We start from the raw sequence: 144,179 nt of genomic DNA, 5'->3' as shown, positions 1-144,179 counted from the left end.
GGTTGTCATGTTTGAACACTAGTTGGTTCCCAGTTATGAAGATTAGGGACTGTTGGGGACTGTCGACCTCCAGACCCTGAATTTCCTGTGACCCCCTCCCCTGGCTGCCGGAGTAAACAACTTGTTTTCCTGTGCTTGTAGCTGCTCTGAGCAAACAACTTGTTTCACAGATGCTCTGAGTACGAGACCCTCAGGAGTTTCTGATGGCAGGGGAGTGGTTTCTGGTGGGCTGCAGCATGGCCATTAGTCAAGGAGACCCTAGATAAGCTTCCTGGAACACAATAAAGGAGCATTCTTGGAGTTACCCGTGTGTGTGTGTGTATGTGTGTGTGTGTGTGTGTGTATGTGTGTGTGTGTGTATGTGTTTAAATCTCTAGCCCCTTGCCTGACTCACGAACCGCAGCATATGGCCCATAGAGCAGGCATTGCGCTACAAGGGACCATTTAGGAGATGGAGCCTGCATGGAGGAAGTATGTCACTGGGGGTGGGCTCTGGGGATTGTATGCCCTGTCGTCCCCTCTCTCTCATGCTGAAGAAATGTCATCAGCCTGCTTCATGCTGCTGCTGCATGCCTCGCTCACCATGGTGGACTGTATCTGCTCTGGAGCTGTAAACCAGAATAAACCCTTTCTCTCCTAAGTTGCTTTCTGTTGGGGTGCTCTACCACAGCAGCGGAAAAGTAACCAGCTGTCATTCCCTCAGAATTCTCATCTTCCTTCTTAAGGAGCATCCTCTGGGCTGGGGTGACCTAACGTTGTAGCATTTGGAAGGTTTTTTTTTTTTTGGTTTTTTTTTTTTGTCTCCCTTATATGACACCTTATGAAAGGATGCAGGGCAGAATTGGCGATACTGAAGACCAGAGGATGAGAAAGGAACAAGGGGAGGATGTGTCGTGATGATAGAAACATTCAGGCTTATTTATGATAATGACTACACAGAAATGTATGCTAAAGATTTTCCTAAGTGGCGCTTTTATAGGTGACTTATACTTCCATTATATAGGTTCTACCAAAAAAAAAAACTGTATTGAAAATAGGAGGTTGAAAAAGAAAGAAATACCATGCCTGTAAATGCTATAATTACGTGAAACATTGTGTGAGTGCCCTTAAACAGCCTGGCCAGCCAGGCTCAGCTCCCCATCCTAATATGCCAAACAAATAAATATGTCTATCGGCAGAGAAGAGAGAGTTAATCAACATGGCTACACTGGAAAGTGCAGATGAGGTGGATGTTCTCCCACAAGTCCATCTTTAGTGTATTGACATACACTTTAGGGTTAAATAGAGGAATAATTGGGGCAATGGCAGCAGGTATGCAGAATTAAGCAGTCCTGGGTATGGTTGGGTCACTCATCGTCTCCGTGCTGGTTCTCAAGACAACCGTAGAAGCCTTTTTTTTTCTTCTTCTTCTTTTTTTTGCTTCAGGGAAGGAAACAGGGGACGTCTCATCATGAAGTGATATGTCTGTGAAGTTCTGCTGTCTCTGGAATCCTAGGTGACTACAGATTTGGGACAGCGACTGGAGACCTTTGGGCTCTTGTTGGAGTCGTCTAGAACAGGAAGTTGTAAAAGGTGACAGTAAGATGCCTTGGTTATTCTTATCCCTGGGCCTTCAACGTGGATGGCTTAGGTGAGGCCAATTTTAGAGAGGTGCTTTCTGAGTAATTAGCATGCCTGTGGGCAGAGGTAAGCCGATGACCCAAAGGAAGGGAGACATGCAGACCGCAGGTGGAGATGCCGGGCCCACCTGCCTGGGCTGCGCTGTGGGCCCAGGAGAAAAGGCGCTGCTTTTAAGCAGAAGCAGCTTCTGGTACCAGTTACAGCTGGGTGGCCTGACGACATCACTTCTTCTCTGGGGAGCACCTGCTGCCTTGCTAACAGCCTGGCAGCCTGGAGGATGGATTGCCTTCCACCCACAGTCCTCTCGGAGAGACAGAGCAGGAGTGAAAAGCTTAGACCCAAAGTCCTATGACGTGTGCTAAATAAACATATTCAAAATGCTAATGGTTTGACTTAAAGAGCACCGTGCAGGTGTTCTCAATTAACGTACACTAAACACCCATTCTGTCATGGCGACCCCTCTCACCTCCACTTCACCTCCTCTCCCTGTTTCTTTTTCCCCTCATGACTGGGGATTAATACTCCTTCAACATTTCTCTGCCAGAGGTCACAGTGACCTACTTTCTAATTGCCGATTCTAAAGCACTCTTTCATCTTCAGTTTACCTGGATCTTGGCTACACTCAGAGCTCTTCTGCCTCTGGTCTCACAGACCTGTAATTTGTTTCACGTCTGAGCATCCTGTTTATCAGTGTCTTTCTGTCTCTCAGATGACCCCCGTTCAGCACCATCTTTTCATGTTCCTCCCTTCTACAGCTCAGCAAGTGTTTTCTGTAAGAGATCAGATAGTAAATATTTTAGGTTTTATAGATCACGGGGTCCCCTCCATAAATGCTCTTTTTTTTTCTTTTTGCTTGTCTGTTGTTTCTTTTAAATCCTGTGAAAATGTCACAGCCGTTCTTAGTTCGCTGGCCATGTCCACTGAGTCTCTTTCTGTTCTTGTCACCTGGTCCCCTTTTCACCTAGAGAGTTCTTGCTGGACTGTTCCTCCTATCCTCTGTCAGCCATTCAGTACCCACCTGGAACCCAACTGCCTAAAGGGACATGTTTTTTATATCCTTTTTTCCCATTAGAAGGGAGTTAAAAATACCCCCATATTTTTTATTTCCAGAAAAAAAGTTAGTTATAAAAAAGAAAAAAAAAGGTTCAAGTGTATGAACAGATGCTTCATAAGAACAAACGTTGGGCTGCGAAGCCGGCTCAGAGAGAAACGGCATCTGCTGTGCACTCCTGACAACCTGAGTTCAATCCCTGGAACCCACGTCAAAGTGGAAGAAGAGAGGCAACTCCATATTTAGAGTTCCACGTTCAGGGTGAGACCCTGTCTCAAAGGAACAGAGCGTGATAGAGAAATACACACTGACCTCCACACTCACACAGACATTACACACATACACTTGCGTGTATACACACATGCACACACATTTTGTCTATCCAGTAGGCAAAACAATGTTCCTCATTACAGTGTTAATTTATGCATTTTGAGTTACTAATGAGACTTTTATTTTTCTTTCTTTTTTTCCCATTTTGCTGCTACACTGATGGCTATTCATTTGGTTTGCATCTTTCGCTATTCTTTTTTTTTTGTGAGCATTTAGGTTATCAAATCTTAGTTAAAATATATAATGTAAACTTTGTTTTTGGTTCTTTGAGAGAGTTGTGTGTAGCACAAGATGGTTTCAAACTTTCTACACAGTCAAGGCTGGCTTTGAACTTTTGGTTCTCTTTATTTCTGCCTCCCAAGTGTTGAGAGTATAGGCATTCACCCCAATGTCCAGCCCTAAATATTTTGTTCTAGACTATCACGGGCAAGTTTTTAGATTTAGTCTCTATGTGTGTAAATGTTTTGCCTGTTTATATGTGTGTGTGTATCATGTGTGTACCTGGTACCCAAGGAGGCCAGAAGAGGGTTGTCAGATCTCTTAGAACTGGAGTTATGGATGGTTGTGAGCCACCATATGAGTGCTGGGATTCTAACTCGGGTCCTGTGGACAAGCAACCAGTGCTCTTAACTGCTGAGCCGTCTCTTCAGCCCTATAAAGTGTGCGTGCGTTTTATGGTTTTTGTTTTGTTTTTGTTGCTTTGGGTTTTTTGAGACAAGATCTCTCTATTATGTTTTATCTCTCTATTTGTATTTATTATGTATTATCTAGCTGTCTAGGAACTTGATGTGAAGACCAGGCTGGCCTTGAACTCACAGAGATCCACCTGCCTCTGCCTCTTGAGTGCTGGGATTAAAGGCATCTGCCATCACACCTGACTTTAGTTTTATGTTTTTTTAAACAAGGTCTCCCAAGGTACCTCAGATGGAGTCAGACTCATAATTCTGCTGTCCCAGCCTCCCAAGTGTTGGGATTACAGACATGTGGCCTCCACCCCTGGCTATATTCTTTTATGTTGTCAAATCTGACCAGTTTTAAATTTGTGTCTTCTGGATCATTCCTTTCTAGAATGGCTCTGTATTTCATATGCACAGCTGGCCTTTCCTTTTATAGTAGGGTCACTGTTGGAACTGCATTTACCACGGGATTTTTGTCCTTGACTACCATGATAGGTGATGGCTTCCTTGAACTGAAAAAAAGTACCAGGCCCAACTAGCTCTCCCTTCAGTACCACAAGATACCCAACGGAGGACAGCCACCACAGCTGGAGAGCTCCGGCTTCTGTCCCTTTCATATTGACTAAACTCAATGCTTATGGACACGCACATGGAAGCAATAATGTGGACTGGATTGTTTCATTTACTATTACAAAGCTCTATTGTTTGGTATGTGTGTGTGCGCATGTGCACACATGCATGCGAGCTTTGGATCCTCTTGCATCCACCTCCTCAGTTCTGGGGGTAGAACCCAGAATTGTGCACATAGGCAAGTCCTGTACCAACAGAGCTATGTCCTCAGTTACCATAACTCTTAAAAAGACTAGACCCAGATACTGAAGAGATGGCTCAATGGTCAAGAGCACTGGCTGCTCTTTAAGATGACCGGGGGTTCAATTCCCAGCACCCATATGGCAGCTCATAACTGTCTGTAACAGATCCAGGGTGTCTGACACCCCTCACACAGACATACATGCTGTCAAGACACCAATGCACATTAAATAAATAAATAAATAAATAAATAAATAAATTACTTCAGCCAGATGGTGGTGGTACACGCCTTTAATCCCAGCACCCAGAAGGCAGAGGCAGAGGATCCCTGTGAGTTCGAGGCCAGCTTGATCGACAGAGCTAGTTCCAGGAAAGCTAGAGCTGTTACACAGAGAAACCCTATCTCAAAAAAACCAACAATAACAACAACAACACAACAAAAAAATTCCACATTTCTGCACTCGTAGCATTTGGGAGGCTGAGGCAGGAGGATCACAAGTCTGATGAGGTCAGCTTGAGCTACATAGCAAGAATTTCTTTTAAACAAGTTCTTTGTTGTAGTTGTTTGTTTGTTTAAGCAATTTTTAAAAAAGCGAGTCTAAGGAGGCTGTGAATGTAGTTTATTGATTGTGTGTGAGAGGCCCTGGATTAAATTCTCAACACCAATAAATTAAAAGAAAAGATGAGAGAGGAGCTGAAGGCATAATCCAAGAAATTATGACCAAAGATTCCATAACAACCAAAAAATTGCTTTCTAAGCAAGCCATAACAGTAGCATGGCAAATGGAGGTGGAGCCCGGGACCGGTCAGTCCTTTGCACTCTAACTGGGTCATGCCAGGATTGTGCCGAGGGACCCAGAAGCTTCTTCATAACTCAGAGCTGAGTTTTTCCCTAGACACCTTCCAGATCCTAAAGGCTGGGTGGTGTTAGCAAGCAGAGGGCAGAAAGGTGGAAGGATTGCTTTGTTGCTTCATTTTGACATTTAAATATCACACTGACTACTCCTGGCCTTTGCATTAAAGCAGTATTTGCTTTACAAGATGCTTCGTGATCTGTCCCAGACCTCACAGCAGCCTCGCCTCACCTCTTACCTCACCTTCACATTCTCTCCCTGATCCCCTCCTCTCCCTGATCCCCTCCCTTCCCCTCATCTCCTTTCCTTAATATAAGGTCTCCCCATGGAGCCCAGGCTGGTCTCGGATTCACATTTTAGTCCAGGCTTATTTTGGCTTCCTGAGTACAGGGGTTATGGGCCTGTACCAACACATCCAGGCACAGGCCCATAACCTTCTCTTTCTGTTCCCAGAACAGTCCCTGTCTCATCATCCTTGTGAGGTCTTTGCCTGCTGCCTTGCCTTCCTCTCAGTGTGTCCTTAGCTGCTGCTATGGGTCAAAGCGAACTGAGCACAGTGGTGGACCTGTGTGATCCCATCATTCAGGAGGCTGAGGCAGGAGCCTTGGCTTTGAATATCGAGACTCTGCCTCCAAAACAAACAAACAAAAATCATACTTTGAGGTTCTAACTCCTGGAACTTGAGAATGTGAGTGGGCCATCCCAGAAATAGATGAATCGGGGTGAGGTCACCCTAGAGTAGGGTGGCCTCTTACATGACTCCTGTTCTTGTGAAAGGGACTGATCTGGACCCACTAAGCCACAGCCTAGGGACTCCAGGGGAAAACACATGGGTTGCTAAGGATGCCTGGCCATCACCAGGGGCTGGGAACATGGAACACATTCATACCGGTGCCCAGAGAAGCAACAGTGCTGCTCACACCAGCATCTTGACCTCGGTTTGCCAGTTTCTGGGTCTGCAGGGTAGCATACCCCTGCTGTTTGAGCCATGGAATCACAGTGCCTTGTTTAGGCAGCCTCGATAAACTTCATAGCCACCTATCTCGGTGTTGGTTATTTGTTCACCGTCACAACTAGATACCTAACCAGCATCAAGCGAAGGAGCGAGAGATTTACTTGGGCTCAAGGGTTAAGGGTGTGACACCGTCTATCATGTGCCACGGTGAAGACATACAGACTCCATGGAAGTAGGGTCACAAGGCAGCTGCTTGTTCACCTCTCAATAGAGAAGAAAGGAGAGACACAGCAGGAAGTAGGCCAGACTGTGAGCCTCAACTGTACCCTACCCCTAAGATTCACCTCCTCCAGCAAAGGCCTACTCCCCAAAGGTTTCACAGCCTCCTAACAGTGACACCAACTGGGGACCAAGCATTCAAACCCATGAGCCTGTGAGGGACACTTTGCCTCTGAACATAAACCTTGCGTACAGAAATCCTCCCAAGCATCTGTGGCCCTTCTCTAGGTCACCCACTGTTCTCAGAACTCACACCGTGACAAGCAAAAGTTTTCTAAAACTATCGCTGGGCCTCCCCACGGCCCTTGGATGACACCTCACATCCCATTAAATGTACCAAGATATGTGAGTGTTCCGAAACATAATTTATTTAATTAAACATTATCTAATGGTGGAAATAGTTGGGAACAGGCTTTATAATGTTGTTTGGAAATGGGCTGTGAGGGCCTGTCTCTATCCACAACTGCTTAATCCACAATAATTGTGTATGCCTAAGGGTTATGGGGGAAATTTTCTTTAAAAGTTGCTTTCAAATGTGACAACTTTTACAAATGTCACTTGAACTTGTATATGATTGACAGTGCATTCCATTCTGTAGACACTTAAGCACTTATCTGATTTTGTCACCGTTTTTAATATTTAGGGCATGATTCTCTCAGGAGTAGAAAAGTATGTGGGCCTTAAACTCCTCCCTGTGATACCTAAAGAATCATTTCACGCACATACACTCACATAAACACGTGCACATGCACACATACATACGTGTACGCATGCACACACATATACACATCTATAACATACATGCGCATATGCACATACATACACACATATATAACATGCATGCACATATACACATATGCAAGTATACACATACAGATCACCCTGAATTTTTCTGGATTTGGTTTTGTTCTATGCTTGGTGCTGGCAGTGACCACGTCCTAGTTAGCTTCCTACTGCTGTGACCATGACCTCCAGGTGGTGGTGGCACACGCCTTTAATCTCAGCACTCGGGAGGCAGAGGCTGGTGGATCTCTGTGAGTTCAAGGCCAGCCTGGTCTACAAAGTTAGTTTCAGGACAGGCTCCAAAGCTACAGAGAAACCCTGTCTTAAAAAACAAACAAACAAACAACAACAAAAACCACCATGACCAACTGCAACTTGGAGAGTAAAGGGCTTATTTTTTAATCTTAAAGCTTGTAGTCTGTCATAAAAGGGAAGTGAGGGCAGAAATCTGGAGGCAGAAATTAAAGCAGCAACTCTAGAGGAATGCTGAATTCTGGCTTACTCAGCCTGCTTTCTTACACACCAAAGACCACCTGCCCAGGGGTGCCCTGCCCTACAGTGGGCTGGGCCCTTCCATATCAATCATTAATCCAGCAAATGCTCCACGGACATACTCATAGGCCAGTCTGATGGAGGCATTTTCCCAGTTGAGGTTCTCTCTTCCCAATGACCCTAGCTTGTATCAAGTTAACAAAAAACAAACAAGCAAACAAACCAGAAACAACCCCCTCCTAAAAACCCAGCATAGACCCCAACTGTGAAGCATGCTGGAAAAGTACAGTTCTCTTGGGGTGTACCCCAGCCTTTACCTGAGTTACAAGACGTATCACCTTCCACGTGAGCATGTTAGCTATTTTTTTAGGTACTTATGGTCACAGCATGTGAGAGCGCAGCATAGAGGAAGGATCTGTTTTAGCTCATGGCTTCCGAGTGTTTACTCCACAGTCCAAGGCTCTTGATACTGGGCCATGGCCACATTAACAAGTGCAGGAGTCTATTCAGCTCCTGGTGACAGAAAGCAGAGAGAGGGAGGGAGGAGCCAGGACAACGAAGCCCCCTCAAGGACACACCCCTAGTGGTCCATTTCCCCTTGTGACCCACCAGTTTAAGCTTGGCCCCACAGCTCCAGTTTTTGTAATCTTTGTATTTTTCAATTTTTTTCCCTAGACACTTTTTAAAAAATTTATGTGCATCAATGTCATTGGTGTTTGCCTGCATGTATATGTGTATGAGGGTGTAGGGTACCCTGGAACTGGAGTTACAGACAGTTGTGAGTTGTCATGTGTGTACTCGGAACTGAATTCCAGTCCTCTGGAAGAGCAGCCAGTGCTCTTAACTGCTGAACAAACTCTCCCGGCCCATTTTTCTTTCTTTTTTATTATTTATTTATTTTTGTTTTTCAAGACAGGGTTTCTCTGTGTAGCTTTTGGAGCCTGTCCAGGAACTCACTCTATAGACCAGACCGGCCTCAAACTCACAGAGTTTATTTTTCAAATTCCTAAACTTACATATATTTATTTTGGTATGTTTGTGGTGGGTAGGCAGGCAGGTACACCTTTGTTGATAGAGATCAGAGGACCACTTGTGGGAGTCATTTCTCTCCTTCCACCCTGTGGGAGCTGAGGCTTGAACTCAGGTCGTCAGGCCTGGCCGCAAGCACCTTCACCAGTGCCTTCTCACAGGTCCGCAGGGCCCACATTGAAACAACCCCTGGGGACCACGCAATCAACACCTGAGCCGATGGGGACCAGATGACGTTCAAACCATATCTCCGTCTTTTCTGTATTTCTCTGACAATCTCAGATGGTCCTTGAGGGATCCATCAAGATCTCACTCCTTTAGTCTCCACCCAATGTGCTGTGTGTCAGCAATCTCCTTTCGTGAAAAAACGGGCAACCATGTGCAGATGTGACCTGAAAAAACATCACCAAGTATGTCAACAGTTATGTTTAGACTTTCAAGCTGCAATACAGAGCTAAATAGGAAGCAAAGAAAAATCCAGGATGCATGTTTTTAACGTACCTGAGGGCATTGATGTTACGGCACTGTATAGCAAACCCACACCATAAGAGATAAATTATCCCAGCGCTGCTCCTCCCGAGGGACAGGCGTGGATGCTGATTATTCCAAGGTGACCAGTTTGATTGGACTCCCAGCTCTCTTGGCCTTTCCTCTAAGCCTTGGCGCAGGGAGGAGAGTCTCAGAATAGACCAAGCTAAGGACTTAGAATACATACTGTGAATTAAGTCCATGGACACGATAACCACCGACGCCATGGCGACGGGGTGAGTGTCCTCCAGAAGGAAGCAGGCACACAGGGGAGGGGAGGGAGAATTGTCAGAGCGTGGGGTTCTGTGTGGCAAAACAATGGCAATGGGGAAAAGAGGCAGCAGCTGCCATAGCGTGAGAAGAACCGAGCGGTGTCAGCAGTGAGGCGTGAGCTTTGTGAGCCCTGCCTCCTCCTGCCCTCGCCACAGCTGGCTGTTGCCATCATCAGTCCCCCATTACACTAAAGAGGTTGATCTGTAGAGGTGGAGCTTCGCAGCCCGTGATGCCAGTGTGGTGCCAGCGCAGGCTCGCCTCGCTGCCCTGCCTTTCTGGGGAGTCACATTCCTGTGTTAGCAGTAGGTTAGATCGCGGTGGCTCTCTTTGTATTGTAAGTTTCCTTGTGTAGCTTCCCCAAAGGAAGAATGTGAGTAAAATCTTTATTTGCCAAGCCAGTTCATTCTGATGGAGGAAAGGACACTTCTATCATACTCTTCCAATTCATTTCCATTCTTTATATGGAGACAGTCTTGCTATGGCACCCAGGCTGTTCTTGAATTTGTAATCCTCCTGCCTTAGCCGTCTATGTACTGGGATTACAGGTATACGCTGCCACGCTAGACTCAACGTCACTTGTCTTAGCATTATTGTAATATTTACGTGTAGGCAGTACTCCCTTAAGTCAAGACCTTACCCATTAAGGTTATTAAACACGTCAACAGTGCTTACTCTGTGCCAGGCATGATCTCGCCTGACCCTGCGTACAACAACTCATATAATTAGAGCAGATAGTCTTGGTGCAGAAGAGAAGCCTACAGACAAACAGTTGGGAATGGTGTCCTCAAGTGTACAGAGTTCTTCTGTTTGGGTGTGAGTGTGTGGGTGCCAGAGGTATGCTTGTGGGTGTCATGGCACACATACCACAGTCCGCAAACTTTAGAGGTCAGCGTTGGTCCTCACTATGTCGGAGGCTAGCTGACCTATGAACTTCCAGATAGGAGACCAAAGATTACAAATGCGTGCCCTACTGTGTCTAGCTTTTAATTTGGCTTCTGGGAATAGAAACTCAGTCCGTCATACTTACACAGAAAGAGATTGGCTCCCCGAGCTATCTCCCCAGTCCTAGATGTGTAAGATTTTCAGCTCTAAGTGTTGATCCTGCCTGTACCTGCTTAACATACCCATTCTACAGAACAAGGGACTGAGGCATGAAAGGAGTCAAGAGAGATGTCCTTAGTTAAGGGTTAAGTCAACATTTTAATAACTATATAGCAGGAGTCAAAATTTGATTTAAAAAATGAAGCCTAATTAATTCAGCTAAGTTGGAAGGGTGGGTGTTTTGGGAGGGAGCTAGAATTTATTCTTTGAAAAGTGTATGAATTATAGAATTATTTCTAGGAAGTTCATTCTAGCACATTAAACTAGATTTCAATTAGTTAAGTACTTCCAGATTGACTCTGAAGAGGCACTGTCATGTTCTTAATAAATGTTGATGTCTCACTTATACTGGGGAACAATCAGGTCTTAAAATCCTTAATATTGAGAAAGAGCTGGCTTTGTTTAGCTTGTCAAGTATGTTCCTTACAAGTTGTCTTAGTCAAAGTTCTAGTGCTACAAAGAGACACCATGACCACGATAACTCTTTTACAAAGGAAAACATTTAACTGGGGCTGGTTTACAGTTCAGAGGTTTAGTCCATTATCTTCATGGTGGCATATAGGCAGACACGGTGCTGGAGAGATCGCCTAGAGTTCTGCATCCATATGGGTAGGCAGCCAGGAAGAAAGTGAGAGGAGTCAGCCACTGGGCCTGGCTTAAGCTTCTGAAACCTCAAAGCCCACCCCCAGTGACACACTTCCTCCAACAAGGTCACACCTCCCCCAACAAGGTCACACCTCCTAATGCTAGCCCCTGTGAGCCTATGGGGTCCATCCTTATTCATACCACCCTGCAAATCTATGGGCTAGCTTGGTAACTTGTTTATTAAACAGCTTCTTAAAGATGTCACCATATTCCAAATGAAAGTAATACAATTTAGAGTTGAGTTGAACTCACCAAGATTTTATTGCCCTGTGAAAGGCAAAATCAGAAAAGTTTCCAGCAGAAGCTATAGGAGGACACATGGCAAATTTTGCACAGAATTCAAATTCTGGGTAACACAGGGTATAAGCCTAATTCTTGCCTAGTATGCCTGAGGCTTTAGGCTTAATTCCAAACATCACAAAAATAAATAAATAAATTAACAGACAAATCTGGTCCACTGTTAATTGAATACAGATTTTTCTTGGGTCTAATTTCTACAATTAAAACTGTTTTAAAAAGAATTTAGAAGCCGGGCAGTGGTGGCTCATGACTTCAAGCAAGCAGATCTCTGTAAATTCCAGATCAGCCTGGTCTACAAAGTGTGTTCCAGGACAGCCAGGGCTGTTACATAGAAAAACCCTGTCTCAGCAAACAAACAAACAAACAAAAACTGTAGAGATTTCCAAGTTAACTTTTCTGTGTGAACACATGCGCTGTTATCATGCAGCTAGAACTGGCTGCATAGTAGTGTAGGCTTTGACTTTCTTTGCTGTGCACAGGAATCTGCTGGGAATCTTAAGGATTCTTATTCTGAAGGTATGGGTTAAAGCAGAAGAACCTGGAAATTTAAAATGCACCCAGGTGTAGAGAAAGGATTTTGGAAGCAAGGGCACTAGTGCCAAGATGGAAATTCCAGCTCCATACTTACTACATCTGAGTCCTGGGACAAGGCACTTAGTCCCTGTGTGCCTTTGGCTTCCTAGTCTGCAACACAGAGAGGTAGAAAGGTATATATATCCCTGGGGAGTCTGGATTAAACACTTCATAAACTTTAACCAGTTTAAGCAGCGGAAAGAGAGCGCTCCCTTTGTTCTGAACACCTGAAGTTACAAACATGACCCCCTCCCCATTTTGCAGATGCAGAAACTAAAGATTAGAGAGACCCAATGACTTGTCTGTGGTTATTTAAGTTGGAGTAGAAAGAGAGCTATGGATAGGGCCACACCCCTTCCCTCGTACTCTGACCGGAAAAGGCAATCCTTTCTAGCTTCCTTTAGCAACGCATGCACAGAACTTAAAGGCAGCTGCAGATTCGGATGAATGTCCAGAACAAAGAGAGTGTTGACTAAATTACATACATGGGCTGTTGAGATGACTCAGTGGGTAAAGGTGCTTGCCGCCAAGCCTGACAACCTAAATTCAGTCCCTGGAACCTGCATAATTGAAGAACCCCGACATCCACAGGTTGGCCTTTGACCTCCATATATGTAGCATGAGCATGTCCACATACATACAGACACATGCCCACACAGACACAATAAATAAATAAATAAACACTAAAAATCCTTAAAAGTATCACACCTCCCTTGAGAAAAAGCTTCACATTTTTTACTCAATTTGCAGATAAAGAACCTTTCAGTCATATATGTGTTTGATTGGTGCTGCCTGCAGTTGTCCAGTCTCCTTTTCTGCAGCTCTAGGGACTGAACCTGGGGCCTTGCACATGCGTGCATGTGAGCCCTCCAGGCTCCATTCTAATGGGGAACCTCCCTCATCCCCAGATGGTATGGATTTTGTGGGGTAATGGTAAGCAAACACTAGACCAGGGGAACCTCCACAAACTGTTCGCTCTAGGGGCTAGCCTAGGCTCAGCACTAACGTACTTCTCTACAGTACTTAAAGGGAACAAGAGAGCTCAGGAGGGTCCTCAGCAAAGCCCCTAACACAGAGAACAAAAGAGACTTATAGAGGTTTGGTATTCCCTGGGCAACCAACCAGACAACTGCCCAAGTGTGTACACACGTGTGTCCAATTATTTATAGAACGGTACTCAAATGATCTATCAAAAAAGAAAAGGCAGCAACAACCTTTATATTCGGTGGGGGTAAAAATCCTCTAAAAATGGCCACGACGAGCAGATCTAAAAATTCCCTTTCCCTCTTCTCCGTATGAGGTATCTTTCATCTCCTCTTGTTTTTGCCAGGAAGAAAGAGCACTGTGTACGTTTCTCATCACTCCGCCGCACGTGCCGAGTTCAGGATCATGTTCACAGCTCACATGTTGTTCTGGCAGCCTGCATGCATTCCTCCCTGCTTCCATCCCTTAAAGGAGCCAGGCACAGCAGAGTGGAACTGCAACTGTCACGCTGGCAGCAGGTGATGGATGCACTGTGGGCCGTGGCTGTGGGATGCTAGTCTCTGGATCTGTTTGGGGGATCGGGGTGATTAGGGCAAACGTGAATATAGTGTGCAGCCTAAAGCTACAATCTTATTCATAATTGTGAATACAAGGAGGGAAAAAAGGTTTAATATCTACAGGACTCCAAGAAAATACACTGGTTCAGAGATCAAGATTTCCCACGTTTGATGCTCTTTAGTGATTTGGGTCAAGGTATTTAATAATTCTCCCACCCTAGTTCATATCCAGCCTATCAGGCCAGGGTGACTCACATCTGTAATCTCAGCAACTGGGAGGTAAGAGGATCAGGAGTTCAAGGTCAGCCTCAACTATGTAGCAAGGCTACGTGACGTCCTGTCTCTAAATAAACAATAACAGCGACAGCAATAACAATGAAAAGCAACCTGTGTAAATATCCACCCTCTGCATAGTTCCTTAGAGGCTTTGCTATTTGACCCCACATCTGATTTGTTATTATAAACAGCTCTGACATTCAAAGCACGTGCGGCTTCGTACACTGAATAACTTGAAGACCTGTGAGGAGCAACGTTCTTAAACACCATCCCTGTGCTATAACAGGGCTCACACCCGGAAGCTGGTCTCATCTACCATTGCAGTAAATGGTGTGGCCTTGTCAAATTCCAATCCTGAAGCAAAAGAACCCCTAAACCTTTGACGCTTCCCTTTTGGATTTATTTTATTTTATTTTAAAAGATTTATTTTAATTATGTGTATGTATGTGTATGCATGTACATATGTGTGTGCGCGCTTGTGAGTGAACATGGAGTCCAGCAGGAGACATCAGATCCTCTGGAACTGGAGTAGCCTGGTGTATGCATGCTGGGAACTGAACTTGGGTGCGCCACGAGGTGATACACGTTCTTAACCCCTGAGCCACCTCTCCAGCCCCTGTTTGGTTGTTTTTGTTGATTGAGATAGGGTCTAATGTAGCTCAGGGTGGGCTTGAACTTGCTGTGAAGTACAAGATGAACTTCAGATCTGAGCCTCTACTTCTGAAGTGCTGGGATCACGGACATGCGTCATTACACTTGGCATCTTTCCATGGCTTACAGACATAATTGTGTATCCACGTTCAGTGAAGGCTTCTAATTTAGGATTAGCATGATGTACAGGAGACAGAAAAACAGGGGCCTCATTGAAACTACCCTTCTAAATTTGCCTGCATCCCATTGTGACAGATGTCATAGATTATACATGTATCTGTGTGCTGCAGAAATCATAATTGATATACATATAAATTTGACTTCAATCATACAGGTATTGAACATTTTTGTGTTGTATTTACCCTCAACACAGTGAGCTTAACAAGACAATAAAACACAAAAATGGCTAGTGGGCCACCCTTCTGGAAGTATTTCCACTTCTCGTTCTAGACAGTGGCTGGTGTCTGTCATTCAACACATGTTGGAAAGACACTGGAAAACATAACTTCAAGGAATCTCTGTCTACTTCCGGAAGAAAAAAAAATCTATGTACATGAGAAAGTTGGAGATCAATGTCAAGTCATATGGAATCAAGAGCTGGAGGTGGATGCAGAGGTGTTTGAACCGGGAAAGAGGAGCCTGGAGCCAGCTGGGACAGGTCAGAGTCTGCCCTAGAAGGAGGAATCTCGGAAGCTAGCCCATAGATGAATTGGAACTCTGAAATAATTTAATGCAAAAGAGAGAAAACTGGGTATTTGGCAGTGAGTGTGGAAAAGCCTCATCAGAGCATGAAGAAAGAAAGTAAAGACTATGGATGCCCCGTCCCCCGTCCCTGTTGCTTCATGTATTAGACGTCACCTTTATTCCAGCTGGTAAGCTGGAAGCTCACAGACTAGCCAGTCACACTTCGCACCATCTGCCGAGGGAATGTCTTATACTCTCTCATCTTTCGGGGCGGGGAAGGGGATTGTAGTGCTTACTGGAGAGAAAGGGAAGTGTGGAACAGAAATGTGTCACGTTTCTCCCTATTCCTTCCCTTTCTTCCCGAACGGCTTGGCTGGAAAGCATTAGGAGGGGTAGAGCAGGGTAAGCATCTATGATGCAGGGCCAGAGGGTGAGCTTCTATGTGTCAGAGTCATAAAGGTTAGATGGGGCCTGCTAGTCAAGCCAGGTCTGGTATGAGGGATCAGGTCCCATAGGATTGGAGGTATCTTCATATACAGGCGTGAAATGTGTGTGTCAGAACCCAAGTCAGATGGCCGAGGCAATCTTACATGGGATGTATCAGTCCATTTAGCTATAAGGGAAGACCCGAGGCAGGGAAATTTTAAACAAAGGCCATTTACTTAGTTCATGGTTCTGGAAGTCCAAGTACAGCATCTTGACTTCTCAAGTCTGGGCTAGCTTTCCGGCTCGTCCTTAATATGGTGACAGTACAATGGAGTTCATACAGAAAGCCAGAGAGTGTGCTGGTATTAGCTTTTATAGAACCCTCAAGAGATTCCACGATAACTGCATTAACCCCTCCTGAGTGCATGAACCCACTGACCTACTCACCTTTTACAAGACCCCATGTCTTAAATATTGCACCTCTTCTTAAACCACCACATTGAGACCAGGCTTCCAACACTTTTGGGGATCAGGCGACATCCAAACCAAAACAAGGAGCAGGTCTTGGGGCCTGGGGAGAGACTTTCTTAGCTGTGTGACCCCCCACTACTGAACAACATTTTTTTAAATTTCTACCTCTGTTTCAATCCACCAAAAGTTGATAGTATCTTTTTTTTTTCTTAAAAAAAAAAAAAAAGCACGAATTTACCAGCCTTTAGAGCTGTCTCTGGAGAGGACAGAACTATTTATTTAGAGCACGCCATATGCCAGACTTCATGATAGTTTCTTTGCCATAAAGAAGAAACCCCACAGCTTTCCAGACACCTTCTAGAATGTCAGGAAATTGAGTTGACCAGAATTCTCTATTCCAATCTGTGGACTATTTACTCCAATCCACTGTACAAACATCCAGTGATTGCTTGCTTTGTGTTCCAAGTGAAGAAGGCAGAGCAGGTAAGACTCACATTCGCAGTGTGTGGTGGCCATGACAAACACTTTCATGATACTGATCATTTATTTTTTTGAGATCCAATATTAGTTATATTCCTGTTGTTGTGCTAAAGCATGATGACCTCATCAGCTTATGGAAGAAAGAATTTATCCGGGCTCCCAGCTCTGGTTTAAGCTTACAATTTCAGAGGGTTAGGAGTCTATGATGGAGAAGCAGAGGAATGGACACAAGCCGCAGGCATGGCGGCAGGAGCAGGGAGCTAAGAACTCACGTCAGGAACCACAAGCATGAAGCAGAGAGACTGAGCTAGTCGTAGGCCGAGGGCTTCAGGGCTAAAAGCCCACTCCCAGAAATATACTTCCTCCTAAACCTCCTCAGACAGACCACCAACTGGAGCCCATGTGCTCCCATGGCCAAGACTATGGGGGACACCTCTTATTCAAACCACCATAGAGCAAGCTCAGGGCAAATGCTATGCCTCCAACCTTGTAATCATTCTAAGAACATTTTAAAAAGTAAAAATTTGGGGGCTGGAGAGATAGCTCAGCAGTTAAGAGCACTGGCTGCTCTTCCAAAGGATCAGGGTTCAATTCCCAGCACCCACATGGCAGTTCACAACTGTCTATAACTCCAGTTCTTGGGGATCCGACACCTTCAAACAGACAGACCCACAGGCAAAATCCCAATGCACATAAAATAAAGAAAAAAAAAGTAAAAATTTTATTTTATTTTATTATCTTATGAGTGTGGGCGTCTTGCCTTCGTGTATGCCTTGCATGCCTAGTGCCCGTGGATGCCAGAAAAGGTCATCCATCAGATTGCCTGAAACTGGAGTTAGAGATAGTTGCAAGCAACCATGCAGGTGGTGGGAATTGAACTGGGGTCCTCTGGAAGAATAGCCAATGTACTAAACCCTTAAGCCATCTTTCCAGTCCCTTTTAAAATTTTTATTAATGGAGCCAGGTATGGTGGCACATACCTTTAATCCCAGCATTCTGGAGGCAGAGACAGGCCTCTATAAATTCAAGACCAGTGTGGTCCACAGATTGAATTCCAGGACAACTAGGACTGTTACACAGAGAAACCTTGTCTTGAAAAACAAAAACAAACAAACAAACAAATAAAAATAAAATTAATCAATTTTTATTTTAATTTTTTTTAAAGTCAAGGTTGCATGTATGTCAGGCTGTCTTCAAACCTGCTATGTAGCTGGGGATGATGTTGACTTTTGAGCCTCCTGTATCTGTGTAGCAAGTTCTGGGATTTCAGGCATTTCCCAGTTTGGCTGATTTGTGTGGTTCTAGGGATCAAACGCAGGGGGCTTTATGCATGCTAGACAAATACTACCAATGCAGCTACATTCTTCATCCCATAAGATTGATTGATTGACATATAATTCACATATTGATTTATTCATTTGATGTGGACAAGTCAATTATTTTTAGTATATTCCAAAGATTACACAATCACTAACACAATGCACTCGCAGCCTTTCACCCCTGCAAAAGAATTCCCACATCCACCAGGTGGTGGCGCACTCCTTTAATCCCAGTACTTGGGAGGCAGAGGCAGGCAGATCTCTGTGAGTTCAAGGCCAGCCTGGTCTACAGAGGGTGTTCCACAGCAGCCGAGACTGTTACACAGAGAAACCCGTCTCAAAAAAACAAAAAAAGAAAAGAGAGAGAGAGAAATCCCATATCCACTTGCCCCCCATTCCTTCCTCTTCCAGCTTCTGGCAATCACAAATCTGCTTTGCATCTCCAGAGGCTGCCTAACCTGAAGATTTCAAACAGATGAAAATCATGTGATCTTTCATGATGAGTGTCCTTCCCTTCATATTGTACTTTTTTTTTTTTTTTTTGGTTTTTTGAGACAGGATTTCTCTGTGGTTTTGGAGCCTGTCCTGGAACTAGCTCTTGTAGACCAGGCTGGAACTCACAGAGATCCGCCTGCCTCTGCCTCCCAAGTGCTGGGATTAAAGGCGTGCGCCACCACCGCCCTGCCATATTGTACTTTTAAAGTACACCCATGTTGTAATGTTCGTCAGAACGTCATTCCTTTACATTGCTGTATAAAGTCCCATTGTGTGGCTATTTAACATTGAATTTAGGGCTGGAGAGATGGCTCAGAGATCCTGAGTTCAATTCCCAGCAACCACATGGTAGCTCACAGCCATCTGTAATGAGACCTGGTGCCTTATATGCCAGCAGAACATTGTATGCTTAATAAATAAATAAATAAATAAATAAATAAATCTTTAAAAAAAATTGGATTTTCCCATTCCATCACGGATAGACATTCCAGTTGTCTCCTTCTGGGCTACTGTGAAAATGCTGCTATGAATATGTGTAAGATGATATGTGGGCATATGTTCTCTCTTGGGCAGATACCTAGGAGTAGACTGAGTCATATGTGAGTCTATGTTTAAGCCTTTGAGAAAATGTAAAGGGGGCTGATTTCTTCACATCCATTTTAACATTTGTTTTGGGACCTTATGTAATCTTGCTTCATAATCAAACCATGAAAAAACTCATCCTCAGGATGGAAAGAAAACAACAAACAAACAAAATTCATTGTGTTTATTAGAAAGCCCTGGAATCAAGCTTCGTGGAACAAACTTGTCCACATCACCAGAAAGTGCTTAAGGAGCGCTATAAGAAAAACCCACTCTTACAAGGTGTTATGGTATTACTCAGTTGCCCCTATGACTCAGACTTCCCTGGGTGAGGCAGGGAGTGTCCCCAGATTCTTGGTTCTGGTTCTTCAGGATGGGGCAGCAGGCCTAGAGAATCTGGTGGTTTGTTTTAGCCAAGGTAGGTAGAGACAAGTAATGATAGCTTTGCGCTCCGTGGTGACCCAGGCCAACAGAAGACAGAACTACGACATCTGTAATTGGTTGGCATTTCCAGATCTGGGAGTTCAGAGCCTTTAGGCCACCCGGCGGTGACCCATGGGCCAGCTCTTCCTCACACAGGTGTTTTGCTTGTCCTGTATAGTATTGTAAGCACTCTGATTTACGACTTCATGCCCGTCAGTTTGTTATTATACCTGGCACGGTTCACTCTCGCACAGGAGTTATCCGAAGCATTTGCATTTGCGATTCCTGTTGGAGATGGTGCCTCCGCAGCATTCTTAGAGCTTCGGCAGTGGTTAAATAGAACACTGCCTCCGGGAGAGCAAGCAATCACGTGTCTGCGAGGCAGCAACAAGAAACGACACACTTAAAAAGCAATAAGCGCATGTGACTTGTACCTACTGAGTCAGTACAGACTGAGATCAGCCGCGGAAGCGCAGACAAACCCGTATGTGGCTGGCGGAGAGAAGAACAAGGCATACAGACCTCAGAACCAAACAGGCCTGGGCAAAGCGTCCGGGCACAACCTAGTTTGCTTTCTGTTGTTGTGACCAATAACCAGTTGGGGGAGGAAAGGGTTTGTCTGGCTTTATGTCTGTGTCACAGTCCATTGCTAAGGGAAGTCAAAGCAGGACTCTGAAGGCAGGAACCAATGTGGAAACCGCAGAACCATGCTGCTTCCTGGCTTTCTCCTCCGCTGAGGTTCAGCTGCCTTGCTTACACAGAGCCAGGCTCACTGGCCCAAGGAACATACCTATGGCCCACAGTGGGCTGGTCCATTCTACACCAATTAGAAATGGAGAAAATGGCCCCACAGCTATGCCCACGGCGAACCTGATGGTGATTCCTCCGTTGAGTTTCCCTCTTGTTAGGTGGGTTAAATGACAACCAAGATTAGCCAACACACAAATTTACGGACTTGAGCTCCTTTTTCAACTCGCATTTTAAAAAGCTGGTGACTGTCTGAAAATGTGAACATATTTGCTGAATGTATCTCCCTGATGTAATTCCAACTACATCCAGTGATATGTCTCTTTTTTTCTTATGACTTTTCTCTCATACATTTCTTAAGCAAATGACTCTTTGAGATGATATTAAAAATTAGACACAGAATGTTTTTTTTAAGAAAAAACATGTTGAAAGTAGGAGACACATACCCGATTGAAGCCCTTGGTGCTCTGAGCAGTCCCCATCTGAAGGCTTTTGGGAGTGCTGGTTGCCAATGGTTTCTTATCCCACACATTCTGGGATGTTGTGTCCCCCCCCCCCCCGAGGGAGCAGTATGGCAGCTAATGAGTAATTAGTACAGGTTATAAGGCTTTGGGCTCTTACTCTGGGAGGAGGGACAATTGTGTGATGCATCTGTGCTCATGAGCTCCCTGCAGGGAGGCTGAAGGCGGACTGTCTGAGTGTCTGTCTGAGCCCGGCTCCACGGCTCCCCACAGCTCACGATCCTGCTTCTTTTCCTTTCTTCAGGAGGAATTTGGGAGCCCTCTCCCAACCACTTATATCAGACATTCCACTGCAGACTCCAGTGTTGGGGACCTGGTCTGGAGCACGGGATCCTATCCTGGGGAGGCTGGGTTTGTAAGTGGGTTGACGTGGCGTGAGGCATTTAAGGGTTCAAAGGTGAAAACCCGTGCTTCAGCAGCGACCTTCTGATAGTGTCCTAAGAGACCATGATATATCCCAGTTCGTAACTCCATCAGACAATTACTTTCCCACTAGCCTAGATACTTACATAACCTGTCTGAAATGTGGAGGAGTTGCGGGGAGGGGGGAGAATATACGACAAGAAAGAGACTCAGTTTGTCTCATTGGGTTTTATAATTTATGTGGCACTCTTCCCTCTGTGTCTTACAAAAAGATACATTTAAACGAAAGGCATTACAGCTCTGATGGGAAATACGGCTATTCCTTCACTTTACCTTCCACAACATTGTGCACTTAACGTTCTCACAATGTTGCCTCCCCAGCCCTGGCCCTACACAACATGAGGTGTTCTCGTCTGTATTCTGGTTTTCTATGCCCTCCTTAACAGATACTGTGACGGATCCTTACTCTGCTATATAGCTCAGAAGGCTGGACAGCCAAAATCAAGACGGTCTCAGAGCTCTATTCGATCCAGCACTGTAGGGAGAATCATTCTTTGCTTCCTCCCGGTTGGGTGGCTGGAGCATGTCCCGGCTGTGACCACATCTCCGTCCGCCCCACCTTGCCATGACCTTTTCCTCTATGGTTTTTTTGTTTGTTTGTTTGTTTGTTTTTTTTTGGTTTTTCGAGACAGGGTTTCTCTGTGGTTTTGGAGCCTGTCCTGGAACTAGCTCTTGTAGACCAGGCTGGTCCTTTTCCTCTATGTATGTCAGTGGTTCTCAACTTGTGGGTCATGACCGCTTGGGTGGGGGTGGACCACCCTTTCACAGGGATCCCATGTCAGATCCTGCGTGTCAGATAGTTATATTATGATTCAAAGCAGTAACTAAATTACAGTTCTGAAGTAACAACAAAATAAAATTTTATGGTTGTGAGTTATCACCACATGAGGAACTAACTGTATTAAAGGTCGCAGCATTAGGAAGGCTGAGGACCGCTGGTGTATGTGGTGGCTTGAATGAGCTTGGTCCCCAAGTGTTCATATTAAAATGCTTGTTCTGAAGTTGGTGGATCTGTTTTGGGGAAGGATTAATTAGGTGATATGGTCTTGTTGGAGTAGGTGTGTCACTGGAGGGTGGATTTCGAGGTTTCAAAGGCTCACGTCATTCATTTCCAGCTAACTCTCTCTGCTTCCTGACTGTGGATGAGATGTGTGCTCTCAGCGACTGCCCCAGGGTCATGCCTGCCTGCCTGCTGCCATGCCCCACCAAGATGGTCATGAACGCTAACCCTCTGGAACTGTGAGCCCCAAATTAAATGCTTTCTTTTATAAGTTGCGCTGGGCATGGGGTTTTTGTCATGGTCACAGAACAGCGACAAACGTGTCTCTTCTATTTTCTCTCTCAAATTGCCTTCTACCTTATTCACAGTGTCACCTACTATGGGACTCAGAGTTCACAAGACAACTTTGTCCCCTTCCAAGATGAACACAAACACATCCACCAAGCCCCTGTCCCAAGTTCTAAGTGTTTGAGATGGACATCTTTTGGGGGGACACTTTGAAGTGTGTGTGTGTGTGTGTGTGTGTGTGTGTGTGTGAGAGAGAGAGAGAGAGAGAGAGAGAGAGAGAGAGAGAGATGACACAAAGGGAAAAGGGATCTGTATATTTGAATGTATATATTTGATCTGTATATATAATCAGGGGGAAGAATGGAAAGGTGGCTCAGTAGATAAAGTGCATGGGGTTCAAGCATGTTTAGATCCCTAGAACCCACATAAAAGGTGGGCAGGCCTGGTGGCCACATGTAATTTCCACCACTCATGAGGCAGAGATATGGGATGCCCTGGGTAAGCTGACTATCTAGACGAGTTGGAGTAGGTGAGATCTATGTTCAGCGAGCAAATCTGGCTCAATAAAGAGTGATCAAGCTCACCTTCAGACTTTTACATGCAAGCACATGTAGATACTCACACATGTATACACACACACACACATGAACACAGGAAAGAAAAAGAATATAACCAGGAAAGCTCATGCCCATCTAAATCCAGCACTTGAAAGGTAGAGGCAGGAGGATTCCCAAGTTTCAATCCAGGCTAGGCTGCACAGGAAGGGTGTTGCAAACAAAACCATATAACACAACACCCTCAAAAAACAAACTCTAGAGAATCCCCAAATCGAATAAGGGCAGTACTTGCACTCACATGGAACACCTCTGTTCACACCAACTTTAGAAGCAATTCAGAATGCCCTTGCCATAATTTTACCAAGCGCCTAGGATCCCATGGGTAGAGAGGATGGTGCCCTGCATGGAAGCATGTCCTTGGCTGTTGAGTCAACTACCAGCCATGCAACACCGGGTGCCAGAGAGCCTTTGTGTCAGGCACACCCATCACACTGGCTGAATTTCATGGGGTGGCATAAAATTCAGTGAGACCTGGGTCTCCCATGAATATCAAAGCCCCGTGTGGAACAATTTATCTATCACACATACCACCTATAGCTTGTTTCCATGGGGACAATGATAAAGGGTGTATCTGAGGGACCCTGGGTTACCAGTAATTCCACAGCAAGCGCTACTGGTCTTTAGATAATTGATGTCCATTTCTAAGTTATATACCTGGACCTGAAGCAGAAAAACAACTGAAGGATTTGAAAGAGCCTTATCGTTTTAAAGATACAGATGTTTTAACATCTTTGAAATCTGAAGGCCTCACACATTGCTGAACATATTTCTCCTTATGAATCTTTGAAGCTGCTTACAGGAAACAAACAAACTTGTTAAAGCCTTCCCAAGCATATATAGTCATAATGAAGCAAATTAGTTCTGAAATGGCCTCACTAAATCACTTCAGACCGTGCTACTCCGACCACAAGTCAATTCTGTGCCTTCTCTGAAGGCGTCCTGACTTTCAAAAATCAGTTATCTCCATGCTGTAAACAACACTCAAAAAACCTGAATTAATTCATGTCACTCAAAATAACGGGTTAGGCTGGAGAATACTTTTCTCCTGTGATATTAGTCCGACACACATGGCATTTTGGTTTGCTTTGTGGCCCGAGCTGCCCTTGAACTCATGACCTTCTTGTCTCAGTCTCCCAGTTCTGAGGAGATGGACAGTCACCAGTATACCTGGCTTCCCTGACACTATTGCTTTTATTAGGGCACTTTTCATATACTCTGAAAAGTTGATTGTGTAAGTAACATTCTTTCCCACAAATTACACACTTCTTAATGGCAAGGATGGTAAGTTATTTCAAAAATGGTGTTTTGTGCCCTGTCTGGTGTCTTGTAATCACCATACTCAAGGGGCTAAGGCAGTTCCAGGATATGGACTGCAGAGAGATATTGTTTCTGAAAAACACAAAGCAAAATGAAACCAAACTAATGCATTTTAGCCCTAGGGTCTAGGATTGTAGCTCAGTGGTAGAGCAAACATCACGCCTTGGGTTCATTTTCCAGTGGCCCCCCATCTGTGTGCTCCTCGCTTGTGTATTTCACCCGATTGGCACTGGATGGTTGATGAAAGGCATGCAGGCCACTTTTTGGGCCAACCCACAGTGGGTAGGCAAGTTATAGCCCCATGATATCTGGCACTTCGGAGAGCTATTTATCATGGCCCTAAAGCACCATCATTTTCTCTAGTCCCTACCCTGTCTATTTTTGGCTCCTGTGTCCCCTTTCCTCTGTCATCCTTCCTAAATATGCCTTTGGCTGCCTGCACAAGAGAACAGTCATTTAACTATGGCACCTCCAAGGATGGCAGGTGCCTTTCCCTGGGGCTCAAGACTTTCTGGGTCAGTTTTCCTTGCCTACAATTCTGTGGTGAACTTGACCTTTGACCCAGAAGCACTAGGGAGGAGATGTGTTCTTCCTGTCTGCCCTCTGTGGCACATGCTCCATTTTAAAGCATCCTGTTTGTCAGTTAGCAATAAGTAAGAGGAACATAGACATTAACGTGGAAAAGAGGGTATAAGTTTTGCCAAGTCAGAGAAAAGTCACAGGAGTTTGGAGAGAAAAATAATAATAGGGTAATCAGGAGGTTGAGACTGTATTCGCTTGTCAAATCATTATTAATGCAAATTATTTCCTCCAAAATTGTATTTTTTGTCTAACATCTTCAAGAGCAGATGAATGAAACATGTAGTTTCCTTTAAAATATCTGGTTTTCCACATGGATTTTACTTCATGAACCCTGAATTATAACCATTTAAAAAACTTATATGAGTCAGGCAGTGGTGGCACACGCTTTTAATCCCAACACTCTGGAGGCAGAGGCAGGTGGATGTCTGTGAGTTCGAGGCCAGCCTGGTCTACAAGAGCTAGTTCCAGGACAGGCTCCAAAGCTAGAGAGAAACAATCACAAAAACAACAACAAAAAAATCATGACTATGAAACAGCATGTTTGCATTGTCCCATGTGATTCAGCAGACCCTTTTTGCCTTGAGCCCTGGACCTCTGCAACACTGTCCTTTGGTGTGTGGCAGTCACCAACAGTACCACCTATGTGTTCTGTCTGAGACAGCGCGGCAACTCAGATGGCAGAACCCTCCATCTTTAGACCATGGTCCATCTGCCTCTGGACTAGAAGCACGTGTTTCTAAGGAGCATCAGCTGGCTTTCAGTCTTTGTTTCTCAAGACCTGATGCACTGACTGACATCACTATTGCCTGCCCTGTTGCATTTATTTATTCTTTACCAATAAAAAAATATCGGGAGTCAGATATGGGGTAAGAACCTGAATAATCAGAGACGTGGCAGAAAAGCAACCAGTGACCTCCTATCTCTTCTATTCCTCCATCCAAAAGGACTGAGATCCTCTCTTAGTGCCCCCCCCACTACTTCCTATCTCTCTGTCCTCAGTCCTCCAAAACCTCTATGGTTAATTTTGGTTAGCTAGTAGCTAGCTCCACCCTCTGATTCAAAGCAAACTTTATTGTCAGAATGCGATCAAAATATCACACAACAATCCCCTTTTCTTCTCTTCTTTTCTTCCATACCCAACACAGCATTCTATGTGTGTAACAGTAGCTTAATAAACACAAACTGAAAGCTAACCCCAGTTTGAACCTCTTCTTGCTGTAGTCCCCTCCCTTGGAATAGCTATTGGCATTTGTTTGTTTGTTTTGGTCACAGGCTAGGTGCAGAAATGCCACGAGGCCATCTAGGATAGAAGTGCAGTGTACATTGTGGGTATGAGTGTTGCATATATTGTGGGTAACAAACTGAACTTCCTCACTGATGATTCTAGTCGTGCTAAGTTGACACACAAACACCTAGTACAGGATCTGAAGCAGGGAGGGTGTGGTGGTTTGAATGAGAATGGCCCCCATAGGATCATATGTTTGAGTGCTTAACTGGTCCCTAGTTAGAGGAATGGTTTGAAAAGGATTAGGAGGTGTCCTTGTTGGAGGAGGTGTGTCACTGGGGTCAGGCTCTCTTTCTCTCTCTCTGCCTACAACTTTCAGATCGAATTGTGAGTTCTCAGTTACTTCTCTAGCACAATGCTTGACTGCATGCTTCCTGCCTTGGTGATCATGAACTAACTTTCTAAAGTTGTGAGCAAGCCCCCAGTTTAAATACTTTCTTTTATATGAGTTGCCTTGGTCATGGTGTTTCTTCACAGCAATAGAATAGTAACTAAGACAGAAGAAACTTGCTTCATAGATACTGTTCAATAACAAATTTTTAAGCCACTAAATTTGGGGGTGTTTGTTACCCAGCAACTGATAACTAATACAAACCATAAACTCATATTCTAGATCTTGGCACACATTTTGTGCCAACTTTCAGTACATAGAAGGAAGGATGTTATGGACATACGTGAAGCTGACCAGTGTCTGAAGCTCTTTCCTGATACTGAAGACCCTCTAAAGGGTCCTCTTCCCACCAGGGCAGTATGTTTTTGACTACTCGACCTCAGGCCATAGTCAGAAAGTGAGACATCAGATACTCAATGAGTACTCTCTGGAGGATGGACTGTGAGGACTACAGCCACTGCAGGGCTATCCTGAGCTGATACTATCCCTACTAAGCTAGCATACCTATGACACTTGGATTAAGCTGTCTGTCTGTCTATTGGCAGTTACTGGCATGGGCAGGAGATGTGTGCTTGCCTGCTTTGAAATGTATCGGATGAGTGGTGTGGAGATGAGAATCAGAAATCAGAGAGCAGAGAGTGCTCATATTTGGGGGTGACTTCTGTGTCTGTTCAGGGCCTGGGCCTAATCTTCTTGACCTTTGTCCCTCTGGTTGTCCAGATTTCTGATCAATTCTGAGAGCCATTCAATTTGTTTCCATTAGGTTCTCGGTCTGCTTAGGATAACCAGATCTGGCTCTTGCTGTTTGTTCCTGAGAAACTCAGTAGACGTGAATGAACAGAAATATTGTAGTAATATATGATAAAGATGGAATACTCTAGGCCCAAGAAGAGTGATCAAGTTCGTGGCTAATGGATTTTTACCAGTTGTCTATTACAATTATAATATTTTGTAATAATTTATTTTTAATTACACATTTTAATTGTCTGTCATTGAAACATTTTATGATGTTCTTTCATGTCTTTTGGTAACGATTTGGACAGTGTTATAATTATTGGATAGCCTCTTTTCATTTAGCACATCATAGTCATTTTTCTGTGTCGGTAAAACCACGTTTTAAAAAGGCCATAAAATCTTTGTTTAAGCCTCTGCCTGTGGAAGCAGCCTCCAGGGAGTGTCTGAAATTGGGCCTGAGATCCACCGACTAATATGAAAGGGGTGGGGAGTGGTGCCTTTATCTAAGTGCTTGGCTCTCTTTTAGCAATTCCACAGCCAGAAAGGGAGGCTTTTCAAGAAGAATACTACAGCTACGCGGTATGTGCTCCTGTAACCATAATCCCATTAAGTGGCACCCAGATAATTTCTTCAGCTAGTCTGCTCACATTGGGCATTTTTGTTCTATACGTTTACCTCCCATTAAAATTTCCACACTTGGCCTTTGTTGCTTGGCTTCTATATTTATTATCTGTTTACTTATTTAGGGTGTATGTGTGTGTGCTCCCAAACATATAGAGAGGCCAGACGTCAGCTTCAGGTCCTTTTCCTCAGGAATTGTCCACCTTAGTTTTTGAAATGGGACCCCTTATTGTCCTGGAACTCATGCTTTAGGCTAGATTTGCAGGTCATGAGTCCCAAGGACCCTCTTGTCTCTGCCTCTCCGCTGTGATTACAAGTGTGGACCACCACATCCCACTTTTTTTTTTTAATGTAGGTGTCGGGGCTTGAACTCAGGTCTCCGTGCTTGTACAGCAATCACTCTACCGACTGGGCCATCCTCTTAGCCTGGTTAGTTTTGTGTGTTAGTTTTGGGTCCATAAATATCCACCAAACTGGTATCACCAATGCTCTCTTCCTCTGCTGCTGTGAGAAAGTGGCATTTTATAGCGGCCTCTCACATTTCGCTGATTGAGGCTGCCTGGAGGACACCAGTCCCTCCAAGAAAAAGCTTCCAGCAAGGTTTTAGAGAGTTTTATTCCCTTAGCAATGCCTAGGATATGTAAAAAGTTCTGACAAAAAAGAAAAGATTAGTACCTTTCATGAGTAAATTTTTTTAAATATTTATTTATTTATTTATTATGTATACAATATTCTGTCTGTGTGTACGCCTGCAGGCCAGAAGAGGGCATCAGATCTCATTACAGATGGTTGTGAGCCACCATGTGGTTGCTGGGAATTGAACTCAGGACCTCTGGAAGAGCAGGCAATGCTCTTAACCTCTGAGCCATCTCTCCAGCCCCTCATGAGTAAAATCTTGATGACTCATTTAAGAAAGTTTGATGAGGCTCGGAGCCCATATGTTCTAACTTGGCTACCAACATGTAGAAGAACATGGCTTCCCTTGAACTCATTGCTATTTTATATAAATGAAACTTTCAGTGTGCTTTAAATGCAACGGTCTTATGTAAGTGTGCTGTGACTTGAATTCAAGCCATAGCTTAGAGTTACGTGCTTTTTTTTTTTTTTTTAAATAAAGAACAATGGAATGTCTAGTGTGGGTAACTTAAGATGGAAATTAGGCAGAATGACAGCAAGTTCTGGCCAGGCGCTATGGGAGTCTTCAATTAAATCACCATTGACCCATGCTCTTCAAAAACAAAATAACTAGTTCTCCATTCAGCCGAACACTCCGTGCTTATATGGCCCAATGATTATCATCATCTCGGGAAGCAAACAGGATCTGTATCATGTAGCTGACATGTGTGAAGTCTGATTTTGGCCGCCTAAGGAAAGGGTAAGCTAAACAAAGGGAAGTAGTGAACACAGAATAGTAACGCTATGCGGGGGTCAGAGAGCAACACATGACAAATTGTGCCAAATGAGTTGACCAAGCACTCTACCGAGAATTGCAAAGTAGGAAGTCCCTTAAAAACAAAGCCCCAAACCCAACTCTGCTGACCCCAGTAAATAATGTTAAAACATGGGCATAATCTCTGCTATCTAACAAAGAGGCCTAGGATGAGAATGAATAATCCTAGAAAATGTTTTGACGTCTCCAGGAGCCCTTCCTAAACGCACACGCAGTTCGCGTCCCTGCCCTTTGACGATCCGCTGGTCTTTGCTGGTGTTCCGAACGTGCCTTTCCCTCCATCAAGTTCGCTCGGACTCCTCATAAACTAACCAATTAATTAATTAGTGAGAGAGTCACTATTTGAAGCGAGAGACTTCGCCTTCAAAAATGGTTTCTAGGGGCCCTTTTATTGACCCGCTAGCGTTCAGGCGTTAGGAACCCGGGGCTCAGCTCCCGGCGGCCCAGCGGAGCTCGATTGCTCTCGCCTGGGCGCGACGCAGGCTCCCCGCGGCTGAGGGGGAGAACGGCAACACGACTGGACGTGCAGGCAGCCGAGCGGGGGGCGAGGGTCCCGCGGCCACCGGAGCACCGTGCCCGCGCCCGCCAGCCCTAGGCCACCGAGGAAGGCGTCCGCGCGCGCACCCGGCCCGCCCCTCGCGCTGCGGCCCGCCCCTTCGCCTGGCGCCGCCCGCGCGCAGCGTCTCGCGCCGCTCGCCCGCCCGCCCGCCGGGAAACAGCCGCGAGAGCAGCGGCCGTCGCGGCCGCCCGCACCCTTCGCAGCTTCCCCGCTTCACCGCGTCGCCCCGGGCCGCGCGCCCGTCCGCCAGCTCGTCCACGTCCCTCGCCGTCTCATCCCGTCGCCCCCGGGCCGCGCGCCCGTCAGCTCCGGGTTAACGCTCCTTCGCTCTCGCCTGCCTGCCCGCCCGCGGCCGGTCGCCTCAACCGCCGCGCTCCGCCGGGCCGCGCGGCCCGCCGCCTGCTTCCGGGGCGGGCGGACACTGGGCGCCTGGTGCCGGCGGCAGCAGCCACAGCGCCCCCGGGAAGCAGTAGGAAGAAGCAGGGACGAGTGGAGCCGCCGCAGACTGAGTCGCGGCCGGGATGTCCGGGCAGCCTCCGCCGCCACCGCCGCAACAGCAGCCGCCGCCGCCGCCCGCCGCCGGGGCCCCAGGCTCCGGAGTCGCCCTACCCGCGCCCGCGGCCGCCAGCGCCGGCTCTTCTCCGGCCGGCTCGCCCGGCGGAGGTTTGGGGGCCGCGGCGGCCGCCCTGCTGCTCCATCCGCCGCCGCCGCCACCCCCGGCCACCGCCGCGCCGCCGCCCCCCGCCTCGGCGGCCGCCCCCGCCAACGCGCCGCCCGGCTTGGCTGCGGGCCCCGGCTCGGCCTCAGGCGTCCCGGCCCCGGGCCTGGCGGCGGGCAGCAGCGCCGCGGCCCCTTTCCCGCACGGCGACTCGGCCCTCAACGAGCAGGAGAAGGAACTGCAGCGGCGGCTGAAGCGCCTCTACCCGGCCGTGGACGAGCAGGAGACGCCGTTGCCCCGGTCCTGGAGCCCGAAGGACAAGTTCAGCTATATCGGCCTCTCGCAGAACAACCTGCGGGTGCACTACAAAGGTACGGGGCGCGGGGTCCCGCGGAGAGATCCGACGGTGCGGGGCGAGGCTCTGGGCGAGGGAAGGTGAGAGTGGGTCCCCCAGGTGGGGAGGAGGTGGGATTCCTAGGCCGGGAGCTGGACGCTTGGAGGGGAATCCGGGATGACGGGACACCTCGCACCTTCCGATTTCCCCGAGAATAATCTACGGGCCGGAGTTGGGTTACATTGTTCTCCAGGTGGAGGGTCAAGCGGTCTCTTCTTACGCAGCGGGGGTGAGAGGCACGATTCCTAGGTACGGTTTCTAATTAAGGGAGCGCAGAGATACACAGGAAGGGGGAGGGAGGCGTGATCTGTGGCGGATTTGTCCCAAATTAGGCCAGAGCTTGTCTAGGGGGACAAAAGGACAAGGGGCCCAAGTTGGCCATCATTACACCTTATTGAAAGCAACCGGGAGGGTGAGAGGGAAACCTTAGGATTCGGGGAGCAGAAACCCGCCCCTCCGGGTGGGAAATGCCCTGTGTTTCCGGGTTGATGTTACATGAAGTTTTGTTGAAAACAAGGGTTTTCAAACATGTTATTTAGCATTCTGAAGAAAATTGTCTCCTATTTTGCACCTGCAGTTAGCAACCTAAGCACCTTAGGCTACTGCTCCCTCCCATCCCCACTTTTCCTTGGTTAAAACAAAGCTTCAAGCAAATCGGTTGTATAGGAAATTATAAATGGCAGGAAGGATTTTTTGAATTGTAGCTCAGATTGATGGCATGCGTCAAGTTTACTTGCGTGAAAGGGGTAAAAATAAATGCAGTGGTGTCAGTTTGGAAGCACATTCTGTGTTTCAGGCCCTAAACCTAAAAGCAGGAGCTTTTACATTCCGAGCAGGTTCTTTTTGATTGGCTCTGAAGGAAGGGTCTTCAGATCTTAGTGACAAGCATGTAAAAGGATATAAACAACCTTGCGAGAAGATTCGGGAAGCATTCAGAACTGGGGTTTGATAAGAATCTTAATAAATCTGCTACTATTTAATTGGAGAGGAGTATGGCAGCAGAAATCTGCTGAATGATTTGGCTGTAAAGACTACACAAAGATAGGCCTTGTTGAACATTCCTTTTTATTCTTGCCATAGGTCCAAAAAAGTGCTGCTTACTATTTCGAACGTTATGTTCCTTGATCTAAGTGGCTGAAAATTTCAAAATACTGAAGGTTTTTTTTTTTCCCCTTTTAGTTAGGACATTTTGTTGATTTCTTCCTGGATTATTACTTAATTTTGTTTTCAAATTTGTGTGAACAGTGAGTGCTACGTTACGAAGTGTTTACTTCTGTTTTGGCTGCCAGAATGCTTTTGTTAGATTTGACAAAACTTTATCATTTTAAATTTGTGGTTTATGGTCAATAAAAAGCTTTTAAGAGCAGAGACTGTAGGGGAGATTAGTGAACAAAGAATCATAGGTTTCCTGAGTCCTGGCAGGCACTGGTAATATTAGGTATGTTAAAAGAGAGCCTCAGTTTCTTCTGAGTGATGTGGGAGTTGGGCTACATAGTCCCTAAGGAAATTTCCATGGTAGCTTAAGACTCACGATTATGGCTTTATTTAACATTATAACATGCCTTGATTAGTTGTATTTACTTCTTTTATGTAAAATTAATCATCTGGGCCAGAGACAAGTGTGTGTTTATGTGGTTGGGGTTTGACTATTATGGTACTGTTGTCGTAATTATTTTTTCCTGTTGGCCTTTTTATTACTTTCTGTTGTGTAACACGGAGATTCACTTTCTGGAAACATCTCTGTTTTATAAACATAAACCATTCATTCTGGAAGAGCAGATTCGTTGTTGTCATATTTTCTCCCTGTTTTTATCTCCTCTTTGTTTCTCATTTCCCCATGTTACAAAGACAGTGTCTCTTTTCTAAACCTTCATCTAGTCTTATTATTTTAAAGTCTGTGTGTTTTCTTTTGTTACTATTTTTCCTGTGTGTCTTTTGAGAGGAAACCAAGTATTCTGGGCAACTTTGACTTAGTAGCAAAAAGGAAGTGTTGTAGGTAGTGAATAATAAAACTTAAAAGTCACAAATAAGTATAGATGTTTTATGTAATGTATCCTTGAACTGCCTTGATTTCTTTTAAACACAAAATTGTTATTCTATTGGCATTTTTTCTGTATTACAGAATTTTAAAAGATTAATCATACTTGTTTTCCAAGAATGATGATCTTGATTTCTTTTTCTCTGAACAAATGTTTTCTAAGTCGGAATTGCTGATTATGGAAATAGTTTCTTTAGTGACCTAAAGATCCCATGTCAATAATAGCAGATACCTAGATAAAATGAATTGAATTGCAGAAGAGTCCCCGTGTGTGTAGAATAGTGTACGTTAAGTTTTTTCTTTGTGTGGGTAGGTGGGGTGGGGTGCTCGGATGCTCCATGGTGCACATGTGGATCTCACAGGACAAGTTTTAGGAGTAGGTTCTCTATTTCCACCATGTGGGTCCTAGGTTCCTGTCAATCAGACTTGTTCGCAGGAGTCTTTACCCACTGAGCCACCTTGCTGGCTTTATATAAAATTTTTTTGAGGCTTTTTACTTAACAATCACACATTTGTTATCGAGATGGTCCTCTTATTTCAAAAATTGTTGATGTTGACTGATTTTTAAGGTGACAGGTTTAGATGTAATTATAACTTTATTTTTAATAATTATTAAAGAAACATTTAATGAAAATTGGGTTCAGATAGCATGTGCGCTATCACTATCAGGATGCTTTACAGAGACAAGTAGATCTGGAAAGTGGGAGCACCTGAAGGTTAGATTTTTTTCAGTCACAAGTCGGGATTAAAAATTAATTTTCTGGGGCTGAAGAGATGGCTCAGCTGTTAAGAGCACTTGTTGAGCTTGCAGTGGACTTGGATTCAATTCCTAGCACCCACATGGTGGCTCATAACCATCCATAAGTAACTATAGTTCCAAGGAATCTGATGCCCTCTTCTTACCTTTTTGGGCATCAGGAACGCATTCATGCATGCAGGCAAAACATTTTTACATATAAAGTAAAATAAACTTTTAAAAATTTAAAGAAAATTTAAAAGTTTTTGCTGACTCCAAATTTTGTGATCTTTGTTTTATTCTTACTATTTCATTCCATTTGTGTGAGATAATTTCACATTTCTAAAAGACAGTTGTGCTCAAAGACACTTCCCTCTAGGGGAAAAGGTAACTGAAATGCAATCATGCTTCAGAAAAGTTGGGACTCCTTGATACTCCTAATTTAAAATGCTTCATACAGACGCCAGAACTGAAACTTGAATTTGAGGAAGTGATGGAATAGTGAATTGTACCTTTTAATTGAAGCAGCTTTCAAATCTCTAAGTAGATACTGTTTTTATGTGTGTAGGGTGTGGGGGTAGGGAGGTATGTATGCCTGAATGCATGTGCCTTGGTGTTCAGAAGAGGGCATTGGATCCCCTGGAGTTGGAGTGAGTTACTGGTAGTTGTGAGCCACCTGGTGTGGGTGCTAGGAACCAAACTTGGGTCCTAGGAAAGCATGAAGTTCTCTTGAATTGCTGAACCAAGTCCCTGAAGTTATTAATTTTTATATAATTGCTCATAATTTTTGTATTTTTTCTTTATTTATGTGTGTGCATGCAGGCTTGTGTGTGATTGTGTGTTGTGGACATGTACTTGTGAAGGTCTGAGGACAACTTCCAAAGTTTGTTCTCTTTCTATCTTGTGGGAGCTGAGGGATTGAATTTAGATTGTGAACAGCACTCCTGTTCACTGAGCCGTCTTGCTGACCTTGTTTTCCTTAAATCTGAACAAATATTTTAACAAATGTTTGCTTACAAGGACAAGGGCCTATTAAGGATTATAGGGGTGCTGAGAAGATGGTAAAGTGCTTGCTATATAAGCATGAGAACCAGAGTTCGGATCCCCACCACTCCCGAGAAAGCAGGGCGCGTCATTGTGTGCCTGAAACTCCTGAGGTGTATGTAGGGGGGAATATGGACACAGGTGTATCTTGGGGACTTATTAATCAGAGAACAGTCAGTTCCAGGATCAGTGAGAGATCATAAGAGTAAAAGTGATTAAGGAAGATAACTGTCATTCTCACAGGGCGATTTAAGAGATCTTTAAATCAAGGAATTTTACTGGGCATGGTGGTAAACTCTTGTAATCTCATAATATGTGAGAGATAGAGGTAGGAGTTCTAGGTCAACCCAACCTTCATAGCAAGATATTGTATTAAAACAAAAAATCAAAGAATTAAAAGCTAACTGAGTTTTCCCTGGGAATCTTTGCTAAGGTTTTGATAAATTGGCTTTGGTTGAATTTAATAATTATACGCAGAAGAAACTAGATAGCAGTAATGATAATTGAGCAGTTGCCATGGGGCAGAAAATTGTGGTTTGTGTGCATACCTTGTTTACTCATTCATTCTTTCATTTAAGCTTTCATTTCATTTCTACATGTTTACTTGGCACTAGTTTCTGGGTTTAAAGATGACTAAAATACTGTCTTGACCTCACAGAAAGGACATAAAGTGGAGTAGTAAGGAAATGTTAGAGGATACTGTGGAAGACAGGAGCATCTAACTTAGACTGACCCTGGGAAGGGGTGCAGTGATTCTCAACCTTCCTAATGCTGTGACCCTTCAATATGTCTTCATGTTGTGTGTGTGTGGGGGGAAGGTCCATCAAGCATAAACTTATTTCATTGCTACTTCGTAACTGTAACTGTGCTACTGTTAAGAATCGTAATGTAAATATCTGATACGCAGGATCTCTGTGAAAGGGTCATTCGAACCTCTGAGGTTGAAAAACCACTGAATTCGAGATTCAGTCATGAGTAGTTTCTTGGAGAAGTTAAGCTCAATGGTAAAACTTAAAAGATGAGAGCAAAGGCTTAGAGACCTTATTCTGTGGGAGCTGCCTGGGTTACACTGTTATTTTGTCAGACCTTACAGCTGATTGAAATATAGATCCAAATGTGTAAGACAAAAAAAATTCAGTTTCTTTAGGAAACTGTTGCTTTAATGTCTTGATCAGTGGAAGGGGCAGAGAAGACCAATATATATATACATATATGTATAAAGTGAGAGTTTAAAGGTAATAGAGATAGGAGGAATAATGGAGAAATCAAGGATAATGGAGAAAACCAAGGCCTAAGTCCTTGCTCTCATTTTTTCTAGCTTTGTTGAGATCTTAAAGTAAACCTTGAGTCAAATAGGTTGGAAGATGTTAGTGCTATCTCACAATATCTTTGGGGTAGGTGAAAATGGGAACATTTTATTTGTTTCTGAAACAGGAGCTTCCTATGTAGACCAGGCTGGCTTGGAACTCACAGAGATCCACCTGCCTCTCATCTTTCTGAATACTGGGATTAAAGGTGTATGCCACCATACTAGGTTCCAGAAGTGGGAACTTTAATCTGAGATCTTAATGGAAACCAGGAGATGCTGAAAAGGGGAAAAAGCCCTAAAGAGGAGCAGACTCAAGGGTCTTTTTAGTGATCTCAGCAGTGGAAATCCACTGTAGTTGAGACCCAACCACAGCTGCAGATTTTGGATCTCCCCCATGGCCGGTTTATCTTTCCTTCCCCATTTGAAGTCCTGGGGCCCTATGGTGTCTGCTGAGCTAATTCTTAGTTTATTGGATAGAGCTTTTCACGGGCTGTTGCTACGTGAGCTGGTAGTCTTCAGATGGGGTGCTGGTTAGTTACCAGATGAGAAAGATTAGTTACCTTTCTCATCACTGTGACAAAATAACTGGCAGAAGTCCCATGGGGTAGGTTTGACTTACTCTGTCTACTCTTGAGAGGGGAGGCAGTCCTCTACAGTGGGGAAGGCCAGGTGTGGAGAGGGCTATTTGCTTACATCACTGTGGATCAGGAAGTAGACTGAAGGAGAGCTGGGATGGCCTCTGTTCTGCCCCCAGCCACTCACTTTTTCCAGCTCAGTGGATGCTACCTCTTAAAGGTTCCACAGTTTTCCCAGATTGCTCTAACAGTTGGGAGCCAATTTCAAACATATGTACCTGTGAGGGACAGTGCCACTCAAACCCCTCACAGCTGTGTTGAGTTAGTTTGGATTGGGAGTAATTACAAAATGCAAGCTGAAGTAGCAACAGCATAGTCTGGGTCCTGTCTTCCAGGAAGGGTGCGTAAGTCACCTGAAGCTTGGGAAGAGAGAGGGCTCTCTGTTAGGACTATTTAAGGACTCATCTTGAGGTGGTAGTGGAAACTGAAAGTGTTGGAGTGTATGGAGTGAGAAAGCCATGGCAGAGGCAGAACATGTACTGCATCCATCATTAAAAGGCAGGTGGGGGCCCAGGAAGAAACCATTCATTTCCAGGAACCTGAGTGGAAGGAGAGGTAGTGTCACAGGACTTGAGCAGGGCGAATGAGAAAGGTGGAAAAGGCCCTAGTGTGTGTATAGTGTAGTGTGTATGGAATAGGCCTGGACCATTCATTACTGAATTTGGAATAAGATCATTGTAGCCTTTGAGAGAGCGTTTTGGGTTTCATGATAAGAACAAAACCCAGGTGGCAGGGATTGAAACAATATGTGTGGAAGGGTCCAAGTAGAGAGGATACGGCACATAGAGCACACTTGAGAAAATTGAGGGGAAAAAGATCTGGTTGGTTTTTTTTTTATTATTATTATTATTTTGTTTTTTAAACCCTGTAGCTTTGGAGTCTGTCCTGGAACTTGCTCTTGTAGGTCAGGTTGGTCTCAAACTCACAGAGATCTGCCTGCCTCTTCCTCCTGAGTGCTGTCTGTTTTTAATGACTGGTAATTGGTTACATTTTAGCTGAGGGCTAGATTCTGATATCAGGATAGATGAAAATCCCACATAATCAAGACTTCTTAAAATCTGAACGTACCGTTCGGAACAGTTGTATCATTTCCAAGTCAGTCTTCATTTAGTTTGTGGGTAAAGCCGAAGATGAGACTATGATTTTAATTCAAGGTTTGGTGTCTCAATAATTATAAAAATTTAATAAATAAAATTGATAGCAGCAAGGCCTTTTTTATTACTTTGAAATAAAAAAATTATTCACTACCAGCCTTAATACAATACTGACAATGGTTTTTAACACAGAGGTACAGAACTTTGTGAGAAAAGTGTATACATTTTAGGGATACTGTGCTCTTAAAGGTTGAGGTGAAATTAAAAAGAAAATGGCTGAAGGTATTTAGCTTGCAGACTGATGGGGTCAAGGCTGGGAGGAGCATGCAAAACACAGGTGGTTGACTGGTCTTGGAGAGGAGAAAACCTTCTGTTCCTCCAGTAGTAGTGGCATTCTTAAATTGATGTGGACTTTGGAATAGCAGAAGGACAGCTGACTATTACATCTAATGGCCTCCCATTTTCTTCACAAAATAGGCTCCCTGAACTTACTCTGCTGTGAATGAAGAAGATGTAGATGAGCCTTTTGGAATAATTGGAACAGGTTGACTGGAGGGAGATTTCTGAACATGTCGTTAGTAGCCCTGGGAAAGGCAGGTGGTATTCTGAGTTTGCAGTAGTGTTTGTTTGCCACCTTGTTAGACTTCTCAGCAGAGGCCGACTGCTCGGGTGGTAGCAGGGAAGGTGAACTGTGAGACCCATAAAAGGCCATGGCTGGCCGGGCGATGGTGGCGCACGCCTTTAATCCCAGCACTCGGGAGGCAGAGGCAGGCGGATCTCTGTGAGTTCGAGACCAGCCTGGTCTACAGAGCTAGTTCCAGGACAGGCTCCAAAGTCACAGAGAAACCCTGTCTCGAAAAACCAAAAAAAAAAAAAAAAAAAAAAAGGCCATGGCTGTAGCTTTCCTGGTTGGTGAGGTGGAAGGATAGTCTTAGGAAGAAAATCCAGGGCTTTTGAAGCCTTTGAAGAGATTCCCATATAAGCTTGTCCTGGAAGAAGAGGGAGGAAAGGAAAGAAAAACCCCAAGAAAAGATTCAGAGAATTAGATAAAGTTTAGAAGTGAAGTCTTTAGAAAGTGTTGTATAAGAACACAATAGGCTTTTCTGCTTCAGTGCCACAAATGCATTGCTGAGAAAACCCTATTTTCTACTCAACTGTGCTTAAAAATAACAGGATCCCGGGAGTTTGGGGCTGGCATAGTCACTTAAGAGTGTGAGCTTTGGTAAGAGCCAGCAGAGTGCAGAGCTGCGGCTGTCACACTCAGTGATCTACAATCCTGATTCAGTCCCCACAACATCTGTGCCACTGTATCATGGGACTGATTCTGCAGGCTTAGATCCTGGGTCTTGGACTTCATTCTTCAAGGTGTAAGTGCTTGACACCTGGTTAATTGAAATGAAAAGCCTCTTTAAAAAAAAAAAAAAAAAAGCCTGACGGTGTGCCGGTTGTTGGTGAGGATGCCTAATAACAGAAACCCAAGTTATTGTTAGTGGGTGAATACAAAATGATACAGCCACTTTGGAAATGGTTTGGCAGTTTCTGACAGAACCAAATAAATTTTTACCATATCTACTCATCTGAAACTTTAAACTTGCATGTGAACTAATTCCCTCCCTCCAAATTGAGCATGATAGGCAAGACTACACTGAGCTTACCCCTTGCCCTGCCTTTAAATATTTGCAGCAAATTTATTCATGGTCTTTAAAACTGATAGCAACCAAAATATCTTAAAGTAATGGTGACAGGATCAAGACACGTAAGAAGTTTGTCATTGGATGTTATCAGTCACTAATGAAATGAGCTGTCAGTCCATATAGACATGCATGAGTTTGATTTACATATTCCTAAGTGAAAGCAACCTGTTTTAAAGGTCTAAGTAGGCCGGGCAGTGGTGGTGCATGCCTTTAATTCCAGCACTCAGGGAGGCAGAGGCACGTGGATCCCTGTGAGTTTGAGGACAGCCAGAGGTACACAGAGAGACCCTGTCTTGAAGAAAAAACAAAACAAAACAAAACAAAAAAAACCAAAAAACAAAAAACAAGTGAACAGAAAAATAAAAGGTTTAAGTAGAAAGGGCAAAACTGTAGAGATAGTTAAAAAAGACTGATTGTCCAAGGAATGAGGTGAAATAGATAAAGCATGGAGGGTATTTTTAGGACAATGAAAATACATTGTGTGTTACTATATAGTTGTGGATACATGGTCTTAGGCAAACCATAGAACTTTGTAATACCAAAAACTATAGTGAACTCAAGTTAAAAAGTCATTTAGGAGACAGCTAAAATCCCAGTGTAGAATGCAGAATGTGATTAATTTTTTTTTTTAAAGTAGAATCTCAGTTCATGCTGGTGAGTAGTTGTTGATTTGCAAGCCTCCTCCTTCAGAACTCTGTGTAGCTGGGTGACAGGCCAGCACCACTGGGCCCAGTAGTCTAGGTCCTGTCCCCCCTCTCTCATTTTCCTCTCCCTCCCTTCTTCTTTTCACTCACCTCTCTGCTGTTCTTTTTGATAGGGGAATGATTCTCAACCCATGGGTCGTGACCTCTGGGGTCAAACAACCCTTTTGGGGTCACATATCAGATGTCTTGCATATCAGATATTTGCATTATGGTTCTTAATAGTAGCATAATTGCAGTTATGAAGTAACAATGAAAATTAATTTTATGCTTGGGAGTTACCACAGCATGAGAAACTGTTAAAAAGGGTTACAACATTAGAAAGGTGGAGAACCACTGTGATAGGGTCTTACGTAGTAGCCTAGGCTGGCCTTGAGCTCACTTTGTGTAGCTGAAAACAACTTTGAACTCCTGATTTTCTTTATCTTCCAAGTGCTGGCATTATAGATGTTTACCACCACACCCACCTTGATAAAATAATCTTAACTGGGTACCACGCGTTTGAAATAACCTCAGGGAAGAGGGGAAAGTGTTGACCTCTGTAACTTTGCCAACTAATGAAGACTAAGTAAAGGCAAAGTAAACTGTATACTGAACTCAAGCTGATAAAAGTCACATCCTGTGTGACTGTGGTCTAATTTTCTCATGCTAATTGTCATACTGTTATCTTCTCATGCTGCTATACATGTGTGCTGGAAGTGAGATGCATGAGTCTGCAATCACAGAGGGAACCTTAGTGGCCTTACATTGTTGTCCTGATGGTTTTGTGCACTGTACATACTTGTGTAGGAATCTTAGCTCTTTCTACTCAGGGCCTTTGCATATTGCTAAGCTTTTAAAATTTATCAGTGTATTGAAAAAAAAACTGTGCTATAGACCAAGTGGTGTTTTTATTTTGCTAACACCATTCCCATATTTAAGTGCAAGTGAGCCAATTTGTTTTTAAGGAATGTATTTTGTTGTAGTAGAACAGTACTGGTTAGAATTTAATATTTCTGAGGTGGAATAGTTGTAGGTGCCAGGGTCTAGAATGTGGGTCCAGGAGGGAGTACTTTAAGTTGGAGTAGGAAGCCCATGATAATCACAGATAAGTGCTAGTATGTTAGCATCATATAGGAAAGAGGCGTGTTATTGGGAGTGTGTGTAAAAACAAGGTTAGACCAAGTCAGAGAAGTTAGCTGGTGTTTGAGGCAGAAAAGATAGAGCTCATATCTAAAGAGTGAGGAAGAACTGAGCAGCCTAAGACAAACTTTCCCTTACAGTTAGTGCCCAGATAAACTAGCTGTGTGACTAGAACAGGGCTAACAAGGCTGAGCAGTAAAAGAGGTGAGATGTATCCAGATGGCAAAGCTAACAAGCTTTGTAGCAAGTGTGTCTTCTAGGCTAATGGGGGAGGCTTTGCAGGGAGTTTTTCAGTAGTATCTCTTAAGGGACCTACTGTTTCCAGAAAGGTATTAGTTGGCTGACTGCTTGTTGGAGAGTAGATGGGTGTGGCTTTATTCAACTTTCCATTTCAGTTAAATGGAATCATCAGATTGTTGGAATACAATCTAACAAGAGCTAATCTTGCTAACTTTAAAACTTCTAAGTAATATATCAGTTTTCTTCTAGAGTTATAAGTATCTTGTTAACATTGAGGATTTTGAACTTACAAAGATTTAAAATTAGCAGGGTATATTGACATATGCCGTTAATCCCAGCACTTGAGGCAGAGGCAGGCAGATCTCTGAGTTTGTGTCTACTTAGTGAGGTCCAAGACAGATAGCTGGAGCTACATAGTGAGAACCTGTCACACACACCCCCAAAATAACCCAGTTTTAAAGTTTGGGGGATCAGCACAAAGGCTCAGTAGATAAAAGCACTTGCCAAGAAGCCTGAAGACCTGAGTGTGATTGTAACTGGAGGTTTCTCTCCTGCCCACCAGTTCCTGAATAACCACTCTGAGGCTTAATATTAATTACAAACTGTTTGACCTGTTAGCTCAAGCTTATTATTAACTAGCTCTTACGACTTAACTCATTACTATTATTCCATATTTTACCAAGAGGCTCATGACTTGTTACCTCACATCTTGCTTCTCTGGTAGCTACCTGTGTCTCTCTTACTCTGCCTTCTTTTTCCCTTTATCTTTGCTTGGATTTCCTGCCTAGCTATATTCTCCCTTGTCACAGGCTAAAGCAGCTTCTTTATTAATGGTAATAAAACATAATCATAGCATACAGAGGGACATCCCACATAACTTGATCCCTGGAACCTACTCAAAAGTGGAAGGAAAGAACATACTCTGCAAAGTTGTCCTCTGATCCTCCGTAGGTGCCCTGTGACTCTTCTGTATCCATATACGTGACATTCCTGTTCCTAAACATTTTTTAAGAAGATTGAAAGAAATCTTTTAAAGTGAGACTCATGAATCTGTCTGTACTCTTAGAAAGAGTGAGGGATGCCTGTGGTCCTCATCTCGATCTCATCCCCCCAGCAGGGATTGAATTTATGACCTTCTTGCATATGTTAGGCAGGCACTCCGTCACTGTCTCCCCAGCCTCCTTTTACATTTTGTTTTGAGCTAGGATCTCACCAGGTAGACCAGGTTGACCTGGAATTCATTTTCTAGCCTGTGCAGACACTGAATGGAAATCCTCCTGCTTCAGTGGAATGATAAACTTGGGTTACTGGGCTTGGCTCCACCCACCCCCTCTTTTCTTTCTTAAAACTATAGACTTTAAAATAATAATCTTACATTTGATGAGCATAGCTAGAGCTTGGCCCTATGCATATGATATTACCAGCCTTGGCTAAGAGATGATACTTTTTTAAAAGAAATTTATTTATGCTTCCTTTGTTTATCCCTTTATTTTCTATGCTGGGAATTGATACTAGGGCCTTGAGTATGCTAGGCATGTGCTCTATAAACTGAGACACCCCAACACCTCCTGCATTTTATTTGTTTTAGTGGAACTGGGGATTGCCTAGGGCAGTGGCTTTCAACCCCTTTTTGATTGAACCTTTCACAGGGCTTGCACATCAGATAGCCTGTGTATTAGATATTTGCATTATGATTCATAACTGTAGCCAAATTACAGTATGAAGTAACAATGAAATAATTTTGTGATAGGGTCACAGCATTAGGAAGGTTGAGAACCACTGGCCTAGGCAAATGCTCCACCACTGAATTATAATCCCAAACCCCTGTAACTTTTAAATTTAATAATGAAACAAATGCTTTTAATTTTCACATTTACAGAGCTTTTCTATAGTGTTTTAGAAGAGCATAATAAAGGCTATTTTAAGATTGTGAAGAACTTATGGATATTTTAAATAATGAGAACATATATGAGATTTTAATCTGCATGGATTTAATATATATCTACCAATTTGGACCAAATCATATCATCTCTATAAAAGTTTAATTTTAAAAAAGGTGTTAGAAAATACCTGTTGCAAATGTTGAATGAGAAAATTGCATACAAACGCTTCTATCGCTGCTAGAAGTTGTGTGCCTTTCAGTATTGGTTCTCATTTTCAGTCTGCCTTGATGTAGGAAGAATAGATAAGGATAAATGTGGAGTGATTCCCAGAATTCTCGGTGTCCTTAAATCTTTCATGTGGGGTCAGAGCTCTTGCTTGATCAAGCTTCTTGAATTTAAATTGGAGCACATATCCTGGCTTGGAATTCTCAGTAACCAGCAGGGTTCTAAAATGGACATGGTTTATTTCACTTTGTGTTCTTAGTTGTGAAATGAGGCTACCTAGTATTTCCTTCTTTGGATTGTTTTGAATATTGAATGAGTTACTAAAAACAGTTCACTCAAAACAGTGCTTTTCCTATAGTACTGGATTATTTCTTAAATCTTTCTTGAAATTACTCCTAGAAGCTGTGGCTACCACCAGAAATTTTATCATTCATTGTTAGTATAAACTTTTTGGTAAATTAAAATAAGCTTAAGTCACTGCCAAAATTTACTATTTATTTTTAAAAACCCAATAATAAGATAATTGATTTAGAATTCCAGTCAGAGTCTTCATACTCCCACTAACCCGCTCTTTATCCAACTACTCTCCCTTTTATCACCACCATGCATGCGTGTGCTTGTGTGTGTGTGTGTGTGTGTATTTAACACAGTGAGTTTCATTAGAGTTGCTTACAGAGCTTGGATGATGGGTTATTTACAGGAACAAGAACAACTTCTTAGTAGCTACACCACTGAAGAAAGTGTCTCTCTCTCACCTAATAACCTGTAGGTCCTTCACAGTGTTGACAGATCCAAGCTTGTGCAGATAATCTTGTCAGCTGAGAATGCAAGCATTGTCTGTGCCTTGCTTAGAAGACAGCATTCCACAGCACTCCATCCTCTAGCTCTGAACATTTTCTCCATATCTCTTTTGTGATGTCCCCTGAGTCTTGGAGAGGGTACTGTAGATGCTTGTTTAGGACTGAGTATTCTGTGGTCACTTATTCTCCACACTTGGACCAGTAACTGCTACCCACTGTGGAAAGAAGCTCTTTGACCAAAGCTGACAGCAGCACTAGTTTATGGGCTAGACATAAATGTTTAGAAGCCAGGAGCATCATGGTCCATTTAGCAAAACAATAGTAGTAGCTTCTTCACTAAAGCCTGTGATCTCAGCTATGGGCTTTTGTTCAGGTTTATAGAACTAGATGTGAACTGACCCCGAATTGAAGCAAAAAGTGGTTGATCATGCCTTTAGTTTTTATTGTGCCAGTAAACTTTACTGGTAGGTCAGTAGTGTATAGCATATAGTGTCCACAGTTGAATAAGACTGCTGATGACTTCTCCAGCAGCCCATGTAACACCTTTTGACAGTATTTAACATTAGTTATCAGGGAGGAAGTTAGCTCAGCTTGGTTATTTACGTACTGTAACTAACCTTGTCTTTGGCAATAGGATCTTAGCCATCTAGTTTTGGTGGGCAACTAAAAGCAAGGACAAATAGCCTGTATTGTTATAGGGGCTATATAGACCTCCCTGGCCAACAGCTAGCTCACAGAAAAAAGGCCTAACTATGACTGTCTAATTTTTAAATGTGCATTCAGTTCACATGAGTTTTGTATTATCAGGTAACCTAATTATTTAAATAAATTTTACTGAGAAGCTAGTTAGTTCACTGTTACCACAATTCAATAAATGTTTGTTTATTAAGTAGTTACATATTGGGGCTGGAGAGATCATACACTTGTAATCTTAGCCCCAGGGATGCAGAGATTGGCATATCCCTGGCCTACCATTGTATCCTAAGCTGTTGAATTCTAGGCTAGTGAGACTCTTTCTCAGCAAGGTTGGTAGCGTCGTTGGAACAATACCTGAGGTGATCTCTGGCTTCTATGAGATCACATGTCTCACATATGGACACCATCTACACACATAATCATGCGACTCTTTCTCACATTTTGCACTTTTTTTTTCTTGCTGCTCGGCGTACACATGTTAGAATAAAATTGTTGGGCTGTGGAGGAAGAGGCTGCATTTTGCTGCTTCCGTTTTTGTCTTCCTAGCTAACTTGTTAGCTCTCTGTGGTCATGGGGCTGAGTCTGTTACCTTTATCAGAAGTTTCATGGTGGTCTGGTGAAATAAGTGCAAGTCTGATAAGCTGGGTTCAATCCTTAGGACCCACAGTGGAAGGAGAGAACTGATTCCCGAGTGTTGTGCACATACATACTCCCCTCTTAATGTCTATCATACAAGCGTACAGTAATAAGAAAATTTGTTTTCATGATAATAGAAAGGAAAAGGAGAAGCCCAGCTTTGATCCCAGCTGCCACCACCCCTACCACCACCAGGGGAAGAAAGGAATCCATTCAATTCATTCTTTTGGGCCAGTGACCATGTACTAAGTTGGCATTGCAATTGTCAATGTAACTTTTTTTTTTTTTTTTTTTTTTTTGGTTTTCCGAGACAGGGTTTCTCTGTGGTTTTGGAGCCTGTCCTGGAACTAGCTCTTGTAGACCAGGCTGGACTTGAACTCACAGAGATTCGCCTGCCTCTGCCTCCCGAGTGCTGGGATTAAAGGCGTGCGCCACCAACGCCCGGCTGTCAATGTAACTTTTAAATAAGGTGTATGTTAGTAATTTGGTAAACTGAATGCTGAGATACATCCCTCATTTGTGTGTATTGTATGCCATAAGATAGAGTTTTTTTTACTTGAAAGCAGTGTTTCATTGTAGAGCAACCATGGTGACTTTGAGATGGAAAACTCCACTGTCTGTGAAGGATGGTAAATGACAGTTTTGTACTGAGTGACTTGTACCTACCTAGAGCACTTGAGTAGTGATGGAGACTGTTTCTCAAGCAGTCCTTCTGAGGGTGGAGGAGGTTTGACTCACATTCTGATGGATGAACCGTTGCCAGCTTCTATTTTCTTGTAGTTTGTTTTTGTTTTTTAGTTAGTTGTATATGTATGTGTCTGTATGTAGGCGTCTGCATGTGAGTCTATGTGTCCTCCAAGGACAAGCATGTGCTCTTCACTGCTGAGCTGATTTTTTTTTTTATCTGTTCATTTTGTTCACAGAGTAGCTTTCAGGATATTTAAATCATGAGGAAGGAGTTAAGAATTGATAAAGTAAGGTGATTGTGAGTGATGGAGACCTGTGGGATTAAAGTAGAGGAATGGCAAGTTTAGAAAGTTTAAAGCCATTGCTCAACAGATGGTCCAGTATGTTAACAATAGCATTGTGTTATTTCATTTCTTACAAAATGAAAAAAATACAGAACTGTACTTAATCAATAGACTATTCTTGAATGAGAATTGTGAGTTGGTGTTTTTTTTTTCAGAAACATAAGAACATATCAAATAATAGGATTCTAAGTTCTTTGTGAGATCTACCTATTAATGTAGTTTACTTAAAATTATGCCATCATATAAATATCTCCAGTTTAAAAGTGGTCTGTTTTGCAGAAGAATGTATAGTATTGTTACAAATTAAATGAAGATTTAGATCTGATAAAATTAAGATCCTTTTATTATGTGATTCCAATCCAGAATAACTACCTAAAATACTGTAATCTGGGGACTGGAAAGATGACTTGGTAGTTCTTGCAGATGATTTGGGTTCAGTTCCCAGAACCCACATGGCAACCTCACAACAGCCTGTCCCTCTAGTTCCAAGGGATCCAACACTCTCTTCTGGCCTCTGGGCAGCAGGCACACAGGTGGTACACATACATAGTTGCAGGCAGACACATAAAATAAAATAAATCTTTTAAAAAAACATTCAAAACTTTAGTTTTCATTAAGGGCCACTGCCAGACTCAGTGTGTTCAGACTCTGAACTCTTACTTCACTTAGTGATAGTATGAAGAGGTCTTTGGCTGGTTTCTGCTGTTTTGCATATTGGATTCATTGTGATGATAAATGTTTCATTACCTCTTCAGTTACTTGAAATTAAGTTTCATTCAAGTGCCTTGTTTTCTTGAATTGTTTAAGATTTTCATGTGAAAATCTCATTTGCCACTTTCTGTCTTATTTCCCATGCAGGTCATGGTAAAACCCCCAAAGATGCAGCATCTGTTCGAGCCACGCACCCAATACCAGCAGCCTGTGGGATTTATTATTTTGAAGTAAAAATTGTCAGTAAGGGAAGAGATGGGTAAGTGTAAATTTTGGTGGGCATGACAATTTTTTTTATTCCTGGGTAGTTATATTTGAAATGATTCATAAATGTTCATGATATAGTTGGAAAATTGTACTCTTAAATCTTGGTTTTGGAAGAATAGACTCTAAATATTACAGTACAGCAAATTGGTTCTGGTTAAGTCCTAGTTGAACTAAAGCTTGAGTTCATGCTTTTTATCAATCTTTTCTGGCAGTTCATTATGAAAACTGAGAGTTGAGGTTTAAGCTATAGAGTGACTGGTTTTTCCGAGTTCTGCCAAGAGGCTAGATCTAACTCATGGTGAACAAAAACAAAGCTAGTAAGTGACTTGCAGGTATTGTAAGGGTGTGGTGGTTAGAGTTTTAGGTGATTCTTGGAAGATGGATGTTTGTGTTGTGTGTTCTTGATTAGAAAGCTTCCTAGGAGGTTAGTTTAATACGTGGTATGGAAACTTCAGAGTGAAAATGCTGGTTGATTATGGAACCAGCTTTTGTTTATTGCTTTCAGTCTTAGAATTGATGTGTGTGATATGTGTGTACATCAGAACTACTTATGGGACTATTAAAATATAGTTTGGGCCTTATCTGGAATATTATTAGAATTCACAGAAGTAGAGCTTTGGTAAAGATGTAGGCATTTTGAGAAAAGTCCATGGGGAATTTTGGTACATATTCCTTCCTGGTTCTCTCAAGTCATACTATTCTCTGATACTTCATTGGGATATTAGAGAGTCCTTTAAGCAACCATAGAGTCATTCATCCAGCTGTCAAGATATTGGGCTCTTCCAGTAAGTAAGTTGACCTGTATTTGAATTCCTCTTGTTGGTTTACCTGTGTTTGATTAAAAAAGTGTCTAATACATTATTTTTCACTTTGCTGAATATGCTCAGTGCCAGTGGTACTGAAAGTAGACAGGGAAAGCTTGAGCTTTAATGTCCTGTTTTGTCACCTGATCACACAGAACGTAAAACTAGAAATTCCCAAGAGAAAGCTTCTGAGAGAGACATTGGCCTAACTCTGTAGTTGTATGTTACTTACTCAGCTACATAATGCTGGCATTGTCATGATGACTCCCAGGTTTCTCTAGCTTTCATTCTGTGTAGTCCATCCATAAATGACCTTGACCTTATATTTTCTTGGCTACAAGTACCTGGAACCTTAAGTCTAATGCTGTGTTTCGTTTCTTCCCCTGAGCTCCAGTCAGGTAGATATATCTACTGAGTTGCTCCACAGTCATTAAATTTAGCCTCTCTGAAATGATTTTCTCAAAACCAGTTGGGTCAGTGTTTTCACTGTTGATGTAAACTTGAGGATTTTCAATTTTTTTCTTGTCTCCACTGCATCTCCTGTAGTTGGATGGGTCTTGATAGTTTAGCTCTGGAGTTCCCCCAGGTAGTTGGTAATTGCCTTCCAGGTGCTCCATGTTTGTAATTGTTACCAGTGTCTTAAACCTGACTTGATTTTGTCTCTTCTTTAAGAAGCTAAAATAGGAAACTTTTTACCAGAGTTTATGATGTGATTGGATCCTGTGTAATTTTCATTCTTACCTGTTTGCAGCCAGGTTTCCTCATCCTTCTTTTCCTTTACTCTGACTGCTCCTGGGACTGGAGAGGGAGGAGAAGAGGAGTGGGGGGAGGGGGAGAGGGGCGGGAGGATGGGGAGGGAAATGGGAGGCGGGGAGGAGGCGGAAAATTTTTTTTTCAATAAAAAAAAAAGATTGTATATGTTTTGCATGTAGTAAATTTGGTCCCTTTTGGTGTAGAGTTCTGTGAGCTTTTGTAAATATGTTCAATCATAACCACTATAACTAGTGTGTAGAATAGTTCCCTTACTCTCTGTCCCTTGGTAGATGACCCTTTCCCCCATCTCCAGCCTGGCAACCACTGATGGGGTTTCTGCCTATCCTTTGCCATTTCTAAAATGGCATATGATGAAATCATAATATTAAACCTTCTAAGTCTGCAGTATTTGCTCTTCATAACTCTTAATGAATTCGAGATCCATCCTTGCTGCTGTATATTTTGGAGAACAGTCCTTATTGCTGAGGGTATGGAAGATTAAACCAGTATGCTAACTCAGTCCCCAACTGAAGGGTAGGTTTTCACAATGATAAATATAACCATTATCAACATTTATGTGTACAAGTTTTTCTGTAAATGCAACTTTTCTTTTCACTTGGATAAGTATCCAGGAATAAGATTGCCAAAATGTAGTTAAAACATATTTTTAGCCCTATAAGGAACTGTGAGATAATTTTTGCAAAGAAGCAGGCCTAATTTGCATTTTCACCAACAGTGTATAAGTATTCCTCTTGATCTGCCTCAGTGGCATATTTTGTTGTGTTGTCAGAGTTTTAATTTTTTTGGTTATTTTTTCCACCTCTTTAAAAATTACCTTGGTAAAGATACAGACCACTGTGACACTTTCTTACACAAAACCTGCCATAATTACTTTGTCCTTGTTTTCAATGTTCTCATGGTTTCCACTGTTGTAATGGTGTTTGTTTTTTCAAATGATTGCTTCTTAATTCTCATCGGCTCTTCCTCTATAAGGCACTTTCTTGACACGTTCTGCTCATGTGAGCTTAGGTTTTTTTAGTTCTTTATATCTGCCCTTTTCTTTCCCCCTAGTTAGCTTCCTGTTCCCTCTTTGTATTTGCCATTTCAACAAATCAGTTTTTAAGGTCTAACTTGGGGATATCTTTTTTGTATGTGTGACTGCCTTTATCCCAGAATAATATTGTGTCCCCTTTACCTTTTGATCAGGCTAATGATGGAACATACACTCTTTTAATTGTTTGTGTACTACTGATTTAAGTGTAGGAATATTTCAAATCTTGAAATTAGATGAGTAATTAGTTTTTGTCTCTACTTCTGCCATTCTAAAATGGCATATAAATACTACTTAAGTAGTATTTTAAGTGTGGCATCTTCAGCTTAACATAGTGCATTTGAGATGCAGTTCTGCTGCAGCGTGTATTGGAGATGATGGCATGGATGAGCAAACTAGTTCACTTATTCACTCCCCAGTTTCCTTGGAGAGAGGTGTGTCCATCTGTTTATTTATTTCATTTTAAGTAGAATTTTCTTTAGACCATGTTTAAGAATAGAACAGGTAAAATTATTTGAAGCCAATATCTTAGCTTTCTAGAAAAATTGTCATTGATGAGTTTACTCATGAAATGGCAGGATTTAGTATGATTGCATCTTTGGACAGTGAAAGCTAACAGGAGGGTATGGTGTTGAAGTGTCGAGTGTGTGAAAATGCTGTGCGTGTTCTGCCCTGTACATTGTTTCTAGGTCTGGTGAGGAAAATTAGGAGCATGACTGTGGTGGGGATTTTTTTCTTCTGCCTAGAAAGAAATTTGTTTTACTGTATGAAAGAATATAGTTTATTTTCTGAGTTAGCTTTTTATTTAAACTGAGTATAATTTTATTTTTTTAAGATTTATTTATTTATTTTTATTATATATGCAACATTCTGCCTCCATGTATGCCCGTGTGCCAAAAGAGGGCGCCAGATCTCGTTTCAGATGGTTGTGAGCCACCATGTGGTTGCTGGGAATTGAACTCAGGACCTCTGAAGAGCAGCCTGTGCTCTTAACCAATGAGCCATCTCTCCAGCCCTGAGTATAATTTTATGTGTAGTCATAAAAATAAGTTTATAAGGGCAAATTATCTGACCAGTAACCTGTGAATTTATTAATTTAAAAATAAAAACTGAACACATTTCATAACAAAAAATTAAATTGTGTTATGTACATGACCATATTTTTAGGAGACATATTAAGGGTATATCTTCACTTTGTGTTTTTAATATTGATCAAAGGCTGGTAAGAAATTTTTTAAAATCATTTTCTTTATGTATGTACTTTCAGCTTAGGAGTTTCATTCAAGTTTTTAAATTACACACGCCAATAGACATAGAGGTAGCAGAGAAAGTTAATTCAAACTGCGAGAGATAATATTTTATTTGAGAACTTTCAGTTATAATTTATTATGCGTATGATATTTTTAACTCTTCAAACAAAATATTGATACCATTGTTTGACAGTGGTTCTGGATGAATTGGCAAGTGCTTCAGTCTGTATTATGTTCCTCAGTTTTCCTGCTGGTAATAGTATACTCTCAAAGTGTTCCTTTTATGCTTATTAACTTTATAAGCTTTTTTTTTTATGAAGAATAGAAAGTTTCCTATCTAGCCTTGAGACTATCCAAAAACCAGAAGGACTGGGACTAAAGAGATGGCTCAACAGGGAAGAGCGTGTACTACCCTTGCAGAGGACCCCACCTCAGTCCTAGCACCCATGTCAGACAGCTCACAACTGCCTTTTAACTCCAGTTCCATGGGTTTTAGCACCTTCTTTTGGCCTCCTCAGGCATTGACTCAAGTGCACAAACCCACATTTAGACACATTTACACTGATGTAAAAAAGAAAAAAAAAAACTAGAAGGGCACCTCCTAGTTTCATTTTTTTTTTTAATCAACAACTGAATGTTTACAGAGGAAGGTGTAAGCAAAAAGAAAGTAATGTAAGCAAGCAATATGGCTATCAGCTTAACCGATGTCTGTTGGATACATTGCATGGTTAGAAGGTCAGTGAGCCTAAGCAGCATTCCTTTATTCATGGTTGTCTAGGGAGCTTTCTGACATGCAGTAGAAGAAACTTAAGGAAACGTATCCAGGCTGGTAGTTAGAAAGTACAGTGGGATAGAGCAGAGAGCAGTCACTGCAAAAAAGCCTCTAGATAAGACAGTCTGTATTGAATAAAGATTGAGATCATATATGGGGGAACTGAGGAGTAATTCTGGCTCAAGGAAACACATGTTTTAAGGAAGTAGTATATGCTAGCCCTTTAATATAATTAAGAAATTGAGAGGCTTTGCTATAGAAAAACATTCCACAAGGTGGTAAACGACTAAGGTAGTCTTGGGTAGAGTATGAATTTGTGTGGTCTTTGGCAGAGGCATTATGCTTCTTATACCCTACTGGGATTTAGGGGGTTGTAATGGAAACAGACAGAAGAAAGAATGGACTTTAATATGAGAGAGCCTTGATAGCAGTTCTAAACTTTATAGTAATAGCGGATCATCTTTGTTTTTAATAGGAAAGTGAGAGAATATCCATATTCAGCAATATCAGCTGGGAACTAGGAATGAGTACCACATATAATGGCAGTGTGTAGGGTAGCTAGAAAGAGTACGGCCGAGGAGTAGATTACAGTAGGGATGATAAGGGAAGAAGGGGTTTATGTGTCGATTACCTGATATGTACCACAAACTTGGGCAATGTAGCAGCAGGCTGCTTGTTTGCCCTGGCTGCCCAGAACCGAAATAATCACAGAAACTATATTAATTAAATTACTGCTTGACTCATTAACCCTAGCTTCTTATTGGCTAACTCTTACATTTTAATTTAACCCATCTCCATTAATCTATATATCACCACGTGGCTGTGGCTTACCAGGTAAAGTTCTGACTCCACCTCCTTTCTCCTGGCATTTAGCTTAGTCCCCCCCCCCTCCCCGCCTAGCTTTGTTCCCCTATAGCTCTGCTATGGGCCCAAAGCAGTTCCCTTTATTTATCAATGGTAATCACAACACACAGAGGGAAATCCCACATCAGGGTAAGAATTAAGACTAACAAGGTTTTAGAAGGATAAAGACAGAGTTGTAGACATTGCTGAAATAGAGAGAAATAGACATTTAATTAATAATAAAATCTAGTGTAAGGTAGTAGATGAACAAACTGATGAAGTGCAGACCAGCTCTTGGGAGACGGTGGTGATCAGGACAGACTTTGTAACATCTAACACTGTAGAAGAGGAAACAGGCAAATACCTGGTTCTGGCTTCTCTGTCCTTCAGGCACCTTTACACTCCTCCGTAGACAAGCTTCTTGGGCATCCTTTTCTAGGTGTATGTGATTTTAAAGGTAAATTCCTGCTTTACAAGCTGGGTTACTTTTGCTGAGGAGCGTAGTGAACATTTAAATCTTGCCTCTGCTGTTCACTGGATCTGTGATTTTTGTACTTTCAGTAAATGATTTCAGTCTCAGTCCTGAAAAGGAAACAGTACTTCTGACCTCATGGGACTAACTTAAATAATGCATTTGACACATTATTAGAGTGCCCAGTTCATGGCAGCTCATGACTCATTGATGCTGTTGGTGACAGCTGCCTGGTACCCAGCAAGCCCTGCACCTCTGCTGCTGTTGAGGAGGACCTGATCATAGTAATTGTTGCCTAGAGAAGAGCGTGGAGGGGTGTCTTGATTTTGCCTCTCAGGTACTAGTTTTAAAAGCAAGGCAGTGATATGGGTGGACTTGTGTTTTTTAGTAGTCTTCTCTGAAGTTAGGAAATTATGAAAATAGTTACAGCAATATTGAGGATGTAGAGTGGGGCTTTAGTAAAGTTGCTAACAAGTCATGCTTCATCATTGACTGTAGTACTTTCTTAGAAATTTGTTCTTATGCGATTTTGTAGTGGGATCATCACACACTATCTTTGCATGCACATTGTAGGTGATAGATATGTGTGCTTTGTGTTGTTGACCAGTGTATTTGGCACATTATGGCTCTTCTTGATTGGCAATTTGGCTATATCTGGAATGAGCTACTATCCAGAAATGGAGGACACACCTCTGAGAGGTTTTCTGTTTGGTTTGAACTGGGTGAATCCACTTCTAGTCTGTACCTTTAAGATTGAATGGATTTTGAGGCAGGAAGACATACTTTTAATCTGGGCCATACTTCTGATGGAAGTCTATAGAAGGACATAGAAGATGGAACTTTGGCTCTTTGCCTGATTGCCCTCGCCTTGCTAGCACATCCGTTCCATCATGGCATTGGAGTCTACTTCTTTGGGATTCCAGCATGTAACAAGACTGGCTGAGATATCCAGCCTTATAGGACTGAGCAACTACTGGATTTTTGAGCTTTCTGTTCACAGCTAGCCATTATTGGATTAGCTGAATTGCAGCCTGTAAGTCATTTCAGTAAATCATATATGTGTGTGTGTGTGTAAACGTATACGTATATACACACACACAACACACACACACATACATATAAAGAGTGACTCTAGAGAAACCTGACTAGTACACCTTGCAAAATTTGAGAAGTGAACAGTGGTAGAGGTAGCTGGGGAGAGAAGTAAGCATGATGACTCCGGGGTCTCTGGCTTAGAGAACTAAATAGGTAGAGGTGTGATTAAACAAAGTGAAAAATTAGGAGTGTGGATTATGACCTGGAATTGATTAGGCTTAAGCATTGCTACTTTGAAAGCTTGTCTGACCACCTTTCCATCTCCAAACCAGATCATGCTCCTTGGTAATTGATCTCAACCCCATCCTGTGCTTTTCCTTCATAGATTTTGTTGTGTTCATGTTCCTAATTACTGTGTTTAAAAATCTACCTTCTTTTTAGTGTTGGCACTAGAGGAAATCCTATTTATATTTGACTATCTCAAACCTTTCGTTTCATACCTAGTGTCTTAGTTAGGGTTTCTATTGCTGTGAAGAGACACCATGACCATGGCAACTCTTATAAAGGAAAACATTTAATTAGGGTGGCTTGTATTTTCAGAGGTTTAGTCCATTATCATCATGGTGTGATACGGTGGCATGTAGGCAGATATGGTGTTGGAGGAGGTGAGAGTCTTACATCTTGACCTGTGGGCAACAGGAAGTGGTCTGAGACATTGGGTGTGACTTGAACATATATGAGATCTCAAAGGTCACCCCCACAGGGACACACTTTCTCGGACAAGGCCATACCTACTCCAACAAAGCCATACCTCCTAATAGTGCCACTCCCTGTGAGCTTATGGGGGTCAGTTATTCAGACTACCACATCTAATTTGATGGTAAATGTTCCCTGATCAGAGAAGCAAAAGTATTATGAGATTAAAAACCTTAAATTTGAACTGTTTGCAATGGTGATTACCTTTGCCTTTGAGAGAGACAGAGGTTGAGTTCAAGGCTAGGTCTCATCTACATAGTGAGATTCTTTCTCAAAAATAAGAACAACAAAAAAGTAAAATTGTAAATTTGTTGTGTCAGCAGTTTACATGTGCAAGGTACTCGTCTGCACTCAGTTGGTAAGAATTCTGTGCTTGCTGCAGAGTGGGGAATTATGGTAAACTGGAAAAACAGTCTCAGTTGAGATTACTGATGAGAGAATGTGTAAATGGATTGTTTTAGTTCAGACTGGGTACGGAAGGAATAAAACTATGAGAGACTCAAACCAAATGAGATATTTACATATTGTTATTTTTTGTAAGGTTTAAGAAGTTTGTGGGTGGGGTTGAGATGGATTTGCTAAGGATGCCAGGGATATACATCACGAAACAATGAATGATGGAAGAGAAGCAAAGCTTCCTGAGAGGGTGTGTGTGTGTGTACACTCTGTGTATCTGGATGCAAAACATCGTAGGTAAATATATTACCTGAGCCAACATGAGCCTTTCTTCTGTACAATGCTAGAACTGTGAACACTGCAAATTTGAATGAGTAAAATTGTAAGCTATGGACTTTGAGTACCTCTTTGTGCACATTTGTTTGTTTTTTGGGGTGGGAAATCCTTCCCCCTTCTCCCCCACCCCACCCCAAACAAGGTTTCTCTCTGTGTTTTTCCTTGGCTGTCCCGGAACTCGCTCTTGTAGACCAGGCTGGTCTCGAACTCACAGAGATCCGCCTGCCTCTGCCTCCCGAGTGCTGGGATTAAAGGCGTGCACCACCAACCGTCATACGTTTTTTAAAAGAATTTTTATTGCATATATGAACTCATAGAATCTGTGACAGCATGCGCAAGTCCTGCACAAGTGTATGTCAGAATTCTAGAAATGTGTGTGGACACTGCTAAGAAAGGGGGGAAAGTCATTTTTTTTCAGTGCGTGACAATAAGTCTACCAGTCACACTCTGAGGCAGGTTACATCCTCAGGAGCAGGACAACACAAAAGTACTCCATGGCTTTTTTTGTTTTAGGAGAGAGAATATAAAGTTGGGTGGTTGAAGGTAAGGATTTGGGAGGGGAATGTATATGTGATCAAGTATGACCTTTTTAAAAAATAATAAAATAATTTTTGTTGCATTTAGTTTGTGGGGTGTGTGTGTGCGGGCGTGTGTTGGTGCATTTATGCCATGTCATGTATAAAGGAGATGAGAGCACAGCTTGAAGGGATTTGTTTTCTTCATGCATGGGTCCTAGAAATTGAATGCTAGATAGTCACTGTTGGCTGCAAGCGCTTTACCCAGGTAACCATCTTGCCAGCCCACATTTTTCTGAGCCCTTTCACTCTGAAATATCTTTACCCTTTAAAAAAATTACTTTTATTTATATGTGTGTATGTGCACGTATGTGGGCACATGTGTGCCACTGCATGTGTGTAGAGACCAGCAGACAGCCTACAGAGTAGGCTCTCTTCTTTTACCATGTATGTCCTAGTAATTGAACTCAATCTTCAGGCTTGGTAACAAGAGCTTTTACCCAGTGAGCAAGCTCACCAGCTCTACGTTTAGTTTCAGGGCCAGGTGTGGTGGTGCACACTTTTAACTCAGCACTTGGAAGACAGAGACAGGCAGATCTCTGTGAGTTCAAGGCCAGCCTACTCCACATGAGTCCTCTAGGCCAGCCAGCCCTTGTACTGAAACCCTGTTTGAAAACAAAAACAAAAAATCTACAAAACTAAACTCAAATTTTAATTTTATTTAATTAGCATATACAATATTAGGTTTCTTTATCCATTTTCATACTTAGTTTTGACTGATGACTCTTCACAGCTTCCTGCTCCCCCCATCTTTCCATTCCCATATCTTTTTCATATCTTGTGTTCTACTACCTTCTTTGATCCTCTTCTATGAAGTTTCTTTATGTCTCTCATGAACCCATTTCTGGTTTCCTGGCTTCTGTAATACTCCCACATAAATGCACATATATAGAAGTTAAAAGCTAGAGTTCACATATGAAAGAGACCATGTGTTGTTTGTCTTTCTGAGCCAGAGTTATCTCATATAATACAATTTTTCAGTTCTATTCATTTTCCTTGTTTGAGTCAAATTCCATCGTGTATTTGTACCACATTTTAAAAAATTGGTTCATCTCTTGAGGGAGCTTTAGGTTGATTCTGTTTCCTGGCTATTGTGAGTACAGAGGAGCAATAAGCATGGATGTGTTAGGGAGTCCTTTAGGCATATTCTGTTGTCCTTGTAGCTTTTTTGAGAGAGCTCCACAGGGATTTCCATAGTGACTACACCAGTTTACACTGTTACCAATAGTGAATAAGTGTTACCTTTTCCAGTGTCTGTGCGAGCACTGTTTTCTTGATGATAGACATTCTGAAAGGTACAATGGAATCTCAATGTAGCTGAACTTTCCAGATGGTAGAGGCAATTCTTTCTTTTGAGATTTCTATTCAGTTCTGTAGTCAGTGCTTTGATTAGGTTGTTTTCTTGTTGCTGTTTTTTGTTTTGTTTTGTTTTAAGTTCTTTGTGTAATCCGATTATTTTCTGTCCTGCTTATAGTGGGCAAAGATTGTCTTTATTTTGTAGCTTGTCCCTTCATTTGACCAACTATTTCCTTTGCCGTTTTTCCAGCGTTGACCATGTCTCCTGAGTGCCTGATCGTCCTATTCAGACAGTCCTTGCTATGTCAATATCTTGAAGTATTGGCCCTCCTTCACCCCGCTGGGCAGTTCCAGAGCATCTACCACCTCTTAAGCTAAGGGCTTGATCCGTTTGGAATTGGTCTTTGTGCATGGCTAGAGATAAGGATCTAGGTTCATCTTGTGTGTAGACATGGAGTCTTCCTGGTTCTGTTTTTGAACAGGCTGGCTTTTCTTCCTTAGTTTTGGCATCGTTGTTAGAAGTCAGAGGGCAGTAGTTGTGTAGGTTTACATTTGATTTCTGCTCCGTGGATCTGTCTGTTTTTGTCTCAGACCATATTGTTTGTCACAACGACTGCAATGTGACTTGAAATAAGCATTGTTCTTTTTCTGAGGATTGCTTTGGCTGTCTGAAGCCTTTTGGGCTTCCAAATTAATTTTAAGGTAAAGTTGTTTATTTCTGTGATAAATGATGTTAAAATTTTGATTGGAAATCTCTAGATTGCTTTTGCTTACTTGCATTTTGAATTGATAAGGAAGGATGGAAGCTGCACTTTTGTTGGAGAGCAGGGTGAATTCTTTATTTTAGTTAATGTGTGAAAAGTGACCTGGAGATACGCAACCAGTACGTTCCTTAAATATTCTCCAGTTGTTGTTGTTTCGGTACACTTGAAATCACAATTCAATTCTTGCTCTATCAGTAATTTTATACATAGCAAACACTGTTTTTAAATTTTTTTCAGTTATAAGGTATTAACATTTTTAATTCAAAGGAGGAAATTTGTGAGACAGAACTCGTGAGACAGAAAAGAGCATAAATATTTGTTACTGTGATGATGATAATTGTATCAAACCTATGACTTCATGCTCTGTGCCCAGCATAGATGTACTTGAAAACCCCAATGGTGGGTGGGGGTGCTGAAGAGATGGCTCAGAGGTTAAGAGCACTGGCTGCTCCATCAGAGGTCCTGAGTTCAATTCCCAGCAACCACATGGTGGCTCACAACCATCTGTAATGGGATCTGGTGCCCTCTTTCTGGCCTGCAGGCTGAACATTATATACATAATAAAACTTAAGAAAGAAAGGAAGAAAGAAAAAAAGAGAGAGAGAGAGAGAGAGAGAGAGAACGAGAGAGAGAGAACCCCTTATGGTTCTATAACCCAATTAATTATGCTGACATTGTGTGTGCGTGTGCGCGCACGCACGCACACACATGCAAGCTTTATTTGTCTGGTTGGTTGGTTTTTCGAGACAGGGTTTCTCTGAGTATCCTTAGCAGTTCTGGAACTCATTTTGTAGGCCAGGCTGGCCTTGAACGCTTCTGTTTTATTTTCTTATCCTGTTTTTCTCTATTCAAACTTATTTTTACATTAGTCAGAGAAATAGGGCTTAAAGTGTATTTGGGTCACAAAAGAGAGACTTTAAAAATAGGTTATTAGCCAGGCATGGTGGTGCACGCCTTTAATTCCACCACTTAGGAATCAGAGGCAGGCAGATCTCTGTGAGTTCAAGGCCAGCCTGGTCTACAAAACAAGTTCCAGGACTGCCAGGGCTGTTACACAGAGACACTTGGTCTTGAACAACAAAAATAAAAAACAAATAAATGTTACTGTGTATCACTACTTACATGTTGATTTTAATACAAGTTTAATTAAGAGTTCAGAGAAAATTCCCTTTTAATACTGTCTTCAAGATACCTATAATTTTCTATTAAAACTTCTTTTTTTTTTTTTTTTTTTTTTGGATTTTTCAAGACAGGGTTTCTCCATAGCTTTAGGTTCCTGTCCTGGAACTAGCTCTTGCAGTCCAGGCTGGCCTCGAACTCACAGAGATCCGCCTGCCTCTGCCTCCCGAGTGCTGAGATTAAAGGCGTGTGCCACCACCGCCTGGCTCTATTAAAAGTTCTAACATTGTATGACCTTGTTTTGATATACTGCTTGCAGTTTGTTATACTTATTTTATAATTATTACTTGCAGTGCTATTTCTTTATTTGCAGTGTGTTTATCTCATATGTTGCTTGAGTATTTGTTTACTTCTGCTGGATTCAGGTGAGAGTAACCTTCCAAAATTAGGAAAATGATTTGTCCTTGATCTTCGTGCTTGATCAAGGAATCCAGTGGATGACTTGGTGATTGGTTGAAATGATTTAAAATGATTGAGGAATAGTACTTGGGGCTGTGTGGAAAAAATGAGTTAGTAAAGAATTGAACTGCTGATGGGTGAGATGACGGCTCAGTGGTAAAGGTGCTTGCTGCCAAACCTGATGACATGAGTGAGTTCAATCTCTAGGACCTATTTGGTGGAAGGAGAGCCTGTAACCTACATATGAGCGTGCTGGTTTGTCCTCCCATCTGTCAAATGTGCCAGGTGTTGTGACACTCTCTTAATCCTATCACTTAGTAGGCAGAGGTAGGTGAATCTTCATGAGTTTGAGACCATTCTGGTCTATGTAGTAAGTTCCAGGCCTAACTAGGGCTACATAGTGAGATCCCATCTCAAGAAACAAACAAAACCAAAAATGAACTGGGGAAATGCTTCCGCAGGTAAAAGCAGGAAGCTGAGGGCGTACATCTTGAACCATAAGCATGAAGCAGAGAAAGCAAACTAGAGATGGTGTAGTCTTTAAACTCTTAAAACCTTTCTTCCAATGGCATACTTCTAAGCCTCCCCAAAATGCCCAGGACTATAAACGATATCTCCTTCGAATCACCACACCTGTTGAGTCTGTGTTTGTATCCGTTGTTCACAAATAGATGCCACAAGTCCAGCAACAGTTGCTGGAAAGGCAGACCTTTCTCCACCAAATCACCTGTGTTGTTTTTGTTAAAGATGAGTTTGCTGTATTATTGTGGGTCTGTTTTCCAGGACTCTGTTTTGATCCAGTGAGAAATAATTACAAGCTCGTTCTTTTTAAACTTTGAACCTGGTTGCAAATTGCAGCTTTTAAGCAGTGTTAGTGTTTGAAAAGCCCCCAAGTCCTATAAGTAGCTATTGTTTATTTCGGCAATTCTCTCAAGTCCTTGCTTTAATCTGAAAAGTACATTGTCTCTTGCTCTTTATCTTTTAATAACCCAACTTGGCTTCATACTGACTCATTCTGAAATTATTTTTAAGATCCTAGCCACCCCAGAGGTCCCAGTGGGATTGCTACCTAGGCTGACTCCTCCAATGTGACCCTCTGGTAGCCTGCTATCTTGTGCTGCTTAGATACTGTATACTAACTTTTGTATGTGTCTACTTAAAAAAAAGAAAAAGAAAAAGAAAACAAACTATCTTTATTCATTTTACATACCAATCCCAGTTCTCACTCCCTCTCCTCCTCCCATCTCTTCCATCTACCCCACACTCCTATCCACTCCTCAGAGAGGGTTAGGCACATCGCTTTGGGGAAGGACCAAGGCCCTCCCTACCATATCTAGGCTAAGCAAGGTATCCATCCAAAGAGAATAGGTTCCAAAAAAGACAGTATGAGCAGCAGGGGTAAATCCTGGTGCCACTGCCAATGTCCCCACATTCTGCTCCAGCCATACAACTGTCACCCACATTCAGAGGGACTAGTTTGGTCCTAACCCCAGGCATCTGCATTGCCTTCAGTGCTAGCTGGAGTTACCCAGACATGGCCCTTGGCAGCACCTTGGACCTAACCAACGCTGTGGCCAAGGGTGATAGTGCAGACCACTCAGGTCGGCTGGTTCTGGCAGCAGCACATCCCTCGGACCCCAACATGGCCAGAGGTAGTGGCCCAGAAGCCAGGCATTCTTGTGACCTTTGATGGCAACACGGGCCATGGACATCAACACAGATCCCAGCTCTGATAGGACCATGTATCCAGAATGGTCCTTGGCAGCATGCCAGTCCCAGATGTCACCATGGCCTAGGGTGGCAGTGCAGGGCAGTCAGATATGTATGGCCCCAACAGCAGCATGATCCTGGCTTCGTCTTGGGCCCATTCAGCACCTGTGGGCCACAGGAAAGGCCACAGAATTTTATAGTCACTTCTCTATGTTTAAATCAGATAGAAGACAAATTATTAAAAATGCATTTACATAATTTTCTATATATTTCTTTAAGATATTTTTTATATTTTTATTTGTATGTGTATTTGTGTTTATGTGCGTGTGAGCACAAGTGCCACAGCACGTGGGAGTGGGTTCTTTCCTTCAACTTGTTGATTCCAAAGATTGAACTCAGGGGTCAGTCTTGGCGGCCAAGTATCTTTCCCTACTGAACTACCTTGCCCACCTGTTATTATTTCTTGTAGTATATAATGCTAACAACAAGTTTTCTCAGTTTTTGTTTGAAAACTTTTTAATTTCTCCTTTTTAAAAGTATAGTTTAGCTGAATACAGAATTATTGGTTTGCATTCTTTTTCTTCCAGCAGTTTGAGTACATTCTCCCAATGGAAGCTGGCATCCATAGTTTGGTTAAAGTCTACTCTTACTCCCTTTAGGTTAAATTACAGTAATTGCTTAAAACAATAATAACAGTTGTGTGGAAGTAATAACATGAAGACATGAGACATGATGAGAATAGCAAAACAAAGTGTGAATAGGCTTTTCAAAGTTATATCTTACATTATCAGAATGTGATAAAAACACTAACTTGAATTAATATACGGAAGATACATTTTTAAATTTATAAGATTTAAAATTTAGTAGTAGTCAAAAAATTAAAAAGAAAAAAGGTTGCCAGGTGCACACCTTAATCCCAGCACTTGGGAGGCAGAGGCAGGTGGATCTCTGAGTTTGAGGCCAGCCACTAGTTCTAGGCCAGCTAGTACTGTTACACAGAGAAACCCTGTCTCAAAAAACAAACAAAAACAAAGAAAATAAACAAAGGAAAGAAAGAAAGAAAAAAATAGGTAAATGGAAGGGGGAATATAGAACAGATGCTGAGATAATAGGCATATATCTTTAAGTCTGCTAATTTCTGGTATGCAGTGTTGGGCACAACTATAACTTAATTAAAGATACTTAAGAATTAATAATTTGAAATTTTCTGTCTTGAAATATTGATCTGAAGAAATCTTTGACTGTTACTTTTCATAAACATGTAGTGCCAGGACAGTAAATTTCTTGCTCGTCTATATAAGCAAATTTTACTACCATTGAGTTTCTGCCTTTTCTACTACACAGCACCCTGAACATTTATCAACTGTTCGGTTATCTGTGTGTTATGAGGCAAACCCAGCTATACCTGTGTTTGCAAACTTCCTTCTGCTGCGTAACTTTCCTCCCGTGGCTGCACAGAAATTTTTAAGCTGTAGCCCTGTGTCTTAGAGTTTCTATTGCTGTGAAGAGATCTTAACCATGGCGATTCTTATAAAGGATTAGTCCCTTATTGGCATGGTGGGACTTCGCAGTATACTGACAGATGTGGTTTTAGAGAAGGAGCAAAGAATTCTACATCTGGATAGGCAAGCAGCAGAGAGAGACTCTGGGCCTGGCCTGAGCACCTGAAACCTCAAACCCCACCCCCAGGGACACAGTTCCTTCAACAAAGTCACACCTTTAGTGCCACTCCATGTGAGCCTATGGGGGCCATTTTCATCCATACCACCATACCCTGTGACACTTGCTTCTTACCTAAATATCAAACTGTTTTCAGATAAAGTGTCTAATTTATTGTAGTTTATAATTTTTTTTTTTGGTTTTGTTTTGTGTTTTTCAAGACAGGGTTTCTCTATAGCTTTGGGGCCTATCCTGGAATTCACTCAGTAGACCAGACTGGCCTTGAACTCACAGAGATCTGCCTGCCTCTGCCTCCTGAGAGCTGGGATTAAAAGCATGTGCCACCACTGCCCAGAGTATTTTATAATTTTAACGCATGGAAAATCATGTTTTTTTTTAATGTATGGCAAATATTTTGCATGCCATATCTCATTTTTCCTATCTTTTTTTTTCTTCCCAAATCATGCTTTATTGGAGCCTCTTGGTTGAAGGGAGAGTGGAAGCGAGGGGTCCCTATAAGATCTTTTTAAAAATTGTTTTTTTTTATATGTATGGATGTTTTTACCTACATCTATGTTTGTGTACCATGTACATGCAGTACTTACTTGCAGAGGCTGGAAGAAGGTGTTGCTTCCCCTGGAACTGGAGTTACAGATCAGTTGTAAGCTATGGGTGTTGGACATTGAACAGGTTCCTCTGCCCTTTAGTTCTTATTCTGCAATTTCATATAGTATGTATTTTTTAAGAACACATATCATGGTATAGAAGTGATGGTAATTGCTTTATCTCCCATCCCATTTCCTTGTTCTTTCTTTTATTCTTCTTCTTTTTTTTTTTGATGTTTTTCAAGATAAATTTAACCCCTTATAACTGTCATGACTATATAATAGCTACAGTGGTTGGCTTTGCTAGCTTGACACATGTGACCTGGTAGGCATATGTTTGTGTTTTTCCTAGTGAAATTTCATGGTGCCTTTGTTACGGTTTTGTCTGCTATAAACAATAACTGTTTGGGTCTTGTGTAATGGTATCACACTGCAGTTAGAATTTGCCTTTTCTTGATGACTAATAGCACAAAATAGTGTTCATGCCAGTGGGTATTTGCAATGAGAACAACTGTGGTTTTCCCCCCTACCTTATGGCTCTCTTTGTATTTAACTTATTTAAAAATTTATTTTCTTTGAATCTACAATTTTTTGTCTTTCCAAGTTTTGAAAATTGTTGTGAATTATTTTTTTCTGCTCCATTCCTTTTCTTTCTGGTGCTCTGGTTTACATGTATGTTAGATGTTTTAATACTGTTCCAAGCACATCCTCCCACCTCTAGGCTCCACCCCCCCCCCCATTTTAAGGTCTGTGGTCAGGTTTACATACATTGCCATCTTCTATCTTGCTATTAATCATATCAGGAAATAGTCAAGTTATTTTTGGCTCCAGGATTTGGTTTATTTTAGTCTGTTAGTCTGTTGTTTAGGCTGCTATAATAAACTACCTTACACTGGGTAATTTATTTTGTAAACAATTATTACTTAAAATTATGGAGACTGAGAAGTCAGAGATCTGGGCATCAGCAAGTTTGGTCTCTGGTGAGAGTTCTTCATAGATAGTGCTATGTGTCTTCTTCTGGTCATGGTGCTCCTCTCCCTGGGACACGGGTTTTACAGGCATTAACCCTATTTCTAAAGGGAGAGCTTCTGTGATCTAATCACTACTCAAAGGCCGCACTCATACCATCCCATTGGAAAGTACCTTTCAACAAAGGAGAAACACAGACAGAAACAATCAGACACTCCCAGTTCTTGTTCTTTTTCTTCTTCCCAAGACTTCCTATTTTTCCTTTAAAACAAGCTGTTTTTTCTCCTTTTTCATCTTGAGCATGTTAACAGCTGGTTTGATTTCTGTATGTGCCAATCGTATTTTCCTGTTTGTTTATTTTTCTTTTCTTTTTGTCAAGTCTTTGTGATAGCTGGGAAATTGTGCAAAATATAGATTTTAAAAATCTCAATAACATTTAGTTTCTGATGATCATTTTAGTGATTTTTTTTTTCTGTGCTGATGATTGCTTTGGCCCATGCATTCATTTGTTTCTGCTTAAATACATCCTTAAAACATTCTTTGATAAAGTCTATTTTTAGTAAATGATTAGTTTTTACATGCTTTGATACTGTCTCCTTTTCTTCTCAGTCTTTTTTTTTTTTTTTTTTTTTTTTTGATAAACTAATGGTTTTTTACTGGAGTTACTAAGAGGCATATGGGGTGAGGGGTTACTTACAAGGAACAGGGATGAGTTAAAAGCAGCCAGACTGCCTAAAAGTCCACCCCAATATTTTATATATGTTTTATTTTTTATTTTTATTCTTTTTTAATTAAAATTTCCACCTGCTCCCCGTTTCCCATTTCCCTCCCCTCCTCCCAAATATTGCCCCCTCCCCCCACTCCCCTCCCCCTATCCCCATTCCTAAAAAATATGGAACGCTTCACGAATTTGCATGTCATCCTTGTGCAGGGGCCATGCTAATCTTCTCTGTATCGTTCCAACTTTAGTATATGTGCTGCCGAAGCGAGCACTCTTCTCAGTCTTACTGCTTTCCTTGGGCATTCAAGTTTGAGGTTGGCAGTTACTACACCAGTAATTTGACCTGTACCCACCATGGTTTTGGTCATTAGTTGTTGAGAGTGGATGTCCAGTAACAAATATCACTTGTTGGTTAGTGCCTCTCCTCGCTAGTAGCTTTTTGCATTGCATCTTCCATTGATTTTCTACATTTTCATTTCAACAATACTCTCTTTAACTCTGGCAAACTACTAGATAAATGATCTCAGCAAAGAGGGTGTTCCACTGTTTGTTTGTTTCTTTTTTTTTTCTTCTAGTGATTATGGATTCTCCTTCCTTATAAAATTCCCTATTTACTAACAAAAATAAGATGCTGCCAGGTTCATGAGGTGGGTCATAGGTCAGTGGGTAAAAAGCACTTATGCAAAGATTGGCAGCTTGAATTGGCTCTCCTGAGCCTACTTAAGTGGGAGGAGAGAACCAGTAGTGTGAAGTTTTCCTCTGACTTATACATGTGTGCCCTCTCACCCCCACTCTAATGACCAACAAGTAAATGCTGCTGTTCATTGAGTTGCATCACCCATAATAAAATCATGGTACTGTTAATTTTGTTTTATATCTTAGAATTTTGTGGCCTCATTTTCATTAGGAAGCTTAATATTTATCTTTTTCATCTATTTTCTGTGCAGATTAGCATTTTTATTTTTTATTTTTATTTTATTTTATTATTGTTTGTACTGATTCCAACTCCTTGAACCTGAGTCTAAAGAAGGGAGGTTTTCAACCTTCCTAATGCAGTTCAATACAGTTGATAACTTGAATCTAGTTCAGGTTGTGGTGGTCCCCAACCATAAAATTATTTTGTTGCTACTTTATAACTATAATTTGTTAGTTATGAATCATAATGTAAACATCTGATATGCAAACCCCTGTGAAAGAATAATTCAACCCCCAAAGGGGTCAGAACCCTTTAGTTGGAGGCCCCACTGGTCTAGAGTTCCTTTTAGAGTTTCTAGGTCTTCTGTGGGATGTGGGAGGAGTGTTGCTGATTTGGTGACTGATCGTTAAGAACTGGTCTAGATCATTGTCCAGAATTTCCCTCCTCCTCTCTTGCCTTCTACCCAGACTGTGATGTCTTCTAAGCTCAGGGAACAGGTGGTATCCTGTTTTCTTAACTTCCTTAGTATGAGAGGGGTGTGGTCCAGTCTGTAATCAAGCAGCAGGCTTGGCGAATGCGACTTGTGCTGACTAGTTGTTTAGGAACTAGAAGGAGCCTTGACTGAGGGATTGCCTCCATCAGTTGTCTCATAGGCAAGTAAGTCTGTTGGGCATTTTATTAATTGTTATTATTAACTAATTGATGCTGCTGTGAAGGAACCTACCTAGCCAACTCCCACTGGGGATGATACCACCCCTGAGCGGGTGGTCTTGGGGTATATAAGACAGCAGATTGAGCAAGCCATGGGAGAGCCAAGTCAGTAAGCAGTATTCCTCCATGGCTTCTGCTTTAGTTCCTGCCCCAGCTTTCCTTTGTGATGGAGTAATTACCTGAAGTGTAATGTAAAATAAACCATTTCTGCCTAAAGTTAGTTTAGGTCATAGTATTTGTGGAGAGCAAATCAGGAAGTTCCTGTTGTTCTACAAGAGACTTGTAGGCACCTGGGAATGAGCACACACAGTCACAACCTGTATTCTTCTGGGAACTAGGTTGGGGCTGCTCCCTTCAAATGGCACAGGGTATGTGGGCCTTCTTACCAGTCCTCAGCCAGCCTGCAGATGCTTCTTCCTGTTCTGTCACCTTTGCCTCACTCACAGTAGCTCTTATTAGTGATATTCCTCGAAATTGTCATCAACTGAAAGTTATTAGCAGGGAATGGCCCGCTGTTTACCTAAGCTTTGTCTTTTCTTGGAATTCTGTATTTGTATATGTAAACTTTAAAATCATTTTCTTCTGGATTAAGAAATTGGATTGGAATGTGCCTTGAAATGTACTGTTTGTATGCTAAACTTTCACAGGGATCACCTAAGACCATCAGAAAACACAGATATTTATGTTATGAATCCTAATAGTAGCAAAATTACACTTTATGAAGTAGCAACAAAAATAATTTTATTGTTGGAGGTCACTACAACATGAACTGTATTAAAGGGTCACAGCATTAGGAAGGCTGAGAAACGCTATTTTAGAAAAACATCTGTTGTCAAGTTATTTAGATACATATGCCTAGATATTTGCAACATTGTTTTTGAGCATTACTCTAAAACTTTTATTAATATTGTGTAGTTTTTGTGACTAATACACTGCTCCTGTTCTCAGTTGGCTATTGCTGGAAGTCAATTACAATTGGTTTCCTTAATATCCAGTTATCCTTCAAAACTACCTGTCTAATTTTAAATGCTTTGAATAGTTTCTGTGGTTCTATATGTATATAATTATACCAGTTACAAATGGATACATTGCCTTTTAATGTTTTACTGGTTATTTTTTGTTTTATATTAAGTTTTATAGGATCTCCTTTACAATGTTTAACACAAACAGCTCCTTGTTCTTGTTTGTAGTGGACAATGTCTTTGCTGTTGTTCACAGTTATTGTTTTGTGTGGGGGTTAATTGGAGTTGGGGGAAAAAGAATACTATATTAAGTAATTACCTTTTATTACTTTACTGAATGTTTTGTGAGGAATGATGACTGAACATTATCAAATGACATTTAAAATCTTGATACAATTATAGTCAACATAGACATTTGACAGTTGGATTCAGTTTAATGTTTTTTAGTTTTTGCACTTACAGGTATATTATATTTATTTCTGTTTTAAACCTTCCCAGCTTCTGTGGGTGTTTATAAGATTTTGAAAATTGTGTATTGTCCTAGAAAGTCTTTATCAGCTTGATAAAGCCTAGAGTCATCTAGAATTGACTTAGCCCAGGACCTCCTGCCCAAAGAAAATGTGATATTGCTCACTCCTATTATCAGTTATCAGCATAGCAGTTAGCATGCTGTATCACTGAAGAAAATATTTCCCAGACTGAGGTAGCTCAGTGGGGAAAGTTCGGAAGGCCTGCATTGAGATCCCTGGTGGCTTTTGTCTGTCACCCCTGTGGTAGGGTTTTAGTAAAGGCGGATCCTGGGGGTTTCACTATCTAGCCTCTCTGTCTAGTAAAATGGCCTACTCTAAGTTCTGTGAGAGACCCTGTCTTGAAAACTAGAGGGGATGACACCATCATTTGCCTTCAGTAACCGTAGACTCTGAAGAGTACGTTTGATTTGCATTTTCCTCATGGCTAAGAATTTTGAACACTTTGTTTTTATTGGCCTTTTGTATTTCTTTTGAGAACTGTGTTCAGTTACATAGCACAGTTTTGATTGGTTGCTTGTATTATTGTGGTTTAGTCTTTATATAATTCCAGTTAATAATCTGTTGGATTATAGCTGGCAGTGATTCATTATGTAGATTGCTTGATTAATTGTTTTCTTTGCTGTATGGAAACTTTTTTTTTTTTTTTTAATTTCTAGAGGTTCCATTTGTCTTTGCTGGTATTAGTTCCTGAGTGACTGGAGCAAGGCCTTGCCTAAGCCAGTATCTTGAAATGTTTTATTTACTTTCTCCTCAAGCAGTTCAGAGTTTCAAGTCTTACGTTATAATGTATAACGTTTTATATATTTGATATAGTTGAGGTTGAATTTTGTATGTGGTGAGAACAAATATTTAGTTTCACTCTTCTTCATGTAGACATTCAATTTTACTAAATGCCATTTGTTAAAGAGGCTGTCTTTTTTGCCTTGGATATTTTTTGGCATCTTTGTAAAAAGACAGACAAAAAACAAAAACCGGTGGCTGTAGCTCCATGAATTGTTTTTTTTTTATTAATTAATTTATTTAATTATTAAAGATTTCTGCCTCTTCCCCGCCACCACCTCCCATTCCCTCCCCCTCCCCCAATCAAGTCTTCCTTCCTCCTCAGCCCAAAGAGCAAGCAGGTTTCTCTGCCCTGTGGGAGGTCCAAGGACCACCCACCTCCATCCAGGTCTATTAAGGTGAGCATCCAAACTACCAGGGCTCCCACAAAGCCATTACGTGCAATAGGATCAAGAACCCATTGCCATTGTTCTTCAGTTCTCAGTAGTCCTCATTGTCCATTATGTTCAGCGAGACCGGTTTTGTCCCATGCTTTTTCAGTCCCCGGCCAGCTGGCCTTGGTGAGTTCCCGATAGAACATCCCCATTGCCTCAGTGTGTGGGTGCACCCCTCGCAGTCCTGAGTTCCTTGCTCGTGCTCACTCTCCTTCTGCTCCTCCTTTGGATCGTGAGACTTCAGTCCAGTGCTCCAATGTTGGTCTCTGTCTCTGTCTTCTTTCATCGCCTGATGAAGGTTAATATTCAGGGGGATGCTTATATGTTTTTCTTTGGGTTCACCTTCTTATTTAGCTTCTCTAGAATCACGAATTATAGTCTTAATGTCCTTTATTTATGGCTAGAAACCAAATATGAGTGAGTACATCCCATGTTCCTCTTTTTGGGTCTGGCTTACCTCACTCAGGATAGTGTTTTCAATTTCCGTCCATTTGTATGCAAAATTCAAGAAGTCATTGTTTTTTACTGCTGAGTAGTACTCTAATATGTATATATTCCATACTTTCTTCATCCATTCTTCCATTGAAGGACATCTAGGTTGTTTCCAGGTTCTGGCTATTACGAACAATAACAGAAGAAGTTCAAATGGCCAAAAGACACTTAAGATCGTGCTCAACTTCCTTAGCGATCAGGGAAATGCAAATCAAGACAACATTAAGATACCATCTTACACCGGTCAGAATGGCTAAAATCAAAAACACCAATGATAGCCTCTGCTGGAGAGGTTGTGGAGAAAGGGGCACTCTCATCCATTGCTGGTGGGAATGCAAACTTGTGCAACCATTTTGGAAAGCAGTGTGGCGGTTTCTCAGGAAAGTCGGGTTCAACCTACCTCTCGACCCAGCAATACCACTATTGGGAATATACCCAAGAGATGCCCAAACATACAACAAAAGTATATGCTCAACTATGTTCATAGTAGCTCCATGAATTGTATCCGGATCTCCCTCTATTGCATTGGTCGATGTGTTGTTGTTTTGTTAGTGCCATGCCCCTGCTTTACTAAGGCTCTGTAATGCAACTTCAAATTATGTATAGTGATAACATCCAGCATTATTTTTGCTCAGGATTGATTTGAAGGTCTGTCTTAATTACCTTACACTTTGCTAGGACAAAATACCTGGCAAAAGCAACATAAGGAAGGGATAATTTGTTTTGGTTCACAATTGAGGGTTATAGCTCTTGCCTAGTGAAACCATGGCAATAGGAGTTTGAGGTGGCTGGTGAAATTGCATCCACAGTTAGGATCCAATCAAGCTGAAAATAAGCATCATGCTGAGTGAGATTTTTTTTTTAATGTTTTGTCAGCATTTTGCCTATACCGCATGCTTTTCTAGTGCCCATGGAGGCCAAAAGAGGGTATAGGGTCCCCTAGAACTGGAGTTATAGACAGTTGTGAGCTGCCATAATGGGTGCTGGGAATTGAACCTGGATCCTCCAAATACTCTTAACTGGTTAGCCATCTCCAGCCCCTGTGTGAAATTCTTTTAAATTTTTTATTAAGATGGATGTTTCAGTTTTTATGAAGAGAAGAGTCATTTTACAGAATTATTTCAATCCATGAGTATGGAAGGTCATTCTGTCTTCTCCTGTCTTCAGTTTTAAATGGTTTTTGTTTTTTAAAAGATTTTATTTATTATGTATACAATGTTCTGCCTACATGTATACCTACAGGCCAGAAGAGGGCATCAGATCTCATTACAGATGGTTTGAGCCACCATGTGGTTGCTGGGAATTGAACTCAGGACATATGGAAGAGCAGTCAGTGCTCTTAACTACTGAGCCATCATCTCTCCAGTCCCCCAGTGTTGAATCTTTTAAAGTTTCCTGGGTTGATGAAATGACACATCAAATCAGGGTGCTTGCTGACAATTCTAAATACCTGAGTTCATGACCAAAGATCCACATGGCAGAAGGAGAGAACTAACTCCTACATGTTGTATTTTAACATCTACCTACACACACAAAGATACATAAAAATAAATGCATAAATGAAACTAATGTAGAACACTTTACTTTGGTTTGTAACTGAAGGTTTCTCTCTCGCCAGTTCCCCCATAACAACTCTGAGGCTGATATTAATTACAAACTGTTTGGCTGATGGCTTAGGCTTCTTGCTAACTAGCTTTACATATAAATTAATCAATTTCTAATCATCTGTATATCACCACGTGGCCTCGTGTTACATCACATCTTGCTTCTTCGGCAACTGCTCGTGTCTCCCAGACTCTGCCTTCTTTGTCCCTGTAATTTTCTTTGTATTTCCTGCCTAGCTATATTCTGTCCTGTCAAAGGTCAAAGTAGCTTCCTTATTAACCGGTGGTAATAAAACATATTCACAGCATACAGAGCGGCATCCCCCATCATTGGTTAGTTGTTTTTTTTCCAAGGTATATATGTATGTGTGTATGTATTCACCTTGGCTATGAATAGGATTATTTCCCTGATAGCTTTCTTGATATAGGAAGGCTACTTGGTTTTGTATGTTAATTTTGTATCTTGCCACTTTTCAGAGTTTATCAATTCTAAATCTTCTAGTGGAGTCTTTAGGGTCTTTCTTTCATATTCATATATAAATTATACTTTGCAAATAAGGATAGATTGACTTCTTTCCTATTTGTGTCCATTTTGTTTAATTTTTGTCTTATTCTCTTGCTAAGACTTCCAGTACCATATTGAATAAGAGTGAGTTGAGGAGAAGATAGCTTTGTCTTACTCTTGGTTTTAGTGGAAATGCTTTTTGAGTCTTTTACACCATTTAGTATAATGTTGTTTACTGGTTTATTATACATAGTATTTACTGTGTTGTGTTAAATTATACTCTCAGTTTCTTCAAGACTTTTATCATGAAACAGTACCTTCAGAAGCCTTTTGTCCCTTTTTTGGGATGACCATGTGGATTTCTGTCCTTGTCCATTTATATAATTTGTAATGTTTATTATAACTAGCCATCCCTGTGTCTCTGGAATTAAGCCAACTTGATCATGATAATCTCCTTGGTGTTTTCTCAAATTCAGTTTGTAAATATTTTCCTGAGTGGTTTTTTTCCCCCTTTCCTTCCCCCACACCCCCTTTTTTTGTATCTTTGTTTATTAGTTACTGTTCTGTTACTGTGAAGACACCAAGAGGAGGCAGCCCTTTAGAAAGCCTTTGCTTAGTTTCATAAGTTGGTCCGTTGTCAGCATGGCAAGGAGTATGGTTGCACATACGGTGCTGGAGAAGTAGCTAAGAGTTTTACATCCTGATCCACAAGCAGGTCAGCAGAGTAGACTGGACCTGGCGTAGACTTTTGAAATCTCAAAACCCACCCCCAGTGACAAACTTCTGCCAACAAGGCCTTACTTCCGAATCCTTCTAATCCTTTGAAAGAGTTTCACTCCTTGGTGACTAAGCATTCAAGTATATGAGCCTATCGGGGTCATTCTTCAAACCACCACGTATGTCTATCAGAGATTGACCTGTAGCATGATTAATAAAAACCCAGAGACAGAAATTGGGGTTCAGCCTGAAGGTCGGGAAAGCAAAACAGCCAGCTACTGGCTCTTACTTCTACCTCAATCTGAAATGGCTATCCAGCCTCCAGGAATCTCAGAATGAGACTGTGTGTCAGAGCTGTCTCCTCCCATTTTATATTTCTCTCTAGGGCTGGGATTAAAGGCGTACACCACTGGGATTAAAGGTGTGCACCACTACTGCCCGTTTCTGTGGCAAACTAATGTGACTACTGGGATTAAAGGTGTGTGTCACCACTGCCTGGTTTGTAAGGATGATTAGTGTGCCTGTTTCACTCTGAACTTCCGGCAAGTTTTATTTATTAAACTACAAATGAAATATCACTACATTGGCCTATAGTTTTGTTTTTTAATGTCTTTATCTGTTATTGGTGTCAGAATTTATACTGGCTGTATAATAAGTTGATACTGTTCTGTCCCTATTTTTTTTTTTTCTTGTTCTGTCCCTATTTTATGTAAGAGTTTGGGAAACATTTGTTTTTGAAGTTTCTGTAGAATTCAGCTGTCAATCTATTTGGATTTAGACTTTGATTAGTTAACTTTTTTTTAAGCTAAGCAGTTGTGACGTTTATTTATAATGGTGGTGTGTGATGGTCAGAATAGTTTATGGGGAGTTAGCTTTTTTTTCCTTTTCCCAGCACCTTTACCTGGTGAGACGTCTCACTAACTGGGATTTTTGTTTGTTTGTTTTGTTTTTTAATTGCTGTTTCTATCTCACTACTTCTTATAGATCTGTTTGAAATATTCATCTTTTGGTTTTATTTTGGTAGGTCATACATGTTTAGAAGAAATTATTCATTTTCTTTTAGATTTTCCAATTTAGTAGACTGTATAATATTTTTAAGGTTTGTCATTGTTTCCTTTTGAATTACATCGGAATATGTTGTAAAGGCTTCCTTTCATTTCTCATTTTTAAAACTGGGCCTTTTTTTCTTTTGGTTAGCTTGGCCAAGGGTTAACAAATCTTAATCTTTTCAAAGAAGTAACTTGGCATTAGTGATGTGTATTATCATTAGTTTCTAATTCATCAATTTCAACTCTGATCTTATTTCTTTCCACTTACTGATGGTAGGTTTAAAGCCCTAAGGTATATTATGAAGTTATTTGATCTCTCAGATTTCTTCTTATTGGCACTTAGAATGTAGCATTGGCACTTTGTGTATATGGACGTCAGAGGACAACTTCTGAAAGGCAATCACTATGTGGATCCCGAAGTCTGAACTCAGGTTATCAGGCTTAGCTGTGGGTGTCATCTCACCTACTGAGCCATCTCTCCAGCCCTTACTAATATTTTTAATGTGCTTATGAGTGATTACTGTAGTTTGCTGGGGATCTAGGTTTTTTTGCTGGTTAATAGTGCTCTTTATTGCTATGGAATACACTGTAATAACGTTTCCGTGACTACCTTACTTAGGAGCTTCAGTTTGGGCTTGGTTCTGACTATGTTTTAGAGTGTTTAGTGATTTGTGTATATCCGACTGTAATAACCTGCCTTTCCTTTGCTCTCCAACAGCTACATGGGAATTGGTCTTTCTGCTCAAGGTGTGAACATGAATAGACTACCAGGTACACTTGCAAGTGAATTACAGTATTGTTAGAGCCTTAGGACTGACATTTCTGTTTAAAATTTTTAAACGATACTGAGGTTTTTTTTTTTTTTAATTAATCACTTATAAATTCTAAGTGGAAGTTGAGTGGAGTTTAAATGTATTTAAATTTCATGTTCTTTTATAGAACATACATAGCATAATACCTATGCTTTGTTTTTCTGTTATTGTTTTGTCCTTTTTAACTTTATATACTTGTATCAACCACTTGAAACATTTTAATTTGACTGGTTTTGTTGTCAACAGTCACATCCTGACCTTTAATCTTTAAAGTGCGTTGTGTGACCTTGTAAGAGTATAGATAAATGACAGAAGTGAGTTCAGGAGTGTGCAGACAGAAGGAATTGATTCTGTCTCCTGCTGTTAAAAGTCAGTAGTAGAGGAAATTTTTTTAATGTAAAATACAAACTGACCTATACAAAACTACAGGAAATACAGTGAGACACGAACATATCAAGCTAGTACTGCTGCCATCTAATTATATTCTTATGTAACTTGATGTGCTTTCCCTGTGTGTTTCTGCTAAAAGTTAAGAGGGTCTTAATTGTAAGAATGTGTGTACAGAGATCAACAATTACATGACTTTTACATATGGATCACAGCCTTGAGAAGTTTGTGGTAAATGAAAATTATAATCTAGGGCTGGACAGATGGCTCAGTGGTTAAGAGCATTGCCTTCTCTTCTAAAGGTCCTGAGTTCAATTCCTGGCAACCACATGGTGGTTCACAACCATCTGTAATGAGGTCTGGTGCCCTCTTCTGGCCTGTAGGCATACACACAGACAGAATATTGTATACATAATCAATCAATAAATATTTTTTAAAAGAATTATAATCTATTTTACATTAGAGTTTATGTGTGTTATTCATATTAGAGCAAAATTCCTTTGCTATATTAGCTAAAGAAGTAATTCATGGAATGCATGCCCCCACTGTGACTGCTGTGTTTATGTTCACGTTCCTGGTAGGAATCCTTTCTCTTCAGTACTTCTTTTTAGTGTTCTGGGTGGTTAAGTTTATTTTCCTTAATGCTTTAGACAACATTTTAATGCTGAAATCTCTTTATAACATAGTTCTTGAGAATGTAGGTGTACATTTGGAGGTTTATATTATGTGTTGTGCTATTCTGGCACAATCTAAAACATTAGTGAATAAATGACAACTGAGGAACTTTGTTGTTCATTGTAAATATACTGAACCTGTCTCTCTAGGTTGGGATAAACATTCATATGGTTACCATGGGGATGATGGACATTCGTTTTGTTCTTCTGGAACTGGACAACCGTATGGACCAACTTTTACAACTGGTGATGTCATTGGCTGTTGTGTTAATCTTATCAACAATACCTGCTTTTACACGAAGAATGGACATAGTTTAGGTACTGAGATGTTGTATTGCATGCAAAATGACCAAATATTGTGATTATTTTAGTAGTGCTTGATAGTTATATTTATTATGTGATTCTGTTTGATGAACAGATGCCTTTTTATTCTGTTTATATGGATGTTAAGGAAGTGATAAAAATTCATATCCTGTGAATGCTAACAACTTATGTACAGACATAACAATAGAAGTGCTGCTTAGTATTGAGCCATTGCTTCTAGTTACAGAAATTCCAACTTTGGTTTGAAAAAATTCTTTACTGGTTATCCAATTCTCTAGTACAATAATATCAGTTTTAAGAATAATGTGGGCAAATAGTTAAAAGAAGTGAACAACTCAGTATTTCTAGCAAAAGATCAGATTGAACATAGTTAAATTAGGTAGATATGCTAATGGTGACTGCTGAAGGATGGTGTCAGAGACAGTTTGTGGCACAGGACAATTAAATATATAACAGAAACAAAAGACACGGGCTAAAGTGTGTTAATGGAACAAAGGAACATTGCAAGATAATAGGAAATTAAAGACTTTAGCTGAATTAGGTATGCTCATTAGCATTGTGTGTAGTTATTAGTTTTTTTTCCTTTAAAAATGTATTTTTATTTTATTTATGGGTACACATGGACATGTTCGTGTGAATGAATGCCATGTATGCGTGGGTGCTGGAGGAGGCCAGATGAAGGCATGGGATCTACTGAAGCTAGAGGTACTAGTGGTGTGAGCTGCCCAATGTGGGTGCTGGGACCCGAACTTGGATCTTCTGGAAAAGCAGGAAGTTCTTAACTGCTGAGCCGTCTCTTTAGCCTTCATTTCTGTTTAAATTGCAAGAAATAGGAACGCTAGTAAGACTAACACTTTTAAAATCTTACATTTTTACCATTGGAAAATTTAATATGCTCATAGCAAATTATTTCTAATGGGCTCAAGTGAAGAGAAGCAAAAACTAAATAACCTTAGAGGGCATAAATAGCTTTACTTGTGGATAGTAGTTTGAAAGGCGTCGTCTTATCTATAATGGAATTTCTTAAATGACAGACATTTGTGTTCTATTACATAGAAGAGAATTCTGAACCTCAGTTTGCACTGCAGCAGTTTTCTGTAGTGCCCCAGCACAACCCATGGGCAAAGGCTTTGCATTTCTCTCCAGCCTCAGATTTTCATTTAGAAATTTTTTTTAAATTCTGAAGCGCCTCTTTTTTTTTTTTTTAAATATGACTTAAAAGTTGTTACAGGTCTATCAAAAAAAAGTCTTAGATTCTCATCCATGTATCATGTTAATGACCCCATGCAGATTATATGATAATATTAGTCTTGTTCTGACTGCTTAAACTGTTTAAGATCTTAAACTTAAAGGAAGTCTGCTTCTAGATTTGACAGCTCAAAAATGCAAAACAAGACTTTTTTAGAAAACCACAATTAGCCTTTTTAACACTAATTTTTTAAACTTTTCAGAGAAGAAATTTTATTTTGGGAGATGGGAAGATCACAGGTGATGTGATTTTTTTTTTCTATTAGATTTTCACAAACATTTAAATCAAACCTTTTCATTGAATAAGAAAGCCATTTTAAAAGGTTAAGATGCTTAAGAAAAGGATACCTAATGATGGAATTATGGTCTAATTTTCTGTAAATTTGAAATGTTTGATGGTGTGCATAGATCTAATAAATTTTGAGCATATAGGTAGTGTAATAATGGTTAATCAGGTCCTTTCAGTCAGTCTTGACTGTTTTTGACTCTTGGCTTCTTTGCTGTGTGACCTCAGGCAACTTGCTGAACATTTCTAGTTCATAAAAAACCATTACCCGTAACACATCAGTGTTTAGAACCACAGTAAGCTCTTCAGGGAAAACTGAAGTGATATTTGAAAAGTTATAGTTTCTGAGCACCTCTGTTTGGCTGCGTGCCAGGGCTGCAGAGGCGACACCGGTAAACAAGTTATTCCTGTGAACAGAACTTCTCTAGAATTGACAGCCAAAGCTGCCTTCTGCCTGTTTTAAATCAAAGCTGCTCTTGAACACAGCTCCACCCGTTCATTTACATGTTCCCCATGGCTGTAGTAGCAGAGTTGGAGAGTGGTGAAAAGCAGAAAGCATTAACTAACTAGTTGACCGCTCTCAGGAAAGGGCCCCTCAGGATTTTGGCCTGGACTAGAGTCTAGAAGATCAAATACTGCTCAGCTCCTGACCCCAAATCTTGCCAAGGGCATCTGCAGAGGGGACTTCTGCAGTAAAGCTAGTGGATACTGCTAGTGGATTAGTTTTCAAAATGTATTATACAAAGAGAAATGGAGAACTTTTTATTTTGAAAAATAAGAGACGTTTAAGTATAGAACTTAACTAACTTGAAAAAATGTATTTTCTTATCAAGCATCATTTGTTAGCTGAAGATAACACTTCAGAAAGCTTCTTTACAAGTCAGGAAAGTGAAAAATAAAATTTAAATAGTTGTACCAGCTTCTTTATAGGCACCTTTTTGTGGTCTGAACCACACATGCTGTGGATGCTTACTTGGCAAATGTCTGAACTTGAACTCTGGAACTAATTTGGATTTTTTATTAGCATTCCTGATAAGAAACAAAAACTTTAGCAATTATTGACAAGATTTTTGGTAAAAAATGTAAATTTGGACAGATTTATTATAAATACATATCTTTGAGAAAAATAATTAGGCTATATTATAAAAAATATTAAAAACGAGATAGTCATGTTTTGCTAAAATGTTCTCTTATTTTCTGTATTGTTTAATTTTCTGATAATTTTGGTATAAATTTTTATATTTAGCTCCCAACCACTATAAATGAACCTAAATATAGTCAAAATATTTTGTATGGAATTACAAAAACAAAATACCTCCCAGCTTTGCTTTCTTTTTGACAGATGAACACCGTTTACTTATTGGTAAAAGTCACAGAAGCAGAGATTTATTGACCACAAAGCATTATTTTTACATTAAAGTGTATAATTAATATATTGTTAAATAGATGTTAGATATCTTTTATCTGAAATGCTTAGGGCCAGAAACATTTCAGATTTTGGATTGTAGAATATTTGTATGTGTTTGTGTAATATATACATATATAAAACGAGATATCTTTGAGATGGAACCCAAGTGTAAACAGGAAATTCATTCAGGTTTCATATATGCCTTACACACACACCCCGAAAGTAATTTTATGACCTACTTTTAGTATGCCTACATTTTGAATATGACCTATCACGTGTGGTGAGGTAGAATTTGACACTAATGGTTTCGTTAGTTTCAGTTTAGAGTTGTTCAGACTGTGATATTTATATTCACTGTCTTTTAATTTTATTATTTTAGTAAGTAGAATCAGTTTACGGTTGGGTGATTTGCTGTTGGTACAGCACAGCACTAGATACTCTTACACTTTAGATGCTTTTCACAGCAGGAGAGATGCTGGTGCTGGGGGGAGGTGGTGCTTCCAGTGTGTGACTAGACATTGCTGTAACCCTTGAGGTCAGCGAGGTACTGCAGAAAGCCTTGTCTCATCTGTTGTGTTCTTTGTAGTTAAGAATGCTGGTAGACTTATGCCATTATTAGTATTTCAGCTGTATTTGGTATATGGCTGTGTTGAAATTCCTGTTGAGGCATCCAGGAGCACTCTTCATCCTTCAAGAAGAAATGGATTTCTTTTGTTCTGTTTTTGAGATACAGTCTCAGCATGTAGCCCAAACTGGCCTCATTAAAGGTCCTTGTACTTCAGTTTCCTGAATGCTGGGATAACAGGCATCCATTACTATTATGTTCTGGCAAGGAACCGTGTTTTGTTTTAAACATGAGTATTATACTTGCTTTTGTTTACCTTTAGAAAAAAACACAGAGAAAATGTCTGCTCCTCTCTCCTAAAGTGCTTTTTATTTATTTGGTTTTTGGAGACAGAGTCTCTTATACCACAAGCTGAGTTTGAATTTGCTGTGTCGCTCAGGATGACCTTGAACTGATCATCTTGTCTCTGTATCCTGAGTGCTAGAATTACAGACATGCACTATAATGCTGAGCTCCAACATAAAATTTTGTAAAAGCTAAATCTAGACAAGAATTAAGTGTTGAGGTAGATAATACAGCTTGCAGGCGAAACAATCAAATCTGATACTGTTGCAACCAGTGTTCGTACTCATGTAACTCTGAAGGTTTGTCTGTCTGAGATCATTCTAAAGCTCTGGAGTTAATGCCAATATCCCCAAAATTGTGTGTGTGCGCATGTATGCGTGTGCACGCATGTGTGTGTGTGTGCATGCGTGTGTGTGCGTATGCTCAATAAAGACTGATGATCCATAGTAGAATAGCATTCACTCAGACATTAGTGTTAGTGGGAAAAATTAGGCTTTTCTTTCATCTTTTCTTCCTTTGCTATTCCCTATCTTTTAGTTAGATACTTAGCTTTTTGATATTACTTGCCTTTGAAAAAAAGCCACTAATACCTTTCTTTTTTCTTTATAGGTATTGCTTTCACCGACTTACCGGTAAGACATAATTTCTTGAAAGATGTTTTTTATTTTATCTAAAAGAAATACATGAAACTAGAAATAGACATGTAGAGCAGTGTCGCTTATAAGTATATGTGCTATGCATCAAATAGAGGGTCCTTCTCTGCTCACCCCGGAGCATCAGAAGTTAAGCTCTAAATTGCATGGCATCTTGTTGTATGACATAAAATTATCCAAAATACTCTTTTGAGTGTTTGTGGATTAGGCCTGTGGCCTTCTTTGTAAGAAGCACTCGTTTACATTGGAGTATACCCCTAGCCCTAAAACACTCTTGTTACTGTGAATTCATTTAAAATGTTATGTTTGAAGATGTCAGCGGAGGGTTGTACAATTGTAACTGTTCATTCATCTAGGAATATTGGAAACCTGCTGTGCGTTTGGTGTCGTTTGACAGCCAAATTAGAAAGTAAGCACATGCAAAATAGTGAATTGTGACATGTTAAAGGAATTTGTGTACTTTGGAGAGAGATAGGACATGCTAAAGGCCAGAGTCATAGAAGCTGCCCACTTTTCTCAGAGTGGGACTTGAGCACAGACTTTTCACAGAGTAAGTCAGTGGGTGTGTAGGGCAAGAGTATTTCAGACAGCGAGGAGGAAAGTGGTCAGGCAGAGTCCACGACAGGATTTAGGAGCTAACGAGATGGCTCGCCAATCAAAAATACATGCTGTTCTTCCAGAGAATTAGAATTCAGTTCCTACACCCATGCCAGACAGCTGATAACATCTGACACACTCCTCTGGCCTCTGTAATATCGTATTCATCTACATACACACAAATAAATAATCTTTTAAAGAAAAGGAAAGAACTTGATTTTACACACAATCTTTTTTTTTAAAAAAAGGAAAGAACTTGATATTACACACAAATAAATAATCTTTTAAAGAAAAGGAAAGAACTTGATATTACACACAAAATAATCTTTTAAAGAAAAGGAAAGAACTTGATTTTAAGATTGTAGGCCTGAGGAACTGAGAGAATGGATGGTGGTGATAGACCTGCTTTTAGTCCTATCTAAAGCAGAAAAGTTTTCTTTGTTTGTATCAGAGAATCAAACTGTAGGTTCTTGTGCTTGGCAGGGAAAAGCTTTAGCACTGAGCTACACCCAGCACTTGTGTTTTAGTTTTAAGACAGGCACTCTCCATGTTGCTCCATCTGCCCCTAAACTCGTGCTTGAGCAATTTCTCAAGCAGCCCTTCTGCCATAACCCTCCTAGAAGACACCACACCTGGGTTTGTTGGAACATTTTGGGGGCAGAGTGAGTAATTTAGTTTGATGTAAGAGTCAAGGTCAAGTATACAGTTGGGATTGCAAGCTGGAATTAAGAAAATTGTCTGCTGTAAACTTGGGGGCCATTTGGCGTTTAGGTGTCAAAGTCTTTTTTTTTTTTTTTTGGATTTTTCGAGACAGGTTTCTCCGTAGCTTTTGGTTCCTGTCCTGGAACTAGCTCTTGTAGACTAGGCTGGCCTTGAACTCACAGAGATCTGCCTGCCTCTGCCTCCTGAGTGCTGGGATTAAAGGCGTGCACCACCACCGCCCAGCTTAGGTGTCAAAGTCTTAAAGCTGGTTGTGAACAACGTGCAACTATGTGTTGACCCAGAAGAGAAGTGGGCGGATTTCTAGGACATGGTAAGTTTAGGGGAAAATAAGAAACTATCAAAGAGAAATTGAGTAGTCATCAGTGAGGTAAGGAAGACAATGAATTAACACTGAAAGCCTGATGAAGATATGAATTAAGGAGGAGTTGTATTACTATTTTCTTGTTGGTAGATGGTAAAACATCACCATCACAGGTGACTTGTGGAAGAATTTGTTTTAACTTATGTCCCAGAGGGTAAGAGTCTTATCATGGCAGGGAAGCCTGGCAGCAGGCATTATGACAGGAGCAGGAGATGGAGTGATCACATTCTCAACCACAAACCCGAAGTGGAGAGAACTTGGAAGTAGAGAGAGAAATTATTAATTCTCAAAGCTTGTCCTCCAGTGACATGTTTCCTCCTAAACTTCTCCAAATAATATCACGAGCTGGGGACCAAGTGTTGAAATGCCAAGCCCATGAGAGTCATCAACTATATCAGTGCTGTGATGTCCCCTGTCTGTGAGAACCCAGAGTAAATAGGAGACTGTGGATGACTTTAGTGATGGGGAAAGTAGAGATTTAGGGCAGTAACTGGTGGTGGAAAGCAGATGAGTAGGAAAAAAACATTGAGTTAGATTTAGCAGAATATTGTTAAGTGATTCACTAGAAAACAAAAAGTTGATATAATATAGAAAGGAAAACTAATATAATGGCCATATTCTTTAAAAGCAAGTGTGTAAGTGGAAGGAATTTGCTTTTAAATAGAGCATTTATGGGAGTGACAAGCAAAGTATACAGGTGCAAATTATTTTGTGTGGGAGCGTATACATACGTGGTGAGGGTGGCACACACTAAAGGAGAAGATCAGGAGTCCTCTATTGTTCTCACCCCTTCCCACAAGGGAGCTGTTAGGATGCAGCAACACCCCAGCACTGTCGTTACAGGCACACACAACCATGTCCGACTTTTACATGGGTGCTGGGGACTTGAACTCAGTTACTCTTGATTTCACAGCAAGTTCACTTACCCACTGAGCTATGTCCCAGACCCTGCAGGTAAATTCTAGTAGGTAAGATGATGGCATCCTTAACTGTTGTGGGGTCTGTCATCAAGAGACTCCTTTGCCTGGCGGTGGTGACACACACCTTTAATTCCAGCACTCGGGAGATAGTGGCAGGCGGATCTCTGTGATTTCGAGGCCAGCCTGGTTTACAGCGCGAGTTCCAGGACAGACTCCAAAGCTACAGAGAAATTCTGTCTCAAAACAAAACAAAAAACCTCCCAAGATTCACTTGGAATTAGTTACAGGGTTTTGTTGCAGGGCATTTTGCTTGTTAGGCTGTCCTCAGGTGGACTGTGCTGTAATGGTTCTTCTCAGCTCTTTGTCGGGCAGTTCAGTAGTGATCATTTAACAAGGCATGCCTGGTTTTAGGCATGTGTGTGTGTCTGCCCGTCTAGTGGTTTTCTTTCCCACTTTGATGTATGTATCTCCCCCCCCCACACACACACACCCTCCCACACACATTTATAGGGAATCAGTGGCCACTTTATTGTTACTGAGCATGGTAGTTATGGTGGTAATTCTTACCCGTTTCCTTTATAGCGTCTCTAGCTAGGGATCTTCTGCATGTTGCACTTCACTTTTCAACTGCAAGATAAAAGAAAAGCTAGTCTTTCCCTTAAAAGGGGTTGCAGAAAATACTTATTTTCCTTACCTATAGTTTCTTCTGAGTTAGTTGGAGCATTGAATCCCGAGGCCGTATATTTCCAAAAACCTTAATTCTCCTTGACTGCCTTGTGCCATTCATTGGTCATATGTGCTCATACAGCTCTGACAACATTACATCTTTAGTTGTTTGTTTGAGATAGTGTTTCACTCTGGAGCCCCAATTGGGCTGGTACCTACTGTGATCCTTTCCCAGCCTCCCGGGTGTTACACCTAAACCTTAAACTTTTTAACAAAAATATTTTTTCTTCCTCAATTCACTTCTGTTTGAGAAATATTTTAAACTTTAAACAAACTAATTCAGTTTGAAATCAGGTACATACTCCTGGTGTCATTAGCTGTTCTCATTTAAGATTTATTTTTAGTTTTATTACATGTACTCATGTTTTACCTGCATCTCTCTCCACACCACATGCATGCTTAGTGCCCATATATGTAACTCATATATGAACCCCAGGATCTGGAGTTACAGGCAGCTGCGGACTGCCGCGTTGCTTCTGGAGCCTGAATGTGGGTCATCTGCAAGGTCAACAAGTGCTGTTAACTGAGCCATCCTCTAGTCCCGTTTGCATTTAGAACGATGATGCTTTCCAAGTCTACAAGCTGGTAGCACAGATACATTATTTACTTTTTTTGAAGAAATATTTAAAATATAACAAAACTTCAGTTGTTAAGTATGAATTTGAACATGTACACTAGTAGAAAGTTTTTTCTATTCTGAACAAGACATAAAATTGTTGTGTCTGAATAGTCAAGGATGATAGTTTTTGAAGAAGGAATTTCCTGCCATGTGTGTTCTAAATACGTGTGACTGCATGTAAACTACAAAACTACTTAAGCTTGTAGTTTTTGTACTGAAATTACAGAACTGTCTTGCCCTCCATTGATGTCTTTATTGTCTTTGATCCCTTACATGTTTTTGTTTGAAAAATATCTAATAATTCTGTGATGGTTTTAATGAAAAGTTTGCCATGTAAGAAGTAAAGAGACAAGATTTTTTTTCCTTTTATGTGGTGTCATTAACAAGCTGTGCTATTGGTCTCAGGCTTTCTGACTGGTGAAACGAGAAGATTGTATTGTGTGACCGGCCTGCTCTAGCTTTAATTTTTTTAATTCATTCTGCTGATTATTAAAAGTTAAAGCTAAGGCATGATAGATCACACCTGTAATCTTAACACTTTGAAGGCTGAGACAGGAAAAGTGTCATGAGTTCAAGGCTATCCTGAGACTCTTGTTTTGATAACATACATAACCATATCTTCCCACCAAAAGAATCAATACTTTGTCTTACTAGATATCTTAATAATCTAATAAGATTTCGTATTTATTTTGACATACTATTTTATTTCTGTTTTGTGTTACTTATTGAACAGTTATTTTTAAATATTTAGTCTGCTGTAAAATCTCTGCATACATTTTATCCCCCTTTAATATTTATCCCCCTTGTTTTGTTGTGAAAATGCTTGTGATAACTACTGTTAAAAATAATAAAGAAACAAGGCACAAATCCAAGTACTGAAGGCACGGGAGGGTTTGGAGTCTCAGAATAAAGATAGAGCTTGATCTTGTATTGTTTGCCTCTGTTCTGTCTTTGCTTGCTAGTACTAGAGCAACCCTGAGCAGTTGTTTAACTTGTACATCTGTGAAGTGGCAACAGGTACCTCACAGTCGATTTAATGAGTGGACCTGAGATTTAATGAACACTCAGTGTGTGATCTCTTTTTGGGTGCAGCAGTGGATTAGTCACAGCAAAAGAAGGAATCCTGACTTTTTTATGTGTATATTTGAAGCTGCTACTTTTTACATTTTATTTTATTTTATTTCAGATTAAAATCTTAGGGTATTTTTGAACGCATTTCAGTTTGAATATTCATATTTGTCTCTTCCTTTGAAATTGTACATTTGAGCTTTTATTTTGCATTAAGAATCCTCTAAATTGGAATGGTAGAAGATTAGATTGGCCCCTGTTCAAGGGTGACACATAAATTCACAAAACGTTGCATATTTTTTTTTAAAAGAAAGAAAATCCCCCATGATGACACTATGTCTTGCTGAAAGCAAGTTTTTACCACTGACTTTATAAAGGCGGGCTTCCAAGTGTGCTGTTGATGATTGTAGTAGATTATAAATGGTATTTTCTTTGAATTAGCTGTAATGTACATTTTGTAGACATGTAGCTTATATAAAAGCTGGGATAAACCTGAGTTGTGTGTTAATCCTAAAGCTTTGTTATATGATGTTTTAAGAGCATGGGTTAGATTTTTCATATATTAGCCATATAGTGCTACATGGATTATGCAACAGGGTCTCAGAATCATTCATGTGAATATCTTAGTTGTTTATACTTTCTTGATGATTAGATTTTAGAAAATAGCAGTTTTTGTCCAACACATAATGTGTTGTTTTAGTTGTCTTCCACTAATACTTTGATTGAGATTTAAAAATATTCATGAAGTAAATTTATGGTTCTATTCTTGCATTGCAAAGAAAATGAAGTCTTTAGTGTATAATCAATAGATATTTAAAGAAATATGTTGTCTTACAGCCAAATTTGTATCCTACTGTGGGGCTTCAGACACCAGGAGAAGTGGTTGATGCCAATTTTGGGCAACATCCTTTTGTATTTGATATAGAAGACTACATGCGAGAATGGAGAACCAAAATACAGGCCCAGATAGACCGGTTTCCTATTGGGGATCGAGAAGGAGAATGGCAGACCATGATACAAAAGTAAGAGCAAGGAATTTTGAATGTACAGAATGTAAACACTGATTGTTTATAAGGCAAATTATTTTTTTTTAAATTAAAGATATGTATCTAGAAGTCTTGGTTAAATCCTAATCATTTGTGTGTACTACTGATTGTATTTTAATCTCTCAAAAAGTAATTTGACAGTTGAAATAAAATGATTTAAGGCACATAGAGAATTGTATTTGTTTGACTTAATTGTATGGAGGACATAGTGATGCTTGTTCATTTACTTTGTTAACCTTAGTAATATTACTGAATTCTGTAGATTATACAGTCAAATTTCTAATAATGTTGGCAAAAAAAGATAGGTTTTAAAGGTGTGACCTAGATGTTATGTTTTGGGTTCTGTGATTTAGGAACATGACCTCGAGCACCTTCCTTAGCAGTAGTTCAGGTACAGTGGGGGAAAGAGAATGGCTGCTTGATGCTCACTCTCCATGTGGAGATGTATGGGAGTATAGTCAGAATGCGCATACACCGTTTCCAAGGCTGAGTTGTGTGGGTTCTCTCTCTGTGAGAGTGTCAGCAGGGGGCCTCTAATTATTGGAGTGAGCTCCTTTTCTTTGTATTTAGCATTTAAATTCAGAAAGACTATAATTGTTCCTATTCAAGAATCTAACTATAGACCTCTACCTGAAAGGCTTTAAACTTTAAATTAATTTTTAAAATTTGGGTAAGAAAGATGACTCCACCAAGATGGCTAAAGTTAACCTTGCTCCTGAGTCTTTCCACCTGAGTTCTATTACTGCAACCCACATACTCTAAGAGAGAACCACTCCTACAAGTTGTCTTCTGACCTCCACATGTGTGCCATTGTGTGAGTGTACACGCACACCAAATAAATTTTTTAAAAAATGTAATTTTAAAAATAAAAAAGTTTTAGTAACTATTTTTAATGCTATTTTTTATATAAGTTACCATTAGACACTTAGGATAAGATAAAGGGAAGAAGACCAAGAACAATTGACTGTGGAGTTAGCCCAAGTGCAGCATAAATACTTTGAATTCATTAATAATAATGGAGGATGGCCAGCAGCAGAGAAGAAAGTAAGTGTTAAATCTGTTACTAGGAAGAGCTTTTCAGTGGCTTTATATATTTGATTTATGTTGTAGAATTTCATAAGAAACAGCAGGAAACTGAATTTTTATGTCAGTCAGCTTTTTTAGCCTATACATCTGTCCAGAAGTCCAGAGACACTGTCTGGTTATCATTAGGAGTAAGTGACAGTTGTTAAAACGTGATGTAAATAGTACACATACAAAACTTAAATACCATTAAGTTAAAATCATTGTGATTGTATAATCTAGGCCAAGAAAATAGCTAAGATCTTTAGATGGCATCAGTGTGACATGGTTGCGAAAGTGTATTTTTAATTGCTTTAAAGGTTCTTCAGGTTACAATTCTAAGAAAATCTTTTGGGGTTTTATTTAAAGAAGACAGTGGATGGAGCTAACAGATTTTTGATTAATGTTGTTGTATTACCAGTTTGCTAACTATTCGTGGCTTTTTAAAACATAGGATTGTTGTCTTAGAAATGTATTGTCTGTAAACTGCAAATTAATTTTCTGTTCAAAATCAAGTTGATTGCAAGATTGATTCCTTATTGTTTAATGACCCCTTGTGGGTTTATTCTGAAAATTTCTCTCTCTGGGCAACATCAATGTCTCTCTTCAAACTTTGAGATCCCATCTTATTGGATTAATGAGTACAGAAAGTATTTGGACCTCCAGAACACCAGGAATTAATCAGTTATCTCAAAATTGGGTGTTTTACACCTAACTAACATATTATTGGGATATCTATATTTAAGGTGAGGTAGAAATTATCATTAGTAGGATTAGATAACAGGAAAATGAATTAGGAGCCAGGGGAGAAGAAGGATCCAAGAATAAAAAAAAAATGATTTAATGCCTTTGGTTTTATTTTAAATTATCTTTTAGACTATCCATAACTTAAAGTTGAAAGTCATAGAACCTGGCTTTAAGGAAATAGATTAATTTTGTAATACCAGATTAGACTTTGTTAAACAAAGCTTGTTATCTGAAACATGTATTCTCCCGACTAAAAGATATGTTTTTTTTTCTTTGTTTTTCCTTTTAAGAATGGTTTCATCTTATTTAGTCCACCATGGGTACTGTGCCACAGCAGAGGCCTTTGCCAGATCTACAGACCAGACTGTTCTAGAAGAATTAGCTTCCATTAAGAATAGACAAAGTAAGAACATCATGGTGCACAACAAATACTTGTTTTTAAATTATAAGTTTGGTTGCTTTACCTTGTAGAAATTTTATTCTTTTTAATTAAAAATTTCATGAATATATTGTTTTAAAGTGGATGCCTTTGGATTTATTTTTATTTATTTTTTGAATGTTTTTTTTTTTTTTTTTTTGAGACAGGGTCTCATATAGACCAGGGTGACCTTGAGCCTCATTCTTATGTCACGCTCATTGACAGTTTTGAAATTTTTAAAGAAAAATTTACACTGGAGTTTTAAATATAGAAGTAATCTTGTAGAACTTTAGAAAGAAATGCCTTTATCATATTTCCATGCAAAGATTGCTTTCCTGTGGTTGGGATAGAGGTCGTCAATACAGCCTGGTGCTCTGGGTTTGCTGTCAGACCTGGTAGGTGGAGGGTGGGGTGGGACAACTCTTTTAAGCTTCTTAAAATAGGAAGCATTTGATACAAAGAAAGTTTTCTTTTGTTGCTTTGGTGACAGTCTTGATGGTGACAGTATATAAAAGAATGTTTTTTTTTTTTTTGAAAGAAATTTAAATATCTTCTATTTTTCTCTGAAATTTAAGGTGGTATTGGTTTTAAGTATTTATTGCTTAGGGCCTTGAGCTGGCCCGCGCTGGTATTGTTTTAACCAGGGCAACGCATGCTGACAATAGATGTAAGTTAGTCATCAGAGGAGGTCCCACCCGATAGGCAAGAGTAGAAAGATGAAACAGAGCAAACTGGTAACAGTTGGAGCATGCTGTAGTACATGTTATATTGTTTTTCTCTCACTGCCGCAGTACACTCTCCTGCAGAGGAGGTCACTTACTTGAGTATTCTATGTCCTCAGTGTCTAATTTAGCAAAGTTCTGATCTTTTCAAAGTCTGGTGTTCCAGTCCTGAGTCAAGGTTCGAAAAGACATTTTAAGTGTTAATGGTCTTCTAAATTCTACTGTTTGAAAATATAGTACTTCTCAATGGATATTTTTCCTATAATACTTACATACCCATTCATGATATTTAAAGTAGTGTCTGAAGATATTTGTTTTTCTAATTTTTAATGTCTGAAATTTTTCCTTGGATTCCCTAATCTAAACTTAAAAGGTTTAAAAAGAGAGTTTAGCAGTAATTATTTTAGCGGTTTTCACTGTTACTTTTTTTCTGGAGTGATACAAGGATTTCTCTGCATTTGTAGAGTTAATATTTTGCTTTCTTTTCTGAATAGGAATTCAGAAGTTGGTGTTAGCAGGACGAATGGGAGAAGCCATTGAAACAACACAACAGTTATACCCAAGTTTACTTGAAAGAAATCCCAATCTCCTTTTCACATTAAAGTGAGTTTTAGTAAAATGTTTTTGTGTTACACATCTTAAGTACCTAAAATTATCTTTATGATTTGTGGTTTTGATATTTTATTTTGCTTTTTGCAGATATTTACATATACTTTTATAGTATAGAATGTTTAAATGATAATTTTAAAAATGTGGAGCTGAGCTGGAGAGATGACTCAGAGATTAAGAGCACTGGCTGCTGTTCTTCCAGAGTCTTGAGTTCAATTCCCAACAACCATATGGTGGCTCACAACCGTCTATAATGCATTCTGGTGCCCTCTTCTGGCCTGCATTGCAGGCATACATATAGGCAGAACACTGTATATGTAATAAATAAGTAAACCTTAAATAAATAAAAATTTTAAAAAGACGTGGAGCTCAGTGACGGGGCAGGTGCTCAGCATGTGTGAACAAATGCAGAGTGCTTTGCGCTGAGACCTTTAAGCACGTGATACTTTGCTTTTATCATTCATCCAATCTCTCACTTAAAATGTGAATGTCTTAACTTAGAAGACAGTGATCTCAGTTTTCTCCTGGTACCCGAGTAACTTAATGACTATATTGAAAATTTATAAATTTATAGTAAAATATACATAAAATTTTACCTTTTAACCCATTCTTAATGTGCATTACTATATGTTTAAGTATGCTTATGTCTTGTACATCCTGCCATTAAATACTCTGCTTGCTAACCAAGAGCCCTCATACAGTATTGGTTGTTTTGTGGCCTGCTTAGTCATTTAGCGTAATATCCTTAAGTTTTGTCTATATTGTACCATGTGCCAGAATTTTCCTTAACTGTGAAGGCTGGGGATCGCCCCATTGTGTGGATGCACTGCGTGTTGTTTGTTCTTCTGTTTGCTGATGGGTCCTGGGTTGCTTTTGTCTCTCTGCCATTGTGAGTAATTCTGCTGTGCACATAGGTTTATGAATATCTGCTTAAGTCCTAGCTTTCAATTCTTTTTTACTCACAAGTAGAATTGCTGGCTGATGGTTGTGTTTAACATCCTGTTCTTCTTGGTGAATCCTTTGATTTACTGTAGAAGGTTTTCAGTCTTTACACGTCATCAACACTTATTTTCTGCTTTTTAGGTTATAGGCATCCTAATTTGGCATTAAAATTTTTTGATGATTCTTTGTTGTTTAAGAAAGATGAACGTGTGGGGCCTGGGGGTACATGCCTATAATCCTGCACTCATAAGACAAAAGTAGGTGGATCTCTGAGACTTCAAAACCAGTTTGGTGTTCACATAACAAGTTTCAGGCCAGCCTGGACTACAAAGTATGACTCTTTCAGAAAGAAAGAAAGTTGGATGTTACTGAACTTAGGATTTCAATCTTTCAAGCAGTAGAAAGTCTTTGTAAGCTAAATATCATTTATTTTGCCTCACAGTAAAAGCCAACTGAGGCCCATTTTGGCTAAGAGGTTGGTAATGCATGCAGCCTGGGGTAAGGAAGGACCAGGCGAAGGCTGTGCTTTGTACCTCCCTAGGTACGTGTGTATCTAAAATCTTGTTTTACATAACTCACTTGATATAATACCAAGAAAAATACAGATTTTAAGTTTTAAAATAGGTCTTTTTAAATTTTATAGCTGTGTACAGACTTGATGAATGTGCCTAAATAAACTTCCTTTTTTCTTTCAGAGTACGTCAGTTTATAGAAATGGTGAACGGTACAGATAGTGAAGTACGGTGTTTGGGAGGCCGAAGTCCAAAATCTCAAGACAGCTACCCCGTCAGTCCTCGGCCTTTTAGTAGTCCAAGCATGAGTCCCAGCCATGGAATGAGTATCCACAGTTTAGCACCAGGCAAAAGCAGTACAGCACATTTTTCTGGTGAGATGCAGTCTTTCAAACTTTCACTTTTCTTTATATAATTTTGAGTTTGAAATTTTTTTTTAAATCTAGACATTCTTTTTTCAATTGTATATATAAAATCTCATGTTTTGCGTAAAACGAAAAACCAGATTCATTAGTACCAAGAAGTATCACAAGGAATTGAGATTATTAATAGAGCTTCATAAGTAAATGTCAATCGTCAAAAAGAGTTGTTACTAAATCCATTGACAATAATGAGAAAATAATCCTATGAAGTAAGGATTTAAAGTGGTCTGGCTATGCTGTCCCACAAATTACCAAGCCTTGTTGCCTTCCTTTTTCTCTTGATTCATTCCGATTTTTTTTTTCCATTTTGCAAATTTATGTTCTTTCCTAGTGCCAGGTGGTGGTGGCACATGACTTTAATCCTAGCACTCAGGAGGCAGAGACAGGCGGATCTCTGTGAGTTCAAGGCCAACCTGGTCTACAGGGAGAGTTCCTGAACAGGCTCCGAAAAAGCTTCAGAGAAACCCTGTGTTGAAAAAGCCCCCAAAATTATTTTATTTCCTGTCTGTTTTTCAGCTTACTTACTACTTGCACTATAGCTCTTGGTGTTCTTGTGATTCAGATTTTCTCTGTTGGCTCTCTTGCCATCACTTCTACAGATCCTTTTCTAATCCTCCTCCTCCTCTTTGCCTCTTGAATTCTGTTTCCCAACATGAGCCTTACCTCTCTGTATTTAACTTTATTTTTGTCATTGTTTAATTCTTCATTATTTATTCCTTATATATTAGCAGATTAAACAAGTAGTATTTCCCCAGGTACTGATTTAGAGATGCTAAGATGCACCAACAAGTTTCACAAAGACTGTCATCTTTACATGCAATTTTAATTCTTATTATAAGCTAAGAACAATAATAATTTAATGTAATAGGCTAAATACACAACCTGCATGTCCTGAACTACTAGGAGTGATTTGTATAACCACATATTCTTTTTTTATTCAAGTATATGTTTCCAACACGAAGTAGTTTAAGTTATGTCAATAAGAACTACCCCAAATGCTTGTCCTGTCATTCTTGTTACTGAAAGCATTTATAAACCCCAAAAGATTTTAAATCAAAGGGCTCCTCAGCACAGAAGTACTAACATAAAACTTAGTTTCTTTACAAAAACAAAAAAAAAAAAAACAAAACACTACTCTTTTGAAAAGAATGTTAAAGCAAAGGATCTATTACAGGTAAACATTTCTTATTAAACAAAACCAAGCTAGCCATTATCTTTGGTAAATTGAAAAGGACATTTAGATTTCACATATTATGTATATAGCTTGTAATGAAGAAATCTACCTAAATCAGAAACCCTACTTTACCCTTTATATATGGAACTGTGTGGTTTGCAGTATTTTAAGTTTAGTCATTAAAACCCAGGAAGCAATTCAAATATGGCCAGATAAAGCAGGCAGGCTGTTATAGGCTTGGATTAGAATTCTAAAACTGAAAACCTCTTTCAATTCATACCTAACTATCAGGGCATTTCTGTAGAAAACTGTTATATAGTTTCCAAAGGAAATACCATAGTTTCAGAAATTGTTGGTGGTCTCAAGATCCGTAATTGGCATGGCAAAAGCTTTTCTAGCTAGTTTGAATTCTTCATTCGTAGTAAGTCTGTCTTCATCTCTAGCAAACTTCCTTGGGTCTTTTTTGGTTAAGAAGACAGAATATTCAAACTTGCACTTGCCTTTGTCTTCCAGTTGACATTGCATTGTAATTTCTGTGATGAACTGACAAGCTCTTCAGTAATACCCACTGATTTAGCGTTAAGGATTCTGCTCATCCCCAAAGCCATACACATAGCCTGTAATTCTGTAGAAAAAAAATCTTTATTTTACTCTGTCTACATTCTGTTCTTCCAGTTTCTTTATTTTTTTCTTCATCTGGCATCCTACCAGCTTGTCAGCTTGCTAAGCCTGTCTTTACTTTATAGAGCAGATCCAGTGATGGGATGGCTTTATTCCCAACATGTAACCCTGTTCTTCCCTATGTTCTGTACTGTTTTACTTCAGGATTTTTGACTCACCTCCCATATGATGAGAACATGCATGTCTGTGTCTTCAGCCACCACCTCTTCAGTATCAGTTAGTGTATTCATATGAAAGGGGATGACTGTAACATGCCACATAACAGTATCTCTATTAGTGACAAGCTATGCAAAGTGGCCTCATGTGGTATTGATGGAGGAGAAAAACGTCACAAAATCACATGATATTTCTATTGTGATTATTTCTATGCCAAAGTATAAAAATACATACCATTGTATTCTGATTTCTTTATGGATGTTTTGCTTGCATGTATGTATGCTTGTGTACCACGTGTGTGAATTGGCAGGAGAGGCCAAAGAGGGCGTCGGAGCTGAGTTATAGATGGCTGTGAGATACCATGTGGGTACTAGAACTCTAGCCTAGGTCTTCTGCAAGAGCAGCTAGAACTCTTAATTATGGAACCATATTGCTAGCCCTGTATTATGATTTCTTATATCATGTAGTATAGTAACATGCTGTCCAGATTTGTAGCCTCAGAGGCATAGGCTGTCCCACATTGCCTAGAAAGACTGGACCATCTAGACTTTTGTAAGAATACTCGATGTTAGCACTACAATGGAATTATTAACCCAGTTCTCATAATTTGTCCTTGCTAGTAACACTGTAGGGCCCTCACAAGTGATTGTGGGGATTAAGAAAGATCTGTAATGAAACTTGGAGGAAACAATAGTTTACAAAGAAGTTTTAATACACTGTCAAGCTTTGAAAAATACTTTAAATACCCCATTGGCCTTCCTGCATTCTAGAAGTGTAAAATATAAAAGTATTATTGACAACCTAATCAAATTGTTGTTTGTTTCTAGTAGTATCTTTTTCTGTTTTCTTACCAGGTTTTGAAAGCTGTAGCAATGGTGTAATATCAAATAAAGCACATCAGTCATATTGCCATAGTAAACACCAGTTATCCAGTTTGAATGTACCAGAGCTAAACAGTATCAATGTGTCAAGGTCACAGCAAGTAAATAACTTCACCAGGTAATAATTTCCTTACCTTTTGTATTAATAGAAATGACCAGGGCATAGATGCCATCTTCACTGATAATGTTTGAAGAACGTCTGTGATCCACACTGGGGCCTGGAGCTATGAGTTACCAAAAACTAAAAGGGTAGAGACCATTTCCTGTAGGTTTTTCACTTCTTGTGTGCAGAGCTCTTCTTAGGTCCTCCGTTTCCTACTATGTTCTTTCCTCTAGGAAGGTATAAGGGGAATGTTGGGCTTGGTGCACTGTCTTTTTGCCAAGGGCCATGAAAGAAGATATATCTTAATGAACATACTATGGGCCGTGACACTCGCAGATTTAACATAACATCCATGTATTTTTTAAAATCCATACAGTTTAATTGCTGATTACAAGCATCCAAGAGCATATGTATGTGCATTCAGTCTTCCCAGTGATGTAGCATTTGAACTGGGTTCATACTAATTTAGTCCTGTAGCTAGAACAAGAAACATTGTATTTTTGTGTTCTAAATCTCATATCGAGGGAGAACCAACTGTTAGCATGGAGTCTTACAGCAAATATACTTCTGCAGGAAGGAGTCTTTTTAAAAATTATATATGCAAATTTAGAGATTGAAATTTCTGGGTTATCTATCACATATGATGAAAATCTTAAATGGTAGTGGTGTATGGTATAGGATCTGGGGGTGGGGTAGGCACAGAAACCTGAGAACAGTGGGAAAAAGAACTGCTGAGGAGGGTGGGTACTCACGGTGAAGTTGACCTATTAGAAAATAAATTCTGAATGGAAAATGTAAATATTAATTAGAACTTTATAATTGGCACTTTTGCTATTTACAGAGTTCTGCCTTTGTTTGGCAGTATGATTGCTGTTGGTGTGTGGCAGTTTCTCTAAGATGCTACCCTCTTGACAGGAAGTTGCACAGTAAACCTGTTCTTGCTTAGCTGCAAGGTTGATAATGCAACATCCCTCCTTTGTAGCAGAGAAGGAAAAGATAGCAAACTTAGCAATTGCGTTTCAAACTGCTAACCAGTAAGAATTATTTGTTAGGTAATGACTGTTCTGCACCAGTATTGTGAAGTCAATAAAGATGGCATTAACTGTTTAAACATTTTACAGATGTGTAGCTGAATATCAGAAAGTAAATGCTATTTTTTTTTTTATTTTTGTGTGTTTTTATTGGGGTTAATCATGGGGTAGGAACTGTCCCCTTCAAGGTGTGCCCCTCCCACCAAGCATGTCCATTTTAATCCTCTTGGGATGCCTTCTGGGACTTTTTCTTTTTCTTTGTGGTTTTTGTAGAGCTAGCAGCAGCTTCAGGTTCCTCAGAAAATTTCCTTTTCTTCTTGGGGAGTAAATGCTATTTTTTAAGGTCACCAATTAGGTAGTACGTTGCAGAGCTGAAAGTTCTCACCAGGATTTCTGACTTAGGAATTTGTGCCTTTTCCTCCCACTGTCTAAAATGCTCAACCCACTCCGGTTCTTGCCTAAGTCCCAAGTCCAGGTGGTACTTCTGTAGGTATCCTAGATGTCATCTCATTGTCCTTGCTTTAGACCTTCACACAACATGCTCCTTATGGTTAACATTCTTCATAGCATTGGTGGAGACCATGCTGGGATACACTAACTAGCTGAGCACAGGCCATTTACTCTTGGAGAATAGTATCATATCCTTAGTGCCCAACAATGAACAGGCCTTGAGACTTTTTTAAATGTATGTGAGTGGATGGGTGAATAAATGAATTCCTCTAATACTAAATCAGGTTGTCCAAAATCTTAAAAAGCTTATATAATTAAAAACTGTGACAGTGAGGATTTTAAAGTTGAAAGTTTATTTTCTTTAATTTCTCTAATAGCCAGACTTTTTCATATTGAATCAGTCAGTTCTATAGTCCCTAATCCTTTGCTTCATTTCCCAGGTCTGTCTTTACCTTACAGACTTGTTGAACAGGAAGCATGAGTGGGTGTGGATGTGTAATGTCTATGTGCTCACCTCTACTCACATACCCACAAGTGTTAACTATGGGGTTATCTGTACTAGGGTTTGGATTTTGCTGTTGTTGTTTTTTTTTCTTTGCTTGTTTGTTGTTTTTTCCTGCAAATGATTATAATTTACTTCATGATGAGAAATGCCCCCTTTCCACATTTCTTCAGTTTTCACAGTTATCCACCTCTGGGTTCAGTGTTGCTTAACTCTTCGTAGGAGACATCCTAAGACTAACGTTTTTATTGTTTCTTTAGTCTAGGTGGATCTGAAAGGGCATGTTTGTAGCACAAAAGTGTTGATATACAGTACAGGATGAGCAAGCATGAGAATTTGTCCAGAAACTATCTGGCTGCTGTTGAGGAATAAAGTTTTGTTGAGCTGGGCATGATGGTGCATACCTGAGATTTCAACTACTTAGAAGGTGTAGATGGGGGATTGAAAATTCAAGGCCTGAGCAACATAGATCCGAGTAAAATAAAAATCAAAGTGAAGATTTGATAGTCCTTTAGACTCATTTGACCAACAAGATAATCTGGAGAGTAGTAGTGTTGTTTAGATCTAAGCTGGAAGATGATGAGCCAGAATAGTTTGGATTTTGTTCATTTTGTTTATTTTGTTTTGTTTTTTTTTATTAGCTACTTTTGAGGTAGCATATTTTTAAATAGCAAGGACAGGGACCAAAAGCAATGTCAGTAATGACCTAGGTATGGGAACGTCTAGAGACTTGTAAAAAGTCCAGAAATAAACAAATAATGAGGGCAGGGAAGCAGCATACTGGGTTCTCCGAGCCAGGCTTATCAGTTTGGAGAGCAAAGTTTCACCATTAAATGCTGGAAATGACTCTTGGGGGCAATGGAGAGGGTTGTCTCAGGAAGACTCAGGGACAAGAAAGAAGTACAGATCTGATTGTGAAAAATAAATATTATGCCAAAACATAATTTTTCATATTAATGTAAGGTCATAAGAATCACTACACTTCTGCACCCATGCCTCTGCTCCTTCATCTCCAGGAGTTCAGATTTGTTATAGAACAGTTATGTGCTTGTGTTAATACATTTGAGACTTAACCTCATTTACTTCATTTGCAGATTGCTATCGTTTTATGAAAATTAGTTTTCTATAGGCTACAGAGTTGTGTAGTAACTTAACCTTAAGCCAATTTCTAAAATTAGGTTTGTTTTTTCATTTTCAGTAATGATGTAGACATGGAAACAGATCACTACTCCAATGGAGTTGGAGAAACTTCATCCAATGGTTTCCTAAATGGTAGCTCTAAACATGACCACGAAATGGAAGATTGTGACACCGAAATGGGTCTGCAGTGATATTTCTTACATTTTAAATAAAAAATGGTGGCTACAAGGTTATGTTTTTACTTGGACTGATTCACAGCTAAGCATAAGCCAGATTTCAAAGATGAAACATCTCACTTAACACTCTGTGAGCATAGGTTGTTGGAAAGAGCAGGCACCTTTGGACTCTCGAGGGGAGGTGCCAGTCTTGCTAGCTCAGCTCTGGTGATACGCTGTGTACTACCTCAGGGGTGAAGGCTGGAGATAGAAAATATTTTTATACCCATTTCTGGTATAGTCAGCAAGACCTTATGGTTAGAAAGTCTGTTGTAAATTTCAGTTAAACTTAGTCTCTTAAATCCATTCATTGCAAGCATATGACTTGCAATGCATAGTGCTATTCCTAGTTGTGACTTATCCCATTTTAAAGCAACATCTTAATGATGCATTTGAATGTCTCACTTTATTGTTGATAATGTCTGTGGAGTTAGGTGGTCAGCTGACATCCTTATCAAACAGTGAAAATGAAGCCTATAAATTATTTGTGGAATTCGCTTCATTATTAGATATCTTTTTATTTTGAGACTGAAAGATAATTCCTGAAGTTGTTTAAGGGACAGCCTGGTTGGTTTTTTCTGCTGATGTAAGACCCTCTATATTTAGAGACATGGAAACACACTGGGTCGAGGCAAGAGTTCTAGAGCCAGATTTACCTGGATTTGAAAGCTGCAACTGCTACTTACTAGCTGCATGACCTCAGACAGAATTCTTAACTGCCTGTGCCTCAGTTTTTTCATCTATAAAATGGATAAAATAAATTCTAGGTCATTGTGAAAAGCAGATGAGTTCATCTATGAAAAATTAATTATATCAAGTACTTTGTAAATATTAGCCATTCTTCATCATCATATGAATACTGTTAGTAGCTATTTTTATGGATATAGTGTTGTCAGTTACTAAGTATTAACAATATATAATATAAAATACTTCTAATTTTTCTTAATAGTATAAATTTTTTCATTATAAGATACAATGTCATCAATGTTTCTATTGGGGTCTTCTAAGAACATTTTATCTTTGTTTCCTATCACTTAAAGCCTGAGAGGGAATAACTGTTTCTTATTCTCATTCTCTTTCCCTCCTCTCCCTCTCTCTTCTCTCTCATGTTTCATATTGTTTTGGGGAGTTCCACTTAATTTTCTATGCAAACACTGAAAGGTTCTTGCCTCTGGGCGGCACTAACTGTTGCATCCCAGACTCTGAGACAAAGTATAGCTTTGAGTTACAAAGTCCATACAAGAAATTTTTGAATCTCTGTGTTTAGCAGCCAGTCATGGTGGTACCTGCTTGTAACACTAACCCTTGGGAGGCCAGGGCCAGCCTGATAAGAACAGACAAAACATCTGTGTCTAGATAAACTACTAAGATGCAGTTACTAAAGAATATACAAATGTTACATTAAAAAATTATACCATTTTTTCTTATTGTTTTTCTTTCAAAAAGTAGTGAAATGGCTGTTTGTTTTGTTTATAGAAGTTGATTCCAGCCAGTTAAGACGCCAGCTGTGTGGAGGAAGTCAGGCTGCCATAGAAAGAATGATCCACTTTGGTCGAGAGCTACAAGCCATGAGTGAGCAGCTGAGGAGAGAATGTGGCAAGAACACAGCAAATAAAAAAATGCTGAAGGTAAGAATGTTGCTTGCTTTCTGTGATAACATACCGGGGGAGTGGGGACTCTTTAGCTCGTCATTTTAGAGGTTCCAATCTGTTCCCACTTTGTCTCCATTGTTCCTGGGTCTGTGCTGAGACAGCACCTCATTTCAGGGAGCTCAGTAGAGCAGAGCTGACAGGGAAAGGATGGGGGAGGAACAAATGGCACCCTTCTCAGGCAAGCCTGCAGTAACCTATTCCTTCCAAGTAAGCTCCGCCTTCTCCAGTTTCCATTTGTCAGGTTAATCTGTCGATAAAATTAGAGCCCTCATGTGTAGGTGGACTTTTCTTTCCTGCCCATCAGTTCTCAAATACATAGAGACTTAATATTAATTTTAAATATGTGGCCAATAGCTCAGGCTTGTTAGCTAGCCTTACAACTTAAATTAACCCATTTGTATTAATCTACATTCTGCCACGTGGAGTTACCTCTCTTTCGTTTTGTACCTCCTGTTTTATCTCCATGTCTCTCTGGCGACTCCTCTTTTCTCTCTTCTTCTTCCTATTGTTCTTATTCTGGTTCCCCTCCCCAACCTTATCCTTTCCAGTTATTGACCAGTCAGCTTTTTTATTAGCCCAAGTAGATTCAGTAATCTACCCTTTTATCCTATCATTTCTATATCCCCTTTTTTCTTTTCATAATGAGGACCCTGAATCTAATCTCCTTTGTTCAATTTTTTTCCCTGACCATTACCAATAACAACTTGTAACCAACCCCTCCCCTGAACAATGACAAACATCTTTGAATAACCAAAACCCACTGATACTCCATCTCTTAGGAATGTGGGCATCATTCTCTAGTCTACTTCCTGTTGTCTGTGGGTGTTGGTGTCTTTGGTGGCTACTTGTTGGGTCTTGACTGGAGCAGTTTATGAGCCTGGATCATCTCAGCCAGCAGCTTGAAGCTGTTTTGGATGTAGAATTCTGAGGAGACTATAATAGAAGCATTTTGAGGTGCTAGATCACCTGAGCCATCTGTTTTCATTGGTGTCTGGTCCCTTTGTCCTGAAAATACATAAACTTTTAAAGGTAACACACGTCTGTAGTAATACAAGTATAGACTGTGTGTTGTACACAAGTTAGCCAAAGATGATTTTTTGTTTCATGCTTGAGTAGGTAAAATAGACATTATATGTTTTGTAGGGTTTTTTTTGTTTTTTTCCTTTTAAGATTTCTTTCTTTATGTCTGTAGCCAGAATTTTCAGGGGGTCTTCCTCAGTCAAACCTAATCATTTTTAACCTGGAAGGAATCCACAGCCTCTCATTTACTGTGGAAATAAAAACATAATCTCTCCTCCAAAGCAACATACATTTTGACTTCCATTTTGAAATAAAGATATTTTTAAAATATATAGGTTTGTTTAATCTAGTAGCTTTCATAATCCAGTGTCTCTAAGCAGCCAAAACATTGAAAGACAACACAATAAAATATAAGATCCAGACTCTGTACATTTTCCATCTTTATGTGGCCTTTTTCTTTTGTATTACTTTACTCATTCTTTTATTGTTTTATTTTAAAACTGTGGTTTTTGTTTTGTTTTGTTTCGAGACAGGGTTTTTCTGTGTAACAGACTTAACTGTCCTGGAACTAGCTTTTCTAGACCAGACTGGCCTCAAACTCAGAGAGATCTGCCTGCCTCTGCCTCCCATGTGCTGGGATTAAAGGCATGTGCCACCGCCTCCTGGCTAAACTGCTTTTTTTATGACTGTCTATGTCCATTTTCTCTTCTAAGCCTATGTATATTTTTAAACACACTCTAACCTGTTTAGAGTTTTTTTTTCTGTTGAATCTGTCTTTACCGAGTGTCTGTATTGTTTTTTAATTACATGAGATGATTCTTAAAATTGTTATATTAGTTGCTGACATGATTCAGCTTAGCAAATGACATTGGCCACTGGCTCCTTCCCCGCTTGGTTCCCTGAGAGCTTAGCTTCACCGTGGAGGTATTGGCAGGAGCCATTTTACTGCCCCAGCTCTGGGAAGTTGTTGGGTTCATGCTGCCACCAAGTAGCATGCCTCCTATTGCTCATAAACCCCACTTAAGTGTTTGGTAGCAGGGCCCCTTAAAAGAGCTGGGCTTGCTAGCATCTAGCAGTGAGCCAAAGAAGCTGCCTCTTAAAGGGTCTTCTGTTAGTCGTTAATATGGAGCCTAACCAAGAAAAGTCGATTATCAGGAACCTGTTTGGCTCTGTGTTTGTGTGCTTTTTTGTTTTGTTTTTTTAAGCTTTGTTAGGTCTTATGTGGAAATTCCGGGCCTACATTGGAATGCCACTCATGGTTCAGTTACCTTCCAATGACTTCACTTCTACATGGGGACTAAGTCTTGTCTTTTCCCTTCCTTCCTTCCTTCCTTCCTTCCTTCCTTCCTTCCTTCCTTCCTTCCTTCCTTCCTTCCTTCCTTCCTTCCTTCCTTCCTTCCTTCCTTCCTTCCCTCCCTCCCTCCCTCCCTCCCTCCCTCCCTCCCTCCCTCCCTCCCTCCCTCCCTCCCTCCCTCCCTCCCTCCCCTTTCCCTCCTCCCCCCCCCCCTTAGATAGGGTTTCTCTGTGTTACAGCCCTGGCTGTCCTGGATCTCAGACCAGATTGGCCTCGAATTCACCACACCCAGCTTTTCAAAGTTTTTATTTTCTTCTTTGTTGGGGCAGGGACCAAGTCTTACACATATGAGCTTTTGGGGAATATTTCACATTCAAACCATATCATATGTTTTCCTTTGAGACTTAGAAATTTGTTAGAGGTGCCAAGATACTGCTTTTTAAACATTGAGCAATGTCTTGGAAATTCCTAGGAATTTGTACCTGGAATTTCCCCTTAGAACCTTACCCATTTGTTAACACTCTTGATGGCATTAGGCAGCTCTGATTTAGAAGAATGTTCGAGACCACAAATACAGTCACAGTCTGAAGTGCCAGTTGTTCTGCAGAACAGTGCCATGCTATGTAATTGTAGTGTGCTGCTGAAACCAGGAACTTGAGGTGTGGTTTTTAGTAAACATCGTTCCAGAGTTGCAACAAATTAAATGGATTTTATGGGGATCAGTGAAGGAGTAGATTGTCTATTGTGTCCAGAATGGTTAAAATCATTTTGAAGTACCTTCTGGATATCTCAGTGGTTGATGATAAGAGGGATAAAATTTCAGTAATAAGTTAACCACAGTTTTATGTGTCAGTTGAAGATGGACTGCTTTAATATGCTAGATTGCATTTAATTGTATTGATTTTTGAATATTTAAAAGTTAAATTATTAAAGATGAATATCACACACCAAAATTACAGAGACCCATAGACTATAATACATCTTTAAACTTCCATATAGTTAGAACAGCCATTCTGAAGCTGTGGGGCTTCACATTGAATTTAACATTTTCACTATCAAATATATTTTTATGTACTTACCCACCACCAGAAATAAATCTGTGTAGAAGTAAAACTAGAGATGGGAGATGGTGGCACACATCTTTAATTCCAGCACTCAGAAGGCAGAGGCAGGAGGCCAGGAGGCGAGTGGATCTCTGTGAGTTCAAGGCCAGCCTGTTCTACAGAGTAAGTTCCAAAACTGGCTCCATAACTAATGGGAAACCCTATCTCAAAAAACAAAAGAAGTAGAACTAGAAAAATAATTAGTTTTATATCCTCATGAATTTCATAATTCCTATCTATTGCCTGTGTTCCACCCATAATCCTATTGATTCTGGCCCCTTGAATACCAAGAGCAGGAGCCCATGGCTGAGAGAAGCAAAGAAGAAACTAAGGATCATCTATATCCTTCAAAGACATGGTCCCAGTGACCTTCTTCTTGTAGCTAGGTCTCATCTCCTAAAGTTTCCAGGGCTTCCAAAAATAGCACCACCTGCTGAAACAGAGCATTAAACTTATAAGCCTATAGGAGACGTTTTATATTCCAACACAGCATAGCCTAGAAAGCAAAGGTAGATGTAATTGATATGTGAGTAAAGGTTGGATATTACAGGAAAGGGCAAATGACTGCTGGCTCGGATTTGTTCTGGACCTGAACTGAGATCTCAGTGATCAGCAACTTTTAATACCAAGGTGTCTACTTGCTAGTAAATATCTACTTTCATGGTATCCTCATGTAATCAGTTATGATGATTACAACTTATATTTCAGTAGCTAAGTTAGGAAGAGACGTGTAGTCACCATACCACATCATCTGCTTGGGTAATATAACCGTTGTGTTTCTAGTGGTAACCTTCAACAATTGAGAGAAAGAGTTAAATTACTATTTCGTACTAGATATAAAAGAATTGGTAGAAACGGATATTCATGTATCAGGAAACTATTATCATTTTTAAATTAGAAGATTTTCTAATGGCCGGTATATGTTTACTTACTCTTCCATTTTAAGTATGTCTCCCATGAGTACATTTGTAATGCACAGTTCCGATAAGCCTTGCTGTGCAGCTCTTTAGAGCCTCTTGATCAGGAGTGTTAAGAAAGTTAACACTTTAAACTCCTTATTAACTTTTTAGTTGTTGTTGTTTTTGTTTTTCGAGACAGGGTTTCTCTGTGTAGTAGTTCTGTTCTGGCTGTCCTGGCACTCACTCTGTAGACCAGGCTGGCCTCGAACTCACAGAGATCCGCCTGCCTCTGCCTCCTGAGTGCTGGGATTAAAGGTGTGCGCCACCACCACCCAGCTTTCTCTGGCCTTCATTAACTTACAGACAGAACACCATTAAACTACTGTTGGGGAAAGTTCTAATACCCACAAACCCAATGCACCAGTTCATTCCAGTCTGCAGGGAAACAAACCATCCCAACTTTATAGAGGAGCATGCATCCTCAGATAAAGAGCCGCTGGGCCCAGGAGGCTCCAGCTAAGCCTCAGGAGGGCCACGAGTCATCAGGGAGAAAGTAATAATAATTTGAGGTGATAGTAACAAAATAATTCACAAAGGCACGTTCCACCACCGCCCAGCTAGCAATTTTGTTTTTGTGCAAACATCATTGTACACTTAACACAGACCTAGATGGTGTAGTCTACTGCACAGCAAGCTATACGGTGTGTGTTGTGGCTAGCAGTGCTTTATACTTTGTTTATATTTCCTCACACACATGAGTAATACTGATGACAAGTGATATCAGTAGGCGTTAGAAACTGCCCAGCTACATTATAATCATAAGGGATCACCTTGTATGTGCAGACTGTCAGTGACATAGACCCTGTATGCAGAACAGTTTCATGAACACAGAGAATGGTTTGAAGTTAAGGTAAAATTTTGCTATAATTTTTAATAATGGGGCAGTGTTTCTTTTTCCCTTCACATGTCCCACTCTAAAGTAAATAAATGGTCAGGGAGCTCTTGCAGCTGTGGGTAGCCCACAGTGTCTCCAGTCTTCCTTTCCTCTTTGTGTCATCTTTGTTCTTTGTTCCTGAGAGCCTGTTCTTTCCAGTAGCTCCCAAGGAAGCTGCCTGGATTGGTTGGTTTGGCAACCATTTCTTGAATGTCAGCCGTGTAACTCAGATGTGTGTTCATGGCTTCAAGGTGCATTAGTACAACAGCTGAGAGAGAAATAGAGCCCCCTCAGATTTACACTATAGAGGAACTGCTCTGGCTCTTACGTCAAAATTGAGTAGTTTGAGACTCTGCATTTCCCTCAGAAGTTATTTCCATTGAAGCAATCTTTTTCTTTAAAATGAAGCATAACCTGGGATGACATCATATTTTCTCCCGCGTGCACATATTTTACCTGGCTAATAATTACCGTGGTTCCCTTTTGTCTTCTTAAAACAAGGTGCCACCATGTGGTCCCTATTGTCCTCTTAACCTTCAGACCTCTTCCCTCAGCCTCCCAAGTATCAGCTGTCTTACATGACTTGTGAGATTTTGGGTTAATTTGGTTTTATCTGAAAGTATTTCTTCCAGATACTATACCTTATTTATAGGTGGTTTTGAAGTGGTTATGTGACTTGTCCTTTGTGCATTGCTGTTTTGATTTTATGTCAAGGTGTTTTTGTGACACCTTTTTATACATGGCATCTTTGTTTCTTTAAAGATTTTTCCACTGAGAAAATTTTTTAGAAATTACTGAGAAAGGCTATGAGTGTTACCTTGACTCATGCTGCTTGATGCTAGATTGCATTCCAGAAACTTTGTACCAGTGAGCCAACAGTGGTGGTCATGGATGGCAGAAGTGGCACGAGGTAGGACCTTCATCCTGTCCTAGGGTAACACTGACTACAGTTTTAGAATTGGTAGTTTTCATAGCATTGCAGGGTGAAAACATTCATACTGCTTTCCTAATTTCATTTGTGTTTCTTAACTTTGAACTTTCTAGGTGTTTATGCTTGGGAGTTTGATGCTGGTTTTCTTGCTTAGAGCTTTATTCTGCTTCTAAGCCTGTGGTTCTCAATCTCTGGGTTGTGACTCTTTTGGGGATCATATATTAGATATCCTGCATTATGATTTATAACAGTAGCAAAATTACAGTTGCAAAGCAACAACAAAAATATTTTCATGGTTGGGGGTCACCACAAGATGAGGAACTGTAGCACAAATAATAAAAACCCAGAGACAGATATTGGGGTTCAAACTGAAGATCAGAAAAGCAAAGCAGCCAATCACTAGAGAGCTTTTACCTCTACCAAATCTTCAGACCAAAAGGGTGAGATTCTGTCTTCACGAATCCTCAGACTCCACACTCCTGTGAGTTCTTGTCTCTTCCCCTTTATATTCCTCTCTCTGCCTAGCTATATTGTTCCTGTCTCCACCTCCCTAGTGCTGGAATTAAAAGTGTATGACTTCTGAATACTGGGATTAAAGGTATGTACCATAACTCCCTGACCTCTAGTGCCTTAACTTTGCATTTTGATCTTCAGGCAAGCTTTATTTATTAACTGTATTAAGGGTCGCAGCATTAGAAAGGTTGAGAAGCACTAAGCTGTATTGTGGTGTTTTCTGTGAGTCTTTTCAAGTCAAGTATAATCCTGCTAGGCTTCTTTCTTTAAAGTCCCATTGCCTCCCTTGTGGAAAACATGTTTTCATCATGTGGTACTTGGGGTATTTTAGGATCTAGCTCCTCCTTAGCCATGCATTTTTCTTTCTCCTAGCCTCCATTTCCATGTTTCCATTAGGTCAGTAGATACATGCTAAATGCAGTGATTAGGTTCTGGTCGTTGCTGTGTGCCCTGCCTCGCAGCTGTGCTCACTCAAGAGGAAAAATTGACACTACCGTCTAGATTCTAAGGGAACCTCCTCCGTCTTAATGTTTTGTGTGATCCTCACCTTTCACTGTGCCTCAGCTTGCATCTGTAGGGCGGGCATACCAACCTCAGGTGAAAGCAGTTGAGATGATCCATGTCTGAAATGTTGTCTTATAGAATACTGGCCAGCAGTAATTCATTACAGCTGTTAACTTCTGTGAGTTTTTGTTCTTAAGTACTAAAGGGGATTGAGATTTTGAGTCTTCAAAATCTGCCTTTTTGATGGTGTCAGGGTGTAGATCCATGACTAGTTTTATACTTAGTTCTATGTACTAGTCACTCATTGGACATATTCTTGGTATATATTATAAAATGTACCTATATGGTGGCAATGACACTCATTAGATGGCTGTGGTTTGCCTGGTAAATTAGTGTTGCTGAGAGCATAGTCTTTAGAAATAACATGACTAATAGTAAGTTAGGTCTGAGGGATATGGACTGTTCTTTGAATAGTAAGCTGGAGGTGGAGTGTGGCATAGGAAACATAACCACTAGTTGTTAGATACAGAAGCATAGTCAGCACTGTAAGAAAGTTATTATCAAGCAGGTCCATAGAGACGTTCTACACCCAACACCTATGAGTAGTTACTGGTAACTCTAAATGGTTTATTAAAAAACTTCTGTATTTCTATAACTTTCATTATGATTGGGGCAATCTAACCTGAATGAAATACTCAGTAACACAAGCCAGTCATATGTGTACTTAGTGGCATATATATTCCATTTGTAGCCTCAGACCAACTTCAGATTGTGTCATGGGTTGTGTGAACGGCATGAGCCTTAGCACAACTGACCAGGAGGTACCCCCCCACCCACACACATTGCTTTAGCAAACATTTAGTAATACCGGATAAGGGGAATAGAGTTGCTTGAACAACTAAACCTAGAGATGTTCCTTAGAAATTTGTAGCACACACTATTTTCAGAGTGCTGTGGTTACCAGTTCACGAGTTTATACTCTGTGCCACCCTTCGTATGTCTGTGCTGGCAATGGAGTCTCTTGTTCATTCATATTTGGTTTTTATTCGTTTATATATGTGTGTAGAATATTACTCTGGGTCAGTCTGTTGACTTGGCATACAAATACAGAAGCACTAGAATTTGTCTTAGTTATGATTATGTCTTAGTTATGATGCTGTGAAGAGATACCATGACCAAAACAGTTCTTAGAAAAGAATTCAGTTGGGAGCTTGCTCACAGAACGGAGAGGTGTGGTGCTTGAGCAGCAGCTGAGAGCTGTACATCGTGATCCACAGGCAGCAGCAGAGAGTCTGGGCCGTGGTGTAGGCTTTTGAAATTCCCAGTGACAACCTCTAACAAGGCCACACCGTATCCCCTCCCTAACAGTTTCCCTTACTGGGTACCAATCATTCAAATATAAGAGCCTAGGGGGACCTTTCTCATTCAAACTACCACAGGACATCACTAACATTAGTTCTCACACAGTCTGTGCAGTAGCATCTCTTTGTAATCCTATCAAATGATGAAACTGTCATTTTAAGACAGACTGTTTTATTATGCTAGGAGCTAGAGAGTAGTACTGCTTATACTTGAAGCCAGTTTTTGAAACTATCACATCTTCCATGGTAAGAGAGAAAGTGAGAAGAAAGCTATGTGCCAATTGTTTTAAAGTTGTAAGAGAAGTTGTTTCAGTGTAGTTGAAAATAATATACTGAATGTTTACAAGATCCATCTTGGCTTTATTTTTTTCCACTACTAAACTTGAGAGGCTATTCAATGAGATTTGTCCAGTTCCCACATTTGTTTAGAATTAAGGCAGGGCTTACTCATTAATGTCACTTTTACATCAATGGTCACGTGGTAAAGCACCTGGATGTTTGGTCTCTTTCTTTTTCTTTCTCTTTTTGTTTTTCAAGGCAGGGTTTCTCTGTACCTTTGGAGACTATCCTGGAACTAGCTCTTATAGACCAGGCTGGCCTCGAACTCACAGAGATCCACCTGCCTCTGCCTCTCAAGTGCTGGGATTTAAGGCATGTGCCACCACCACCTGGCGGTCTCTTCTTTCTTTATCAGTGAGCCCATTCCTTTGGACTTGGTTTTATTTTCCCCATTTTGCTTGTGTTGCAGAAGTGGTGAGGGAATGGCAGAAATGAACAAGAGTGACTGTTCACAAGAAAACTAAGAGCCAGTTACACTTGTACAGTCTGCTTTCTGAAACATAAGACTGTGTTTAAAGGTTATAGTCACCTAGTGTTTTAAAACTGTACCTCAACCTTTCTCTTTTTTTCCCCCTCTTTTTGGTTTTTCAAGACAGGGTTTCTCTGTAGTTTTGGAGCCTGTCCTGGAACTAGCTCTTGTAGACCAGGCTGGCCTCACACTCACAGAGATCCGCCTGCCTCTGCCTCCCAAGTGCTAAGATTAAAGGTGTGTGCCACTATCGCCCAGTGTACCTCAACCTTTCAACCTAGAACCACTGTGAACAACACATCACCTGAACTGTCTGAACTGACGTTGTTTTCAACAGGACGCATTCAGTTTACTAGCGTATTCAGATCCTTGGAACAGTCCAGTTGGAAATCAACTTGACCCAATTCAGAGAGAACCTGTGTGCTCGGCTCTTAACAGTGCAATATTAGGTAAGTAACTAAAGCAAAACAACTAGACTTAAGCTACATTCTCTAAACATTTGAAAAGACATTGCCCTAACATTTGTTTCAGTAAAACAGGAACTTATTAATCTTTTTAAAATACTGAAAATTTCCTCTATACCAGATTACATGAATTCTGATGGAATAAACTTGGTAAGATGCTGAACTATATCTTGGAGTGTTTCAAAATAGTTTCTGTCTGCTTTTATATATATATATATATATATATATATATATATATATATATGCACTTAGGATTAGGTAATTGAGTAGTTTTTGTGTTTAAGTGAAAAACCCTACCATAGAGGCACCATGTAGCTCATAGCCCACACTCTGGGCCTAGGCATAACAGTCTTTTAAATTCTCTCTAGTACTAGGCCAGCTCCTTCTCCTGTATCATTATTGGGGTGATTTGAAGTTGTAGAAAATATGTGATTTTGACTGACCCAGGTGAAAAAGGTGGCTTTCTATTGATAATATAGGAAAGTACAGGACCTTCCTATCTCAATAGCTGTGTTTAATGGGCTGATCAAAACTTGGTTTGACTGCTGGGGAAGGAATTTGGGCATTTTATAAAGAATTCTGATAGTTGCTCTACAGGAAAGTGAGACTAGAAGGGTGTTACTTGAATTGAGTACTCAGGAGTCAGAGCTGGTACCACCCTGAATACTGCATTCTGCTCTTTTTGATTCGGGGTATTTAAAGAAGGAATGCAGGTAACCTGATTCATAGCTTCTGTCTTAAGATATAAGCAGTACCAACCCCTGGACTCAAACATTTGCATTCAGATTAAGCAGTCACTTAGGTGGAGAGGCTTTATCAGTGTGTATGGGAACCTCTTGTTTGGTAAGTTTCTGTTCCTATCAATATGTCACTGCAGTTGTGATAGTAATTACATACTGAACCAATACTTTTATGCAGATTCTGTAGTTACACTCCCATGTAAATGTTACCAAGTTAATCTGCACATAAAGCTTAATTTCTGAGCTGTTTTCATCAAAGGCAATTTAGATAAGGGCTATTTTACATCTGACTTTAGATTCTTCTCCAGTGAGACTTCATTCCAGTTTTGAAGTTTGTACTCTTACTTGGCCTGGTGAAATTTAGAAGATTTTTAGTCATGTGTTTCAAACAGCTTTTTTTTTTTTTTAATTTGTTTATTTATTATGTGTACAATATTCTGTCTGTGTGTATGCCTGCTGGCCAGAAGAGGGCACCAGACCTCATTACAGATGGTTGTGAGCCACCATGTGGTTGCTGGGATTTGAACTCAGGACCTTTGGAAGAGCAGACAGTGCTCTTAACCACTGAGCCATCTCTCCAGCCCTCAAACAGCTTTTAAAAGGTGACAGACAACACTGAACATCGGCACTTGTATTGAAGGCTAATTAATATTCATTGCAAGAATGTAAAGGAAGCCATAAATGCTTATACTTATCCTAAGTTTGATACGGGTCAATACTGCCATTTGGGAATAAGAATAGTGACCTTTGTGTGTTAGCTTCTTAAATTAGTGTTTGTGTGTAGAATAATATGAATTTGGTTTGTGTGTTGTATTTTCAGTGGCCATATTAAGATCAACTCTTGAAAAAGTAAAAGAATCTAGTAACAGTGCTGACAGGAATGGTGGCTTACTATAATTGTCATTTTGAAACTACTGCATTGCAGGTAGTTACAAACATCCAATTGCCAATTTTCTTGTGGCAGTATTTGACTTCTTGAGTTCTTCAAATCAAATGCTTAGGAACATTATCTGAGATACAAGTGTTAGACTGGGTCTGAGGCTTGAAACTAGCCTGTTTTACATAAGACTTTCAGACCAGACAGGACCACAGTGAGACTCTGGGCATGGGAAAGCTATAAATAATGCTTGCATTAAAAATGGTAAGTTTAAACAATCTTGTGGATGACTGTATCTTTTGTGCTACTAATGGGCAGACCTATATGTAATGCATAATGTATTAACTATGTATTTTATATATCTTAAAAGCTTAAAGATCCTTAAAACCAGAGGCCTCCTTTGATCAAAGTACAATCATGAACCTGGTGCTCACTTGAACCTTCCTTAGGTTTTAAAAATAGTAATTTTTTCCTTTGTATTTATCAATAAATCAGTATTTCAATAATCGTAACCCTCAGATCACTTATTAAACCATTACTTTCTTTTCAACCTGCTCCATGCTTTTATTCACGACTTATTTATTGTCCCTTGTACATTAAGCCCTTAGCTTGCTTTTCTGTGGTTTTTATGGTTCATTCAGTTTTGTTGTTTTTTTGTTTTGTACTGTCTTGCAAACTCTAAACTGAGGCTGCAGGTAATCAGAGAGTTTGACAGCCACTGTCATGGCTTTGCCCTGTGAGCTTTGCCTGTAGAGAATTGATTAGTTTCCCTAATTGATCTGGACACTATCTCCAGAGAGAATTACTAGCTTATTGGTGGATTCTGTCACCCTTAGTTCACTTCATCTTTGGTGCATCAGAATTTTACTGCATTTTTAATAAGGAGGAAGAGGCAGGCAGATCTCCTGAGATTCAGACCAGACTGGTTTACATAGTGAGTCCCTATCTCAAAAACAAAACAACAAAAAAAATACACCTGTTTGAAGGTTAATATGTAGCACCCAAGAAATATTCTATGTATTAAAACATCAGAACTAATGATTAAAAGTTAACCTCTTCAATTCTAGGGTGACTTTGCTCTATATTTTGACAGCTGTTTACTTGCTTGTGAATAACATTTGCCAGTGTGACTTAGAGGTAGCTCTGCAGCCCTCTCTGGACTGTGGAAACTAAATAAAAATGTGGAACTGCCTTCTCTTGCTAATGTTAGCTGACCTTGGCTAAGTAGATAGGTAGTAGATTTTTCTTATTTCAGCCCAAAATGTCAGCTAGGTTACATCTTTTCTGTCACGGTTAAACAGAATGAAAAAGTTGAGTATATACTTTAAAAATCTAGTTCTGGCCAGTATGGTGGTACACACCTTTGATTCCAGCATCAGGCAGAGGCAGGCAGGTCTCTGAATTTGAGGCCAGAGAGGAATATGAAGTGAGACCATTTATTAAAAAATAAACTTAAAAAAAAAAAATCTTAGTTCTGCAAGAACTTTTCTTTTTTCTCGCACGCCTTTAATCCCAGCACTTGGGAGGCAGAGGCAGGCGGATCTCTGTGAGTTCGAGGTCAGCCTGGTCTACAAGAGCTAGTTCCAGGACAGGCTTCAAAACCACAGAGAAACCCTGTCTCGAAAAAAGCCAAAAAAAAAGAACTTTTCTTAGGAATATCATTCTGCCTTGTCATCAGGTAGTTGAGATCCTCACAGGCACTGATGTAGCAAATGTTGTATTTCCCTGATTGAAAGATGGTTTTTAAAATGGTTTGTTAATTGCTATTTTCATATTTTAATCCTTTTTTTTCCTTAGAAACCCACAATCTGCCAAAGCAACCTCCACTTGCCCTAGCAATGGGACAGGCCACACAATGTCTAGGACTGATGGCTCGGTCAGGAATTGGATCCTGTGCATTTGCCACAGTGGAAGACTACCTACATTAGCTATGCACTTCAGGAGCTCACACTTACATTGTGGCAAATAGTCAACATGGAAGTAGACCGGCTCTGCTGATTTGAAATTTAGATTTTTTTAATTATGTACTGGGGACAGGTTTTTGTCGCTTTACATTGCTTCCTAGTTTACAGCATGATGCAAATGATTTTCTAACTTAGTGTTAGGAGAAAATATTTTCCATCTTTTAACCTCTTAGTTGTCTAAGAGTTAAATATTACTGAATTTCAGACGTTCAAATTGATCATCAGAAATCCTTTAAAACAATTACCTAAAAGAAACCAAAAATCCTGCCTTCTTTGTTGGGGGGAGAAGGGGGAGGAAATGGAACAAGTTGTGTTTGTGTTAGCATGTGGGTGATGTAAACTACAAATTGGGAGCTGTTCCGACCCCCGCTCCTGTGTAAGCATTCAATCAGTGTAACTTGCAAAATGCATAAACATCCGACAGTTTGAATTTAATAGTGTTGATGGAAGAAATCATTTTTAATGTGTACTGTAAAACTTGAAATACTCAGGAGCTGAGTGAGTATGTTTGTTGCTACTTACAATCCCGACCTGTTAGTCCCAGTAATTTTGTTTTAACATGGTCTTTTTCAACTTTGTTTCCTGTTTAACTACAGATGACTTCTGTTGTAGACTCACAAGTTTAACTGTTGTATTATAACAGTATTACATGTCAACAGTGTGGTTATGACCTTTATTTATATAAAAACCAAATATTTAGTCAATTTACCGTGTCTTAATTTAATCTTTGTACACCTTCCATTTTTAAGTGCTTAAATGAGTACTATATTGCAATAAAAATGTAGTGATATAATTAACCAGCCATTAAAAATTTACTTCTACAGATATTAGTGTCAGTTGAATTTATGTATTAGGTTCTCATATACTTTTTAGAGCAATTTATAGTAATGATTCTTCCTATCAGCCCAAGTTAACAGTCTAAAATTGCACTAGTCGAACCTGATACTGTGTGTGCAAAGAAAAACAGGAATTTAACAAGTACTGTAACTATCAACCAAGCAAACCCCCAAACTAATTAAAATTTGAAAAGCTGTTCCAGGGCTGCCAAGATGGCTCAGCAGTACTTTGGTACCACATCTGGTGACTTGAATTCAACCTTTGGAACCCACATGGTAGGAGACAGAAATAGAAATTGTTCTCTGACACACCATGCATGTGTGCACACACACACCTTTTTCTTTTAAAAAACAACAACAAAAAGCCCCACTTATTTCAGATTTACTCCATTGCTAGACAAAGGTACTGGCTGAAGTTTAAACCCCAATACATATTTATTTTCCTACTCTTGGGATTCACCCCCCTCCCCCACCACTATGCTTTTTAACAATGACAAACCACATCTATAACACTAGAGTTAGCTTTTTAGTTGTACTGAAGACTTCATGAACGGTCTCTTTTTCTTTTTTTTTGGATTTTCGAGACAGGGTTCCTCTGTAGCTTTTTGGTTCCTGTCCTGGAACTAGCTCTTGTAGACCAGGCTGGCCTCGAACTCACAGAGATCCGCCTGCCTCTGCCTCCCGAGTGCTGGCGTGCACCACCACTACCGGCAGACGGTCTCTTTTTATCCCTCTTCTTGTGCCCACAAGGATGAAAATGCCTTTTTTAAACTGCTTTTCCCTCCAAGATGATCAAAAGTATTCTAGAAAGAAATGTAGCCAGCTGCTTTCTCAGACAAAAAGGTTTATGGTTTTTTTCTTAATGATCCTTTACAATGATTTATGAATGACTAGATTTAAATTCTATACATATAAATCATCATTTAGCTTTATTTCATTTCACTTATAACTTTTCTTTTTCATTTTTTTGGCCATCCAGCGTTTTTTAAACCTCTTGGCATTTTGTTGTTTCTTAGCACCTACAAGAGAACAAGAGGAATATTCAGTATTAGTTAAAACCCCGAGAAACATAAAATTCAGATTTTCTGGAGTGTAGTTTACAAAAATACACTATAAAAGTAGGTTTATTTAGTTTATAATGACCTATCTCCTTCCAAAAACATTTCCTTTGTAAAATAACGAGTCAAGAGAAGACATTCCAGCTTACCCCATGTGCCATTGAGAAACTGGGCTGCAGCTCTTTTTACTGGTAGCCTCTTGTTGTTCAGAGACAGGAACTTGTTCACTAAAGGGGGAAAATCAGTTAATCATTTCTTTGTCATCGTGAGAGCCAATCGGACAGAGACTATAAGAAAATTACCAGCCGGGCGGTGTGGCACACTCCTTAAATCCCAGCAGTTGGGAGGCAGATCTCTGTGAGTTCGAGGCTAGCCTGGTCTACAAGAGCTAGTTCCAGGACAGGCTACAAAGCTACAATAAATAAATAAAAAGTAAAAAAAAAAAAAATTACCAGTAGTCCTCTTGGATTCTGAACCATATAAACAACTGTGGATGAAGTGTTTGGCTGCTTCTTGCCTTGAATCTCTCAGATCTTGATCTTTTAGCCTTACAGCCAAGTAGCTTTTAGTCTGACTGGTGAAAATACAAAAGGTCAAAATGAATTAGAAGGTACATGCTCAGAATCCTATGTAATTGTGGGTTTGTGTGTGTGTACACGCACAGGTGTATGTACATATGTACGTACACACGTGTAGTACTGGGGGGATGGTCAATCCAAGGTGTCTCACTAAACAAACACTACCATTCAGCCACATCCTTAACCCAACTTTTTACTTGGGGGTAGGGAGAGAGGATTGTCAAACCCAGGGCCTCACAGATGCCGGGCAGGGACTCTACTCTAGGACTCCCAGCCCTTACATGACTTCACTTTGAAATAGTCATTTTGTTCTTGCTTATCAACTGTATTTAAATAATTGTATGAGTTACACAATACAGATAAATCACATGCTATTTTATAAGAAAAGAAAATGCATTAACATTTTAAGGCAGCAAGTAATATTTTTCTACAAACAACCCAATCTGATACACTACTACTTTCTCCTCATAAGCTTTTAAAAGGAAACTTTACATCCCACCGGGAAAACAGAACAAAACTCATTACCTGTCAGACTGTACTTTCTGTATTTTAACTTTCTTGGAGTTTCTTTCTTTTGCAGTATGTTCACTTCTCTTTTTCAAATTAACTGAAAAATTAAGATCCACTTTATTAATAGTATATAAATTAACACTCCATGGCACGCACTTCAGTGACTCATATATCATGTTGAGTGCAGGTTTTATTTGGAAGAAAAAAATGGGGAATGGTCTGAAGCCTACTTTGGCCAGGCCTAAGGGCCACAAACAGCCAAGAATACCTGCAATTCCTCACCCTTACATGCAAAGTTACTTAAATGAGAACAATTCATACCTTTTACGTTTCCTGGTGATTTCTTTAGGCTGTGGAAAGAAAAAAACAAAAGCTCAGAGTGGCAGGCAGTAAGAATACTCAAAACAACACGTAAGATCCCCTTCCAGCTTTCATGACCACTACCCTTAATTTTCAATCATCATGCCACACAGCACTGCCACCAGCTCAGTAACCACACTAGCATAGAATGACTTCTCAGAATTCAAATCTGAGCACTGTTAGTGGGCATCCAAAAGTTTGCTCAAGATTCTGAAACATAACTTAGCACTCCAGGTACCAAGTGGTACTTATCTTAGTAATGAGAAATCACAGCTCATTCAACAGTTTGGACACTAGAGACAAAAGGCGAGCTCCAGACAACTATCAAATGGCAAAACCGCCTCAGAAATGAATTATAGAAGCAACTGTACTGATCACAGAGGAAAAAGTGATGAGGGAGGGTGACACTTGGTTATGTAAGACAAGGGCTTCACCAAACATCTGCTTACATGCCTCATGGAATTCAAAATAATAGGAAAAATAACCATTCTGTTTAAAAAATATTTCAGAGTTTACACTAAGACCAGGTGTGGTGTTGCATTTAATCCCAGCACCGAGATGCAGAGGCAGACAAATCTGAGTTTGAGGACAGCCTGCCTGGTCTACAGATGGGGTTACAGGACAGTCAGAGCTACACAGAGAAACCATATCTAGAAAAACCAAAGAATCTACCAAAGAGTGCCAAGAAGTAGAGTAAACTCAATAGAGCTTAAATGTGATGGAAATAAAGACAGCCGTAGCTCAAGCTTTGGGTTTAAGCACAGACCACAGGGCAAAGCTGCTAAATGAAATGGGAATGAGGAAGGGTGGCGGCAGGTAAAACCAGCTTAAGAAAAGTTTGGATTTTAGGAGTTTGTGGTTAAGTGCCTGCTGGACCACTAAATAGAAAATGTCACTTGACCTTGACCTCCGATTCTGCCCCAGGACAAGTGCTGGACAATGACCTTTACTTGTAGGACTGGGATTGGGAACTCCAAAACCACTCTGTAGCTTTTAAGTTTGGACAAATCTCTTCAGTTATACAGACAAATCAAAGATTGCCTTACAGAAGTAAAAGCCTATTACTTACTCAGCCTCTGAAGCTTTAGTTAGTTGCTGTAAAATAGCATCTGGAAGCAGCTTTCTTTTCTTTTGGAATAAAGACATTTGAAGACAAGTTAAAAGTGATGTTCAGGTATTCTCAGAGTTGCTTTTAAAAAGTTACTCATTTCGGTGTCTGGCAGTGGTGGCTCACACCATTAATCCCAGCACTCAGAAGGCAGAGGCAGGCTGATCTCGCTGAGTTCAAAGCCAACCTGGTCTACAATAGCTAGTTCCAGGACAGGCTCCAAAGCTATAGAGAAACCCTGTCTGAAAAAATAAAAAAAGACAAAACCAAAAAGTTATTCCTCTCGGCCAAGCATCGGTGGTGCACGCCTTTAATCCCAGCACTCTGGAGGCAGAGGGACGCGGATCTCTTAAGTATACAGAGTGAGTTCCAGGGCTGTTATACAGAGAAACCCTGTCTCGAAAAAGCAAAAAAAAAAAAAAAAAAAAAAAAAAAAAAAATTTACTCGTTTCAAATACTCCTGCATCCAGACCAACACTGCCCTGCGACTTCTAAGCCAAGACTGGGTTTCCAAAGCCCAAAACATTCTTTGTAATTGTACCCACAGTAGCTCAACGTTCAAGTGTCCCTGTTATGAATAGAAAGGTATCAGACATGGCCAATTTGAAGTCAGATCTCTGGGATATGAAATAAGGAATCGTATGTGCCACTTTTACTTTCAAGTCACTTAAATCTTCAGAGTCCTAGTTTTAGACTTAGGGGAAAAAAAACCCACAACCTCTGGAAGCCTAAAAGACCAATACGTCAAGACCAGGTGAGTGTCAACGCTTCCACGCCCACGTTGAATTAGGGCAAGACACCAAGAAACAGCAGCAGTCCTTGCCCCGCTCCAATATCCTATACTCCCCCCCCCACGCCACCCAAAAAAAAGCCCTGAGCAAGGGAACTCTCGCTCGCCCCGGTCGTGTTTCCAAAGCGACACGGCCCGCCCCCAACCTTCTGTTCGATGAACAGCTCCTCGCGCCGCTTCCTCTTCTCCTTCAGCAGCGTTTTATCCCTGGAAGAAAAGGGGACAGGTCAGCGCCGGACGAGCCTAGGAAGTCGCCGGGCGTCCCGTTCCCCGCCGCGGGCACCGCACCTCCGTGCACTCTCACGCACGCGCAGCTCCTCCTCCCTCGCTTCCGCCTGAGCATGGGCGAAAGTCAGTTCCTCGGGGGCTTCGTCGTCCCCATCCTCGTCCTCGTCCAGAGGCTCGGCGGCGGCGCCGCTGCTGGGCTGCCCGAGGAGCAGGCCATGCTCCGCCTCTTCCTCCTCCGAGGCTGGCTGGTCCTCGTCCACCATCGCCTCCGCTGGCGCGGGGACTCGCGACGGACGCGGCCGGAGCTGCACCATGGCCAAGGGGAAGAAGGCTGTCTGACCCTTGACCCGGAAGCAGCCGCTAGCTGTGCGCGCCCCGCGCTCTCCGCGCCCCCTGTTGGTTCGGAGGCTACAAGACGCGCTGACGCGCGTGCGCGGAAGGAGCGCAGGGCTCCCTGTGGGTGTTGCGACCCGGAAGATAGTCTGGGTAGGAAAGGAACGGACATCGCGTTATTCAGTGTGTTCCCTGTTGTTTTTGTTGTTGTTCCCACGTTGGTCTGATCTATGGAACAGCGGCGGCAAAGGCAAAATAAATGCTTAATGACCTTCTGTATTCTGGCCATTCACTGCCCTGTGGTCTCTGTCTCTTACCCGTTATATCATACGAAATGATTCTGCATTCCCTATTAAGGAACTGTATCTTGTTGCCTGTGGTAGATTATTTCCGTTGTCAACTTGATTGGTTTAATAAACATCCGTGGGGAGGCATGAAGCCTTGGGTGAATGTGTATTGTTGACATGGGCATAGCCCTGTCAGTGTCAAGGACCCCAGTGCCTCAGACCCATGGGAGTGGCAAAGCCTTCCTGTGCCAATGTTGACTGTGTACAAAAACTGGCAACCACAGCTCCCTTCTCTTGGGGGATTGCAACTGGAGGCTGCACCCCTACAGAGACCTCCCGCAGAGACAGCTGAACCCCTCCTCCTTGTGCTGCATACAATAAATTTGCTGAGTTTCCAGGTTGCATAGAAGGTGCTCTCTATCAGGGCGTCACAACCAACCCGACCCCATCTTTTCTGGATGTGTTTCTGTCGTTTGTTCCATGTCTGTCGTTTCTTCATTTCCAGCACCCAGCAAACCAGCACTCACTGCATGCATTCATGAGGCACACCTTCGGACGTGCCTGTGGGGAGTTCCTGGAGAGGATTAACTGGGGAAGAAACACCCTGAATGTGAGGAGCAGACTGTATACAAAGGGGGTGGGGGGGAGCAAGTACAATACTGGGAGTCCTTTTCTCTGCTTTCTGGGCAGCTACAGACAAAATCACTCCCTCTATGGCACTGGCCCTGCTATGCTGCATCCCTTTGGACTGACAGCCCAGATAGACCTTCCTTTCTTTTTTTTTCTATTGATTTTATTGAGCTCCACATTTTTCTCTACTTCCCTCCCTACTCTTCCCCTCCCCTTCAGTCCTCTCCCATGGTCCCCATGTTCCCAATTTACTCAGGAGATCTCGTCTTTTTCTACTTCCCATGTAGATTAGATCCATGTATGTCTCTCTTAGGGTCCTTACTGTTGTCTAGGTTCTCTGGATTGTAAATTGTAGACTGGTTTTCTCTGCTTTATGTCTAAAAGCCACTTATGAGTGAGAACATATGATATTTGTCTTTCTGGGACTGGATTACCTAACTCAATATGATGTTTTCTAGATCCATCCATTTGCCTGCAAACTTCAAGATTTTATTTTTTCTATGATATAAAGATGAACACTTTGCATTGGTATGGATCTTGGTTTATTGATACAAATTTAAGGTCAATTTTGTCATCTATATTTCTACTCTTATTTAAGGTATTTTAAAAAGCTCATTTAATAATGTATAATTAAAAATATGGATTAATAGTCATTTATAATAGTCAAACTTGTAGTCATGTTAGGTTTTCTAGATATATAGAGATATAGTTCAGTTAGATAATCTTCAACACTTCAAAGACCTATGACATATGGCATTTAATATGTTTTTTTTAAATATTTATTTATTATGTATACAATATTCTGTCTGTGTGTATGTCTGCAGGCCAGAAGAGGGCGCCAGACCTCTTTACAGATGGTTGTGAGCCACCATGTGGTTGCTGGGAATTGAACTCAGGACCTTTGGAAGAGCAGGTAATGCTCTTAACCACTGAGCCATCTCTCCAGCCCCCATTTAATATGTTTTAAGAACTTAGACTTGCCGGGCGGTGGTGGCGCACGCCTTTAATCCCAGCACTTGGGAGGCAGAGACAGGCGGATCTCTGTGAGTTCGAGACCAGCCTGGTCTACAAGAGCTAGTTCCAGGACAGGCTCCAAAGCCACAGAGAAACCCTGTCTCGAATAACCAAAAAAAAAAAAAAGAAAAGAAAAAAAAAAGAACTTAGACTTTTCTCAACAGTGAGACATATCTGATTCTGGCAGTACCAATTACTTCAGAGAGGTTGATGGGCATTGAAGAAACTCATTATGAAATTTGCCTTCAATGTGACAAGGCTAGCCATTTGGGAAACAAACTGCTCTTGCCTGGGCTGCTTGATGGTATGCTGTATGAACTGGACATGCAGGACCCACAGAAAAGTGGCTGCTGAATTTGCCTAAAGAAGGTGAGACATCCCAGAGAACCTAGACAACAATGAGGACTCTAAGAGAGACATACATGAATCTAATTTACATGGAAAGTAGAAAAAGACAAGATCTCCTGAGTAAATTGGGAGCATGGGGACCTTGGGAGAGGGTTGAAGGGGAGAGGAGAGGCAGGGAGGGGAGCAGAGAAAAATGTAGAGCTCAATAAAAATCAATTAAAAAAAAAAGAGTGAGACAACCCTTCAGGGTTTCTGCTTCATGAAAGAGTCTGCCAGACATTCTGCAGGACACAGAAGAAAGTGACTGACGAATTAGTCTTTGAAATTTCCTGCTTCATGGAAAAGTCTGACAGATACTATGGGCCTGTAGGCTGAAGATGGATGCCCCACATTACAGAAAAACTTTGGGTGAGATGTCTTCTGTCAGTTCTAGTTTTGGAAGTTGGCTTACAATGCACTTCCTGTTAACTTAGGTAATATTATATCCTTCTGGGGTCTTTTGGAGTTGAAGAATAGATAGTTATAGTTTTCCTTAGTTATGATAAAATAAATTAGATATAAAACTTTAGCCTCACAAAGATAGGATAGATGATAGAATATTATCCTTAATTTGCCAAATGTAAATGGACTAAATATTGTAACTATAATTCTTGCTTGATAACTGCTTTGTATATGTAATTTTACTTTGTTAAAGATAAGATCTTCCTTTTTATTTAGAAAGAAAAGGGAAAATGATGTGGGATGTCCTTCTATATGTGTTGCTTTTATTGGTTGATGAACAAAGCTGCTTTGGCCTGTGGCAGGGCAGAATATAGCCAGGCTGGAAGAGATAGAGAAAGAGAATAGATGGAGTCAGGGAGATGCCATGTAGCTGCTGAAGGAGAAAGATATCACCAGAACCTTACTAGTAGGCCACAGCCTCATGGTGATACACATATTAATAGAAATGGGTTAATTTAGGATGTAAGAGCTAGCTAGGAATATGCCTAAGCTATTGGTCAAACAGTGCTGTAATTAATATAGTTTCTGTGTTGTTATTTGGGTCTGGATGGCCGGGAAATGAAGAAGCATTCTTCACTTACACCCTTCATCCTTTAATTTTTGTCAGGAATTTTGGTTACATCCATGAGAAAGCTAACTATTGAAAGATGCCTAGAGTACTAAAATAAGTGGAGTTCTGAGACGGGCTGAGGGGAGGCAGCCCGGGTGCATCGTGACCTGGGGAACTGACTGGACCCAAGGGAGAGCATTATGTATGACCTTTATCCTCTTCCCCAGTGGCCACTGCTCCTCTCTAGGCCTGACATCCCTGCCACAGTTCAGGCCCTGGGCTGCATCAGCAGGTGGGGTTCAGAGACAGTGCAGCATTCTTGCTATTATAGTGCAAGGTAAAAAGGTCATTCTCAGGGTCCAGTGGAGCTCCTAGACAAGTAGAAACCACATACCTCCTTGTTTATGACACTAAGCGATGATGTAGACCAGCAGAGATGATGTTCCCCTTCATTTATAACATTGAGTGATGATGTAGACCAGCAGAGACGATGCTCTCCATCCGTGACCTTCAGCAATGATCACCCATTACTTACTTCTCTCAGAGGCAGCTCATCTGCTCCGTCCTGGATTAGCATTATTCTTTTTCTCATCCTGACGTTTCTACTTGGTTGTTCCTTTTCTTGCCTTGCATGAGTTCTTGTACATTCTTTAAGGTAAGGCATCCAAGCGAGGTAAGTACTGAAAAGAAAAGGGAAAAGAAGCCCCCAACAAAGACATCTCTTGGAAGAGCATCCTTATACAATAAGTTACCAACTAGAAAGGATGGTTTAATTTCCACAAAAATTTGTGCCAAAAAAATTTACTAGGGTTTAACTTTTAGGGTTTTAATTCTCTATTTCTATCTTTGCCCAAGATGCAAATAAACAGGATAATTACCTTCTTTTCAAGCAATTTAAGTACAAATTTTTCCCTCCCAGTAACTGACCAAGAACAGCAAATCCAAAATACTCATATTTCAGTTGAAATCAAATAAGATGGAAGAACTTGACAGCCCATCAGCCTCATTTGCTGTTGGTGTTTTGAAGCCCAATCCTTTCACAGATTGTCCTCTAGGGGCTCAAAGGGTATTTTTAGGATTTCCAAAGTTCAGCTTGTCATCCACAAAACCTCTTCTCCTGTTAATGCCCTGGTTATGCACTACACAATCTTCTCCTTTTTCCACAGGACAATTAAGAAACCCTTTCATTTTCATGAGGAGCAAGGGCTTCAGGAAGTGTTGTCCCACAGGGTCCTGGAAAATGAAACCTAAATGGAAGGAGCAATAGAGCAGAATTAGGGGGCACAAGTTAACAAAATGAACACAAAACTGCAGCTGATAGCATACAACTAATATTCAATACTTATATGCCTATATGTATACTATAATATTTATATATGATATTTAATATATGTGCATATATAATTACCTAATTCAAGGCATGCATGTCATGTGTCCTTTTTCTTTGGACTTCCCTTAAGGAAACTTTGAGGCTAAGAGATCAATAGAAGCTCAGCTACACAGGTAAAGAAGGCTTTGTTCCCTACTGGATGGCACAGCCAGGTGAGCATTCAACTGTGACTTAAAAGCAAGGGCTCTTCAAACCTTTGATAAGCAACATCACTACCTACATGGTTTTCAGGCTACTTTCTTAGGTGACGAACCACCAGTAATTAGTATTCAGCATCAAGCCCCTCCCCCCCCGACTTTCCCTTCACCCCCAATCCAAACTTTATTAGCCCGAATTGCCTCTTCTAGAACTCTGCCCACTGACCATCCCTGCAGCCAGGTGGACTCCTTAGCAGTCCTCACACTGCCCAGCTGTACATCTGCCTTGGGCCCCTGTATCAGGTGGTCCCTGAAACTGGAAAGTTCTTTTTTTGGCTTATTCTTTTATCTCATTTTTTTTAAAGTTTTAAAATTGATTTTATTGAGCTATACATTTTTCTCCGCTCCCTTCCCTTCCTTTCCCCTCCCCTTCAACCATCCCCCAAGGCCCTCATGCTCCCAATTTACTCAGGAGATCTTGTCTTTTCCTACTTCCCATGTAGATTAGATCCATGTATGTCTCTCTTAAGGTCCTCATTGTTATCTAGGTTCTCTGGGATTGTGAACTATAGGCTGGTTTTCTTTGTTTTTATCTCTTGAGGCTTCCTCTAAGGACTGACACCTGCCCTGCCCCCCTCTCCCAATTACACCTGGGCTCTTCACACTGCCTCTGCATCTCAAAAGCCAAATAACGTGCCCACCAGGCACAGTGCTGATCGCTAGCCTCTGCCACTAGAGTCTCATCTTCACAGGGAAGGTTTGGGTTTTGTTACTCATCTGTCCTCTCCTTGGGACTATGGCAGTGTTTGGTACACCACATACTTCAGCTAAATTCTGAAGATGGGACAAAAAGACAACATGGCTGAGAGCACTGATGGATCCAAGTACTAAAAGGCCCCAAACGGAGCAGCGGCAAGTACACAGCCCATCTCTGTTTCAGCCAAGCACAAATCCTGGCATTGCACGGACTCTTGAGGTTCCATCAGTCAAAACACTGAGGTAATCAGCAACTGTCTCACATTCACTGTAATAGTGATCACCCAGGGAAGCCATCTGGATGGGGCCATGGTGCCTCTCACCCACAGGCAAAGGCTGTGACCACACCTTTGAAACCACAAAGGCAAGTGTAAAGTCTAGAGAAGAATATAAAGTGTCAAGGTGAAAACACAAGTTCTGTGGAAACTCCCATGTAGTGAAAGAGCGACCCAGCCTGCAGGTCATAGTACTCCGCCCTTCCATAACAGCTACAAATCAAACAAAAGATGACAAACTCCCTTCTTTGCCCCCGTTCTCCTCTCCCCTCCAGAGAAACCAGGACTGTACGGTCTATTGGGATGACATCTCCAAGCCTGCGCTCCACCTCCCGTCACCCAGCTTTGGTCGTCTCTCACTATACCTGAATCTGTTGGTGGCTGGGGTGGTTTCCGTGTTAAACTCGGCCACTGGGACTCCCCTGGAAGCCACCTGAGGGGCAAACATGGCAGCTGGGTAGACCACAGAGGATGTTCCCACCTACAAGGCAATTGGACAATGAGCGCCACTAGGTGAGATGAAAGAGGCGGGAAACCTACTCAGGCCGGGGCGTGGATGGGGGTGTGTGAGGAAAGCCCAGCCAGATGACAGAAACTGCAGTGTGGGGACAGGTAAAAGCCATGTCCTGCCTTTGGTGTTTGGCCAATCACTGCAAGTGGGGAAGAACCATGTGACAGAAAAGGACAGTTAGTTACATAAGTAGACAAAGAAGCAAAGAAATGGCCCAAAGGATATGACTAGGGGTCCCTTTGGTTCTGGTCTTTGAGGTTGTGCAAATGATCCACATTTTTTGTCTACGGTTGGGAATAATCATTGTTAATATTCTGGCATGCACACACACCCTTCACAGGCATGGAAAGGTCACAGCACATGCTGCAAATCGAGCTTTCTCACTAGTGACCACGACCACAGAGGTGGCACCCAACATGGGCTGTACACAGTTAATACAGAACGGCAATATCCCCAGCACAAAGTGCCTCTGCTTTTAAAGACATATTAGAGTAACTGTGAGCTCTGCATGCTCTTTCTAGTTAACCACCTTTAGGGACTATGTCCAAGGAAACTGCTTGAGGAACATGCCAAGATTCCCATCTACATGTGTTCATGCAACATTGCTTCAAATACCAAAATCTGAAACAGCCTAAGTTGGACCTAGAGTACAGACTTGTAATCCTAGCACGTGAGAGGTAGAGGCAGGAGGATGAAGAATTCAAGTCTGGCTTTGGCTATATAGCGATACACAATACTCTCCTGGGCTACGTTAGACGCTATTCAAAAAACAACCTGCAACAACCCAAATGCCCTGTGATAGAGGATTTTCTCCCTATATCATGTAGTGATATTTCACTTATATTTTAATAAATAAAGCTTGCCTGAAGATCAGAGAGTAAAACAGCCCTACTGGTCAGCCTTACACACCAGGCAGTGGTGACATACACCTTTAATCCCAGTAGCCACACTAGTTGCCATAGAAACCGGGCAGTGCATGCCTTTAATCCCAGTGATGCATGCCTTTAATCCCAGAACTAGAGAGGATTATAAAACAGGAGGAGACAGCTCTCAGACACAGTCTCATTCTGAGATTCCTGGAGGCAGGATGGCCACTTCAGACTGAGGTCAAGGTAAGAGCCTGTGGCTGATTGTTTTGCTTTTCAGGTCTTCAGGTTGAACCCCGATTTCTCTCTCTGAGGTTTTATTAATGGTGCTTCATTATCATGTGTGTACTAGAAAATCATACAGTAAACTAAAAGATGTGGCAGCTTTGGATATATTGGCATGGGATATGTCAACTGAATTATTATATGAATAAAACAGTCTCAAACCAGAATGTGTATTATGTCTATCTGATGTATATATATCTACATAAGGAAGAGTTTGAATCAGAAGTGTTCAACTTTTTGTGGAAAGAGCCACATATTAAAATAGTTAGGTTCTATAGGCCATCTGCTCTCTGCCAAAAGGACTCAACTCCTGGTCTAGAAGAAAACATCAAAATGCTACCAGTAGCCGGGCGGTGGTGGCGCAGGCCTTTAATCCCAGCACTCGGGAGGCAGAGGCAGGCATATCTCTGTGAGTTCGAGACCAGCCTGGTCTACAAGAGCTAGTTCCAGGACAGTCTCCAAAACCACAGAGAAACCCTGTCTCGAAAAACTAAAAAAAAAAAAAAAAAAAAAAAAAAAAAAAAAAAAAAAAAAAAAAAAAATGCTACCAGTGATTATCTCCAGATGGTATAATGTGGTGGTTTCTAATTTCCTTCTTAGGTTTTGATTCTTTCATAGTTTATCAATGACATTTAATAATGAGCATGTATTATATTTAAAATCTAGGCTAGGGCTGGCAAGATAGCCCAGCAGGTAAAGGAGCTTGCTGAAAAAGCCTGGTGAGCCAAGTGTGTCCCTTAGAACCCATGCAAAGGTGGAAGGAGAGAGCTGACTCTACAGCGGTGACCTCTGACCTCCACGTGTGGCACACTCGCACACAAACATCATGCATACACATGTGACAGATAAATAAAACACTCTGATGCTTCCCCGATGGCGTTATGATCGTCTATTTATTACATCTCTAAATTTATACTGCTCTATAAAAGCATGTTCCTTTTGTTACTTTGTGGGGGAAGTGAGGCTTTTAAAGATGCTCAGAACATGATTGTGCATAGCTTCATCCTTTAAGATAGGTCTTGGGGCTGGAGAGATGGTTAAGAACAGTTGCTGCTCTGCCAGGGGACCCAGAATTAGTTCCCAGCATCCATGCTGGGGGGCTCGCAACTATGTGGAACTCGAGGAGATCCAAAGCCCCTGGCCTATCTTTTAAAAAGATTACTTCTTGGTTTTCTCTGCAGGACACTATGAGACTTCCACTCACATCTGTGGAATAGTCCTTTACACTGTATGAATATATGTTACAGTGATTGGTTTAATAAAGAAGCTGACAGGTAGAGGTTAGGTGGGACTTGCAGACAAAAAGACAGTGTGAAAAAGAAGAAGAGAGGAGTCTCAGAATCTCCAGGAGATGCAGAAAGAAGATGAACTTGCCATTAGTGAGAAAAGATACTAAGTCATGTAGGAGATTGTAGAGAAGAAATGTGTGTTAATTTAAAATGGAAGAGTTAGCTAGTAATAAGCTTGAGCTATCGGCTGAGCATTTATAATTAATAATAAGTCTCGGTGTGGTTATTTGGGAACTGTCTGGTGGGAAAGAAAAGTCCACCTACACACATCTTCCAGGGGAAGAAGAGGGGAAAGAGTGAAGGAGAAAAGGAGGAAGAGAAGTGGGAGGACAGGAAGAAGGGAGGAAGACGGCAGCCAGAAGACACTCCACCCCAGTCTTTCCACGTTCTGGAGACCAGCGATGGGCATGACCTACCACTAGACACAGGTCACAGAGGGCAAGCTCTCTGTCCACCTCCTCCAGAACAGCAGGATCCAGGTTTTCTCCAAACCACACCACATGAGGTCGCAGCAAGCCACCGCATCCGGCCTCCTCACACCTGGAAGAATGTCAGCCTTGAATCAGCTCTAACTGCTCGGGCCAGGACCACCCAGGATCCCAGAAAAGCTGGGCTGCTACTCAGGTCAGGAGATGGGAACTTGTCCCTGGATGTGGGGCACTCAGGTGACTTTGCCCTACTAGTCTTATCTACTGAGCTGTGTAGATACTGTTTCCGCTAAGCTTGGCCTGCTAGCTCTAAAAAATTGTTTCTCTCCCCTTGGTGCACTCATTGGCACAAACACACTCCCATTGCCCAGAGCTGGGCACAACAGCAGCCTCAGAGCTGCTGCAACCCGAACCACGTGTTTCCACCAGTGAGCTGGCTCCTGTGCTTTCTCGCAGATCATGTCTTTCCTGAGACTGGCCTACGGCCAAGTTTCTCGCTCTTCTCCACCTCACTCTGCCTCTTGCTGGAACCCAGTGCTCTGTGCGCAGTAGAGCAGGGGTTCTCCCAACATATGGCCTCCCGAGCTTCCTTCTGACTTTTGACTTTGAGACACTTTTGTTAAATTGCCACAGCTGACCTTGAACTCACTTGTGGGTCAAGCTAACCATGAACTTGTGATCCTCCTGCCTCAATCTTCCAGCCTGGTCTACAGAGTGAGTTCCAGGACAGCCAGGGTTAGACAGATAGACCTTGCTGGGGTGGGGGATTTCTCTTCATTCACTCCTTATTACCTCTAGGTAATATAGTCTAGGTTTATGTTCTAAAATCTTCTGCCTCCTATATCAGCTTTATCTTATTAAGGAAACTTCTAGAATCCCTAATCTTTTCTATTGAAACTTCAGGATTTATTAATGAAAAGCTTTATTTTAAAAAGATGAAGAAAAGAAAAGAAAAAGAAAGAAATGAAAAGGGTCTATGGTTAAAATAAACCAAAGAAGTATCAATATAGCAAAACCACTTTTAGGAAGAACTGATTCAGGGCTGGAGGAATGGCTTTGTAGTGAAGAGCATACTGCTTTCTCAGAGGACCCTCACTAGTCTAGTGGGTCATAATTATCTGGGAATTCCTTGATTCACAAGGGAATCCAAATGCCTCTGACCCCCAAGCGTACTGCATTCAGAAATACATACCCACATGCAGGCATACACACATAGACAAAGTTTTAAAAATTAAACCTTTTTTTTTTTTTGGTATTTGGAGATAATAGAGAACCTGGGAGGTGTTTCATCTTTGGTCCTTTCGCCCCCGGACTCAGAGGTCAGGGCTGACTGTTGCATTTGGACATTTCAAAGGCATCTCACACACACACAAAGAGCTGAGATTTTGATTTCTAGTTTTTCTTTTCCGCAACCTTGAACACCAGCTACACATCCATTTTTCTTACTTACCGGGGAAGTTTGTCAACTGGGATTCTGGCGTCCTGGGTCTCTGGTTCTGGAGCCCTAAAGTAAATAGCAAGAAAGAGAAAGAAGAATGTGACATAGTCATTTGTGTTGTGTCTGGCAGTATATGGTACCACACTTGCTCGCGCATGCTAACTTAGAAGGCTTATAGAAGCATGGACCCTAAATACTGACCATTGGCTTTGCTTCAAGAGGGAATTTGTGTAGGGGAGAGTCTCAATGGGGCTCAATTGATGCTTCTCCAATGAAATTATGTTAGCTTTTTACTTCGGTAAGTTTATACTGCTCTGAAATGGTCCAGAAGAATTTTTTTCTCAGTAGTTTCCTTAATTTTTCCTACTTACAACAATAATACACATTCATCATAAAAATGTTGGGAAATTCCCAATGATATCAATGAGAAATAAAAATTACCCAAAATCTCTCAGTTCTTCACAGTAACAGTTAGTCCTTTCTGGTATTTCCTTGTGATGTTTTAGCTAATATACGAATATATGAAAATGGAATGTGAATTTGTATAAATAAAATTTGGGGATCAGATCACACAGCAAATACTCTGGCATCTGATAGCTTTTCCTTAGCACGGTAAATTATGAATTAAATATTTCTTTCATCAGATATCTGTACAGTGTCTAGTTTGTGCATTAGAAATAACCACGAGAATCTTCAGTGAATATTCAATTTCCTCACATTCACGTCCAGTTCAAGGGGAAATGACATGTGCTCTGCAGCACGATGTAATTACCCTTTTCCTGCTAACGCTGGACAAATCGGACTCTTGTAGTTCTCAGCGACATTGCCGCATGAGGTGCACCGAGTTTTAAACAAGGTCCCTGAAAGAAAAGATGTGTGTCAGCTTGATGGATTTGACAGTCACCTAGCATATACACTTCCGGGCATGTCTGTGAAGATGTTTCCAGAGTTAATGCTCTGAGAGAGGAAGACCAGGCTGGAGCGATAGTTCAATGGTTAAGAGCACCTGAGGTGCTTACAGAAGAGGCAAGGCGGATTTCTAGCACCCTCTTCTGGGCTCCAGAGGCACCAGGCACACATACGGGACATACATACACACATAAAACAAACAGCTCTTTCAGGTCTTAGCTCCAATATGATCAAATTATTAAGAAGAAACAACAGTAGAGCCAAGAAGGGGTCACAGCCAATTCGCTGCACATACTTCACCCGTTGAGGGCCCAAGGATAAAACAGTTGTCATCCAGCTGGGCAGTGGTGGTGCACGCCTTTAATCCCAGCACATGGAAAGCAGAGACAAGCAGATTTCTGGGAGTTCGAGGCCAGCCTGGTCTACAAAGTGAATTCCAGGACAGCCAAGACTGTTTGCAGAGAAACCAAAAAAAAAAAAAAAAAAAAAAAAGTTGTCATCCATTCAGAACACAGTAGAGGTTGCTACTGTCCAAAGCAGGCATCTCCAATTCTCACAAGCTATCCAAGCTGTGTGACTGTGTGAGCTGTGGCATTTCAACCTCATGTGGTCAGGAATTGAGCTCTTGAAGTCTCAAAGGCCCAACTACTCCTACCGCTACTTAGACATGTTGGTGCTGACCCATGACCTTTACCAAAGTCCATGTAAAGAGCTGACTTTAGAAAGACAAAAGAAAAAACATCTGGGAAAAATAGAATCTTACAAAATAAATAAAATATTTAAAAAAGAAAAAACTTTTGAAAGAGGGAGGATGATCCACCTTAAATACAAGTGGGAGCACCGCAGAGGCAGGGGCCATGAACTAAATAAAAAGGGGGGTACACGCGGGTCTCTGAGTGTGGGGCCAGCCTGGTCTACTTAGTGAGTTCTAGTACAGCCAGGGCTACACAGAGTGTGTGTGTGTGTGTGTGTGTGTGTGTGTGTGAATATATATATTGCACAGAGAAGCACTAGTTCAACTCTGCTCCCTGAGTGCAGATGCAATATGAACAGACCCTTACACAGTGAGCCAAAATAATCCACGCTTACTGTGTCCCCTAAAACCGTGGGCCCAAGCAAACCACCTTTCTCTGAAGTTGTTTTTGCCAGGCATTTAGTCACAGTGAGAAAAAAAAGTAACTATTTTAGGGTTGGTTTTTTTTTTTTTTTTTTTTGACAGGGTGTTACTATCTTGTTCAGTTTGGTCCCAGTTCTACCCTCTAGACTCCAACCATCCTCCTGCCTCAGTCTCCCACTTATTTGAGACTATAGATGGTGTCAACACTTAGCTTACGTATCTTAAAATGATAACTGGGTTTAATGATATGAAGGAGTGTCCTTTGTTTTTTCCCTCAGAAAAGAGTTCTCAAGGTTTGTAACAGGAAAGCAACCGCCCACCTAGAGTGCGCATGCACCCTTTTGTAATTCTGCAAAGACTGTGAAACAGGGGCCATCACCCTCGCTTTGTGCATGGCAAAGAAAACGGCTCACAGGTGGATGCTGAAGAGAAATAGGCAGAGACTCATGGGAAATGGCACACAGCTGGCAGAAGGTAAGTGTTGATGAAAGAACAGATTTCTACGTTAGGGGACCCCAAGCCGAGGGAAAGCAGGTCTTCACTGCTCTGACACAGCACAGACAACATGGGGGTCTTCACTGCACAGATACAGCACAGACATGGGGGGCTTCACTGCACAGATACAGCATAGATAACATGGGGGTCTTCACTGTACTGGTACAGCACAGACATGGGGGTCTTCACTGCATCTGTACAGCAGCATAGTCATGGGGTCTTCATTGCACTGGTACAGCACAGACAACATGGGGGTCTTCACTGCACGGATACAGCAGAGACATGGGGGTCTTCACTGCACGAATACAGCACAGACATGGGGGGTCTTCACTGCACAGATAAAGCACAGACAACATGGAGGTCTTCACTGCACCCGAACAGCACAGACAACATGGGCGGGCTGATTCTCAACTTGTTCACATGAAAACGCATTCCTTGGGTTTGTAGCTTTGTAGACACCAATTCTAACAGCCTTGGACAGAACACCACCCAGGAAGGAAGCCAAAGGGACCCAAAACAAACTCCAGGGATGTTACAAACAGGGTGGGCTCGTTACAGAACAGGGCCTGGGCCAACACCTCCCTCAGGCTCTAGGGTGGAGCAGGATGGCTTCAGTGGCAAATTCCCTACTGAGGACAAAGGATAAATAAGTAAACACCTCCAGGAGGTTGAAATCACACCGACCATATCCAATCCAGCTGAAGCCACAGTGGTCCTGGCACCCAGACCTTTCTTTCTCCTCCCCTCTCTGGGTAGCAGTTCACAGCACAGCCTACTCCTGCAGGTGGTCCAGGAGCAGGGCTTGTGGCTGTGTACACAGCGATTCTCCAGTGTACAGGACACAGTAACACCCAATACTGTGCAGTGGGGGCTTTGGGAGAAATGCAGGCTTTGTTTTGGTGTTCAAGTAGGACCTGTTTAACTGAAACCCAAGGGTGTTGACACTGTGGTTCTCAGTCCAGACTCCAGCTAGCAGATTACAGGACACAAGGGAGGGGTGCCAGGGGTAAGACGTCCCTTGCTGCCAGCAGGAGCTGTTCAGGTGCTATCAGGCACCAGCGTGTTCCCCAGGGAAGTGTCAAACGTCCTGTGGGAGGGACAGGTGTGAGGAGGTGCGTAGGGTGGAGAGGCTGTTTTAAAATCTGGTCTCCAGCAGGGGTGGTGGTGGCGTACACCTTTAATCCCAGCACTCAGGAGGCAGAGGCAGGCGGATCTCTGTGAGTTAGAGGCCAGCCTGCTCTATAGAGTGAGTTCCAGGATAGCCATGGCTACACACAGAGAAACCCTGTCTTGTAAAAACAACAACAAAAATAAATCTGGCCTGCCTCACCGTGGATTTCCAGCAGGTTCTTGGTGCCAGCCTTGCGGTGCAGCTCATCGATGTTCTGAGTGATGACTACAACCCGTCGGCCCTGGTCACGTAGCCGGGCTTCACACTGGGCAATGGCCAGGTGCCCGGGATTGGGTTCCTTGCTCTTCATGACCTCCCTCCGGTAGTGGTAGAACTCCCACACCTGTGATGGGTTGCGGGCAAAGGCCTGTGGAGTCGCCAGGTCCTGAGGGGAGAGGCAGAAGTCAGGGAGGGACCTGTGGAGGTGGACAGGGGCCGCTGTAGGTCTGGCTAGACTGTGTAACTCCGGCCTAGATCCCAATCCTGGAACTAACCCAGGACTTAGACAGCCACTTCCCTACTGATGAGACAGAAGCAATGGAACCTACCTCACTCATCTCACAAATTATGAACAGGAAGTAAAGAGACATGTGGGAAGTATCTGGATTGATATAGCTACGTGTACTTGTGTGTAAGCCACACACAAATGCATGCGCATATATAACTACATACAAACATAGCTATACATACTTACATGCAAATCAGATACATATACACAATATACACAATTACATGCATGAAGCTACATATTATAACACGCAACCCCCCCACATATATATATATAAGCTTACACACAACTATACAATATTTCCAGCTATGTACATATGGTTACATGTACTCAGAGGTACACATGTATACATGCATACAACTAAACATAAACGTTTAGTTACATATACTTACACATGAACAAATATATACAGACAGCCATACAACTTCATAGATACATGTTACATCTATTTACACACAAACCACATGCATGTATTTACACATAAAAAACTACACACTTGCATATGGCTATGTATTTATAAACTACACACATATACATTTATAAAGGAGGGTCAGAAGAACTTGGGCCAATCTGGAAAACAGAGCTCAGCCCCTTTAAGAAAGACTGCTCCTTGCTTGGAAGGAGGGGTAGCACCCCTTACCCTCCCACCTTCCTACCTCCACCCCAGGGGACTGAGCTGCTACAAAATGGCCAGTAGGGGGAGGACTCCTAGGAGTCTATGAAAAATCCAAACTAGAGTCTCTGGCAGACTACCTCCAGGGCTCCTCCCATGCCCATAAGAGCTGTTTGTTATAACACAGTTTGTCTATCTTGTTGTTTTTTTTCTTTGTGGCGAGTCCTTCCGGTTCTGCTTCAATCCATAACTTACTTTCACTCCGTCATCTGCCCCCAGGATGGTACCCCACTTTGCCTCTGGACCCTTAGGGTCTCTGATTCCACTTTGGGGCAGGGCAGAGCAGGACAAGTCATCCCTGCCTCAGATCTCTGGCTGTCACACTGCCTGTGGCTTCTCTCTGTCTCCCAGTTACTTGACATTCCTATCTGAATCTCTCCAGGACATACAATTCTTGGTCCCATGGAATGCACTCGCTGGTACCCTTAGCTGACCATCCCTCACCCAAGATACTCATAGCACATAAGCATACACACATACAGCTATACATACTTACAGACTAGACAACCATACACATATATGAGCCACATTAAATACACGCATACATAAAACAATACATATTAACAGAATACATGAAAGATCTATACTTAAAGTCCTGGCCCTCTTCTAAGACAGTTCTTTCCTGTGATAGAGGGCACAGCACAGCTGTCTGGGCTGGAAGCTGACAGGAAGTGCACAGGAAATTCTGAACAGTCATGGAAATGTTCTGTATCCTGCCTGTGGTACCTTGGGTCCACACGGAACTGTGCACTCAACAAACACAGCATTTCAGGCCGTGTTAATTTGAAAAGAAGCATATCAACAGCTGCTGTGATCTGAGACACTGACTTCTGACTTTCCGAAGAGAAAGATGTTCAGGCTACAGGGCTGCCTGCAAGCCACAAGGAGGAGCTCTGGGGCCCTATCGCCATGCCACAGCTTGTGGGAGTCACCACACATGGTGAGGGAGGCTCTCCAGAGATGCTGCTACTTCCAATAACTCCTCACCCATACTCTTGCTATAACTCCAGTAAAAAAAAACCGCACTACTTCACCCAACTGGACGGTGGTGCAATCCTGACTTTGGTCGGTCTTGCACTCCCTTTCAGAGGTGAACTGTGTGTGTGTGTTTCATGGTTCATGCACATGAGTATGTAGATGTGCACACGTGTGCATGAGTAGTCAGATATCAGAGGAGGATGTCTTCCTGGTGCTTCTGCCTTATTCCCTTGAGACACGGTCTCTCAGTGAACAGAAGCTTGCCGTTTAGGCTAGGCTGGCTGGACACAAGCTTCTAGGATCTTCCTGTCTCCACTTTCCAGTGTTGGGGTTTCGAGCCTACAGGTATGCTCAGCTCTTCATGTGCATGCTGGGAATCAAACTCACGCACTAAACCCATCTCCCTGGCCCCAAATTTGCTATCATCTCATCACAGAGACTGTGTTGACACCAAAACCAAGAGGACAAAATGGTTACTGCCAAATTCAAACACTGCCCTTGGGCTTCAGGTATATATGTGGATGCTGAATCAACCGCCATAATAGCTTCATTTGGAAAAGCCTTTGGTAGTCTGGAAGCGTTACTCACCTGGGCTTGCCATTTTCTCCAATAACCTCCTGCTCCTCTGAAGGTTGGAACCCCACTCTCCGCACTAACGCCAGCCCCTGAGATGATGGCTATGTGTTTGGCGTTTGCAAAACACTTCCGAAAATCTGCCATATCTAAACAGAAAATAAAACCCGTGTCAATCCAGAGTACCAATGGGACACTTAGATTCCACACCAATTGTCTATGGCATGAAACTTGAATAAAATTACACTGTAAGATACTCCAATAGAGGCCGAAGAGATGGCTCAGCAATCAAGAGCACTTGTCGCTCTTACACAGGGCTGGTGTTCAGTTCCCAGTACCTACCTGGTACTTCACAACCATCTCTAACTCCAGTTCCAGATATTTCTGGTGCCCTCTTCTGACCTCTGTGGGCACGAGGCACATGCATGCACACATACAGGCAAACACTCGTACACATTAAATAAATAAATCTTCAAAAACTGAAAGATTTAAGATATCCCAATAAAAAGTATTCCTCAGGGCTGGTGAGATGTCTCAAATAAATAAGGTTTAAAAAACATTCCCTGTACCATGGAGACATCGTGTACACTTGATGGGTAAGTGTATGGTATCTCAAGGATATGAGGGCTTTGGGCACACACCTAGCAAGGCGTCTCAGCTCCATGTTCCAGCCCACTGGGTGATCTGAAGGGCTTACACTCTATACTCGGTTCCGTGGGTTGCTTGGCATGCATGATGCTCTTACCTTAGAGCACAGTCATGCAAACGTAACAGGGTTGATGGAGCCAGAATTCTCGTGGAAAGTCAAGACAAAGAAAGCCTCTGCGCTTGTGAGCAACCTGACCTGAGGCCCACCAGACAACCTGACCTGAGGCCCACCAGACACCAAGCATCTAAAATTCTCCTCGTGCTCACTTGCCCTGTGAAAATCATGCTACAGCTTCCTCAGCACCATGACCGACGTAGGCATTTATAAGGATGACTTACTTGAACTTGGACGAGCCATGGTGAGGCAGATCTTGCTTTGCGGGGAGGCTGGAGGCTTCAGTCCACAACACAGCTGGGAAATGAATCGGCCGGGAAGGATCTGGAGCGGTCGCATCAGGGTTTCTTTGAACTACTGCTTCTCCAGCAGGCTTTAGAAGAGTTACAAAACGACGTAGAAACAATCATAAAACATTTAAATACTCAGCATTCTTTGTCTCCTTAGAGGAGTTATTGCTGTATGTAAGTATAAACATTTTGCTACTTGATTCAAGATAACTAGTCCTAAGTGGAAAAATCTCATAAATATACTCAGCCAGCAGAACACTGTTGGTCCAGCCTACTTCAAATGTGCTCACAACGCCACTTAATGTGAAATCTGTTAGAATAAAGACCAAACATATTATGGTTTGTAATTTTATTTTTTGGGTTTTTTTTTTTGAGACAGAGTCTAGTTACATATTACAGGGTAGGAACTTAAGAGGAACTTATATTGACAGTGTGTGCATTGTACCACAGTAAACCCCAACTGAAAATCAGAGGCAAATACAATGACATTTCCAGGGTAACCTATCTCTGTTGTGAGTAGAGACACCTCACAGGAAGCCTGGGATGCTCAAACTGGAAAGGCGGGAAAACGGGGCCAGAACCTGAGTCTGGCGAATGAGGAAGAAGATTGACAAAGGGGCTCATACTATACCCCAAACTGGCTTAGGACTCACCATGCAGTCCAGGTTGGCCTGGAATCCATGACAATTCTGTTTCAACTTTATAATAGCTAAGATCGCAGATGTGAGCCACCAAGCCCAGGTTTCATTGTTACTTGCCTCATATCACACATAAAAAAAAAAAATCAATTAGAAATGGGTTAAAGACTTAAGCCCATCACCTGAACCTGACACGCCAAGAGAAAAAGAGGTGGAAGTCCTGACACGGCATGGGCAGTGGTTTCTTGGCTAGACCCTAAACACGGGTGATTGATAGAAGCAGAAACAGACAAACAGGCTGATAAAAGAATCAGTCATTCACACAGTGGGAGAAAATACTTCAAACCATACAGTTGATAAATGCTAATGTCTAAACTATATGGAGGGCGGCTGGAGAGATGGCTCAGCAGTTAAGAGCACTGACTCCTCTCCCAGGGGACCAGAGTTTGATTCCTAGCATCCATATGGTGGCTCACAACTGTCTATAATTCCAGTTCTAGAGAATTCAACATCCTCTTCTGGCCTCCTCGGACACCATACACGTGGTATATATAGAAATATATGCAGGCAAAACACCCATACACATAAAGTTTAAAAAAAATCTCAAAAAATTTTAAGTAATTTAAATAAAATAAAATACACGGAGGACTGGTGATATGACTCAGAGGGTAAAGGCATTTGCCACCAAGCCTGAAGACCTGAGTTCAATCCCTGGTGATAAAAGGAGAGAACCAACTCCTGCAATTGTCCTCTGATCTTCACATGAGTGCCATGTCATGTTCCTGTACACACACACACACGTATTTACATATATAAAATATATTTATATATTTTTAAACTCAGTTGCAAGAAAGCAGCCTAGCTTTAGAAATGAGCAGAGTTCCTGGATGGGTATTTCTCAAAGGAAGATATTGAGGCAAAGAAAATGAAATCACAATGAATTATTACCTTAGCTCTGCTGGTGTGGCTATTATCACAAGGACAAAAGCTAATGTTAACAAAAATGTGGAGGAAATGTCAACACATCCATTTTGGAAAACAACATGGAGATTCCTCAAAAATTCAAATCAGAATTGCCATGCATTCTAGCAAGCTTGTTATAAAGGGACTGGAGGTCAGTATGTGGAAGAGGCATCTGCACTTGAGTGCTAAATTTTGTGTTATCCACATGGAAACAATCTAGGTGTTAATCAACAGAGGAATAAATAAAATGTAGCCTATGCATATGTAATGCAATATTAAGAGAAAGGATTCTATCGTTTGGGACAAAGTGGATGATCCTACTAAAATAAGTGAAATAAGCTAAGCACAGCCGGGCAGACATCCTGACCTGACGTGTGGAGGACATAAAGTCAAACTCACAGAAGCAAAGAACAGGGTGATGGTTACCAGGGGCTGGGTGTGGGGCACGGAGATGTTTGCCAAGGGGCACAGACTCTGGGCAAGAGAGAATAGGTTTTGCTGGTCTAGTGCCCAGCACAGTAACCATAGTAGATAATGATGGAATGCACGTTTCAAAATTTTGAAACAAGTAAAGTAGAAAGGTTCTTACCACTAAAAAAATAGTAAGATGGTAGACACGTTGATTAGCTTGACTTACTCTTATTATATATAATACATATATCAAAACACCCCATTGCACCCCAGAAATACACACAATTATCTCTTATCAACTGAAATGCAGGCATAGTCATGGCATAGAATATATGGCAACTGTATTGGCAGAAACGTTCACAGGTTGTCAGCAAAGACTCTTTGGACACCAAAAGCTCCACAATCGAGATCAATACACCAGTCCCAGACTTTGACGCGGACTGGCTCCACTCGCACCCGCTCCTTTAAAGCCTACCTGGCATTAAAACCTAAGAAAGAGTACAGCCTAGGACCCAATCTCTCCAAACATGTGCATGCGGGGCTTCCAGCCCCCACTCTCTGAGGGTTTTCCTCCAACCTCGCTGCAGCTGATCGCTCCTGATCTCCCATCTTCCCAGAGCTGAAAACTGCGCCTCTACTCCCCATCCCCCGCCCTAACCTCCACACCACTCGCAAAACTTTGGGGCACCATCCTCCGGCTGCTGGCTTGGCCTTAACCTTTCCCCATTTCTCTGTTGCCATGATCATCAAATTCTACGGGCTCTACCTCTCTACCTTCAGACTGTGTCGCCATTCGCTGCTTTCTGCACTCCCATCGCCACCACTACAGCCTGCCCATGTCACCTTAGCCAAAGTGCCCTTCCTCCAGGTCACCGCCTTCCGGGGCCCAGTTGCTCCCAGGAGTTTTCCGCCCTCCTCCCTGTCGCTGGCGTCCCTACCGACGCCCGGCCGCGCATGCGCGGGGTGGGGCGCGCAGGACAAAGCTAGGACCCCCCCCCCAAGTCAGGCATAAAACGCACCTGCAGAAGGTGGTGGGGACAGAGCAGGCAGGAGAGGCTGCGGGGCGGAGCGCTCGGCATCCTAGTGTCCCGCCCCGGCTGCAGCGGCCCCTGCCGGAGACCCGGGACCCGGGCCAGCCTTTGGTTCAGCTTTTCTTTGCGGGTTTCCGTGGACTCCGTGAACTCAGGGGAAGGCGCGGGAACTTGCTTGCTTCTTTGTAACCTTCCAAGGTTCGTTCCACTTCCCAGATAGGTCATGAACTACCGCCTGCTCTGTTGCCTCCTTTAGCACACTGGGGGACGACAGTTCCAGTACAGAATCATTTCCCTTGAATTTTTGTGGCAAACCTTGGCGAGTCGGTTTCAGGCTAGCCCAACCTCTCTAACCTGGGAGGCTGTGTTTCACTGCTGCTGGTACCAAGATCCACCGGCTTTACGGACTTCTCTGCCTTTCTAAGGTACTGGTGATGGACCAGAAAGGGAAATAGTATGAGAACTTGGGAGCAAATTGGTTCGCGTTTATCTTTCTCTTTCCCAGCTTAAACCTCAAATGCCCCGTTGGCGGGACATTCTGCCCACTTTGAAGCCCCTCCTTCAAACCTTAAGATCTATCAGTACCCCCAGAGACTTGCAGAAACAGAAAACGAAGCAGGCTTTCATATCTGGCTGTTAACATCAGGCTGCTGTTGTTTTTCTAGTTGAATGCACGGTGTTTGCCAGGCTCCGGGTACTTCTGATCAAATCAAGCGTGTGGATGGATTTAAATCTTCCCGTCATCTGATGAAATGGATACTGTGGTCTTCACTGCACAGCTGAGCAAACTGAGGCCCAGGAAAGTCAAACAACTAACTGTCCAAGACACAAAGCTTTTGATTCGTGGGTTTGAGATTTGGATCTAAGTGTGGCAATAGGGCACAGGTGACAGGCGTCAAGGTTACCATGAAAGAAGCCAGCTGGCAGACAGTCTGTAAAGCCCTCCCCACCAGGGTTTCATGCAACATAGCAGAGAGGGCCAGGACTATGAAAACGACCCATAAAGGCTCACTACCCTAGTGGCTGGAGGCTGTTAAAGAGTCTCCACCCACGCCGGGCGGTGGTGGCGCACGCCTTTGGTCCCAGCACTTGGGAAGCAGAGGCAGGCGGATCTCTGTGAGTTCGAGACCAGCCTGGTCTACAGGAGCTAGTTCCGGGACAGGCTCCAAAACCACAGAGAAACCCTGTCTCGAAAAACCAAAAAAAATAAATAAATAAGAGTCTCCACCCTTTCCCACCTCTCTAGACTATTCGGTGCTTGGAGAAGTTCCCCTTCTTAGTAAACTGTCTCTGCTTCTAACACTGTCCATGTGGCCCCGTACCCTTTGTCCTGAGACATGAGACCCTGGAATTCCAGCTGGTGACCTCTGAACTCATCTATGGCCTAAGTGCTCCGGAGACAGGTGTTGTGAGATATTTGTACACTGTGTGAAGACGTGTTGCTGCGACTGGTGTAATAAGAAGCAAAATGGCCAATAGCTAGGCAGGAGAGATTAGGCGGGACTTCCAGGTGGAGAGAGGAAGTCAGAGGGACCAATCTAGGTGCTCAAGCGGTACCAGCCAATACAGAACAAGTTGAACATACGGGGCAGAGGAAAGATAACGGAGCTAAGGTAACTGAATAATAGAACGTAGATTAATAGAAATAGGTTAATTAAGTTATAAGAGCTACTTAGGAAAAAAAAAGCCTAGATTAAGGTCAAGCTTTCATAATTAAAAGTCCCATGTCATTATTTGTGGGCTGCAGTCCAGATGAGAAAGCTTACTACATCCAAGCCACTACCTATGATGCCTGGGTAAAGTATTGTATTCCAGTACTTTTTTTTTCTTTTGCTGTTGGGAATATTGAACCCTGGATTGAGCCTCATGCTAGGCAAACTCTCTCTCTCTACCACTGAGCTACCTCTCCAGCCCTTTAGTTGTCTTTCATGCTTATGACAGTGACCACCATATGTTAATCCTTCACTCTCAATACTAGCCGAAGGACTGGGGAAGAGACAGCTCCTCATTGCAACTTTCCATGGTCTACAGACCTGATATGTTGTCTTCCATCACCCATGGGTTCTGCCAATTCTGAAGCTCTCTATTCCATCCACGTCCAGGGGACTTCCGCCATGGCCGCCCCTGATGCACTGCCCACTCCAGCCTTTCTTTTTTTTTTTTTTAATATTTATTTATTATGCATACAATGTTCTGTATGTGTGTATGCCTGCAGGCCAGAAGAGGGCACCAGACCTCATTACAGATGGTTGTGAGCCACCATGTGGTTGACTGGGAATTGAACTCAAGACCTTTGGAAGAGCAGGCAATGCTCTTAACCACTGAGCCATCTCTCCAGTCCCTCCAGCCTTTCTTCTAGGCTCGGAAAGGTCAGCTTGGAAAAGGTCAGCTTTTCCCGACCTCACCACTTGAGAGACA

General features: G+C 41.3%; 3 protein-coding genes, 1 non-coding gene and 1 pseudogene across 9 annotated transcripts; 2 read left to right on the top strand and 3 right to left on the bottom strand.

Annotated features, from left to right (window-relative positions):
- Nucleotides 1-30,555: 30,555 nt before the first annotated feature.
- On the top strand, nt 30,556-115,560 carry Ranbp9 (RAN binding protein 9). Its single transcript, XM_057786929.1, has 14 exons — nt 30,556-31,213; nt 47,979-48,090; nt 75,861-75,913; nt 77,166-77,333; nt 81,801-81,823; nt 87,696-87,880; nt 90,004-90,116; nt 91,348-91,456; nt 93,100-93,290; nt 96,204-96,348; nt 99,515-99,636; nt 101,148-101,299; nt 111,028-111,139; nt 114,569-115,560. The coding sequence occupies exons 1-14, from the start codon at nt 30,706-30,708 to the stop codon at nt 114,697-114,699; spliced, it is 2,124 nt and encodes a 707-aa protein (XP_057642912.1). The 5' UTR covers nt 30,556-30,705; the 3' UTR covers nt 114,700-115,560.
- On the bottom strand, nt 66,608-66,714 carry LOC130886288 (U6 spliceosomal RNA). Its single transcript, XR_009058261.1, has one exon. It is a non-coding gene; the product is annotated as a U6 spliceosomal RNA (small nuclear RNA).
- On the top strand, nt 87,059-87,159 carry LOC130886307 (U6 spliceosomal RNA; annotated as a pseudogene).
- Nucleotides 115,561-115,666: 106 nt separating the features above from the next.
- Nucleotides 115,667-120,654, bottom strand: Nol7 (nucleolar protein 7). Its single transcript, XM_057786930.1, has 8 exons — nt 120,264-120,654; nt 120,122-120,182; nt 119,147-119,205; nt 118,039-118,067; nt 117,733-117,814; nt 117,082-117,203; nt 116,779-116,856; nt 115,667-116,590 (listed from the first exon to the last, which is right to left on the bottom strand). The coding sequence occupies exons 1-8, from the start codon at nt 120,515-120,517 to the stop codon at nt 116,511-116,513; spliced, it is 765 nt and encodes a 254-aa protein (XP_057642913.1). The 5' UTR covers nt 120,518-120,654; the 3' UTR covers nt 115,667-116,510.
- Nucleotides 120,655-122,016: 1,362 nt separating this feature from the next.
- On the bottom strand, nt 122,017-141,879 carry Sirt5 (sirtuin 5). Of its 6 annotated transcripts, XR_009058211.1 has the most exons (10): nt 141,574-141,741; nt 138,653-138,801; nt 137,681-137,814; nt 135,093-135,318; nt 132,014-132,101; nt 131,254-131,307; nt 129,792-129,915; nt 126,790-126,905; nt 124,261-125,113; nt 122,020-123,635 (listed from the first exon to the last, which is right to left on the bottom strand). XR_009058211.1 is itself a non-coding variant. In XM_057787969.1 (9 exons), exons 2-9 carry the CDS (start codon nt 138,765-138,767, stop codon nt 125,038-125,040), a joined length of 933 nt encoding a protein of 310 aa, XP_057643952.1. In that variant the 5' UTR covers nt 138,768-138,801; nt 141,750-141,879; the 3' UTR covers nt 122,017-125,037. The 6 variants fall into 6 exon arrangements, 5 of the variants coding, with proteins under 5 accessions (XP_057643952.1, XP_057643953.1, XP_057643951.1 ...); XM_057787969.1 differs by lacking the exon at nt 141,574-141,741 and adding an exon at nt 141,750-141,879 and having other exon boundaries at nt 122,017-125,113; XM_057787970.1 differs by having other exon boundaries at nt 122,017-125,113; nt 141,497-141,741.
- Nucleotides 141,880-144,179: the final 2,300 nt, after the last annotated feature.

Source organism: Chionomys nivalis, chromosome 13 (genome assembly GCF_950005125.1).
Source record: "Chionomys nivalis chromosome 13, mChiNiv1.1, whole genome shotgun sequence".
Taxonomy (NCBI): domain Eukaryota; kingdom Metazoa; phylum Chordata; class Mammalia; order Rodentia; family Cricetidae; genus Chionomys; species Chionomys nivalis.
The sequence above is the reverse complement of the archived record's forward strand: the minus strand, read 5'-3'. Positions and strand labels throughout refer to the sequence as shown.

Bases quoted from the DNA above. Each gene is read 5' to 3' on its own strand.
- Ranbp9 (XM_057786929.1), top strand. From the start codon at position 30,706: ATGTCCGGGCAGCCTCCGCCGCCACCGCCGCAACAGCAGCCGCCGCCG. The intron at 48,091-75,860 runs GTAAGTGTAAAT...GCTCTCCAACAG, and splicing joins GTCAGTAAGGGAAGAGATGG to CTACATGGGAATTGGTCTTT. The intron at 90,117-91,347 runs GTAAGAACATCA...TTTTCTGAATAG, and splicing joins TTCCATTAAGAATAGACAAA to GAATTCAGAAGTTGGTGTTA.
- Nol7 (XM_057786930.1), bottom strand. From the start codon at position 120,517: ATGGTGCAGCTCCGGCCGCGTCCGTCGCGAGTCCCCGCGCCAGCGGAG. The intron at 117,204-117,732 runs GTAATGAGTTTT...TATTTTCACCAG, and splicing joins CAGAAAGTACAGTCTGACAG to TCAGACTAAAAGCTACTTGG. The intron at 116,591-116,778 runs GTAAGCTGGAAT...GTTCTCTTGTAG, and splicing joins GTTTCTCAATGGCACATGGG to GTGCTAAGAAACAACAAAAT.
- Sirt5 (XM_057787969.1), bottom strand. From the start codon at position 138,767: ATGCGACCGCTCCAGATCCTTCCCGGCCGATTCATTTCCCAGCTGTGT. The intron at 135,319-137,680 runs GTGAGTAACGCT...CTCTCCCCTCAG, and splicing joins GGAGAAAATGGCAAGCCCAG to GACCTGGCGACTCCACAGGC. The intron at 126,906-129,791 runs GTAGGTCATGCC...ATTGCCTTGTAG, and splicing joins TCTGTGACCTGTGTCTAGTG to GTGGGAACATCCTCTGTGGT.